This window comes from Furipterus horrens, unplaced genomic scaffold, assembly GCF_987537825.1.
Source record: "Furipterus horrens unplaced genomic scaffold, mFurHor1.1.pri manual_scaffold_12, whole genome shotgun sequence".
NCBI classification, from domain to species: domain Eukaryota; kingdom Metazoa; phylum Chordata; class Mammalia; order Chiroptera; family Furipteridae; genus Furipterus; species Furipterus horrens.
In genome coordinates, this window is record NW_028327182.1 from 10009104 (window position 1) to 10153282 (window position 144179).

A 144179-nucleotide genomic window follows, 5' to 3' on the forward strand; every position below is an offset into this window, starting at 1 on the left:
TGTATCTATGAGAAGAAAAGAGGACCATGAGGATGTACATAGTGCTCGGGTGCCAGACAAGTGCTTTTCATGGATATTAATTCATTCCTTTAATCTTTATAGCAACCCTGTAAAGTAGTTATTATTATCATTGACTTATAGATGAGGAAACACAGAGAGGTAAAGTGACCTGCGTAAGGCCCACAAAGCTGTTAGGTAATGGAGCCAGGAATCAAATCCAGGCATCAGAATCCAGAACTTACGCTGTTAACTACAGGTTCTCCTCGCCATGCCAGTGAACCTACTGAGTCACATGCAGTAACACTGAAGGCCATTTATTAACTTATCAGACTTTTTACTAGTAAATATATATTATTTTATCTAAAGAATTTTATTCTTCTAAAATCCTTTCTATGTTACTATAGACTAATAAGTCCCCAGATGTTTCTAAAACTTCCTTTTTTCTTACTGAGATCTCTTTTTTAATCCTCACCTGAGGATATATTTATTGATTCTAGAGAGAGGAAGGGAGAGGCAGAGGAAGAGGGAGAGAGAAAGAGAAAGAGAGGGAAATGAACATAGGCTGTCTCCCACACGTGCCCGAACTAGGGATGAGAATTGAACCAATAGCATTTTGGTGTACGGGCCCCCACTCTAACCAACTGAGTCACTCAGCCAGGGCTCAGGACATCTTTTTAACACATTTGATCAGCATGGAGTATTAGCATTAAAAAAATTCTTAGAGATGACCTTGTCCAGTTTATTCACTTAGAAGATCTAAAACAATTTGTCCTGTAAGGGTAAAATCACAAACACAATGGAGAATTACTGATGGCGCAGAAAAAACTAACCAAGAACAAATACTGATTGCAAACATATTACCTTTTTTAAGAACCTACTATGTTAGGCATAATAAGGATTATAGAAACATGTAAGCAAGCTCTCTTCTCAGTGTTTCTGCGATTTATTTTAACAGAACAATGAGGTGGGAAGTTGTATAAAGAAATGGAGTGGGGTCTAATGAGAAAATAAATATAGTTAGTCCATATAAAATGCCTGAAAATACAAAAATAAATATTGTGTTTCTACCTCTTATTTCTTACCACTACCACAGTGGACGGGCCAACAGTGGCTTGGAAGGGCTTCTTTTCCTATCAGCGTCTCTCTAAGCAGCGGTACTCAACCTGTGGGTCACGACCCCTTTGGGGGTCGAACAACCCTTTCACAGGGGTCACCTAAGACCACCAAAAAACACATATATAATTACATATTGTTTTTGTGATTAATCACTATGCTTTAATTATGTTCAATTTGTAACAATGAAAATACATCCTGCATATCAGATATTTATATTACAATTCATAACAGTAGCAAAATTACAGTTATGAAATAGCAACAAAAATAATTTTATGGTTGGGGGTCACCACAACACAAGGAACTGTATTTAAGGGTCACAGCATTAGGAAGGTTGAGAACCACTGCTCTAAAGCCACCCAAACAGACAGTATGTTCTGGCTATGCTGGGAAGCTTCAAGACAGGTTTCCTTCTTCCAGTCAGAATACAATACCAAAGCGCCCTTTCTATGAGCATTTGAGAACGACCTCCACACACCGTACTGTAACTCATCATTTGTTCAATTTACTTGTAAATAGTACAAATGAAGCTTGGAAGGGATTTCCATAATTTGATAGTAATGGTACCTCATTTTTCAAACATTGTTCAATAAACATTTATTGAATGCCTTTTATGTAATAGGTGCTGTGTTTTTGCTCTTGAAATATCAATACCCTTGCATAGGAAAAATTGCTAAATGGTCATTATTTAAAAGACACCTCAGTAATCTTCTAAATGCAATGCTTCTAAGTAAACGTTTACAGTGTGACAACTCAAGACCTTGTAAAGAGAAATAAAGAGCCACCAGTATGGTTTAGGTGATCTCATGTTGCCCTTAACCATGACTACTGCTTTAGGCTAAGACCGGCCACTGCTTAGATCACCCTCAGAAGTTAAGATGGGGTAACTTCTGTACCCAAACAACAACAATAGCTAATACTAAGTGGTTACTGGTATTATCTCATTTAACATTTCAACCACCCCATGAGATAGTTACCATTATACTACCAATGAGGAATCAGACTTACAGAGATTTAAAATAACTTTCCAAAAGCTGCAGATAGATAAATGAGGCTGAGCTGCCTCCAACGCCCCAGCTTGGTTGGAAACTCTCTGTCCAGCAGAGGTATCATGACCACGGCGGGACAGATTTACCCAGGACACTATTTTGTCTGGGGAGAATGGGCGGTGGCTGATCTCTCTAGTGGAGAAGAGCACAGAATTTCCATCTCCCATGTCTTTTATTGAGGAGGGGATTCGGGAGATACAAGGTCAAGACTTATGAATCATCAATAAGCTTTCAGACGCTTGGATTACAGCCGACAGTTACTGATTACAGACATCACTACAGAGAACCCAGTGACGAGTGTGTGTCAGGGTCTGCGAAACATCCTGATGCCATGCTGCCGTCAGGTGCAAGGCTTCATGTGTTTTTAGTTACAGTTATTTATCGTTAACTAAGAGATAAGAAAAGCAGAGCAAGCTCTAAAGCATAATATGCATTCTTTAAACCCAATTCTGATGGGAACCCTCTGAGTGGCCTTCGGTCCTGTCAGCTGCACAACCTTTCAGTTTTCCGCTGAGACTTAAAGGCCTCCCGGAGCCGGGGTGGGGGTGGGGGTGGGGGGCGGGCGGGCAGGGGGTCCGCGTTGGCTAACAGCTTGGGCTACAATTCCTGAAACCACAAGGAGTGGTCCCCCACAGACACATGCTCAATTTTTAGCCAGGTACGCCAATTTCCACACTCCTTTAGCCTCTGACAAACCAAACACTTGCTCTGTGGCCCCTGACTCAGACTATCTTATATAGTAGAAACCCTGGTCCTCAGTTCTATTCCTTGTGACCGTCCAGCTGCATCTCATCTTTATAGTGTCCCAGGGCTCAAACCCTGGCCCAGCAGCACTCCTTTAGCAGCTGGCCAAAGTACTACTTGCTCCTCCATCCTCCCCCAACTAATCATGAGAACTGATTTGTAAGGACTAAAATTCAATGTACTACCTCGATATCTTTGAGCTTCATGGGGGCCTAAAGGCCTACCTTTGGGTTCTGCTCTTGCAAGATACGCATACCCCCTGCCCCAACAGGAAAGGATCCCCTCCCTCACTAGCTTCCCAACCAGCCAGATTAGCTCCATCCCACCTTATTTCGTCCTAACCAATTTCCCCTCCCTACCAGCCTGTGAAGTTATCCAGCAGGTCAATTACATCCTTCCATGGGAACCTAGGGCCACCTAACCCTCTTGTCACTAGAAAGCCTGCCTTCCACAGCCCTTTCTGGCTCATTTTTCTCCCAAGTGCAGCCCTGATGTGGCTCTGCATGACATGGGGTTTCCTCCTCCTCTGGACTGTGAGCATATGTAACTAGTAAACTGCTGTGCATTTCATCTCTCCATTGTCATGTGTTTGGCCATCTCATATTAATTAGGGATGGGGAAGAGGGATGGTTCCTCCTTCATCAATGGGGTGAACAGGAAGTAGTTAGAACAAAAATAGACTCATAGACTCGATATAAGTGCTTCCACTTGATTATTTAAAAAAAAAAATCCTGACTTTTGCCTTGCTAGACTTTTTATCTCTCCCAAGTACAGGCTTTATCCCCCTCGCTGCCCTATTAAAGGGAGCTGAATTGAAGGTCAGCCTCAGCTGACCCTAGAAACAAATTTCTGCCACAAGTAAGCAGGAGGAAATTGAGGGATCTTCCTGGACATCTCCTCAGGTCAAGAGAATAACAGTTGAGAAAAGTCTGCCTGCAGGAGACAGCGCATAGAAAATAGAACATTCCATAAAATACTGAAAACCAGACATCAACTTGAAATTTTACATGGAAGTCAGTGGGAAACTGATCAGCAAACACATTTTTAAGCAAATGCTCTCTAATATATACATATGCTAATCTATATTTCCAATTTGAAATCCTTGTTTGCCAATCACCAGTATGTGTTCATGTGTTTGCCAGTGATTTAAAGTATATTTGATGCACTTAATGTCATCTCGTAGTAATTATGCTGTAAGGCAAAGACGATGGACCTATTTCACAAAATCAGTAGATAAATAAACTTTCTGAGGGGAAATTTCATACTGGATTTAATTCTATAGGTTTTATCTTTGCAATTTTCAATAAAGACATTTTACTTCTTTCAGAGAATCTACAGAAAAAAAAATTAGTTGCTTTCTAAATGAGAATGAAAGTATTAAAAAAGACCAAGAAAACTCAATGGGTTTGCGAAGCTAAATTTCTTGAAATAATGTCCTTCAAGTTCATATCTAAGAATGTGAAAATAATGTCCTCAAAGTTGTGATATACATTTCATGTGTAAATTACAGTACATTATAGTACAAATAAATACTGTACAAATTTCTCTCATTTTCAAATATAGAGTTTGCACTAACTAAGTCCAACTATTTTTGGTTCCCAAATGGAACAAAATTCACACCCAAAATTCAATTCCACCATTAATCATATTATAATTATATTTTAAGGAAATAAAATTGCATGAACAAATAAATTATCTGTATGCAATACATAACGTTCCTCCATAAACAATGTTTTTCAAAAATTAAAATAAATCTAAAAACATTTTTTATATCTGTGTATTGCTGATCATGTGAGAAGTAGGGAGCCACAGAAGTTTAACTACCAGACTATAAGCCTTGCGACTTCAAGTGAGCCTGTCATACCTTCCTCTACAGCAGTGACTACATATTGTGAAGTCCCCTAACTTTACTGAATGAATTTGGCCCCCATAAGTTTGATATCCTCATCTTTCTTGTATTATCTTTATCAGAACTACTTATTTTCAAGCAGTAGTCAATTTTGAACTTCAACTAAATCATTAGATTCCTAAATTACTTTTAGAATGAAAAATATCATTATTTGATGGAATACTATCAATAAACATCTTTAAAACCAGGTAATAACTATCCAATTAAAATTATGTACAAATCATTGCATCATTTAGTATCAGGTTGGCCAAGAAGTCTATTTGGTTTTTTTCCATAAGATGGCTCTATTAGCACTTAGTTGTCTTTAACTTCATTCAAAACACTTTTGTTAGACTGTATTGTGACGGCTGTCATATCAGCGTGCATTTTTTTAAAAAAATTTATCAACATTGGTGAGTTTTTGTGTAGCCATTTTAATATTGAAGATGGAAGCAAATAAGCAACATTTTTGGCATATTATGCTTCATTATTTCAACTGAAACAAAGAAAAAAAGATTTGTGCAGCGCAAGGAAAGGTACTGTGAAGGAACAGACTGACAGGGACCAGGGGGGAGTGGGGAGGGGGAGAAGGGCAGGTAAGAAGAGGAAGGGTCTAGTCAATAAACTAGTGTAAATGACCCATGGACACGGTCAATGGGTGGGGATTGATGGTGGGAGAGGGGGTGGATGGGGTAGAGGGGAGCAATGGGGGAAAAAGTGGGACAGCTGTAATAGAAAAACAAGAAAAGAATTTAAAATAAAATCTGAGTGATTAAAAATTTTATCAAATTGATAAAATTTTGTATAGCCATTTTAATATTGAAGATGGAAGAAAATAAGCAATATTTCTGGCATATTATGCTTAATGACAGCAAGATGTAAAAATGCAACCGAAACAAAGAAAAAGAAGATTTGTGCAGCGTGGGGAAAGGTGCTGTGACTGACCAAACGAACATGTCAAAGGCTGTTTGTGAAGTTTCATGCTGGAGATTTCTCACTGGATGATGCTCCACATTCAGGGGCACCTGTTGAAGTTGATAGAGATCAAATCAAGACATTAATTGAGAACAATCAACATTCTACCATGAGGAGACAGCTGACATACTCAGAATATCCAAATCAATAAAGTTATTGGTGAAAATGAAAAATGTATCTTTTACTTTACAGAAAAAAAAAACATACGGACTTTTTGGCCAACCCAATATTTGACTTTGGGTGAGTCTCTGATGTCTATTTCACTTCTTTTCATTTACTTTTCCATGATAAAATGTGAAGTGGATGTCTTAAAAGTTTAATGCGATTTCCAAATTATTAATCAGAGTTAAAGAATTATTTTCCGAGTTATTTTCCTGCAACTTCTGATATTACAATATCTTAAATATCAATATCTTCAGATTAGTTTTAATGCTACATAACAAGTACCCTCCAGAATAATTACTCATTATCTGTGTCATCTCGGGCAAGTTGTTAAAGCACTCTGACACTTTCCATATTGTGTACACTGAGGGAAAAGGATAACTATGTTATGTTATTGATAGGGTTAACTGAGACAATTATATAAACACTCAATAAATACGTTGTTATTCTTCTCCATTGGAAAACTACCCATCATCAGCTCCTGATTTGTTAGTTATATCCTAGATGTAATTAGGATAATAAATCTGCTACTCTGAACCAAACCACTATTTAAAACTAAAATCTTTTGCTCTCCCTATATTAGTAGTATGGTTTCTTCATATTAATTAGCATTTGTACAACTATCAACTAATATTTTTAGTCATGGAAAAAATAAGTATTACCTTAAGTCAATGTAGGGACAGGAGAGTTTAAGTTGCCCAAGGTCATGAGCTAAAATTCATTTTTAAAAGGAAAGAGTCACTCCTCTCTGAACATAATGAGCACTTAGAGCAAGAACTGCAGGCTAATTATCATCAGCTTTTTAAGATTCAAAGTGTAGACACTCTACTAATGATAAAGCCTTATAATTGATAATTATCTTTGATTAACGAGTAGGAAGTCTTCCAGAGGCTCTCACTGCTGTGCACCATTGTCATAATTGATCTTTAATTATTCCATCTAAAGATCCCTTTATCATATGTTCAGTCTTTGCTATTTATAAATAACGTCCATGTACAGCCTTATTAACTATCCTTAGATGTGATATTACTTTACAAATGTCTGCACTTTAATTAACATTCAGCCTAATTCTTCATATTTGCATATGAAAAGGGATAAGCAGTTCATGCTCTCAAGCAGAAAGTATGGGCTCTGACCACTTTTGAATTCTCTTCTTGATCCAGATTTTGTGAGTAGAGAGAACAATCCCCTCTCTGGATGTATCTGTGAAGATTTTACATAATTGGAAACTTTTTGCTCCTGAAGGAGAATTGTATTCTGGTGTTTCCTATTTGGGGGAAGGAAAAAAAAAATTAAAAAAAAAAAACAAAAAACAACTCCCATCTGACCTATTTCTATACATCATCTCAGTTTTCCTCACTCTTCCTTTTACTTCTACATTCGCAAAAGATGATACATCTGCTCTCCTCATGTTCATGAGTGACATTAGTCCAAAACCTAGTGGCCAATTTTTGCATATATTCACTGCACCTGAGTTTGCTAGGCACTTTCTTTTTAAAGTCTCTAGCCTCTCCAGCTTCCCTGACAGTGTGCTGTTCTCATTCTCCTAGCTCGCCAACATCTCTTTCTCTATTTTTTTTGTCAGCATTTCCCTTTCTCCTGCCTCCTAATGGTTAGTATTTTCCAAGGCTTACTACACCTTACGCCTTGCTCTTCTTTTTTCTACGTATTCCCAGGAGGATGTTCTGAACTAAATAGTGCACCACACTCCCCAACCCCTGCCAAAAAATGGCATATCCACTCAGAACCTAAGAATGTGGCTTTATTTGGAAATAGGGTCTTTGCAGATGTGTTTCATTAAGGATTTCCAGCAGAAATCATGCTGGGGAGCCCCCTATCCTATGACTGGTGTCCTTGAGAGAAAAGGAGAGGACACAGATGGTGGAAAGATGGAGGCAGAAACTGGAGGGATGCAGCTACAAGCCAAGGAATGCTGAGATTGCTGATAACCCCCTGAAGGGGAGGAGATGTGTGTGTGACTTCTCTCTCAGAGCCTCCAGTGAAAACCAAGGCTGCTGGCACAGGGATTTCAGACTTCCAACCCCTTCAACTGCTACAGAAGGGAAATTCTGTTGTCTCAAGCCACTGAGTTGCAGTGATTGGTTAAGGCAGTCCTAGGGCATGAACACCTACTGGTTCTCATTACTTTACTTCTGACATCTGTGCTAACTATCCACAGGCCTCTCCCTCTCCCTCTTCTGCTTTCTAATTTGGGTATCCTACCATTATCCCAAGCTCTATTTTCACCACAAAGGGACCTACCAGACCTACTGGATTCTCCACAGTTCATATCTCCCTCAATCATTGATGTCTTTATTAATTTAACAAACACAATATCCTGAGGTCTGTTCTTTTAATTATTAATAAAATCAACCTTGGTAACTCAGAATGTTTTGTATTCTCTCCTCTGATGTCTCCATGTAAAATAAATCACAGGATGTCAGTTTAACTGCCTAGCTCTCATACTCATCTTTTGCATTCCAACTGCCCTTGCCTTTCTCTTTAAATTGCCACCTGATGGTCAGTTCCCATAACCTTCCTGATCTAGATCATCCTCCATCTGGGCACACACAGGTTAGTCAGTTTATATCAGAACTATACTCTATTCAATATATGTTAATTACTTGCAAAGCAGACTTGAGCATCTTCCTCTGTGTTTCTCTTAGTTCAGGACATACCTGGTGTATGAGAATTCAGGTTCCTGGGCCTTGTCTAAAAATAGTCCCTTGGTTTGGGATTCTGAGTAATTCTTATAAAACTCTTATGCAAGCTCAGTAGTGAGACTTAGTGAAGACCTTTTAGTTTGCTCTAAACCCATTCCCCTTCTTACATGAACCCTGTTTTTTTTTCAGAGGGGAAGAAATCCATCATTTATCCCATATACCTTGTTCATTTCTATTCATAAGTATCAGGTAAACCTAGAATTACTGCCCTCTTCCTCTGTCTTTCTTTAAAACTTCAACTTAAGTTTCTAATTCATCAGGAAGACTTTTCTAGCCTCACAACTCGCATTATTCTTTTCTACTTCTGGATTCCTGTAGCATATTACTGTGTCAATTATTATTTGCTGATCAGTTATATATAATTATTTAAGCTACCATGTGGTTCTGCTTTGTTTCCCTAAGAAAATCTTAAGCTAGTCCTGATTCCTCACAGGATCTAGGAACTCAGTAAATCTGTGCTAAACCAATCTTGGAAAGAAAGACTAAGTGTAGCACCTTGAAAGATTAACCAATGATTACAGGAAAATTAGATATATACTGCCTCATTAGAAAGTAAACTAATATGAGTGAATGTTTATATTCCTCCATATTTCGCTCAAGTACAATTATGAAGGCTGAAAGATAATTTAATAATGATATTATGTCTGATATTTATTCTTCAGAAATTTGAGTGTAGATAGCTAGACCTAACCTACCAACTTTGTCCTATTGCCTACTGGTCTAATAGCCATTAAATTAGTCTTAACACAACAAAATTTGGCTAGTCATCTGGGAAAATAATTCTGTTTATAAAAGTATAATTTTAAAACTACACCAATATTCATTACTCATTTTCAAATATAAATCATTCCATTCACCCTGACAAATATCTACTGAGTGTAATATATACTATGAAAATCAAAATATCGATTGCTTGGTCCATGGCTTACTAACCGTGGAAACTAAATGTAAAATAATCACTATTGCTCTTTACGAAGAGGAAGACTCAAATATGCTGCAGAGAAATATCTGCAGTACAGATTCTATCAGCCCCACTTTATCATTTTTAATCCAGTTAAATGTAAATAATCACAAACTATATTTTTAGAAGCTTTCTCTACAATCATAAGATGACATGTGTTTTAAACTATGCTCTGGCTTTCCCTAATTAGCTTATGCCTCTCAGAAGAAAAAAACAAGATTGCATTGCCACGTTCAGAACTGAAAACACATTTCTGTGTTTTTTAATTTATTCTTCTCACTTCTCAGATGTTACATAGGAAACAAACTGGAGAAGCAATCATACTAGATCTCCAATGCCACCCCCTGTCCACACATTTAACACAGTGAACATTCTGTCAAAATCCAGAAAACACTACCTGAACCATCCATTCAGAACAAATCCCACTGACTTTTTTATCAATACTCAGTATGCCTTGAATTGTTTCAGTATCCCATTTAAACCCCAAAGCCTCTGTCTCCCAGGCTCTTTTGCAAGTACTAAACTAGAGGTGCAGAGCTGAATCCCATGCAGTCCCTACCATCAAACAATTTACAGTTCAGAAGGATTGACAAGCATGTAAACAAATAAAGACCAAAAAAGTCATGGGCATCCTGGTCAGAGTGAACGAAGAAAGGCTACAATGGCTTCACAGAGCACGAGGCTCAGAAAGAAAGTTGTTTTTCATGTATAATTGTTTAACACATGTCCTTCTGAATATTTCCAAATGCAATTTAATCAAACAGAAATTTTTAAATAAAGTACAAACATCTCCTTTATGATAACTCATTGCATTGTAGAGGGCATGTTATAAATCACAGGATTCCAAAACCAGACCCAGGCCTTCATTCTCATTCACTCCACCTATCACATCCTCAGCAGGATGGAATATAATGTAGTCAATGAAAGGCGCACTTGACCTTTCCAATAACTTGAGAATGTTGGATGGGCAAACAAAAATGTATATAATCGATGAGTGCACCTGTGGGATGATAAAAATATACTCACTTGCCCTGGTCAGTGTGGCTCAGCTGGTTGGAGAGTCCCGCCGTAGCCTGGGAGGCCAGCGTTTGGTTTCTGGTTGGGGCGCATAGGAGAGGCAGCCAATTGATGTTTCGTTCCCTCTTTCTTCCTTCCCTTCCCGCTCTCTAAGATCAATAAAAAGCATGTCCTTGGGTGAGGATAAAAATAAAATAAAATTACAAATACATATGCACGAATTGCTTATTTCTGGCTCGTTTCTTTCTTTTCCAGAGTTTCAAATAATTTCCAAATTTAGAATTGTTACCTGAAAATAAGCATTTTGTACAAATGAAATTCCACATTACCTTAAAAAATAAGAAGTCTATATTCCCCAACATCAGGGGGAAGAAAAGGAAATACACTGAAAGAATATGGAAAAAAGGAAGAGCGCTAAAAAGAAGGCTTGCACTTGCCTAGCATTCCTGTCACAAGAGAGTTTCAGATATGTAATGGGCGTTTATGACTGCTCATTTTGCAGCTCAGTAGATTTTTATGAAGTATGAATCTTTATATCCAAATACATTAATGGGCCTTAATGCGATTTTAGGAGCCTAAGTCAATGGGGCAGTAGTTAAATGGAAGCACACCAGTTCCTCCACGTTATTAAAAATGTACCAAACTCCACTCTCTGCCCTGCTCCTCTGGGGTTTCCACTGTGCCCCACGGCCCTTGCTTCTGTCCTAGGGCCTCAGCACTCCGCTTCCCTCCAATAAGTTGTCTGATTGGGAGTCAGCCAGGTGGCAGAGAAGAGGCAAAACCAAGTCATTCTGAACAGTCATTGGTGGGAATATAACCATAAACAGTAACTCTCCACAATACAACAAGGGCCAAAGTATTACTGACATTTTTGAGCTTTGAATGCTAATCTGGATAATGTTACAAATAAAATGTTGTTCCTGTTAATTTATTATTACTTAACCAGAGAATCTTTATAAGTTTCTTTGCAGTATTTCCTGTATTAAGTTTCTTAGGAAGAAAATTACTTTTAATCACATTACTTTTAAAAAAAGCAAGATGCTGAGAGAGAATCATCAGCCCCTGGATCTGATCAAAATTTCTCTTCATTTTTAATATTCTGTTACCCTGAACCTATCTATCATCAGGCCTCTCAGAGCTTGTAGTTTCTCTTGGGGGGCTAAGCTAAAGAGTCTGCTACCTCTTATCTAGCTCTAAAATTCTATACTTTTTTAATGTTGGGTTTAAACAAGGGCTCTTGAAAAACAACTTAAAAAAGATTAGACTTCCTCAAATGAATTAAAATACTTATTTTCATCACTTAGGTAGATTTGAAAATTTTACACATAATTAATTTTTTAGTTTCCATATTCTACAAATACATAAAGACAGCACTAAAAATATAAATAAAAACAAAACAGACAATCTTAGTAAAAACAGAAAATAAATCTAGCTCTGCAATAGCATTGCAGTGTGTGATGTTGCCTCATTATTTGGCTAATTCAGAGATTGAAATGATTTCACATGATGCAAAAGTCAAGGCTATCTTATTATTATAGTTGTTAGCATTACTAATATTAGCAACAGCTTTTTTATTTTTTTAAGAGAGAGGGGAAGGGAGAGAGAAAGAGATGGAAATACCAATGTGAGAGAGAATCGATTGGACTGGGGACCAAACCTGAAACCCAGACATGTGCTCTGGCTAGAATTGAACCAGCGACCCTTCAATTTATGGGACAACACCCAACCAACTGAGTCACACCAGCCTGGACAGCGGCAGCAATATTATATACATATATATATATATATATATATATATATATATATATATATATTTTTTTTTTTTTTTTTTTTTTTTACCACTTACCGTATGCCAGGGTCTGTGGTGTTTAACTCTCATTATTTTTACTTAATCCACATTATAGACTGTAGGTACAATTAGAATCCCTGTTACTAAGATGAAAGAAATAAAGCCTCAGAGAAGTTAGGTTAATTTTTACTAAAGCAGGAAGAATAGAGAAAGTAAGTCAACCTGAACCATCAAACTCTAGGGCTTCCTTTGTTTTACATTTCTGACTTTCATAATTATTGATACCTTGGATAAATATTATATCTAATAATTTTTAATTTCATAAAAATAATTTAATATTCTTACCCTTACTTTTCTGTTTAATCTGTAAGACTTGAAATAAAAACTGTAGCAGTGTCTGCACAGTAAAACTTATACATTTACAATTAAAGTTAAAACTTGTTTTTACCATGAGATTTTAATTAGAAGCAGAAAACATGGATCGAATAAACTTTGAAGGTACTTATAGAACTTGTCTGCCCTCTCAGGCTATGGAGTTCTGTTGTAGGGAGCTCCCTAGCAACTATTTATGGCTCATAACAGAATGTTTGCCATCAAACACTGCCTTGGCTTTGTTTTCTGCTTACAATGTATCTGTTCGTCCTTAATTGTCTGCTTCACTTCCTTAGAAACCTCTTCAAGACCTGAATCCATCAGCCTTCTTCTCTCCAAATAATAATACTCTCATCATCAAGAAAATGAAAACCATCTCGTCCAAGTGCCTCAGTTTCACCATCTTTCATCACAGTATTTCAAGCCGAGTCAATAGCGTCTTATTGTATTCAGTCACTGATAGTTCTTTCTCTCTTAGCGTCCACATGTAGGCAATCATTATATCATCAATTCTCCATTCAAACATGGTCTGAGATTTGCTCTTTGTCATTCTTACTACCTTCAGCCTAATTCAAGTTTCAACTTCCTCATAGTCCATCCATTCTCCAGAGACCTCTGTGAGCTATAGTTTGAAAGTCAGTCCCTTCAAAAAACATGGTAGTTAAATACAAAAGAGATCCAAATATATAATAAAGAAATAAAGTTAGTTAAAAGACCTCAGGTGCCTATATATTGTAGGCACAGAATAAATACTTGTGGAATGTAGAGATATAATCTATTCATAAACATTATAAGAGATGGAGAATTAAAACATAAATATGGCATATTCTTACTGTACAATTACATATTAAGTTATTTTCATCATGTCCTTCATAATATGTTTCTAGCTCCTGACTTATTTCAAATTTTACTGTCCAGAAATAGATCTAACAGCTGTAGGCACAGGTGGTAAATGCTTATTATTTGAAAATCCAATATACTAATCATTACACAAATATTTGTCTAGTAGTAGTTGCTTTTTGAATTATTTCCAACTTACTGTTTTTTTGTTTCCTTTTTCTCCCTAAATCATTATTCCTGGATTAGACTATAGCACACAATACAGATGACTTATTTTTCCAGATGTTGCACATTGAGGTAAAAACCTCAATTTACAATAAAGGAAATAATAAACATTCTTGACTAGCTTGGAAATCATGTTGAATTTCTATGCATTTAAGTAGAAAGTCAGATTTCTTCACCAAGAACAAAGTTACTGTTCTCACACTTTTTAAATGCCTCATTTTCTCTAAGTAATCCTGATATATCAACTATTCAGTATTTAATTCAAAACCCTACTTTCCAAAATGCAGTCTAGAGCATTTTGCCGGGTCTGTGGTGTTTAACACTCATTATTTTTGTTTAATCCACAGAATCCCTGTTACTAAGATGAAAGAAATCAAAGCTCAGAGAAGGTAACTAACTTGACAAGGTCGCAGAACCAGACCTGGAACACACGTCTGTCTGATCTGCCTGTGCTTCCATGCACCTCAGCTTTACTCTCTTCTAATATATCAAGGGACCAGTGACTCTAGAGGTACAAAAGTCCTTCCTCACCACTTTCCTTGTGAAATACTCACAAGGTCCTGTCTATACTCAGAGGAAGGCCGACCTAGACTTTATTTTATTGTTATAAGTGTAAACAAGAGGCATCTTTCAGTGAAATCCCTCACTCTACAATAAAGAATAAATAAAAGTTGTGTATCAAGTTACTTTATTTTGTAAAATATCATAGAATCAGTGAGAGAGGACACTGGTACCTTTCACAAAATCTAAACGATGGATTAAAACATACGCAAGTTGATGTTGATTGTGTATTAGATACCTAGGACTAACATATCTTGTTTAATCTTCACAGCAACTCACAAGCTAGGTAGTTTTACTTTCTGTAATTTTAAGACATCAGCTGAAGCACGGGGAATATATAGTTGGTCCCAGATCACATGACAAATTAGCGGTGAAGCCAGAACTCCAGCTCAGCTAGTTTGAGTGGAGAGGCCACGCTCTCTACAATCTGGGTGTAAACAGCATCCAGTAAAGGGCGGCGCAACTACTGAGTCTGAGCAGACTTGGGAAGTGCCAAATAAGAGAACGTCAGGAGCTAAATTCGGAAACTGGGGACGGGGAGAGTGAGAAATGGAAATCCAGCATGGGGGAAGTTTTACTCTCTTCTAATATATCAAGGGACCAGTGACTCTAGAGATACAAAAGTCCTTTAGTAATGAAAAGCTCTAGAAATGCCAATAACATTCATGAAGATGCTGCTAAGTAAGCCACATATTTCATTGCTGGCTCATCAAAATTGTGAGCCAAGTCTGCTGGATAATTTCCGGTATGAAAAGAGTTCCAACCTTAGGCTCAAAATGAGTGAGAAAATAAGACTTCCTTTACAAAATTAATTTCCATCCAATATTCATAGATCGCATCTAATCTCGAGAGAAGGGCTGCCCTTCGTTACCTTAGACCTGAGCTCACCAATTACAGTCGCCGCTAGCCGTGTGCAGCTATTGAGCGCTAAAATTGAGATAAGTTGTAAGTATAAAATACACATTGGGTGCTGAGAGAGAAAAAAGCACGTAAAGTAGCTCTTTAGGAATTTTTATATTAGTTACCTATTAAATGATAATGTGTTATGTACATTGGATTAAATATATTATTAGTTTCACCCACTTCTTTTTATTCTTTTTTATAATGTAGCTACTGGAAAATTTTAAATTACATATTTGGCTTATATTATATTTTTAGTGGGATATATATATTTTTTAACCTTTAAGTGCACTTACTGTATGCACTAATATGTATTTACACTATATTCATGTTACTATCAAGACTTTTCTTCTACATTCATATCAGATATAACTTGTAGTTTCTGATTAAATGCACCATATTACTCAAATGTATTTGTTTTCAAATTCTGCTTCCACAGTTTAAACAGGTCTCTGATGTGGCCGCCACACTGCCAGGACAGTTGCAAAGCACTGGGGCCACCAGCTGTTCAAAAGTGGCAATGCTTCGCCCGTTTGCTCCTTCACAGAACAAGAAACACACCTCCGTGAGAAAAACAATTCTGTGAAGGAAAAAAACGTTGAAAATAATATAGAGACCATATGTATGATTCCTGTTTGTCCAACCAGGAAAAATATATGGACTCACATTTCAGTAAATTTTATTTGGAGAGCAGATGGAAACATTTCATGAAAAAAGGATATTGAAAAATATATAGAAAACTGTATACAAACTAAAATATTTTAAATTAGTATTTATGAGTCATATATAACTATGCTGTTTAAAAATTTTAATTGGAAAAAATCAGAAAGTAAATATTTTATGGAACATAAAATAGAGGTTATGCATATTTTTTAAAATAAATGTTTGTAAGTTTGAGAAGTTTTACATGAGTTAAAAAAAAAAGTATCAAGTCTTGGCCAAGTAGCTCAGTTGGTCAGAGTTTGTCCCGATATGCTAAGGTTGTGGGTTCAATCCCTGGTCAGGACACATATAAGAATCAACCAATAAATGCATAAGTAAGTAGAACAATTAAATTGATGTCTCTCTCTCTCTCTCTCAAAATCAGTTTAAAAATGTATCAATAACTATGAGATATGGCTCTGTGGGGTCCTTTTTCATGTTGTACTATTGTTAATGACAAGCGATTCTCAATTTCCCAAGTGCTGATGGATGTTTCCTTCAGGACCAAGTGGCTTCCCTTAGATGACATCCCTGGCCTGATGGACCCTCCCACCAGAAACCCACAGTCTCCTGGATAATTTAGTGAAAACATTTTAGGCTTGATTGGCCTGATGATTAAGGAGGTCCAAGTCTTATACCTTGGACTAGATCATAAAGGCAAAACAACCAACTTAGCAAACTTCAACTTTTAAATGCCCTGCCTTAGGCATACATCCAGCCCAAGAATTCAGTCCCTCAAGGTGCCTTTCTTAGGTGTTTGACAAGCCTTCTACAGTGAAGGGCAGGCTGGGGCTCCATCTGTGATGGTCATGGTTAAAGAAAACCCTGAAACTCCCCAGTGTCCTTCACCTATGAACTACTGAAAAATACTCATCTTATTTTTTGCTAACAAAATGAACCTTTGAGACCTGGTTACATCGGTAAGAAATGCCCCAGCTGCTGTGCTTAGAGAATATCAGAACGAAACGTGGCCTGTCTGTCCAGGTGACAGCACTGCAGGTGGCTCGTGAGGAGACAGAGCCTGGCTTCACGAGCCATTTGTGTTTTCACATCTTTATTTTGAGACATATTCATCTTTACGCAAACTGAGTAATTTTAAGGCTTAAAGAGATTTTCTGCAATTTAAAGGATTTTAAGAATACTGTACAATCTTCTGTTTTCCCCTGCGGACTCAATCAACTTCCTTAGAAATTTAGCATTGTAGGTTTTCTAATTCTGGCCTGAATTTTATGAGTAATAAATCTTCCCTCAGAAAACTTCCTAGAACCATCACTTTGTTGTTAAAGGTTTATAATGAAATGTACGTAATATGTTCAAAGCTTGATGCTATCTCAGTTTTATTCTGATTTATCATCTTTTAAGTGTGTCTATTTGAAACTGTCTCATTTTAAAATGTTTTGTTTGTGGTGTAATTTCACATTAAGAATTATTCCTATAAAAATACCTTTAGATGTTTATGTGTAATACTGTAAAAATTTTATAAACTATAACATATACTATCAATACAACTTCAAATGGGAAAACAGTCAAATATAAAAGTACATGTTACAGGCAGAAGAGAGAACCGAGCTGTTTAGTGTTACACAGAAGAAACGGAGGGAGACCTAATTTCTACCCTGATGGAAACTATAGACTAGTCGTGGAAGCAAGAAGGACACAACGGCCGGGGAAGGGAAAACACACAATAAGCCTGGGTTAAACTTTGTCATGCACACCAGGGGCTCAAGGGAGTCTTGATGCGGCCGGGACGGCTGCACGAAGAGAAGAGCCCCCTGAGAGCTCTGCAGAACAAAGATAACTTGGACAAATAGAAGGGAAAGAAAGAGTTTCAGAAAATGGGAACAAAATGAAGGAAGATTAAAAAAATAAAAAAAACAGCTATTTGATTTGCCTCTGGGATAATGAGAACATGGGTTTGACTAGATTGGAATGGGATGTTGAGAAATAGCAATAATAATAATAATAACAACAACAACCACTGGACAGCCTTAAATGGAGTCAGGATCTGACCTCAAGCCTGTGCGCCTTCCACCACATTAAAGTAACGAATAGCTTGAACTAATCTAAATAGAAAATCAGTCCCCCAAAGAAGAAGAGGCAGCAAAAGTGTTCATCTTTTTTGCCAAGACAAAAAACAAGCATGACTTACTCATTAATTCGTACACCAAGTATTCTTGAATGGCTACCATATACCAGGTTCTGTGCTAGATGCCAGAAAATTACAAGTGAAGAAAATATGCCTTTTGCCCTCAAGGAATTCATAGCCCAGTTGGGGAGACTGAAAATAGAAAAGTAGGCACTGTTTCATTTTCTGAAAAGAGGAAGACTACCACTTCCTTAAAAGACAAAGTTCTTTTTCCTTTCTCTCCTCCTCTCCCCTTCTCCCCCTCTCCCCTCTCCCCCTTTCTCCTTTTCCCCCTCTTCCCCCTCTACCCCCCCTCCTGCCTTCCTTCCTCCTTCCTCCCCCCCCCCCCCCCCCCCCCCGCTTTCTCCCCTGCTTCCTCCCTCCCTCCTTCCTGTCTTCCCTCCCCTCCTCTCTCCTCAGCACTTGTCTCAACTCTTGTCTTATTTCAGGGAAGACACTGTATCAACATGTTTAATACCAATACAAAAGCAAATTTTCAATGAGCTGGTCCTTATAATGACCTGGTGTAAACTTTAGAACATGACACTTAAGCCAAAATTAAAGAAAGCAATTCTGAAGAGATGTTATGATTGATATTAGAAGGATAAACATAACCCTCAGAAGCTTGCTAATTGTCATTATTTATCATCAAATCCTTTGTAAATGCTGATGCTGCTAGGAGAATACCAGCCTTCTAAAAATATCATGCTTTAGTAACTTATAAGTAACAGGAATTACACTACCATAATCATTAAGAAGGAATTAAAGATATCATTCGGGAGTCAATCTCCCAGACATTTACTACTGTAGGTGAAACTGTTGGTTAAACACCAATGCATGATTCAGAACCAAAGATCATATTCAACAATAATATTCTCTCTGGAACTTTGACAGTTCTCTTTCTTTAAACATAACTCATTTGTTTCTGATCACAAGATACAGGGGAGGTGCCACGGCAATGATGCCCGGGGCTCCCTGGCTGCCCACCCCCGTCCTTGTTACTGTAAATACTCCCGTGCAACGCCAGCCTCATCCCGCCCCCGAGTGTTCTCTCACACCCTAACAGCTGCGGAGTAGCTGATCATGGGGAAGTTGAAACTTTGTATTTGGAAGTTTGACAATTTAACATAAGCTAAGTAAAGTGAGCAACTATTCCAAAATGATAGAGTACGTTTGTCATTTTTGTATCTCAAACAAATTGAACATCCTTTTATATTTACATGAATATAAAATATTCCTGCTGATAGAGGCTATTAGAAAAAAATATCACATTCTCTTTCAAAGTAGCTGATTTAAAATTATTGTCAAATTTTGGCCATCTGTTAGATTAAATGTTTGGTACAATGCTTAGTTCAATTCAGTCAAATCACTTTGTGTGTATGTACATCATAATCAAAATAAATTCTAATAACTATATTTATTTGAATAAATTAAAGTTTAGTGCCAGTTACTGTTTTTTACTTTAAACTTACAAAAGGATGATGAAACAATTAAATGTCAGTGCAGGCAGTCCCTCATATTTTTGTTCATGGTGTTCATATCAATATCACCAAAAATGAATTGCCACCCGACTGGTGTGCCTCAATTGGCTGGGCATCATAATGCAAAGCAAAAGGTCACCAGTTCAGTTCCCAGACAGGGCACATGTCTGGGTTGAAGACCAGTCGCCGGTCGGGTGCATATGAAAGATAACAATCAGTATTTTCCTTTCACATCAATGTTTCTCTCCCTCTCTTTCTACCTCTCATCTCCTCTCTCTAAAAATGAATAAATAAAATATTTTAAAAAAAGAATTACCAATTCGGTATCAGCATTGCCAAACTTTGCCAAAGAAAATTCCAATTGGAAGAAACATCCTACTTCAAGCACAGATGATCACCTATGTAGTTGGAACGGATCTGGTTTTGTGGGTGAGGGAAGAAAGAAGTCCCAAATGTCCCTGGGACATGGGATCACAGCTTTCTACATTGGTATGTTTGCTTTAGTTGACAACTAAAATGAGGCTTTGAATTGCTACCTCTCAAGAGGTTGGTTCTGTTATAACAACAAATATAATATATATAGCTAACTTTCTAAACCACAAGTCTTTGTGTACTTAAATGACTTTTGCAGAGGTGTTTTCTCTCTCTCTCCCCTTCATTGTCAAAAAAAAAAAAAAAAGGTAGAAAGAAAACAAGTGGCCACCCCGTTTAGTAATCCCAACAGAAAGACACAGCTCTTCCCCTGTAGTTATCAAAGGACGCTCCAGTGGACTCTCGGGTCAAATGCTGATCCTGCTACCCATCATTCTCACTGAGACGGGTCAGGTGGCCACTTTCATGACTAGAGACAGGTGGAATGATCTCCATTTAACTCACTGCCCACAAGGAAGTGAAATTCTCTTACCAGTAATAGGGTATAAAAAACGGAGATCTATCCATTGCCTATCTAGGAAAAATGCACTCTTTATGTCATAGCTGTAACGTGGGACTGGTGAGTAAGCATAACACGAGAATTGGGACCACAGTGACAATTAAGTCATGTCTCTTACCTTGGCTTCAAAATTGATTCCATTCAGGTAATCTTCCCTCCCCTTGAAAGAATATTTGGACACGCCCATGATTTTTTGTGGTCACTCATTTGCAGAAAATAAAAGTTCTTCAGGTACTATTAGTGGTAAACACAGTTTCAATTTAAACATTAGGTATATAGTACAAAATAGTAAGCAAACTGTTAAACTTGATTTAGCATCAAATATTCTTTCATCTTAAGCTTGGACCTATTCTCTCTAGAGCCATGCCATGGGAAAGGAGAGTTGGGAGGTGGCATGGGGACAAGGTGTGTGTCCTGTTCTCACCTTCCACCTATTCTCCCTTCACTGATTTCTTAACACACTCTCTCTCTCCCGCAGTGCCCTTGACCAAATAAGGCAGTTACTCTTTCTTCCAGGTGGTCGTCTACCATTTTTTCCACACCTGAGGTCTATATGTGTTCACGTTAATTTTTTTCCCCCCGCAAAGGTTTTCTATCTATTAGAGGACAAGATCCATGACACTGTATACATGTGCCACCTCTGACTTACCTCTGCAGGTTTGTTATCATAACCTAGCCCAGGCTCTCCTGACCAATACACATGTCAACAACATTTTCCAATAAAATATTTTAACTAAACTCTTGTTAAGCACAGACTCATTTGTATGTTCCTGAAGGAACAGGCTTTAAAGCTGGTTCCTTCCTAATTCTCCATATGTAAGCTTCACGTGGGCAGAAAATTGTAACTGCATTGTCCACTGCCCTGTCCCCAGCTCCTAGAATAACAAGTGACACATAATTGGCATTTCATGTTGAATAAATCAATATGAAGTTAGAATCGGTCATTTAAGTAATCTGATATGGTCACTGGTGCCTCTGTCACAATAGACACAGAAGAGGTTCAGTTATAACATCATTTCAGACAGGCAGAAACTATCCCCACATTTCCTCTGCCTGAGGTAGTAAATACAGTCATCCCACTCACAACTGAAAACGCACCTCCCCTTTCCCAGAGGCAGAGAACACAACATCAAATCCAGCTACTACGTAAAACGGCATGCCCAAAATCTCTTAATAAGCATACATTTCTTAGTCTGATCTGATTTGTCATATACGGCAACATTTGCCTAAATTATAAGTTTAATCATCTGATGTTCGGGTTATCTCTTATTGAGTCACAAACCAGTCCAACACCTAATGGATTTAAACAGTGACATTTGTTGTGTTCATGAGTCTGCAATTTGGGAAAGACTTGGTGGGCACGTTACCCCTGCTCCTCATGGAATGAGTGGAAAGGATTGGAAGGCTGATGGCAGGCATCGTCTGAAGGCTGAGTTACTCACGCTTAGGTGATGCTGACTCTCAGCCCAGATGGTGGCTGAGATACCAGTACATGGATTTTGTGCATGGGTACTGAGCTTCCTCAAGGCATGGTGGTTAGTGGGGGTTCTAAAGCTCCGAGAAAACAAAACTAGGAGCATTATTCATCACAGTACTTTCAGGATCCAGACTTCTCTTGAATTACCTGAAATCTGAGTCGTTGGCCAATTACTTTTCTGTTAGTTCTACCAGTTAGAGAGCTGGTCCATGGCCTGCTTGCCTTCAGATGCACTCATTATCCTTCTGCTCTTCTCACACTCTAAGGGCCATTTCTCATGCTCCGATCTGATCCACCTTTTGTTAGAAGGAAGGAACCAGATGATTTCTCCTTCTACCTTCAGGGATCTCTGCCCACATTTCCTTCACAATCGCATCCCTTGGGATAGGAACACTTCATCATCCCTTTGTGCTTCTGGTCTAGGGAGGTGGTACCCCCTGCTTATGCTTATGTCTGGGTTGAACCATTCAAATTCTCTCAACTGTTCCATTATCAAACTAATTCCACTATTAAACATCCTTTGTTTCAAATACTGAAAAGTATTTAGTATTATTTAACTGACTATTATCGGACTGTTTCAGTTATAGCAGCTGTGTCCACAAATTTTTACAAATTGAATTAAGTCTACGGAGTCTGCTCTGTCCAACCAAACTGTTACTTCTTCTATTAAAAGTTTATTAAAATAAGCTAATTGATTAAATTAGGTTGTTTTCTTCAGAGAAGGAAAGTATTTATTTAATATTTATTATAGGCTATATATTTGATAAATCATTCAACTCTCACAAATCAATAAAATTGGAGGATCACCCTGCTTTTATAGTAAAAAAAAGAGAGACTCAAATAAGTAGTTTATCCAGTGTCTAATTTTTTTTTTTTAGTGCATCATTGCATATTTTATTTTCTATCATTGGTCTTTATCCTAATTAGAAATTAGCCATTTGATATTTAGCAATAAATTTCAGTATTAGTAAGCACCTCCTAATCAGGCTTATTCATGTTCTTTATAAGTACCTTTTCACCTGTACTTTCAAAAATCAAAACTTTTGGCTTAAAATTAGTTACTATAAGAATACAATTAATTTTAAAAAAGGAATCTATATTCCATATCAATTGTTTTTAGCACAATAAAAACACCTCAACCTTAATGTTTCCAGTGGAAGAATTCTACTATGAAATAATGAATGATTTAATGTTAAAAAAAATGTATGTTTATAAATAGTATGAAAAAATGAAAATGTTTTAATGCTAAAGGAACTCTGACTGCATAAATATATACATGATTAAAACTGTTTAAAATAAATCTAAAAATGTACCTATATATTAAAAAATCCTTAGAAGAAAAGAACCCAATTAATAATCAGACCCAGAGGGGAGACAGGCATTTCAGGGTAGGTGGACACAACTAAGTCACCAAGAATTATCTTAATTGTTCACTATTGCATACTAATCTCACAGAGTTCAAAGAATACAGTTAACTTGTAGGAAGAACATAATGAAATCGAATTTATATTGCAATAAACCTGTTACTTGTTTCCACAGTAGGCCTGTCATTAGTTGGAAAGAACCCCAATTGAATTAATACAATCTCCCCATTATTATAACCATATTGTCAGCTACTGCAGTGTCACCAAAGTGCTGCAACATAAAGTGATGGCCTAGTTGAAACTGCATTTGCAGGAAGAAGGATGGCTAGCATTCTAAGCTTATTTGATGTCACCTTGAAACATGTTTGTAAGCTCAGGAATACACATCCTTCATGTATATTTTATTACATGTAGTCTAATTTTACAACAATTTGATTTTTTCTGAGTTCTTTTTGGGAAAAAACGTAAGAAAAAAAAGAAAGGGAAAAAAAAGGTTTGGGTATGAAGTAAAAAAATAAAGTCTGTAAAGCTGAAAGTGAAAGTGATGGAAGTCTGTATGGTAGGAGGATTTTAAGAGGCCCCCCAGTATTCCCTGTCCCAGGTGTACCCACCCTGCATACTCCCCAGGACTGTTTTGTTACTGCTATGATTAGGTGATATTATATGCCACCATTAACTGAAGACGGGGAAGTCACCTTGGAGGGCCTGGCCCAATCATACAAACTGCCCGCCTTTGAAACCAGGGGATTTTCTCTGGCTGTTCACAGAAGAGGAAGTTGAAGCGATTCGTAGGACAAGTCTCCATTGCTGAGATAGGGAGGACCTCACAGGAAGCAACTGGGAACAGCTTTTAGTTCAGAGCTATTTCCGACTGACACCCAGCAAGGAAACAAGGGTGTTGGTCCCCGTGACAGCAAAGACATGCATTCTTCTGATAACAAGAATGAACGAGGAGAAGGACGTGAAATGCACACGGGAAGGTGAATGGCTGACACCCTGATGTCAGCCTGAGCTCAGCCCAGCCATGCCGTACTTGGACTTCTGACCTCCACAACTCTGAGTTAATAAGTGAATGTTGTTCCAAACTGCTTCATCTGTGGGAATCTGTTACACAGCAACAGAAAATGAATACATCTCCAAAGGTGGCCTCAGCAGATCCCGTTTAGCACTCTGGGAAAGCATGGGGTTGATGGAGCATCGAGGGACTTTTGTGCACAGACTTGCTCTCACAGTCATGCTTGGACTCTCCACGGCACTCTAAACAACTGGAGATGGTTCATGGAGTATTGAGGTTTCATTCCTCAGCTTTGGTCTGTGAAAAGCATGCATATTGTCCCAGCTCACCAAGCACATTTGATCTGGGCAAAACTCCAAGAATTAAATGGGGTTGAAGCTGGACTCCATCCAGCATTTTGGTTCATAACCACATTTGTAAGCAGATAGTAATCCAAGACGTTGGATGATAGAAGAATTCTATCATAAATGCTTTGTCTCCAAAACCAAAACTACTGCCCTTCAGAAAGATGTGTCCTAGTCAACAAAATAAGTGCCTTATAGAATGATCTAGCTTTCTTGTTGTATTATCTAAAAAACATAATTTGAACTATTGAGAGTTCTTGCTTAGAAACTGATTTATAGATATGCATAAACATAAAAATCTAAAATATTGTTTAATGTCAGGATGACAACTATTTTCTTACCTCAAAAATAATTGTAAAGTATACTATTCAATAGTTTTGGGCAAAGGAAACATTCCTGAAAAGTTGAACATAAAAGTTTTTTTAATAACATAATTGCTACTGAACATATTTAATGTTAAAGATACAATTCATTGGCAGCCTCTGCCATTTGCCTTTCCCTCTGTAACTATGGTAAATGTGAAGTTGGAGTATGTAGTTATTTAGATAGTGATATTAACCTTATGAAAACCAGGAAATTGTTCTAAGTCACACTTCTGTCTAAAATGTGCTCTAGGGTTTACTGTTTTGCTGAAAAACTTTAATATCTTAAGTTAATGGAAGACACATACTTATTATTACCACTAATCCTGGCTGATAGGGCATGAACACACGTTTGACATAATGAGATGTTTAAGTATAGCAGATTTTTATATTTTAGTTATGCCCTGATTACTAGAAGAATTTCATATACTGAAATGCTATATCAATCATTAACCAAAGTGTGCTATGCAGACCGTGTGATATGACTTTAGCACAGCAAAGAACAGTTTTTACTTAAGTAGATAGTTAAAAATATTATGTGTTGAGTACATTTATGGTATGTAAAACCATAATGTTGGTTTTAAAATATTAAAATATTAAAGTAAAAGTGGAATGAAACTATATTTTCAAAGGCATCAATTTATCGTCAGCAATTAAATACATTTACTTTAGAAATTGAAAGCATTTATTTTTAATCACTTGAATATTTTTACTAAATGAGTCACAGACAACTTTCTTCTATATAAAGGGTTAATATCCAAACTTCTCTGAGTCTTGTGATATGGTCAAAATCCACTCAGAACAAACTGTTTGTGAAGTAAATTATGAATTTATTTATGTGTGTATGTATGAAACTTTGCTTCATATTAGTTTGTGTTGAAATAAGTATATTTGAATTTAATCAATAGGAGTTGGCCATCATCAATCATTTTTACAATGATTGCTTTTGTGTGTATATTTTAAAGATTTTATGTATATATATGTTTAATCAGATTTTAGTGTATTTATATATTGAAGAATTTTCATATATGTATATATACAATTAGTTGTTATAGATTACACAATAACTAAAACCAATATCTATACTTTGGCTAGTATTTGTGATTTGATAATAAAAAATACTGATATTATTGTTAATCATGACATAATGTTCAGCATAAAACAGAATTAAGCCAGTGCTTTTGAAGATGAACAGAAATACTATTTCACTATGAAATACTCTGCAGACCTAAAAAATAAATAGAATTCTCCTATCCCACCCTTAGATCCTCCATATTATCTGGATCCTCCTCAGAGCATCAGCGATGAAAAAGGATAATGTTTTATATTGTGGTCTGCCTCATTCAGTGTTTGTTACGACAGCTATTGCCTCTGTCTCTTCCTTACTGTGTGACTGGCACCAAAATCCATCTTAAGTTAGAGAAACAGATACTTCTTATTTAGGCACACCCTGGAATCCATTATAATTATATACTCAAGGGTACTTATGCTGAGCACAACTTTACATTTACGTTATGGGCTCTGCCTGCAGGCAGTGACAGGAAAGAGTAATGGGATGAGGTCAAAGTTTTCTGAAAACTCTTCTCTGCAAAATATGGAAGGGGTAGATTCAAGGGGAAAAATGCTGTAAAAATTCCATGATAGAAGGAAAATAATATATTTAATGTGAAAGGAATAGGAGAAAGAAAACTGCATTAATTAGGGAGCAAGCTAAGCTGTTGAAACAAAGAGACCAAGCATAAACTAGCTCACAAAGGCAAAGAATTTCATTTTTCTCCCACATCAGTCCAGAAGTAAGCAGGCAACCGAAGGTAGGCAGGAGAGACTCTGCTTAACAAGAACATTCAGACAGAAACCCAGCTTTTCTATGTGGGGCTTTCAGAAGCCCTTGACTACATATTCAAAACCGGCTCTACTGTCTTTATTCAAGACTAAGCAACAGAGAGACAAAGAGCAGACACCCAATTAGGCTAAGAGCAACTGGGATGTTACATATACCCAGCTTCATATATCTGCAAAAGAGATGGGAAAAGTATAGTCTCCAGCTGGACAAGCACTTGCCCAAAACTCAAGTTTTATGATTGAAAGGAAAACGGGGAAAGAACATTGAGAAATGGAAGTCTCTGCCTTTGAGACCCGTGCCGCTGCTGCGGAAGGCAGTATGGAGTTACCTATAAAAATTAAAAATGAGACTGCCTTATGACCCAGGGATTCCATTTCTGGGAATTTATCCGAAGAAACTGAAACGCTAATTAGAAAGAATATATGCACCCCTATGTTCATTGCAGAGTTCAGCTGTAAAAAAAGAAGGAACTCCTACTTTTTGTGCCAGCATGGATGGACCTGGAGAACATTATGCCGAGTGAAATAGGCCAGGCAGAGAAAGGCAAATACCGTATGACCTCGCTTATATGTAGAACCTAATGACCAAAATAAACGAACAAACAAAGTAGAAAGAGACTCATAGATGCAGAGAGCAGAGTGGCAGCTGTCAGAGGAGAGGGGCAGTGGGGCTGGGTGAGAAGGGTGAAGGGACTAAGGGAAAAAAAACTCACAGACAAGAGCATGATGACGACCAGAGGGAAACGGGGCTGGGGGAAGTGGGAGAGGGTAAAGGAGGGATGAATGATGATGGAGGACATGACGCGGGTGGTGCACACAAACAATATGCAGATGACGTGTTAGAGAACGGTAACCCTTCAACCTATATAATTGTATTGACCAATGTAACCCCAATAAATTCAATTTTAAAAATTAAAAAAAAAGAAGTCTCTGCCTTTGGCTTCTAGCTCCCAAATAACTACATGCACCAGTCTTCCTATACAGAAGACAGGCCCTTCCCAAGGATGGAAACTTAAAGTTTGTCCATTATTGTTCCCAATTCAAAAATATAGGATATCTGAGTAATGTTTCTTTCTTTCTGTGTGATCTGGAGGTGGCTCTTCAAGGACTAGCAATTTCTTATCTAACAGACAAGTTACTTGTACTCCCGTACTTCTCAACACAAAACGGTAAAGTAGGATTAAGAGGTGCAATAAAAACTACCATTTTCAAAATAAAGAATGAGAAACAGCAATCTTTATATCCTATTTGGCAGGAATTGAGACAATGTACCTCCCAGACAATAAAGTAAATTCCTTGGTTAGGTTCTGGTTCTGATCTCTGGAAGGAGCTCGTTTGTCCATCGCTCCCCACTGCCACTGGTCTTACCTTCTGGGAGATCCATTCTTCCCCATCATCTCTCTTGTGGTGTCATCTTATATTAGTCTAGGGCCAAACAGGACAGGGAAGCCATATAGTAATTTGAACAAGGAAAGTTTAATATAAAGAGTCACTAACTAAACAGGGATTTGGAAGAACAAGGACTTAGCTACAAGAAGTAAAGGGAACAGTAAATAATACAGGACTAGCAGATTTAAGGAGCAGTCAGTACTACCCCTTGGACTGAAACAGAGGCCCAAGGAAGAAGTCCCCGCAAGAACTGAGGTCCAGATCTTGTCGGAGGTTAGCATTGCTGACTGAATAGCAAAGAAGTCACTGTGGGGCAGAGCCGGAATGAGCTGCTGTCACAAGGGTGTGACTTATTCCAGCAAACCTCTCACAACATGTGCCTGCTGAGATTGGGACCAGTCCTTCAAGCAACTCTGTGATGGACTGGGATCAATGCAGGACACAAGCAGCCCTGAGTGGGACAAAAGGCGTGCTGCCGGACACCTTTCGTGCACCATTTAAAATCTTCTTGATCACACCTCTTAGCCCAGGCACTTCTGAGGCAAGCAGATCTATGCAGACTAGCTTGACGGGTCACGCAGACAAATGTCTCACCTCACGCCTGTGCAGTATCTGCATTTCTGCCCAAGGGAGTCCAGGAGAGGAGTAGATACCTGCTCTTCATGAGTGGGGTGATTAACACCCAGAGACACACACACATTTTAGTCAATAGGTGATGAGACCCAATGGGAAAAATCATTCTCTAGGCAGTTTCAGAACGGATTTCATAAGGTTCCTCAAAAGATTTCATGGGACAGAATATCAGGTGATTTTAGTAGTGGCCAATTTGATAACTTCTTTTCTGTTTCACTTCCATCTCCCTCATTCCTGCTTTTGGGATCAATTCTGAAATAAACTCCCTCAGCGTAGGCCGTCGTCTGAGACGTCTCTGTCAGAGCAATCACAGTTAAAGCATAAGCGTCTGCTCCAAATGGTCACCAAAAGGCCGTGTGGAGATCCAGATTCCTTTCACCCTGTTGCTCTCAGCCCCTGGGGTTCCACTCTGCACCTCTGCAGAGTCAAAACGGATGCAGCCCCGTTCCGTGTTTCATCAGAAAGGATGGGGAAAAGAGAAAGAGGAAGGTAAGTACTGTACATTGTTTTCAAGGAAGCAATGTGGAAGTTGCACATATCACTTATGTTTATTCTTAATAGCGAGAATTTAATCATACAGCTACTTCTACTGCAAAGGAGCCAGCTGTCCCTCGATGGGGGATGGGAAAAACAGAAATTGGGGTGAAATAAGCAGTATCTGCCACTAAAAAACAAATAGAACATGTAGTAATGGATAGTAAGAATATTCTAAAACTGTTTTTTTTGACCACCTGGTAAAAACCCATGGGTACTGGGTCTTATACATAAGCCCCAATACTGCATATATGCCTGGCACCAATTCTGCCTTTCCTCTCAACCAGCACACACTATAGTTACGTCTTCTTTTTCATTTTTCTTGAATTATCAACACCTATATTTTACCTGTTCATTTCTTAGAGAACTTTGTAACTTTTTATTATAATTGCTTTTTTTTTATCCTCACCTGAGAACTTTTTTTTTTTTTTTTTTTTTTTTTATTGCTTTTAGAGAAAGGGAGGGACCACGATTGAACCTGCAACCTAGGCTTGTGAGCTGACCAAGAATTGAACCTGCAACCCTTTGGTTATCAGACAATGCTCCATCCAGGGAGCACACCGGCCAGGGCTGATTATGATTACTTTTTATGGTAAGAATAGTAATTCTATTTCCTACTTTCATTTCAAACATTTTCCTTAGTGTAGTACTTATATTTTAATTTTGGTTCTGACATTTTCTTTATTATATATTTTGGGGTTCTAATATACAACAATGCCTGTTGCAGACCTATTTGTTTTGTTCCATTGGTTTGTCTCGATTATTGCCAGCATCTCCTTTTATTAGTGCTAGCTTCATAAAACAGTTAGTACTTTGTATATTTCCCATGTTGTTCAGCTTTTTGTCATCTCACCAGTTTGTTCTTCCAGATGGATACTAAATTATTTAATTATAAGTGTGGACAGTAGCAAAAGGTATTCCCTTGCTGTGGGGGTCCAGGTTCCAAAGAATAAGGAGGCAGCTGGTTTTCAGCAGCATCTTTATTTATGCCATCAGTGGAGGTCAGTCATGGGCTCCTCTTACTTCACTGCAGGCTCAGAAGTTAGCGCTCGTCAGCCACAGACTCTTTCTGAGTCAATCCCATCTCATTCTGTCTGTAATGACCACCTCCTCTTTTCTAAACCACTTGCTATACACTCAACGATTCTAGACCAAACTCTTTCCATGATGCTTTCTTAATATTCTGTCTCCAATACCTGGCACAAATGTCAGCCACAAATTCTGGGTGGGGAGCAGCTTTTTCCACACTGGTCTCTGTATATCAAGCCATGGCCACCATGGTTGGGTTGTTCTTGTTCGTGACAGAAGGCCCTTTCAACCATGACTTTCAGGCATACAGGGACCCTTCTGACACTGCATTCCTCCTTAAGTACACACAAACCATTCTACCGGTCTTCTGTGCCACAGTGAGTGGTGAGAAATCTGGTGAGTCTTTCTCAGGCCCGTCACCTAAGTGAGGTGATATGGCTGGCCTCGAATTCCCAACATAACCGTGATTTTTAGTACAGTATTCCCTCACTTATCATGGGTATTACATTCTAGACCCTCCCATGATAGGTGAAAATCCATGAAGTAGGAACTTTATATTTATTTTAGTATTTATATATATTTTAAGGCTTTATAAACCCTTCCCACACACTTATAAGCCATTCCCAGTCCCTTATTAACCTTTCCCACTCCCTTATTAACCTTTTCCACACTTTTATAAACACTACTTATGTTCTTAAACATATTCTACACTCTTAAACCTACGTAACTTTAACAACATACGTATACAGTACCGCAAAATCCCACGATACAGTGAAAAATCCATGATAATTAAATATAATATTTTTTAAAATCCCACAATACAGTGAGGCTGCGATAAGTGAACCACGATATAGCGAGGGATTACTGTACCTTCTGTGCCCAACCCCCACATAGGACGGGAAAGAGCTATGATGTTTCTGTACTCTGCTCTCCTCCAAGCCTAGTTGTCTATATTCCAGGAAATATTTCCTGGCCTTGAAAGACAAGCAGTTTTCTAGACATCATTATGCAATCTTTTAAACTCACTGTTCATTTGGGCATGGGTTCATGAGATTTAGAAAATCTTTGGAAGATGTTTATTTAACTCTCAAAGATGGCATCAAGACAGATTAGACACCATGCAAATCCCAGGCATTTTGAAATTGAGATCACTAGGAAACATGAAATATTGTTATGATTAGGGTCCAAGAAATAGGCAGTTAATTCATGTGGTGCTAAGTTAATAAATTCAGTAGAAAATAATTTTGGTATTGACCATGTTTCAAAATATGAGGTCTGCCTGGGAAAAGCCCAGCCATTGTTAATGCAACAAGAACTATTTGTGCAACATCCATGTAACTTGACAGCCAAGGAGTGGACTGGAACGTGCATGCATGAACAATGATGACTTCACAGTACTAGTCAGTGGGGGCGGTAGATGCCATTGTGAGCATGTGTACCCTGTGGCCATCACATTCAAATGACTGAGCGAGTAGAGCAACAAATCTGCAACACATTTTGTGTTAGGCTTGAATATTCCTCCACAGAAGGTGTTTGGTTGATTCAGAGGCCGCAGCTCTGGGCGACTGGTGATGGCAGTTTCATCACAACAAAGCGCCCACTCATGCTTCACGTCTCACGCAGTTCTTTTGCAAAACATCAGGTCGTCCAGGTGACTCAGCCGCCTACAGCCCAGATTTGGTGCCCTGCGACTTCTGGCTTTTCCCCAAACTAAAATCACCTCTGAAAGGGAAGAGATTTCAGACCATCAATGAGATTCAGAAAAACACACAGGGAAGCTGATAGCAATTGGGAGAACTGTGTGAAGTCCCAAGGTGTCTTCTTTGAAGAGAACAGAGGTGTCATTGTCCTAGGTACAATGTTTTGTGTACCTTGAATCTTCTTCAATGTCTCTATTTTTCATATTAGGTGGCTGGATACGTTCCAGACAGACCTTGTACTATTATTTTAAATAATACTTTTGCCTCTGAGTTTTCCGTATGAATGTAAAACATCCAATTAAAACCAAAAATATATTCCAGTCACCTTGATAGGTCCACAAATACTTAAAATATATATATATATATATATATATATATATATATATATATATATATATATAATATGGTTAATATTTACCAGCTAATACCCTTAAAATCATATATATATTAACCATATATCCTTAATCATTGTCCACCATTGATGAATGATAAATAATGAACAGATAAATAGAAGAAGGGAAGAAGGATAAAAAGGAAAGTAGAGAAGGAAAAGAGGGGAGAGGGAAAAAAGGGGGGGAAAAAGGAGGAAGAAAAAAAGGAAGGAGGGAGGGAAGAGAAGGGAAGGGAGAGGAAGGGAAAGAAAGCAGAACTCCAACTCTAACAATTCCTGGAACAAGGAAAACCTCCTAAAAATGTAGAAAGGGTAAAAGTCTGCTGTCATTAAGTAAATTTTCTAAAAATCAGTTGATTCATTTTATCCTGTATGGTCATCTCAGCGATCAAATTTGCCAGGGAATTGCTTAACTCCACTTCAGTTTACCTTTGCAAACAAAGTCTTTGGGTCAACATAAAAAACTCCAACAGTTTCAAAAGTGAAATATTTTGAAAGCGTTTTGTTTGCTAATACAAATATGCTTTATGGTTAACTATTCAGTAAAGATTGATTTCCTCAAACTTGACCCAATTATTTGATGAGTTTAAGACAAAACAGCGTGAGGAGCACTTAGACGGTTAAAACATGGTTAAAGTGTAAAAATCAACCATTAATCTCAAAATTTTCTTCAGCATCTTAGTAGCATGTTCTCTATTTGCTAGTATCATAGTAAAAAGTGGGCAAAGGTCATGATTCATTCTGTTATTTAAAATAACGGCATTATATAACATACTTATTTAATTCTGCACTGTAACCTCACTGAATTATTCAACTACTTTAATGTTTTCCTTATTCTAGATCCTATGGTCTTCCAGAACTGGGTATGTGTAAGAAACCTGTAGTTTAAAATTGAAATATGTGACTGTATAAATGCCCCTTTATGGTTTTTAAAAAATAAATGAATGCAAAGTAATAACCCTATACAAAAAAAAGTGAAAATTATTTTTGGATGGCATCTTTTTGGAGACAGACCTCTTATAATTAAAATACTACAACAAGCTTTAAACAGCGGGGTTAAATAAGTCTTTAAAATGAATAGACAGTGTGTTTGGGGTCTCAGATATTTTAATATTCCATCACCATTTTAAGAAAGCAAAACATTTCTATAGCAATGAAATGTCTCAAACTCTATAAAGCAAGAAAGGCAGGAATTTATTTTCTGACAGTAATATCAACTATGGCTAAATTGTTTCACTTGGGAGTATTGCACATTCCATTTTTAGCTTGAAAAATTTGTAAAATATTAGACTCCTCATATTAAGGATCAACAACATACCATGGCCAAATCAGTAAAAAAAAAGCTTGATTATTGCATTTATGTATGCTAAATTAATTAAAACCTGCTTTTCTAATTTCCTGTGTTTTATGCATGCCAAATGTGCATGCTGCATTCAATATTTCCCCTCTGAACTCGAGTCACTTAACTTTCTGAGCTTTCCATTTAGTGTTAGTTACTTCATTTTACTAATTCCAATTTACTCGTGTGAGACATCTCAAAATCACCTGTGACGTCCTTGAGGCCATACAGCCTTTAGCATAGGGTGATGCCTATATGTTCTCAAATATTCTGTCAGTTTATTAATCATCCTCCTTTTCAATGATTACAGTGACCTCGTGGGAGAACACTGGCCCAAAAGTAAAAAAGAAAAGGTAGGGGCTTCAAGGTCATGGACCCACTTCCCAAGTTAACAGAGCAGCAAAACTGGTTACTTCTGCCTGATTACCTGTTCGGAACTCTTATCACTGTATGGCCCACTAGTAAAGCTCCCAGAACCCACCAGATCACTATCCCACTCCATGCAGCCATCAGTTGACTGATATAGTTCTACAAGGTTTTTTTCCCATTCCAGAAAAGGTTTTACTCAGACAAGGATGACAAGTGCTTATTGTATTTATGAGTAATTATTCTTAGAACTTCTATAAACTGGCAAGCAAGTAATGCAGGGGAAAACCCAAGATAACCTGAGTTTGTCCTATTTTTTCTCCCTGGATTGTTAAAGTATCTTTCTTAATTTTACTTAAACTCTGTATGAATAAAATCCCTTAGTAGTAATGCAGATGTGGGACATAATGTCCCAAAGCAACATTAATTCCAGAAGAGGTGTGGCAGGCAGAATGACCTCCCCCCGCCAAAATCTTTTCTCTTATTTCTGCAAATATAATAGTTTATATGGCCAAGGGGAGTTAAGGTACCAGAAACAATGAAGGCTGCTTAATCTACTGACCTTAAAATAAGATTACTCTGGGATATCTGGGTGGACTCAAATCCCAAATCCCAAACCCTTACAAGTGGAAGAGAGAAGTGGGCCAGAGGAAGATGGGCTGGCAGTTCAGAGCACTGTGGCGCGCAGACTAGACCCACTGTCGCTGTACCTGAGACGGAGAAAGGGGCCATGGGTCAAGGAATGTGGAATCTCTCGAAACTGGAAAAGGCAATGGATCCTCCTGAAACAGTTCTGCGGGCAACTTAATTTTAACCCAGTGTCACCTGTCAAGACTCCTAACGTACAGAAAGTAAGAAAACGTGTACTGTGCTCCAGATGAAACAAAGGGCAGAAATGGAGACTGGAATAGGGTAGCCAGAGGCCTCTTTAAGGAAGTGACCTTTAAGCTGAACCCTAGAAACCGCTAAATCCAGGCCAGGTGCGGGTGCAGAGCATCACAAGCCTGCTAAAACTCTCCCTTCCCCTCCTACCCTTTTCCTCTTCTGAAATGAGGCTGTTCAGGGCCAGTCCAGCCAGATGTACACCCCAACCCTAGTATTCTCCTCTTTTATGTAGCTTTCCTTTATCCACTCCACCGCCTGGGTATCCTCTGCGCTCCGGGAAGAAAAGCTGACTTTGTCACTGTTCCTGGTCAAACTCGGTGCACACGGATCAGGCCTGAAAATGACCTTGTCCCTCAGGCTAGTTCAAAAGGGTGTGAGACCGAAACTAGTCCAAGAGTGAAGCTGGCACTTGGAAGGCAGAGAATTGTTTCTTGCTGGGCACGGAACTGGGGTTGCTGACAGGTTATCTTGCTAAAATAGGAAAACCGAAGACAAGGAACGATACTTATGCTTGAAACCAGCAAGTTTCCCTCAGCCTTCGATATCTTAGGCTTTGTGGGAGGAACCAGTCTACTATCCATCTTTCCTGTGCCTTTGTAGGTATTAAAACGCATTATGCATAAGAATCCTTTAGATATGTTCTCATTGTTTTTTAAAAATTTTATCTACCAAGAATAGAATCGCCAAGTCTTCCAGTGCTTCGGCCAAACCTCAGATGCGAGGCCTTCTGGCCAAGCGCCTGCGAGTTCATGTTGTTGGAGCCAGAGCCGTCCTTGTGTCCCTGGGGGTTGCAACTGCCTATGGAGTATGTATGTGCCACTTTTACTTCGTGCTTATGGTCCCAAACTTCTCTATAAACCTAATTAGTTCTTCAAAAATTTCAACCAATTGGACAAGTACCTTGTGGTAACTCAGCAGTCTTGAAGTTGGAGTTTACATATTCCTGGGCCCATAAACTAGATGAACTTCACAAAGGCTATGTAATTTAGACTGTCAGTTGCTGTTGCAATTTCTGTTTTTTAATTTTGACACTGTCAGTTGTTGTTGCAATTTCTCGGTTTTTTCCTCAAATTAATCGGAAGGTACCTGGTTACTATAACCTTTCTCTTACCAATATTCCTCAAGCATCCTGGTTTTCCTGGTCTCTGTCCCAGGGCACCGAAGACACAACGCAAAATTTATTCAAGGCGCTGTATAATCAATATGGAATTTCTTAAGTTTTACCGCCAGATAGCATTCTGGTCAGCGCTGTGATACTTCAAGAATGCCAAGTTGTTGTTTGATAATCAAAAACTGGGGATTCGAGACAATGGAGAAAACAGAAGTTAGGAGACAGGTTTACTTCACCCAGGCTACAAACTATATCCTTGCCACTAAGTCCAACCTCTTGCTTACCTTCCTCCTGCCATTTAGCAAGTTCACCCTGGTGATCTGAATGTCAGTTGACCATTGACATCTGGAGTTGAATTCAACAATTACTTCCAACATACCACTACAGTGGTTTTATATTTTCTTGACCCCCACATGTACTTACGAACTGTCAGGTATTTGATCACATACTTTATTTACAATGATGCTGAGGCCTGAAGTCCCAACGGAGCAGACCAATGGCTTCCCTTTTTTCCTGTTACCTGCCACTAAGGCTGCCTCATTCTTGTAATCATTCACCACAGCAGTTCCACTCGTTTATACAGGTGTTCCAAACACCTCTCAGGTACCAGGTTTTAGTTGAATAGGCGTAAATGAACCAACCCCCTTCAAATCACTACCTTCCTAGAGGGGAAGGCCCACAGATCCTGCATTTCTAACACGGTGTCAGCTGCTTCTACTAGACAAAAATCCCGCAGAGGACCAGTATGGTGGGGACAATGGAAGAACTCGTGCAACACTTCAACGGTCATTGTATCAAGAGGACTAAGGGCTCAGCAAGAATGTCACTTTAAAAGCAGTCTTATGTTGTTACCAACAGCACAATCCAGGGCAGAATCAGATAAGTGTTTAGAACATTGCAGAAACTATCATTTCTATTTAACCTTAAGAATTTTTGGTATCAGTGTAATAAAATGTGAAAGTGTACCAGTCTCATAGTTCTTTTGAGGCAGAGGGCTGGAATTATCACTTGTCCAGAAGGACCCTATAGACCTGTGACAAGAGCAAGTCCATAAAGAAACCCATGCCCAGCAGACACTTGCACACCCAGTGTATTAGGTGTTATCAATTCTATCATTGGAGAAGAGGAGCCACTATTGCCGTAAGCTGGGAGTGAAGAAAACTGTGTATTCTGCAGCAAAGACGGGCTCCAGCTGACATGTATCATGGGAAAGCCAGCCCCCTGTACAACTAAGACAAGCTTATGGAATGGAATGTCTGCTCCCCAGTCCTCCCCCGGCAGTCACTTACCTCCACACAAAGCCCAACTGCACTGTCATTTCTGCTTTCCTATTGCTTATCATTTTGGACAATTTACAGCAGCAGTTATATTCTTAAATACAAATGTCTCAAAATGCTTGTCTCTAGCATCCAGCCCTACTCAGGCCCCAATGGTTCTAATGCACGTGGGTTCAAGTTCCAGGACTTATGCTTTGAAAAATATTCTTGGGTAATTTTAACACCTAAGTTAATTACCTTATCTTGTAAATGTACAAGCATTCTAGAATCCCATCAGGAGTCTTCACTGGATCTTGACCTCTGCATCCTTAACTTTGTACTGAGGGGTAATACTTGACTTGATGTACCAACTGCGTAAGGCTACTTAGTAGCTCAAAGGACATGCTTACTTGCCTTAAATGTAGACAACTGCCATCTGCTCTTGCTAAGTCCCCCCACCCCTGCCCCCAGTGGTTTTCCCAGGTGATTAAAGTATTCCCTCACTTATCGAGGGTATTAGTTCTAGACCCGTCCCGCCCCCGCGATAGGTGAAAATCTGCGAAGTAGGAATCTTACTTATTTTATTATTTATATATATTTTAAGGCTTTATAAACCCTTCCCACACTTTTATAAACACTACTTATGTTCTTAAACATATTCTACACTCTTAAACCTATGTAACATACGTATATAGTACTGCAAAATCCCACAATATAGCAAAAAACCCGCAATAAATAATTATGTTTTTAAAAATCCCGTGATACAGTGAGGCCATAAGTGAACCGCAATAGAGAGAGGGACTACTGTACATCTCAACTAAATACAGAAATGATTCCTTTTAAAGTTACCAGTGGAATTCAAAAAACCTTTCAAAAGCTTTTAAGCTCACGTAAGACTTAAGTTGAAGTCAAGTTGTTTTACCTATTAACAACTTCACAGTACAGATTACTAATTTTATAACATGTAAACAATAGGTACATACTCATTTTCTCTTGTTTAGTGTACTTACTCCTAAATTCAGGCTTGATATAATCATGCGGTTAAGAATGGAGACATTGCACTGAACATTTAGTACTACCTTGATACAAACATCAGGTTTCTATTCACCTCTCTGCCATGTTAAACAATTGTTGCATTGGCGACCAAACCTGCATTTATGCTGTCCTTCCCTTTAGTACTCAAAACTGCACGGGACTGGAACTGATAGTTGCTTTATTTTCCATAAGTACATCTTATTTTTTTAAATATTTACTATGAATTTTTCAAATACTCATATATCACTGAACTGAGAGTTGTTCAGGATACATTCAATTTATTTTAAACACAGTACAGCTCCATTAAGACACATTCAATCCTAATAATAAAAAAACTGAGTATGTACTAGAAGTCAAGTGTTGTTATAGTTCTTACACTTTTGTTTCCTCTTAGCTTAAACTTCAGTGTATCAATAGAACACACACACACACACACACACAAAACCCCAACTTGATTAAAACGTGTACAGTATTCCAGTACCAAAAAGGAGATTCATCAGACTAACTACCTTAGTATGATCTCGAGTGGCTGGATTTTAAGCGCCCATGATCTATAATATAAGTAAATTACTAAACAGTATGTACTTGGAACTCTTGTTATTGGCTTTTAAGTTAACATACTAGGAACCCAAATCAATCTCCAAATTAAGTAAATTCTGGTGTAATTTAAGTGTGTCAGATTAGAAGTTAACCTTTAAACAAACGAATTGACATAAATTTGAATCCAGAGTCCATTTACCAATTTTTTATTCTTCTTGTAAAAGAAATTTTGCTTATCTCAGGTCATCATCTGTGAAATTAGGGTACAAACACAGATGCAACAGATACAGAATTGGGATAACACGAGGGAATCACTTTGGTATTTATTTGTCCCACCTCCCCAGTTACCTCAGTGAAGATGCCAGGCACATTTACTTCAACAACAACAAAAAGAAACATGAAAACTGTGACAACTAAAAATAACCTTAAAATTTTTTATTTCAATATGCGCATTCTGGACAATTTCTTAACAAGCGGTTTTAAAACACACCATTTTGTTTACATTAAAGGCACTAAAACAACTCAAAGAGCGTGACTAAATCACAAACAAACGTATTAAGTAGGCATCTCAATGCTGTGTCTTGGTTCAACTATTGGGAAAACTTAAGTTTTTTAAAATAAATTTTCTATGGTCCTAAAATTGATGAAATACATCCATCTTAGTCATCCTTTCAAACTCACTAATATTACATTTTATCAATATCATCACTAACAACAATACAAAGGATATTTACTTATAAAACAGGAAAGTACATTCCGACTTTAAAAGCCAAGTCTCAAGGAGGCGTATTTCCAGTCACACACCCAAAACTTGCCTCACACTGAGCTCCCCTTACCTTTACTGCTCAGCCCAGAGGCACCTAACTCTTCCTTAAGCTAGACAAGCCACACCAGGGCTGTCAGTTACCGACAGGTTATTTCATCAGCACCTATGAACTTGAACAGAGCAGTGCACCTTCTCCAGGCAGCTGCAGGTCGCATTGGTGGGCATCACCCCGCAGGACTCTTCCGGCTACAGGAGAGACCCAAGTCTGGCTTGCTTGTTCTGCTTAGACAAATTTGCCTGTAAAATGAAAAGCTCAAAAGTTTTTAGTAAAATCATTACACTTCCCAAAAGATAATGTGTAAAACTTTAAGTGCTTTCCGTTTAGATACAGGCTAGAGGTTTGTACGTGCATGCACAACATGCAAAGAATAGGAAGAGGTCTTTTTCCTGAAAGCTTTACAGATCTCAAACCCGACATGATGTTCAGTATCTTCTTAAGCAAGTTCAAGGTTAAACACTAAAAGGCCACAACTCTTTCCCCCCAGGTGAATCTGTATCTCAAAACAGCTAAATTAATGCGAATCTTTGTCTGCATAACTTATGGTTAGTGCCTAAGAAAGTCTTACAAGACTACCAAATCTGTCACATATTTTAAAGCCAGAAACAAATCAAATTCAATTCCTATGAAATCCTATATAACCTCAGCCCCCCTGAAAATCCCACAAGAAATTATACACCTTATTAAGTTGTTTACTAGATATTAAGTCTCAGTTAAAGTCTGATTACATTCTGAACACAAGTACTAGAGGTTCAGCATCTAGGGAGAAAGAGTTACCCATGTTAAGATTCTGTTATTAAAAATTTGAGTTACATTTTAGCACGTTAAAGGAGTCATCTGGCAGCCTTCTTACCGCCGGTTCCACTTTTAAAAACCATCATGCTAGAGGTATTTCCTCAAAAGGTATCAATATAAGTTTACTGCGTAGTAGGTGTAAACATCACTTTTCTCACTTGAAACCACAGCACATTACTTTGCAGTCTATGATACGTCATGTTAACATTATGTTACCTTTAAAAACACTTAAGAAATGTTTGTCAGAAAATAAAACCAAAGAGCAATTTTTAGGTTTTCTTCAACTCAAAAGGATTAAGAGCACTCAAGGAGAATTAGATCTGTTTTATAAATCACTGCACAATTCTTGGTCTTTTCTCATTCTGAAATTTTACCTTTTAATCATCTACATACAGAACTGTGAAACTCTTACCTTTCTATTCAGAGATCCATAATTAAACTCTTTAAATTTCAAGAGGCTTAAATGTTGTTAGACTTCACATAGTATATATTTTAAATGTTTTGCAAACTTATCAGGTGGTTTAATAAAAAAGGTTATGAAATTTCACATTACCAAAATTCAGGCTGGGTCCAATTTTAACAATTGATCCTCTTAAATCTGATGATTCTTAAGTAACCCATTTTTCTACTAATGAAATGTAGGCTAGAGATGAAATACATGAATACAAGGGGCAGAAATATTGCATAAAATACTGTAGGTGCTACTTGTTAGGGTCCATTCCAATTACATATACACCTAGAACTGTCTGGTTTATGAAGGGAGCAGAGAACAGATAAAAACATTTCAGATTCCCACTGACTTCAATACTCTTGGCATTAGCGACATGTATGTACACATACACAACATACTTGTGACTCCATTCAGCATCAGCATGTCTGGTTTTCTTATTTGTAAGTTCCAGAAAGCCAAGAGTCTAAGGATCACTAACAGTTGATATATTGTTAACAATTACAAGAAAACTAGCACATTATTAGTTCAAAGTTATACAAAATGAACACCACTACTGATAAAATAGTATTTGTTTACTAGGAAAAAAAGCCTGTCCCAAGTCCAGATTTCATGCTTAAACAACTTTCTTTACATACTGATTTAAAACAGAATGGCATTTCATCAGATTTAAACACTTGAATAATTCACAAAGCAGCATAGTTTAAGTTTTTCATAAAGCATCCAGAGAAAGCAGAAAAGTATATCCTAAACTTTACAGATTATCATCATGCATTTATTCAAGCAAATTTCCTTTACAGACATAATGGAATGCTTGATAACCAAGTAATTAATTTGACAAAGAAAACAAAACAAAAAAAACCAGCAAAAACTTAGTCATTATGACACACAACCTCAGAAGTGAAATGTTTCTGTAAAAGATACAAAGTTTGATCCAAGAAACAAAGTCACATTGATTAAATAATTTACAGCACAAAGATTTTAAAATAACTTTTATCTCTGGAACATTTAAAAGTGGAAGTCGAATCTTCAGTAATATTTAATTTTCAAAATCTTCTGGTCACAATCCCCACCAAACTCAACAGGCCGGGACAAGTGCAATACCACACAGAGACACAGCATTGCAACCGATCCCAACCTGTGTAGAAAGGGGTTTGATTTTACCTTCCTTTTCTACAGACTTGTCACCACCACAGTCAGTTTTGCATGGATTTGCACAGCAGAACATCACACAGCTGGATGCAAACCTGCAAAACTAACCATAGAACAGTGTTCGGTAACTGGGCAGCTGGACTGGGCGGCAGGCCGAGGCTGGAGCTCTACAGCCAGCAGTACTTTAAGTGCTCATAATGCAGTAGATACCTGCACACTACCTGCACTATAAGCACTTTAGTGCTACGGAAGCTGTCCCATCAGACACCAGGCGGGCTCTACATCGACACAATAAAAGTACACAGAATTAGTAAAAAGCACTTGAAGGAAATAGCAGGCCACCATCAGTTTTGCATAGATTTGCACAACTACATTCTTCTTGTAGTGCAACTATGCAAAACTAACAGAGGACTGCACACAAGAGCATTAAGACACCTACACGCTTGCTCGGCTTGCATTACTGGATGAGAACATAACTTCTTATGCCAGAAGGAGCACTTAGGGCAGTAGATGCTAGTCTACTTCACTATCTGCACTAGATGCACCTTAGAACAAAAAGCACGCGACACCAGCAGGCCCTGCGCTCCGCAGCCCCCTTGGCTTCCCGAGGCAGCTGTCACCATAATGCTACAAGTGCCTTCACTGCAGTAGATGCACATATCACTACCTGCACTGTAAGCACTTTGACATTACTCTGACTGGTCACAGGCTTCCGTTTTACAAGGTGATGTCCTTTTTAGTCCTGCTAAATTTTAAATAAACAATTAGAGTTAACACCCCAAACCCTTACAGGCTATAAAATACACACAGTTCAGCATGATCTCAAATGGGGAAGAGAAAACGAGTTTAATGACCTCAAACCTTCAAGTTCCATTCAGAAGCACATTCAGACTTTTAAATTAGAAGAAAGTATTTTTTTTACAAGACAATCATAACTAACCACTGTTCTCATACTGTAAAAAGGTCGTGGGTGGCTCCTTACTGGGCCACTTCCAACAGCACACTTAAAAAAACCAAAATCAGACTGCATGTGAACAAGAACTAATGTAATTTGACTCATGTACCTTTTAGAGGAAATCTTCACATCCACGTGGGAAAACATGTTTCTTTTCTTCTGGCTTCCAATTAGCAAGTATTTGGCAAACTAATTATAATTAATAAAATTACCGTTCAGACTGTATTTCAAGTGTAACTGGTTCATCTCATACATCCCACTTAAACATTTTTAAACCTTTAAAACTTGTTGCAGAGTAGATCTATTTTATCATCCAACTTAAAACAGCTCTAAAATCACATTTTCTCCACTGTGCACCAGTTTTCAAAGATTTATAACGACATTTGCATTGCAGTTTTCACTAAAGTAAAACTTAGCTTACCCACACTGAGTTAATTTCATAGAAAAGGTAAATAGACAAAGTACTCATTTCACTCGTTAAAAACCCAATCCCATCTTAATTATTCAAATCAAAAGTTAAATTCAAGAGAAATTTGTTTTTAAAGAAAGTTTAAGAGAATTAATTAGAATACTTACCCACTCAGGAAAACTTCTTTCTCAGCAACTATCCTTAGAAAAGCTTTTGGTGCAGATAGGTCCACGTGTATGACTGAGATGGGGGGGGGGGTGGATAGGAAAAAAAAAAAAGCACAAGTTTACCACCACTGTCCAAACCCGTATTTAATTTGTTCTCTTCCAACCCTTTACAGCAATCAACCACATCCACTGCTAAATCGAAGAGAGCCAAGATATTGTTTCTTGCTTGATTTAAGAGACGAACGTCCCGGTGAAAATTTGTAAGATAATAAAGTTGAAAAACCCACAGGTATTAGATTCGTATCTTATTTTAAAAGGCCCTGAAAGGCTCGCGTGCGATCGACGGCCCTGGGAAACTCTGCTGTGAGCTCCGGCGAGAGGGAAAGGCAGCCGCAAAGGCACTATTCTTCCCCACCCCTCCCCCATTCTAGACCTCGTGGCTGCGAGCCGGGATAAAGAGTTGTTTCCCCAACTGATGCGGCCGGGCGGGCACGTCGCTAATTTTTCCTTTCGGCGAACACGGCTGAAACGAGCCTGCCCTCCGCAGCTCCCTCTGCTCTGCTCCCGTTCAGGAACAGAAAAGGCGGCACCAAACACCCCGGACTGCAAAGTGCCCGCCACGCTCATGGAGCCCGGGCCGGCAGCACATGTCGCACAAGGGGGCTCGCGGCCCTGCGGCTTCGCGCGCGGCCGCCAGGGGGCGGTGGGTCAGTCAAGTCCCGCCGGACGCGGCAAACCGCCCCCCCCCCCGCCCCCCAAACCGTTTCCCGGCGGCACCGCGCGGCGACCGGCGGCGCCGAGGCCCGAGCGTAGCGAGGACGCGGGCGCGCCGCCCCTCCTTTGTGTCCCCCAGCCCCCCCGAGCTCGGCCCAGAGGGGCGGGGGCTCCGCGACTGCGGTGCCCGTCGCACGCGGCCCGAGGCCTAAGCCGGGAACAATCGGCGGCGGCGCGCAGTCGCCGCCATGTCCCCCGCCCTCACCCCCGCGCAGCCCGCCCCGCAGGAACATGGCGGCGCGGCCCCAGCTCCCGCCGAGCCGGGCCAGCCCTCCTGCGCCGCGGCTCCCGATCCAGCGCGCGGGTGAAGGCGGCTTCACGCCTAAGCGAGGCCGGCCCGGGCCTGCTCCGCGGGCCACGGCCCGGGAAGTTGCGAGCCCCGCCCGAAGACTGCCCACGCGGGTTAACAAAGCCCACGCGCGGTGGGGGTGGCGCCCAGGCCGCGCCGCCCGGACCTCCCGCGCCCTCCGCCCTCTCGCGCACAAAGTTTGGGGGGCCCGCGCTCTCCCGCCCGCGTCGCGCCGTCCCCCGGCGCGCAGGTACCTCGTGGGCGCGCCCCCTCCCGGCCCGCGGCCTGCCCCATGTGCCGCTGCCGCCGCCGCTTTGTTCTGGAGGCGCTTTAACTCTCGCCCCCGAGAGAAACTTTCCTTACGCGGCCGCCCCGCGCCCCGCGCGCACCCCGAGCCCCGGAGGGGGCACGAGGCCGACGCCTCCCTCCCCCGAGGGGCCATTGTGTCCGGCGCGCGACCACCCGCCCGCCCGGGCGGCCCAGGGAGGGTCCCCGCGGGTCCCGGGCGCGGCCGCCGCGCGCACGCCGCCACCTCCCGCCCCCCTCTGCCCGGCCCTGCCCCGCCGCCGGCGCGCGTGCAAGCCCGGGGGCAGCGGGTCGCGCCTGCCACACGCCGGGGCGGCCGACGGCCCGAGACCCGCCCCGGCCACGCCGCCGCCACGCTGCCCCGGGCTCGGCCGCCCCGCCCGGCCGCCCTGCACGCCCGGGCTGCACACAACAGGTTTCACTCGCTCGGCGGAGGGACAGGCAGACTCACCCGCAGAAGTGGCCGCCACCATCTTCGCCTCGCCTCGCCTCGCCCGCCGGGGACCAGCGCTCCCGCCTCCCCACCCGCCTCCGCTTTACTACGACCGAAGGCCCCGGCCCGGGGCTCAGGCCGGCTGGCCGGCCCACCCTCCAGAGGGGGCTCGGCGAGGGTTGCGAGCCTCGGAGGCGCGGCGGGGGTCGTCCCCACCCCCTCGGCCTCGCCCGAGGGCGCGAAGTGGCGCGAAGGCGCAGGTCGGGCGGCGGCGCCCGCACCTCGAAGGACCATGTGGGTGAATGAAGGGCGGCGGCTCCCGCCTCAACGTAAATACGGACAAGCCCCACTCCCTCATTAGCATAAAAAACAAAGTACTTCCGACCTCCCCGCCCGCCCGCCAATCACCGCAGGCCCCGCCCACGGCGGCTCGGGCTAGGCGGTCGGGAGAGCGGGAGCCGGGAGCGGCTCGCGGCGTCGCCCAGTCTTTCCCTGGCAGCGCTTCCCCCGCCGCCCGCCCACCGCCGTCCGCCTCTCGCCGAGCGCCTCGCCGGGACTCCTCGCGCCACGCCTCCGGCACGCCCTCCGTTAACTAGCGCGGAGCGCAGGCAGAGCCCCGCGCCCCTGAGCGCGCCTTGCACCCTCCTGGAAGCGCACGCTTCTTGCGGCTTCCCGAGAGCCCTGCTCTGCCCGGGGCTCGACGTATACGCGGTGCGATGGCTATTGATTACTTTCCTCGCTCTTGATGGGTCTTGGTGGTCATTAGGGGCCTGCTTCGTGCCATCCTGAGCCAAAGATTACTCTCACACCGAAACGGGATTACTCAGTGTAAAGATCGTTTGAGACAGAGGTAAACGCATTACAGCCGAGAGTGATGAATGCCCAGAGCGTTGAAATGTGTTTCCTTGCCCCGGCAGTGTGTAAACCGAAACGCATGCCCGAGCAGCGGTTTCACAGCTGCAGTACCTGATCCTCCCCTGCTAGCCCGCCGCATTTACTGAGAACTGTTGGCTCTCCTGTAGCAAAAGCAGAGCTCGAAAGAACCTCATCAAACAACCGCGAAACTGAGAAGAGGAGCCCACTCCTGGGCACCTCCTTCTCCACACTGTGGTTTAGGAAATTCCAAAATTCTCAGAGACGAAATTGTTAAAAGAAGTGAGCATTCATAACAGTACAAATGCAGTAATTTTAAGTTGGTTTTAAATAATTCAGTAAACACACTGGAAAGCACATACCACTATTTCGTGATTTCACAAATCAGTTGTTAAAAAAAGCATTACCAGAAGATGCCTATAATGTCCACATGTTAGTTTTTGACATTCAAATATTACTATTATATTTACTCTCTTTCTGACTCTTTTTATCATGCTTTGCTTATTTTCAATTTTCAAAATAGTGATATAAAAAGTAATAGATTAACTTCTGTTTTTGCTGTTCTATCATTTTAAGGATCTATTTTTTGCTATTTCTGCTTTACAAATTAAAATAGATGGCCAAATCTGAAAGTTTACAATATTTACTCCTTTTTACATTAGTCATTCATTAGTCTTTTAAAGAGGAAAACTGATTTCTAATTATATTAAAAATCTAATTTACATTACTTTTGGTCAGCATTGACCGATACTGTTCATTTATTTTTCTTTAAAAGTTTATCTTCTGCTTTAAATAATAATGTGGGGGGGGTGCTGGAAGTGTTCATCACACTCTCTGAATCATGGGAAATCCCACCTATGTTCAGGTTTCTTAGCAGGAGAGTTACCTCATAGTTTCTTTCCCATTAAGGTCAACACTGCAATGCTCCTAGTTTTAAAAAGCTGTTTTTAGACACCTAACAACATTTCCGTACGTATCTAACACACCATCAACTATTTTTTGTGACTACTACATGAGAAATTTAATTCTTAACGTACACATTTTTTACGGTAATCAGGATTTTGGAAGATGTAAATTAATTTAAAAACCTGCTTACTTGGAAATCCCAGAAAGTTTCACAATTAGTAGACTGCATTTTATTTTTAAAAGATTCACTCATACTTCCTTTCAAAATTAAAGAGTTATTGTAAGTAAGATTAGAATAATTGAAAACTTTCCAATACCAATGAATTTGAAGCTTAGCGAATTTTTTTTTTTTAAGCCCCTCCTAACTAACTAGAAACTCATACTCCTCAGTTTCAGGCATTTTATAACTAAGGTAAAGATTTTGTGGTTATGATTTTAAGGATCAGAAGAATATCAGAACAGCTAACAATGCTTTCTGCAACCAAGGAATGTAAAAATAAAACTATCAAAGTGCCAAAGTAGACACACAGCCTTCTCAAATTAACTAAAACACAAGGTATTATTTTACACAATCCAGAACATTTTAGATGAAATGAAAGGCTCAGTTTAACATCAGAATGTTTCCACATAACTGACTGTTTACATCATATATAACAAGTAGTAGATAAATATCTGTATATTTCACTTTTCTCTCAGATGCTTCAGAGCTGTGTAGACATAGATGTTTTGAATTGAGAACTTCTAAAAAGTTCTTGACTCTATTAATAACATTCAGAATTTTTCTCCCTACCTTTTGCTGTTTGACTATGTCATGATTAACTGACTTAATTGTATTGAATGTTTGAAAGATAAATTGGGTTAAAATAGTCTTGTTTTGTAGTATAATTGTAAGACTAAGAAACCAATGAAGCAATAATTATATTTACATTATAGATGTGAAAATTTAAGAAGATGCAGGAATCTAAGACAAATATGACTACCAATGTTGGGTTAAACCTGTGTTACATATAATTTAAATAATAATTCAGAGATAGCTTACAATTTTGCTATTGTAATTAAGAATATTTCATATTTTGGCAATTTGGCATTTTTAACATAGATCTCTATAGTTATTATTTTCTCACAGCATTTTTTTTATTAGAAAGGGAAATACATTTCAACACCATTTTGACTTTGGAAAATTAGCTCATTATAAATAAAGAATATTTTGAACACTTTAATAACACGATCGACACAAACTTAATGATGACATGCTGGCTTTTTAAATAATGTATATTTGAAATGTCTGAAAATTCAGTCTATTCTAACCATATTAATTATGTTTTATATTTAGGATTTAGAAGTGTTCAATCCAAATTAACAGTCATCTATTAAGTGCCTGCTCTTTTTCTGGCACTCGTTGAAGTAATAACAAGGAATAGGTCAGAGCCTTGATAATGAAGAGTTCAAGAACTACCAATATTACTGATTACCATGGATCTTTCACAAATAAGCCAAAAGATTCTGGGTTCAGACTTTTATTTTATTCATTCCAATGCCTAATAAAATCATTCCACTGATGTTGGTAATTTTCCTTCCTTAGTTAACAATTCAGAACATCAGCATTTTGTGTATGTTATTTGATAATCAGGCATACCATGAATATATAGATTATTTGCTACAAATGGCATTCCAAGGTGCTATTAAAGACAATAAATTTATAGTGAACAAGAAGACTACAATCATTGGACCTCATAGTCCCATCTACGATTTTGTAATTAAGAAATAATAAATTATAGACAGAAGGATGAATAAATGTGTGGTTATGAATAAAGAAGTTGAAGAAAGTGTTTCTTTTGTTGTTTGTAGTTTTCAATTTGTCACCGTCATACTCTGTAGAGCCAGATGTAAGAAACTAAGGGTTATTTAAGCAAGAAAACTAAGCAGACTAAATACTATTTGTCATAATAAAGAGAGCCTCTACCCTTAAAGAAATACGGTATGCAATGATGTTTCTTAATATTTTTTAAATTGTATGGCTTTTAGAAAACAAATTTAATACACTTCTAATTACACATGTAAAGGTGATGTATCATTAAGCTACATTATAGTAAAGCAGTCCACTCGCTTCCACCCGATTTTACTAGAAGGATGCAACACCAAAATTAGAAGTAGCTTATTTTTAATTCTTGTTCTTAATTTAATTCAGGGTTTCTCAAGATGGCTGTTTTTTACAATTGCCCAAGGAGCCTTTAAAACACGCAAATATCTGACCCTTACTTGCAGATATTCTAATTTACTTGGTCAGCAGTAGGACCCGAACATCGTTTTTAAGAAAACTTCCCAGGTCATGCTTATGTTAAATCAGGACTGACAAGTTCTTGTACTTAAGTTGTTGCATTAGATCAACGTTTTTCATCTCATAGCACACAGAAACTATCAAAATTCCGCAGCACACCAAAAATATACATTTCTTACTGACTGACAAAAAGTTAGATGTAATTTTGATTTACAGGAAATAAAAAATAAATAATAGTAATTACATACCCCTTTTGCTTCAAAGTGACTTTTTAAAAAATTAGGTGCCTGTACTTGTATATAAAAATTTATGGTAGCAAGAATTAACTAATTAGATGCAACAATAACATGCAACTCTGTTATACGACCTATATATTTATGGTTCAAGACAGGGCATTATCACTGATAGCTATTGTTGTGTTGACTGTTGAAATTTTTTTTATTTGACAGTCTAAAGCAGCGATTTTCAATCAGTGTGTTACAAGAATTTTTAAAACATACGATACTGATTATTTAATCAGGGACACTGACCAATTTTGTCTTAGATTGTCAGATTAAAAAAAAAATGACAATAGCCAACACAATAGTTGTGTAGTGTGAATGAATAAAAATTATACCTATCTTTTTTGTCAGACTGGCAAAAATATATTTTTTAGTATGTCACAGAATTTTAGTAATTAGTTTATGTGTGTCACGAGATGAAAAGATTGAAACTACTGATCAAAGGGAAAAGAGGTCACTGCCCCTGACTCAATAGTCAGGTATTGCATATTTTAAAAATTCTTGTGGCACATCAGTTGAATATCATTGTATTACGTCAGTGTTTGACCAATCAGTACCTTTGAATAGTTCATCTTAATGGGGGCTTTGTATCAGGATCTATTCACTTTGCATAGGCGCATTATTAATACACACAGAGAAACCATGAGAAACTGACCTGGGATAGTCCAAATCCTTTGCCAAAAAGTTATGGGCATAAAGACTTTTCTTAAAAAGACATCTTCAAAAATAATTTTGAAAAAATTACGTATGCTAACTCTACCTGTTGTGGTTTATAGGCACATTGGAAACTTTAGAATAGCATTATTGATATTTTTGCTACCTGGACTTGAAGTTTAACTTAATGAAGAAATCTACTTAACAATGGAAAAGCATTCCAAATGTGGATTGTTGTATTTGAAAAAAAAATTCTGTACCAGACATATTTAGACATAAATTAATATTTTTCTCAATCACTTAGCAGAAAGAAAAGGTATACAGAGATCATCTGGGTCTTCTATAAATTTACAAAAATAATAATAGACAACAGGAAGAGGGTCCCAGGAGGAAAAAAGACCAAATACTGTAATTTTTAACCAATTTTATTTAATTTTCTAAAAGCTTCTTAAGATTGTATATTCTTGCTTTCAAATATAGGGTTTAATGTCAGTTTTTATCAGAGGAAACAAGTTAATCTAGCCTATCATCTAGTTCTATTTAGCTAGCTCATAGTTCTAGAAACAACTTAAGATATTGATTATATGAGGTCTGTCCAGAAGGTATTCAACCACGTAATATGAAAAATAGAGGGGATGATCCACCACACCAGAAACATTGTACATAGGATAAAAAGACACCTCAGTCCCCTTCAAAGTAGGCACCTTGGGACCTCACACAGTTCTCCCAATCACCATCAGCTGCCCTGTAGTATCTTCCTGCATCTCATCAATGGTCTGAAATCTCTTCCCTTTCAAAGGTGATTTTAGTTTTGGGAAAAGCCAGAAGTTGCAGGGCACCAAATCTGAGCTGTAGCGGGGCTGACTTACCTGGGTAATTGATGTTTTGCCAAAGAACTCTGCAAGAGACATGATGTATGAGCAGGTGTGCTGTCGTGATGAAGCTGCCAAGCACCAGCTGCCCATAGCTGTGGATTTCCAAATCATCTGAATAGTTTCTGCGGAGGAATGCTCAAGAATGCAAAATCTGATGCGGATTCGTTGCTCTACTCACTCAGTCATTTTGAACGCCACAGCCACACAGTACACATGCTCACACAACAGCATCTACCAACCCCACTGACTTGTACAGTGAGGTTGTCATTGTTCACTCACGCTCATTCCAGTCCACTCTCCTTGGCTGCCAGGTTACATCGATGTCACGCAAACTGTTATTGCTATATTAACAATGGCTGAGTTTTTCTGGACTGACCTCATATAGTTACCTCTTTAAGATTTGTTAAAATAATATAGAGTTCACAATTGTCCTACTATTTAAAAAAAAAACAAAAAACTATGCTTGAACCTATATTTACCTTAACACTTAGGTTCAGTGCTTTCTATATATAAAAGTGATAAAATTATTTTTATCACTTTAATTGGTTATGTGAATTATAACTGTAAATAAATAATTTGCTTTTCTAACATCACTTAAAAGGTTGGAGGACAATGCGTTCAGACTGAACACTTGTGAGAGTACAACTGCTATATTTCTACGAGTGCTTAATGAAGATCAACTAATACAAAAACACAGAAGTATTATTTACATGAGACTTACAATAAAGAGGATATATTTTTGAAAAGTCCTGCAAAGCAGTGCACCCTTGCTCCCCTAAATTCCAGTTAACTAAGCCTTTTCCATATGCAGGCAGTAAATTTTAATATTTACACTACCATATTTTTCACATACCAACATTCAAAACTAAATTGGAGCAGAAGATGACATTTCTATATCTGAAATGATAAACGTGTAAGAGCCTATTAAAGACATTATAGAGAGTGAGGGGCACCCTGCACTATAATTGTCCAAAGAGAAATCAGTACGCACCTGAGCCTCAGAAATCATCCTTGAGAACGTGAATGATTTCCTTTGTTCTGAGAATATGTGCATGATGGTATTGTAGCAGTAGCAAGACAAGTTCTGTCTGACACATTGGTTTACAGAAATTTCTCAAATAAGAATAAGTATTCAAATAAGAATACTAGTAATATCTACTTTATCAGTTTGTTTTTAAGAATTAAATGAGATAATATATGTAAATGGTTTAAGGTCATGAATAGTACACAAGAACTCAGTAAGTATTAGCTATTATTGTTAGCAGTAATATAAGCTAAAATATACGATGTGATTATTTACCAATATCTAAGTTATTTTCATGTTGAAAATATATTAAATTATATTGTTATACATGTTGAGCCAGGTTCTCAAAAGCTCCTAATTTGTAAAAATAAATTATAATTGAAATTGCAGTAATTTTTACACCATAAAAGGGTCCATTTCACTATAAAAGTACCTCAAAAATCTCTCTACATAAACTCTTGTATATACCCCTACACATGTATTCATACATGCAGGGCATACAATACTGGAAAGATTGTGCGTTCATGAAGTAAGAGGAATAATGGATTTTAACCTAGTCATTCAGTCAATACAAAGGCAAGGAGAACCTTATTTTCTTCCATAGTCTTTTCTCTCTGGTTGAAGATTTATGGGAATAAAACATAACTTTTAAATGGTCTCTAAATTGATACATTTGCTTTAAATTGAACTTGACCATTGCCTCCTTTGGAGCATGATAGAACAAGTCAGTGTTCAACAATGAATAAGTGAATGAGTTAATTCATTTATTCAGTCAACAAGTAATCCTTCATTCAGTATGACACCGAAATGTATAACACTAAGAGCTTGTTTTCAAGGAGAACTATCCATAGAATGGGCATGTGTGTAAGTATTGTGTGGGAAAAAACAGACAGCACAATGCCTGGCAGTGAGAAGATGTGGAGACACAGGGTTTCTTTTTATGTGTCTGTATGTATTTAAAATAACTACATAAAAAGTGGATCTTCACGGATGTGCCTGTACCATTTCAATATTGTTTGTACACAGCACTGAGGTTAAGACAGCTGCCAGCATTTGCTGGATGAAGGGAAAGCAGGAGGAGGGCAAGGAATGCTCCTGATTTATTTAAGAGCAAGGGCTCGTCCAAAATTTCTTAAGGCGTTTTTGCCAGGACCTGTCTCTTAACTCCCTGGCCCCTACCTCAAGAATTGCAGTCCAGTGTTGTTTTCCCTTCTTCTTTGCTGAATGCATTTGAAACTGCCAGTCTCCCCAGTTTTGCCTTGCTCTACTTTTTAAAACACCTATCTATCATCTTAAAGCATTCAATTCAATTTACTTTCTTATGTCGATTGTTTACTTTCCGCCTCTTCCTGCTCACATAGAAGGTTTGTAAGGGCAACCATCTTTTTTCTTATTTTTTCAGTTCTTCACAACCTGAGTATTCTGGTTCTTTCATTTATATTTTTCTTAACTCCAATTTTGTGTTACTCGGTTATTTCCACTCCAGTCGCCTCAACGCCCTTCACGCCAGCCCTTACCTCTGCCAAAATGGAGACAGATAAAGGCACGCACGAGAAAAACACCAACAGAGAATAAAAATTCTAAATGTTAAGTTAAATGTCTTTCAATTTAATTCATTTTAAGTGTGTGCACGAAAGAGGAAGACTCCACTATTTCTAAGACTCTGGCCTCATTCTGAGAGACGTTAATTCATTATTACCCATAGTAGGTATGGAAAATGGCAACACCTCAGTTAATTGGAAGAATTTCATACCATGTTGTGCCATTCAGTGTGAGTCTCTGATTTTCCAAAGATTAATCTATTTATGCAATGAAACAATCAGAGAGAGGCTAGTCCTCACAAGATGCAGGAATCTAGATCAATGGAACTTTTTAACTTGCCTCTTTGTGTTGTTAGACCCTCTAATTAAGTATTTTTGGAAATACTTTATAACACTTTTACCAACCAAAAGTCTTTAAATAGTCTTGTAAAATGAACCATGTTTATAATCAGCTATCTTGGCCAATCTTGCTTATAAACCATTAGTGATGCAGACCACCAACCACAGTGTCAATATATTTTGAAAGAGGCTTTAGAAAAATGTCAATTTTGTAATTCCTTTTAGTGGCTTACACTGAAGGAAACATATAATCTTTCTCTAAGACTTCAAAACTGTATAAACTAAGACAGTTCAGAAGTATACTTTGGTAGGCACCTAATCATTACAGCTGACTCCGAAGTCCTTTCATGGAAGACAAACCACAAAACCATCTCACCAAAGAAGCAGAGCAAATTCAGGAATTACATTTAAAACTAGAAAGAAAAAAAAAACTTTATTTTATTTTGATACAGAAAGCTGACATCTACATACATATGTTTGTATATGTATGCATATACATGTTAAATTATAACTTTCTGATGGATAAGGATAAATGACAAATGTAAAAATGAACCATGTTTGATAATATAAGAAGTATAATAAACTACTTAAAAATTGAACAATTAATAAAAGCTTTAAAAAATAATTCCACTTTAAAGAGGTAATGAGAAACTTGAAAATGTGATGTCTCAGTTAGAACTTGTGGAATTATTCTCTTTCTTAGAATAAAAGTACAGCTTATAATCTGAAAGCCAAAGGAAGAAAACAGAAAGCTTCAGAAACACTTGAGAATCATTGAATAAATAGGGTGAGATATGTATTGATGTTCATTAGCCTAGATTTTAGCTCCAAAATAACAAATATTTAACTTTACTTGCTATAAACTGGCATTATCTGAAACTGCAGGTTTCCTACCCCTGACTTACGGAGTCTGGGGAAAAGGTAATGGGGGAAGGCAGAGTTTCAGCCAAACTGTGTAGGAGTGGAGAGCTTTGCCTTTGGAGGTTTTGCTTGCTTCAGGTTACGCCTCTAACTTTTGAGTAAAACATGGTGCCAACGGCTTGTGGGTTAAAGTCACCGAGGTGCCTTTTAATAAGCGTGTGACTGAAGCTTTTTTGTTAAGGATAACCTCTTTGGCTGAACCTAAAATGAGATCAGTACACCTATAGAATTTATATATAGCATGCTCCTTTTCCTCTGGAAACACACTTTAACAAGTATACCAAAAATTCTCTCTCTCTCTCACACACACACACACACACAGACTGACTTTCTGGATCAAAATAAAACAAAGATGTTTTTGAGTTTTACGTGCAGCTTCTGACTTCTCCCTGCTTCTTCCGCAGAACTAGTTTATACATATTTTTAGTGCAAGCAATTAAGAGTCAGCCCTAAAAATTCGATAGTATTAAGTTTTAAAGAAGGCTAAAAAAAAAAAAAAAAAAAAGTGCAGTCACTGAAAATTATCTCCCAATTCCTAAGTCTTCCATAGCACCTATTAAAATCCCTACCATTAATCACAACTTTTTGGGTGAGAATATCTCCATAATAGTCCTATCAGGACTCTTATCTTAATAGGATAGTACACTAACTCATGAGCATATGGTAGGTATTCCTATTATTAACCACATTAAATGCATGTTGCTATACTTAACTATTAACTTATTAAACTAGCAAAATAGAACCTGAAGGACTGAAACAGGAAAAATCTAAACTTTGGTGTGGGAAGACTTTGAGAAGGAAAATTTTGAATATCAATAGCTAAGGGTGCACGACTAGCTAGGAAACCTCAAAATACAGGGTGAGGCACCAGGTTTACTGCTGAGCGTATGCAAAACAGAACTTATTCTTGCGTTATTTTTTATTAATTATTGTATTATTTTCCATATGGACACATGTAAAACTCCTTTTGCCCCACCCTGTACTTACTATGAGAAGGGCAATAAAAATTAGTTTTTGAGAAATATGGAGGGCAAAACAGATGAAATGAAGTTTGCCTGTCAACTTGAAATTTTGAGTAGGGAACAGGTAGATCTAATATTACTGCCTGAGACCTACAGTCTGTCTTTTTGTTAAGCCAAGTTATTTCAGATATAATTTTGTTTTAATTTTTTCATTTGTAAAGAATATAATTATTATAACTTTCTCTGTGTCATTTGATGATGTGGCAATGCTAAAATGTTAGTATTCTATTCATGATTAGCTTTTCTAGTAGCTAATGAAAATAAATGAGAAAAAAGTTAACGCAAACATATGTTTTCTTATATTCAATGCATTAATCAAAGCTCTCTCTTTCCTCGGCAAGACATACTGACCCAAGGCCACATAGAATATTTACTAGAGCTAATAAGCTTCTTTCCAGTAAGTTCTATATTTCTACTCCCGCCAGTCAGAGTTGGGAACTTGCCAAAAATCAGTTTGTGTTTGTTTTGATGTATGCTAGTTGTTATTGTAATTATATAATTTCATTAAATGCTACATAAACTAATGAAATAAGTGTTGGAAGAGAAAACTTGTTTCTAGGAAACTAAGTTGAATGCTTTAGAAAGAGTCCCTACAGACAATAAGATTTTTTTTTTAGGGAGTTTTTTGTTTTTTTTTTTTTTTTTTTAGGGGAAGTGCTGTTGCCCTGGCTGGTGTGTGTGGCTCAGTGGATTGAGGCCAGCCTTTGAACTGAAAAGTTGTAGGTTCAATTCCCTGTCAGGGGACACACCTGGGTTGCAGGCCAGGTCCCCAGTTGGGGGCATGCGAGAGGCAACCGATGGATGGATCTCACACATCCACATTCCTCTCCCATTCTTTCTCCCTTCCTTCCTCTCTCTAAAAATGAATAAATAAAAATCTTTAAGAAAAGTGCTGTTAACTTAGATGTGTGTGAAAAACTGTAAAAGATTATGACAAAAAACAGCCAAAAATCTATAAAGATTCAGATTATTTGGCTAATATTTTACTTTTTATGCAGAAAATGCATTGGAATATAGTTAAATGTGAAAGATAGGATTGAATAAAAAAAATTCTAATCAGTGAAACTATACTTAAGAAAAGTCTTTGCCCTTACATCAAGGAGATTTCAGAATAAAATGAACACTTATGTGTTTTATGCTAATGTTACCGCAATTAGAATGCAAGTTAACCATTTTGCACTTGTTTGTATATTATTGCTTACAGCAGGGTGGGCAAAAGTAGGTTTATAGTTGTTGGTATGGAAAACAATGCAATAATTAATAAATAATAGTACAAGAACAAACTGCATTGCACAGACTCATAGTTGTAAACCTCCTTTTGCCCACCCCTGTTTTTGTATCAAATTGCTAATTTACATGTCAATTTTTTCAAATCTAATTTTTATTGTATTTTTCTATTGCCATTTAGCCCCCTTATGCCCCAGTTCCCTCTGCAATCACCACACTACCGTCCATGTCCATGAGTCCTTTTACCTTTTTGCTTGATCCCTCTACCCCCTAAATTCCCCTCAACCCTCCAGAGCTGTCATCCTGCCCTCTATGAGTCTGTCTCTAATGTGCTTGCTAGTTCAGTTTGTTCATTAGATGCCACATATAAGTAAAATCATGTGGTATTTTTTTCCTATTACTGGCATATTTCACTTAGCGTAATGCTCTCCGGGTCCATCCATGCTGTTGCAAAGCATAAAATTTTTCTATTTTTTAATGGCTGAGTAGTATTCCATTGTGTAAATGTCCCATGGTTGTTTTATCCACTCATCTACTGATGGACACTTGGGCTTCCAAATCTTGGTGATTGTAAATAACACTTCAAAGAACATAGGGGTGCTTGTGTTCTTTTGAATCAATGTTTTGGGTTTCTTAAGATGTACTCCCAGAAGTGGGATTGCTGGGTCAAAAGGCAGATCCACTTTTAATCTTTTGAGGTCCTCCATACTGCTTTCCAGAGTAGCTGCACCAATCAGCATTCCCACCAACAATGCAAAAGGGTTCTCCTTTCTCCACATCTTCCTCAGTACTTGTTTGTTGACTTATTGATGATAGCCATTCTGACAGGTGTGAGGTGAGGTGTCATTGTGGTTTTACTTTGCATTTCTCTAGTGATTAGTGACATTGAGCATCTTTTCATGTGTCTATTGGCCATCTGTATGTCCTCTTTGGAGAAGTGCCCACTCAAGTCCTTTGTCCATATTTTAATTAGATTGTTTGGGTATTTTAGGTGTTGATTTTTGTAAGTTCTTTATAAATTTTGGATATTAATCCCTTATCAGAAGTATTAGCAAATACGTTCTCCTGTCCTGTGGGTTGTCTTTTCATTTTGTTGATAGTTTCCTTTGCTGTGCAGCACTTTCTAGTTTGATGTAGTCCCACTTGTCAATTTTTTCTCACTTCCTTTGCCTTAGGAGATATATCAGTAAAAATATTGTTACAAGCAATGTCTGAGATTTTTCTGCCTATGTTTTCTTTTAGGATTTTTATGGTTTCAGGTCTAATATTTAAGTGTTTGATCCATTTTGAATTTATTTTTGTGTGTGGTGTAGGAAAGTGGTCTAGTTTCATTTTTTCTGCATGGATCTGTCCAATTTTCCCAACACCATTTATTGAATAAACTATCTTTAGCCCATTGTATCTGCTAGATTCCTCTGTTGAATATTAATTAACTATAAAAGTGTGGATTGACTTCTGGGCTCTCTATTCTGCTCCATTGATCCATTATGTGTCTATTTCTTATGCCAATACCATGCTGATTTGATTACTATGACTTTATAATATAGTTTGATATTAGGTTGAGTGATTCCTCCAACTTTGTTCTTTCTCAAGATCACTACTGGTATGCAGGGCCTTTTGTGGTTTCATAAAATTTTTTAAAATATTTTTTCTAGCTCTGTGAAATACATCATTGGCATCTTGACAGGAATTGCATTGAATCTATAGATTGCTTTGGGTAGCATGGACATTTCAGTGATGTTAATTCTTCCTATCCATGAACATGATGTGTGCTTTCATCTATTTGTATCTTCAATTCTTTTCAGTGTCTTATAGTTTTCCAAGTACAGGTCTTTTACATCCTTGGTTAGATTTATTCCTGGGTATTTTATTCTTTTTGAAGCAATTGTGAATGTGATTGTTTTCTTAATTTCCCTTTGTGTTAGATCATTATTGGCATATAAAATATGCCAACTTCTATGAAGCCCAATTCTAAACATGCCATGTAAAACACTGATTACTCCAGCATTGAACAAGCTTGTTTATAATACTTAATGTTTTAAAAAGAACTAGATTGACTTGGATTTATAAAACAGTAAAGATTAATCCTTTATACCATTTCCTAATATCTAGTTCAGTTGGAAGACCTGGTGTAGTTGGGGTTGGAGGGATGAAAATGCAGTGCTCAGTAGGCATGGACTATATGTGCTTAAACTATTGTTATGCCCCCTCAAAATGTGTCTGTTAAATCCTAACCCCACAATGTGGGCTTTGGGGAGGGAATGAGGTCATGAGGGTGGAACCCTAGTAAACAGGATTAGTGGCCTTATAAGATAGACCGCAGAGAAGTCTCTAGCCCCGCCCACTAAGTGAGGACACAGCAAGAAGATCTCTATTAACCAGGAAGTGGGCCTTCACCAGATATCAAATTTGCTCCCCTCTTGATTTTGGACTTCCCAGCCTCCAGAACTGTGAGAAACTAATGCTTGTTGTTTAAGCCACCCAGTCTATGCTATTTCTGTTAGCGTAGCCCCACACTGAGACAAGTGCATTACAGATGACATGATCTACAACGGTCTCTTCCACTCTCAGCTCTCAACAGAGGATGCAAGGTTCACTAACCTATGATAAAAAGAGTAAAATAAGGACAATGTAGTTATTTAAAAAATCTTAAATGCATTCCATGTTAAGGAGTGTTACTCTCAAACATGCCAGTTTAATTGTTTTGTGTTAAACTTGCCCTTTTGGGTAATTAAGATAATAGAATATTTTGTAAGTGTCTTTAAGGGGTGAAATAAATTTTTGGACACTCTGGATACCACATGTTAGAGTTTTCCCATTTCTTGGAGGGGAGTACTTAGTGTTGGAGAGATGGGTGGAAGGAGCTATAAGGTTGCTTGGAACTGCACATAACCCATTTTATCTATTTTATTTATATTGAATTTTATTAAAAATATATATATGAACCAATAGAGATTATGCAAGCAGCTGGACCCTTTCCTGTGTGTCTTGCCAAAGCTTGATTAACTATTGCTATATAGCCTACACAAATAAAAATGTAAAGGAGGTTTTTGAACAGTTTTAGATGCTCTTGGAGGAAGGCAAATGATCAGACTTAAGGATGGATGTAGTAACCCTGAATAGATCTATGTTAATTCATTCTAAACTCTGTTGGCCTAGGTATATGTAAGGAGGAGGGAGAGAATCGCATTGTAATTTTATACTCAGTGTGTGCCTCAATAAGCTTTTTAGGTGAAGAGGCATCTTTAGGTACCTACACACCTCCTCAGTTGGTTGTGTTCACTATTAATCGAGATTACGCACAGCATTCATATGTAAAATAACTATACTTGAACAGAAGATTTACCAATGATTTCCATCCTGAGATAGAAATCTTATTAGAAATAAATGAAAAACAAGACTGAATGGAGGCTAGATTAATAATTGATTGAAGCTTTCTCCTGGTTTAATTAGTATTTAAAATTGTTTACAGTTCTCTTGGGAATAAAAGAGAACCAACCCAATCGCTAATACTAAAACAACAAAACAAAACAAAAATAATCCTGGCAATTTGGTAAAGAACGCTTAAGCATTTCATTCACTCTATCATTAATTTAAGAATTACTATCAAATATTCACATGTTGTTTACATTTTTATAGGCGCTTTACAAATATTAACTCAATTCTTATTAAAATTCTGAGGTAGTTCCTAGTATTGTTATGGTCTCGTTTTGTATATGAGGGAACTGAAGCACAGAGAGGTTCCCTAACTTCTTTGAGGTAACACAGTTCGTAAGTGGTGGAGCCTAGATTCACACTCAGGTAGTCTGGCTATCAAGTTGGTGCTCCAAGCCTCTACATGTCTTTGCCTGCCTAGTACAGGACGCCACTGTGGCCATTGTTGGGACCCACATCTTGCTGCCATCTCCATCCTGGCTCCATTAAGACCACAGAGAGTCCTAATAGTGCTTAGTAAACAGTATTCTCTCTGTCAGGCGTGAAAGCTGGTCTTGACCTTTCTTTAAGTGATCTCTTCAAAACAGATAGATCAGGGGAAACCAGAAGAAACGAAAGAGAAATATAATGATCTGTGGATCTCTGCATTTGGCCACACCCTCTGGGATGGTTACTCGGGTGTAAAAGGAACAACCATCAGCCCCCTTTCCTTCTTCTTCCCACTAAAACATAATTGGAAGTCAGGAGCTCTTGTTGCTTATTCAGCTCACTGTTTAAAGTCTGTGGCCCCACATATTTGCCTGCATAGCTGACAGTCCCTCTTCATCTGGCCTGTAATTGTCCACGGTCTCATGCCAAAGAAGAACATGAAACTCAATTCTTGCAAGAAGACTGGGATAAGAAAGCTCGTTTTGTAAGGCTGGTGTATACTTCCAATCCAGATACATGATCACATCATCTGCAGGAAATGAGTATATTATTTCACTCTTCCTAATGTTTATACTTGAGAGCTCATTTTCACATCTAATTCATAAATATGTATATGAATTATACTTATTTCTATGTATAGAAATTTTTGCAAATATGTTCACATCATGTCAAACTACCTTTGTTTGGTTGATCCAGTATATTCCTCCCCTGCACTTTTAAAAGTGTTGAATGGCTTGTATTTCTGTTTTCATTTGAACTACATTTCAAAATAAATAAAACCAGACCCTCTGACTCTATTATGAGGGATTAATTTTAATAAATCAGTTCATGAAATCAACATGCACAAAGAAATCTCAGTAAGAATCATGTAAATTGACAACCTATCGGTAGGTCAGTATATAGATAGATCTCTAGTCAGCTTTCTCCTTGCACACACAAACTGCTGATGAAATGTCCCAGAGGCAAGTCCTTTATCTTTCAAAGTCCCAGGGACATTCTGCCTTCCTGTTCACTTTTCTGTATCTCAACTCAGAAATCGCCATTAGGGAGAGTGGTGCCGTTAAGAGCGCCCTGCTAACGATTTCCCAGAAGTATGTTTTCCTCTTAATCGTGCATCTTCTGTAAAGCAGACTGCAGACTAGACACTGAAGATGACCTCGTCAAGCTTGTTTCCTCTTCAGGATTAGCATATGTGCCTATATCTTGGAAAAAGGAAAAAAGAGCTTTTCCTTAGTGAGGCTTAGTGGGCGGAAGGGAGCAGTGATGTAAGTAAGCATTCCAGAGCTTCTTGGTTTACCTCTTTAACAGTGAAAGCAGTTTAGGACAATGTAGCTCATGAATACTGGCCATCATATTGGTGCCATTCCATGCCAAAATTTACACTGAGAAGGACAAAAATTAGAGAAATAAGCATAACATCAAGAAGGTGGGTTTTGTTGTTGTTGTTTTTGGTAAGGTTAAAAAAATGTTATTTTTATTTCTGTGGGATTTAAGTGCGTTTGTTTTAAAGATCATATTGATGGTGTTTCGGGAGCGGTGTTTATTTTTCTTAAGCAAATAAAATTAAAATACAAATTAAAAACATAAATATATAGAGCTGTGAAATCCTAATGCCTAGGATTGTGCATACCAGTGACCCCAAAGCACTTTTTTCCTCCAAATTTTGATTTTACCTCAACACAGGTATGTCTCTAGTTATTCCACTGACTGCTATGAAATTCTTAAATCAAAATTATTTTGAAATGTATTTTAAATGAAACAGAACTCTATGCCATTCAACACTCTTAAAAGTTCAGGGGAGGAAATCCCAGGATCAAACAAAGGCAATCTGTTGGACACATCTGATGGTGGCGGCGTTTTGAAGAAGTTTCCGTTTTATTTTAGTTTTTTGTCTTTCAAATTTTTAAAAATTATTTTATTGATTATGCTAATACAGTTGTCCCAATTTTCCCCCTTTACCCTCTCCACTCAGTACACCCCATTTGCTCCAGCAATCCCTCCCCTTAGTTCATGTCCATGGGTCATGTATACACGTTCTTCAGCTACTCCAGTTCCTATACTGTTCTTAACATCCCCTGTGTCTATTCTGTACCTACCAATGCAACTTCTTAATCTCTGCCCCTCTATCCCCATTCTCCCTCTTCATCCTCCCAAATCATAATCCTCAAATGATCTCTATATCTATGATTCTGTTTCTGTTCCACTTGTTTGCTTAGTTTGTTTTTTAGATTCAATTGTTGATAGTTGTGAATTTATTATCATTTTAATGTTCATAGTTTTGATTTTTTTTTTCTTAACCAAGTCCCTTTAATATTTCATATAATAATGATTTGGTGATGATGAACTCCTTTAGCTTTACCATGTCTGGGAAACACTTTATCTGCCTTTCAATTCTAAATGATAACTTTCCTGGATAGAATAATCTTGGTTGTAGGTCCTTGTTTTCCATCACTCTGAATACTTCTTGCCAGTCCCTTCTTGCCTGCAAAGATTCTTTTGAGATATCAGCAGACAGTCTTATGAAAGAAAACTCCTTTGTAGGTAACTGCTTTTCTTTTGCTGCTTTTAAGATTCTCTCTTTATCTTTAACTTTTGGCATTTTAATTATGATGTGTCTTGGTGTGGTCCTCTTTGTGTCCATCTTATTGGGACTCTCTGTGCTTCCTGGACTTGTGTGTCTATTTCCTTTATCAAATTAGGGAAGTTTTCTTTCATTATTTTTCAAATAAATTTTCCATTTCTTGCTCTTCTCCTCCTGCACCCCTATGATTCACATCTTTATACATCTGAAGTTGTTCCAGAGGCTCCTTAGCCTGTCCTTAAAAAAAAAAAATTATTATTCTTGCTGTCTTGATTGAATATTTTTTTCTCCCTTATGTATCAAATCATTGATTTGATCCTCAGCTTCATCCCCTCCACTGTTGGTGCCCTGTAAATTTTTCTTTATTTCACTTAGTGCAAACTTAACTTCTGCCTGGGTCTTTTTATGCTGTTGAAGTATTCAACGAGTTTCTTGAGTATCCTAATAACCAGTGTTTTGAACTCTGCATCTGATAGATTGCTTATTGCCATTTTTGTTTAGTTCTTTTTCTGAAGCTTTGTTCTGTTCTTTCATTTGGGCCATATTTCTTTGCTTATTTTGGCAGCCTCCCTGTGTTTGTTTCTGTGTATTAGGTAGAGCAGCTTTGACTCCCTGTCTTAGTGGTGTGGCCTATGGTAGAAAAGTGCACTGGTAGTTTGGATGGGGTGGAATTTTAGGTAATCACTGAGAGTGAGCAACCCCTGTGAACCAGGTTGATGGAATCTCTGACATGGTGTTGCACTCTATGGCTCTGTGTGTGGGAGGGCTCAGAAAGAGGACAATGGCTGCTGCCTGGCCTCTGGAGTTTTGTCCGGAAGGAAGCTGTCCCCTGGCACTCACCCATTTTCACCCTCTCTGCCACTGGTGCCCTTCCAGCTGCTGCCCCAGTGCTGGAGCCCAGAAGGAGTGTGTCTGTGTAAGTCCTAAGTCAGTTGCAGGCCCTTTAAGGGGAGATGCCTGAGAATCCTGCAGCTTCTTCTGCCACCCTAACTCCCACTGGTTTTTATGGACAGAAGCTATGGGGACTTATATTACTGGCACTGGAACCCTGGTCTAAATGGTGTAGGACTAGGATCCCTTGCTCCCAAGCGGCCCTCCAGATTTTTATCTATTGCATGTGGGTGTGGAACCACCCTTTCCACGTCTCTGCATCTCTACCCCTCCTACCCATCTGGATGATTATTACTTCTTTAATTTGTTGTTGTTGGACTTCCATACACCTCAATTTTCTGACAATTCTAGGTTGTGTGAGGAGGTAAGCCATGTTTATTTATGCCTCCATTTTGATAAGTCAGAGTATCCATTTTAAATTGCAGTTCAACTGGCCAGGGGCAGCCTGCTCCCAGCTATCTGAAGGAGGCAACATAAACTCCAGGTCCTGCTGAACATGGGCCTAGGGGTGAATTCACACTGACTGTATATATAGCATTCCTACCCTTGTATCAGTCGTACATACCATTGCATTGCAGTCTCCCGGGGCGGGGCGAACAGGTGACCTTTGAAAACAGTTCCATGAACATCCTCAGAGAATAGTCTCCGTGGCAAGTTGTGTGAATGCATGCTTGTGTGCACACGAGGTGGGTGGGGAAGGACGTGATGGGGAGGCATAGTGAAAGGAAGCAGCAGGCTTTTAGAAAAGCAATCTCGGGTCAAGTGCTTCAGGAGCAATTGGAAGAATACTCATATTTCAACAACCCAGCGCAGGTCAATGAGAAAAAGGTTCAGAAGGGAGAAAGAGGTGGATGAAGATGGATCTCATAAACCATCTGGTCCAAACCTTGAGCTGGAAAGCTGGGTGGCTTGAGTGTGATGTGTGTCTAGCTCAGCATGCTTCTGTGACAAACCTGGGGTCCTTCTGATTTCAGTCCCAAGAACTTGTAGGCTGGAGAATCATGAGAATTCAAGGTCTCAGATGCGGGGGAATGTCACTTAGAATGAAGTGATGAATGTCGAGGCAGGCACAGTACCTCAATTCTTCAGCCTGTGTTGATCCAGCGCCCATGGTGATTGGACCCCAGAGGGGCTTGGCCTCATGCTTTCAAACCTTGTCATTTAGACCTAATTCTGACCATCTATGTAGGTGATGAGGCAGGGGTAAGAGGGGTTGGGGCTGGGTGGAGGAAGGGCATGTACCAGGCTTCTTTTTTTTTTTTTTCCCATATGCATTTATTTTTTAAATTTATTACAATGTATTTTGTTTTCCGCATTTTTATATTTTCATTCTTTAATTGGTTTCAAAGTGACTTCTTTCCAGACACAACACAGTGCAAGTGGGCGCAGGTGCATTGTCTGCAGCTCTGGCTCACAGCTTGACTGAGAGGCTCCTGTCCCTGGCTCATCCCGTTAATAGGAAAGGGCATTTGTCTGTAAACTGGGGACCCCAGTGCCATTCCCTTTGTACTTCCTCTAGGTCATTTGGGCCCCTTTTTCCTGTGTCTCACCTGGTTAGTGCCCCTGGGAGCAACCCTTGGTGTCAAGTCTGCACCTTTGTTTAGGGGTCCACATACCTGAAAAAAAAAAAAAAAAAAAAAAACATCAGGATTGCAAACTCTGCAGGAGTATTGAGAAACCCAGAGCTTAGACAGCTTTGGGCTATTGTCTCATGTTTCAGAGAGTAGTCCAGTACCGTGCTCAGCCTTTCATACGGTGATACTGATAGGTTTCTGACATTAATTTTCTTTAAGTAGCTAATCAAAGCCACCATTCTGATTTGGGTGCTTATTACAAGTGTTGCCATTATTCTTGTTACTTTTAATCAGCGTTTTCTGTATTGGTTTTCTTTCTTTCTTTCTTTCTTTTTTTTTTTTTTCTTTTTTTGGTTTGTTTGTTTTTTAAACACAGTAAGTGGCAGCTAGCAGTAGGATAGGAATGTCCTGGGGATTCTGTACCTGTTAAACTGATTCACATAGTAAAAACCACTGGATTTTAGGGCAAAATTTAAGTCCTCCAAACTGCATATCGATTTGATCTTCGAGGTTAAAATCTTCCACAAAGAAGCCCTCTTTCCATGGTATTTTTCTGGATGTGCATTTCCTGGCTCCCAACCCCCTGTGATTAATGTCTACCTAATACTATATGTTGCATTAACTAGATTCTCTGAACCGATGCTGTGTTTAAAATAGAGTTTCTTCATTTGTTTTGTTGAATAGTATGCTGACTGATGCCAAAGTCACTGAATGTTTAAGACTAGTTGGTTCCTTTCTGGTACGTAAGTTGCCTCATCTTTGCTTCCAGCAACTGAGTTGTGTGCGTATCAACAAATCTGAGAGTTTAAACCCCAAACCATGTCAGTTTCCAAACCTGTTATGTCAGGTGCAGTCATTATTTTAAGAAGATGGTTTACTTAAAATTATGTAGCTGCAAGATCAGTTTGAAAAGCAAAGAAAATAGTTGTTTCTGGGGACTCTAAATTGAATGTTTACATTGATCCCTGAAAGGCAAGTGGTAAGAATACTGTTAACTTGGTTGCGAGAGAATGAGGCTGGGAGGGAAAAAAATAACAGGACCCCCAAAATGACAGAACCCCAAAATGTCTCTCTGCTAAAGTGTGTTTAATAAAAACTTTTAGCCTGTCTTACATTCTTGTTCCACTAGAAAGAAACTGAACCTGGAAATTGTACACGATGCATTATGTGACTAGCTTAGGCAGGAAAGATGATGTAATATTCGAATCAATGGCTCATACTTAAAGAGACTACACAGTAGAGTAGTCCCTCTCTATATCGTGGTTCACTCATTGCAGCCTCACTGTATCGTGGGATTTTTTAAAATATTATATTTAATTATTTATGGCGGAGTTTTTGCTGTATTGCAGGATTTTGCGGTACTGTACAGTAAATACTAAAAAAAAAAGTAAGGTTCTTATTTCGTGGATTTTCACCTATCGTGGGGGGTCTAGAAATTAATACCCGCAATAAGTGAGGAATTGCTGTATATAAAAAAACTGGTGAATGAAATGTGGGCATCTCTGTGTATGGTATAAACCTTAACTATTTTAATTTAAAACAGATAAATGTGTTTTTCCATGAACAGACTAAACAATGGTGTTAATCTCATCAGAGAAGTGGCTTCTACTTTATTCACCTGCTTTTGAATTTTTTAAATTTTGGCTTTTTGTTTGTTTTGTTTACTGCCTCTTTTAGAAAGTTGGTGCCTGGTATATTGTAAGTGCTCAATAAAACATTGCACAAGGTGTGAATGAATGTGATGATTGAGCTCTTCAGTCTGACAAAAAAAAAAATGTTAATGGGTAGATATTTAAAGTTGTTCTCCAGATCATTTCTGGGGTGAGAGTGGGGGACTGCTGGAGGTCAAGCACAGGAAGAGAATCATGCTCCTACAGAGCATACCACAGCGGGGGGACAGCTTTTTCAAACCCTCCCTACTACTCTCACACTTATCCTCAAGGAGCCTGCCTTCCTTGTCTGGCCAGAGAGCCACTGTCATTCTGTTGAGAATTACTGCCCTTAACACTTATTTGTATTGTAATGTAGTTCATATACACTTAGATGTAGCTCCGTGCAAATCAGGAGTCATGCCTCTCTTGGTTTACTCTGCACTTCAGCACACACATGTTTTTGCATGTTTGCTTGTTTATTGACTGGGGAGAAGACAGTCAATAACTACTTCAAAACCAACCAGAAAGGTACTAGTAATTTGCTTGCCAAGTTCTATGCTTAAAGTCAATTTCTTTACCTTTATTTTCCTTGCTTCTTTGTGAAATACAGTACACACATAAATGTCAAAAACAGAGTGCTGTTAAGAAAAACAAAACATCACCACCATCAAAAAACAAAAACAAACAAACAAAAAAAACCCACAAGAAACTTAGCACTGATGTACCCGCCCACCAGCCAGCCTGAGAAACAAATGTGACAGGAAACTTTGAAGTCACCTGAGTGCACAGTCTCTCACCTTCATCCTTTCCCCTCATTCTTAAATACAGTCTCTACCCCGAGTTTGGTGCTGATCATTACCTTGCTTTTCTTCATAACTTTATTATACTTGGATGTATTCCTAAACAATGTGGGTTTAGTTTGCCTGTTTTTGAAACTGATACCAATATGTTCATATTATATTCCTCTGTTGCTTAATTTTTTACTTAACATTCAAAGAAAATGTGTCTCATAAATGCCCATAAAATTAGTTCATTGATTTTTTTCATCTTATAAAATGTTCCAGTGTATAAGTATGCCACAATTTATTTATCTTATCCACTGTCATAGTTTTGATCATTTACAATTTTATTTTTGCTCTTATGAACAATATAACTATGCACTTGACTGTGATTCTCAGTGTACAGGAGTAGCAATTTCTCCATAGTATTATACACAGAAAAGGTTATATAGTAGGCACATATTCAACTTTACCAAGTAACATATAATTATTTTTCAATGTTGGTTTTAGCACTTCACACTCCCACCAGCTTTGTATGGATGTTTAAGTTTAACTTTTCAAAACAAGACAGTCATGTGTAGATTTATCTATCTCCCGAGTTGCCGGGGGAATAGCTGCATTTTGGAAGAAAGAAGATGCTTGGTGTTAATCTCCTTTAATTCTTACATTTTCTGTGGGAAGAGGAGAGCCAGGGAATACACATGATTCTGTCTATGCTAGTGTAAAATATGCTTGTTAACTGAGGAAAAAATAAGTATTAATAGTAGACCTGAAAAAGAAAGAACATTTTCCTGTTCCTCTTATCTAGATCTTTGAACTTTATTGCTTAGTGTGCAGGTACAGCATACTATATGTAGGATAACACACCCCAAAGTCATTTTCTTCTTAGTTTGTAAGCACTGTAATAGTACAAAAGTGCAAGCTGATTAGAGATGTTGGGGGAAATATTTTTGTTAATTCTATTATAATTTTTCTCTGATGGTATAAGATTGGCAAAATTTTTCTAATTTACAAGTTTCTTGAAACAACATGCTTTGTATTCTATGAATTGCTTTCAATGCTTTTTTGTTTTACAAAATGAAAATATATTCAAGTTTTATATTTTTAAACACTACATAACTTTTATTTCCTCACTATTCTTAATAATGTTAATGAAATATTATTTAAAGGGCTTGAGACAAATTGATTTACTTGCCAAATGTGAAAAAAATACTTTATTCAAAAGAGTCTGAATTTAATTGTCAAATCAAATGTTTCTGATTTCTTCTGATTTCAAGTTTTGAATATATTTAAGTATATAACATTTTGGTCTTAATTTCCAAACTAGCAAAAATAGATAATTCTAAGAAATATAGAACTTAGAAGAAAATGATGAAGAAAATATTTCCTGTGGCCAGGTTGAAATCAACAAAATGTATTCTGTTATAAACATATAATGATTGTTCATTTCTGACATACATAATTAAATGATGCTATTTCTACAATAATAATATTGTAAAAATTTTACAATTTTACAAAAAGTTAGTGAATAATATGTAACTGGAAAATAATTATAAATTATTAGCTAAGCAAGGGGTATTTAACCAATTCAACCTACTTCTCCCACATATTTCAAATGTGTATATAATTGTAAAATTCAACATGAATTTATTATTTTGCTGTAGAATTTTACAAAGAATAACTTTAACAATGAAGGAGAAATTAAGCTACTGTACTTTGATATTTATTAATTTATACATAATCAACCATTAAATGTTATCATAATGATTGTTTTGTTCTTTACTAATATTTTTAATGGTATAAAGAAAACACATTGTGTTTGACAAGTACTTGTGAATCTACAGTTTCTTAGTGGTACCCTGGTTCACATTAAAACAATGAATCAAGAGATAAGATCCCACTTAGCAATGGTCCTTCAAAAGGGAAACAATGTACATTAACCTAGTTTTCTTTCACTTGTGTGTTCTGTCCTTAGCTACAGCATGCACAGTTTGACTATTTTAAGTCATTGAACAGCTGCTAATTAGTGATTTTAATAGTCAAGAAAAGGGTGAAGCATATTGTGCATATAAACTGAATCTAAAAGTTTCCCCCCTGAATATGGCTGCATAAGAAAATGCCTTTAAAATTTGCACTTTTCTTCATGATTCCAAGTAACACAACTAGTAACATCTGAATCTCATGTGCTTCCTAATTCATCTTTCACAATGACCCACAATATACATTTTTTGAAATAATTATTTTAAATTTACAAACTTAAACTAATTAGTAGTAGGCACATACAAATGAAGGCGATAATTATTTTATCTACCAGGAGAGCATAATAACTTGGAAAAAATTCATTTCTCCCCTGTGTATGGGAATTATAATCCTTACAGTTTTTCATTTAAAATATTGCCAAAATTCTTCAAGTCATGTTAATGAAAACATGATAGTTGAAATGGTAATATTGAGGTTTACAGGAAAACAGAAAAAAAGCTAGGTAAAATCATACATATTTAGTTTATTTAGTATGAGAAAATATTTCATTAATGTTTCAACAAAATAAAAAGAGCAATGGAAAAATTCTGCAAAATTAAAAAATGGTAAACAAAAAAGGAGATATCATGCAACAACAACATATATGTTATCATGTTCTTTACCTGAAGGTCTATGTTGGTCTGCAGGTAGGAGGAGGTTGGGTTGAGAAGCACCTGCAAAAGACAGAGCAGAGGATGATTGGACAGCTCTCTTTTAAAAGATCCACCTATGTTCTGGGATTACTCGTGTGAAGTTTTCATTTTCAACTATCTTCTGGCTTTAGTGTGAACACATGGAGTTATTTTCTCCCACTCAGTGGCAATGACCTTTGTTCTATTAAATGTATGTTTTTTTTATATTTAGTATTCTGTGACAGGAGCCATCTTTGCTCCATCATTTATAACCTGTACCATTCATTCCTTACAACACGGTCTGGCTCTCCCTGTTGTCACAGACATTGCATTTGCAGCTTTACAGAGGACACCACAGGAAATTGTTCTCCCATCATTAAACCAGCATGATTTAAAAAAAAAGAACAAAATGCATATTTAAAAAAAATCCTGTCAAGAAAAGTTCATATTGAACACTTCTTGTATTTAGATTCCCAGACTTTTAAAAAGCTATTTTATTTTAAATAATTTTAAAAAACCAGTCTCATTAAAATTTGCTGTTATTGTAAATGTTCTTCAAGTATGAGATTTATGCAGATGTGAAAGAAGTTATACAGAAGGAAAGAAAGGGGGGCAACAGAAAAAATATGCTCTTTATTCCTTGTCCTTATTACCATAATTATGTCCACTCTTATAAAGGAAGGTTCTAAAGACAATCCATCTTGAAATTATTTCTGCTGTAGTTCACCAGAGAGTCAGTGACTCTAAATATAAATTAGTCAGTGGTTTCAACTTTTTTCTAAAATGTTTCATCTCAAGTAGTGATTTCTGGTTTCACGAACATGTCCTTAACTTGCCGAACCCTGTGGTAGTGGTATTTAATAATAATGCCTACGCAGGGAACCAAAGAGAGGCAAGGATCAGATGTCCATCACATCCCAACTGGACATGACAATTAATTAAAATGTAGTAAGGAAAGATTTTTTTAAAAAAGCAACAACCTCACAGTTGATGGTGATCGTTTGTTTAAAAAAAAATTTAAATTCACTTGAAAAGCAGAGGAAGTAATGTGTTATTCAAATAAAACAGAGTATCCCTTTCTATTATCTAGATATATTAGGCAGAGGCAGATTTTTTTTAATCTTAATTCTCACATGTTCAGCCCTCAGGCACCCTTGAAACACTTTGAGCAGGGTGTAGTCAGCAGAGCAGAGATCTAAGTAAGCTTGCAAGGCTATATGGATTGAGTCTGAGATTAATTACAAGACATTAACAATTATTTAAACAAGGAAAGAACTCATTCAGTCAGGGAAAACAACAGACATATTAATAACTAGCAAATCTAATTAACTTTTGTGAGTTGCTGAATTTTACCTTTGTGGGTTGTATTAATTCTTCCTAGGATGGATGCACAGTTAAACAATTATTTTTTAAACAGGTAAGAGTTACTTTTGTAAGGTTTAAAGATTTCACAGTGAGACCTTTGAAAGTTTCCAGTTTAGGCTCCATCTTTGTGCCTAGGTGGTTTGTGGTGTGTGTGTGTGTTTACTGATTCATGTGTTATTTGCCACATGTTTCTGAGTAATGGAACTCGGAGACAGCTTTACTCTAATGTCATTATCAAAGCCAGGTTAAGTACCACAGTGCCAGACATGCATTTCTAAGACCTTAAGATCAAATCCTCTGATATTTATTGGCTGGTAAGTCCATGCATGTATCTGAGCCACAGTGTTCTTCATTTATACATCAACAATAATAGTAACGACTCAACCAATCTCACAGGATGATTGTGAGGATCAAAATGAGATCATGTAGATAGCATTTTATAAAATTTTTAAAGAAGATTTTATTTATTTATTTTTAGAGAGAGGGAAAGGGAGGGAGAGAAAGACCAATCAATGTATGGGTGCCTCTTGTATAGTCCCAAGTGGGGACCTGGCCCACAACCCAGGCATTTGCCTTGACTAGAAATTGAACCAGTGACCCTTTGGTTTGCAGGCCGGCACTCAATTCACTGAGCCACACCACCCAGGGCATAAAATTCTCAAATATTATACAAATGAAGGGTGTTTTACCCCATCTACATAGAACCCTTATTTCCAGGCATAGTCTCTCCTTTTCATTCCCTTCCTCCTGCTACATCATACAGCTTTGTAATAACAGTGTTTTCCCTAGAATCTAACTCAGGGCTTACAATAACTTTCTTAGACCAAACACTTCAAGATATCGCTACCCGATTGCTGTGCAAATCATCACTGCGTTGGTTCTCCACTCCAAATTCACGCTTTCACTACCTGTTCTGAGAGTCCATACTGGATTCCTGAAGCATTTATTCTCTTCTGTGTGCATGATGTACACGTGGTAAGTCCAGGGAGCGGGAGAGACATTGCTGGAGGAAGGGTGCAACTTTCTCAGGTTCCTGAGTGTATAGTCTCCCCTGTCCTTGCTCCTGCTGCCTGGTTAGTCAGTGGTGCGGGTGTGTGTAGCTGTGCAGTGCAGCTCAGACCAGCCGTGCCCCAGAGCACACAGCTGTCTGGGACCCTTGTAACCTGGGCCTGGGCATGGGGACCACCTGTCCGCCGCCCTCCCCAAATTGGCGGCCACACTCCCGGCCTCTCTCCCACCACAGCGTCCCTACTCCTTCTGCACACTTCCCTCCCGCTGTTGTCCTCCTGTTCCAGGAAGGGTTACTTCTTGTTCTTCTATCAATAGCGACTGTGGACCACCTCTGGCCCAGCGCTGTGGGCAGCTTCTCTGCCTTCCAGGGGCTTCATCACACCTTTTCCAATTGGGTGTGACCCCTAGATCTAGAAGGGGGCTCTTTCTACAACTTTGTCCTTTCTTGAGGACTTTCACTCAACATTTTTTTTTACATTGCTATAGCTATTCTCCTAATTATTGATATTAAACATACCCTGTGTAAATTGCTGCATGGTTTTTGTCTCTTGAGTGAGCCCAGACTAATACGTTGGCTGATGAAGTATTACATAATCATAAAAAAATCTAAGACAATCACAACAGTACCCAAAGTTATAATTCCTATTTAAATTATATTCACTCTAACATATTCATAACTTAAATCAGTCATCTTTTTGTGTCTATTAGCATCAGAAAAAAATTAATATAATGGTAGCAAGCACCAGTGATGTAAAGAGTATTAGTACTATGGATGGTGCATTCGATATTATTCAAATTTCTACTTTGCTCTAATTTCCAAAAGACTGACATTTATTAAACAATCCATAAGTCCTACAAATCCTAAATGTAAATGCTACTATCTCAGCTCTTGAACTCTTAAAATATTGGGAAACTGATTAAATAATACAATCAAATGTTTTCTTGTATAGTGTTACATAAGTAGGAATTATTTTTCTTTATCCCCAATAGTTATAATTTATAATTTTTACTGTATCTGGCTGGAGGTAGCCCTGAATTCTATTGGACCAGTCAAACTTCTTTACTTTGACCAGGAAATAATGAATTCTTCATGGGCAAAGCATTTGATGGACCACTTTGCAGGTAACAGGAAAATACTGCATGTTTTCACATTTAAGGTGCTGAAATTAATTGTAAGACATTGTAAAATGTAAAAGACATGCTGATTCAGAGGTGTTAAAATGTGGGGGAAAAAATGCCCTTAGAATCAATGAGCTAAGGAGGAACTCTAGGTAATTCTAAGGAATGACTAGCCTTGGTATTACAGTCCTGACATAAATATCAATATTTCAGTTGAAAGAAGGGTTATTCTCTTTGTAGGATTATTATATTATACTTTAAAAATTACAAGGTATGTTAATTTAATAATCTATAGGGTTTAGACTGCTCAGACATCATCGGGCACAAGACATTTCAGCACCTTGCCTTTATTCATGACTTGGGCCTTGAAGAAACCCTGTGTGTGTTTGGCTTCTGTCCTCAGATTGGCCTGCCCCAAGTTCCAGTGAGTTCCCCGTAGCAATTTGGATGTTTATTATTCTCAGTCCTATCAAGCCCATTCTCTTCCCTCCCCTTCCTGCCACTCAGATGCTGATCCCACGGGCTGTAGGTCTTTATTGTTTGTCCCTGTGTGCTCACATTGTGAGGTTTGGGAAGTTTTGTCGGAGGTGTTAACCAAGGGTTTTGGGACTTGTTATTTTTGTTTGTCTGCCTGGTCTGTTCTTATGAATGAATCAAGGGAGATCTCAAAACTACATTGTTATAGCCATAACTTTATACAGATTCTTTTTTTTTTCAAACTGTCAGTTCCAGCCCATTAAATTAATTCCTGAACTTCTAGTGGGTGGAGATCTGAAATTTGAAAAGCAATAGCCTATGCAATCTGTGGCTGTGCATCATGGGATTTATGAAAAGACTACCTATATGGAAAATATTGCGCTCATGTGCATATTTCTGTTTTGGTATGTTCTATTGTTTCCTTCCCAGTTCTCACCAGTATGTGATTTCATATTTATATTAGAAAAACTGCTTTAAAATGCGCCCATAGTGTAGCCCTGACCAAGTGGCTTGACCGGTTGGATCGTTGTACCAGGTACCAAATATGGTGGGGTTGATTTCTGCTCAGGGCACATACCTACATTGTGGGCTTGATCCCCTTCAGGGTGCACAGGAGGCAACATATTGACGTTTTTCCCTCACGTCAATCTCTCTCTCTCTCCGTCTACCTCTCTCTCTGAAATTAATAAACATATCCTTGGGTGAGAATTAAAAATAAAATAAAATAAAATGTGTCCATAGTTTAAACAAGACCAACAGAAATACATACTTGGACTATATTGTTTTACGAACTCATTAATCTCCATAAAGTCTCTTTTACGAAGCACTTTTTGTTTTCATTGTATAATGACTGCTTTACATTGAGTGATATTAAAATAAATAGCTGCATTTATTATAAGAATGTTCTTAATGGCATGCTTTTAATATTATCATGTCTTCTTAACAAGCATCCATAGGAAAAATTTCTCTCATATCTCAGTATCAGGAATTGTCAGGTATCTTCATTATTATTTAAATAACATGGAAACAAGTAACTTATGAGTATTTTTAGGGTACAAATGATTAAAACACATGGCTGCTGATTACTCTTAAAATCTGATTAAAGAGAAAATTAATGTTGTGGTACTAACATGAATACCTCTTTAAACTGCCTGCTTAGTTAATACTATTCAGCAACATCTATCTTTGTTTATTCTTTTTTCTTGTCTACTTGTGAGACTGTTCTGCCCAGTGCTGATAATAAGAAGCTTAAAATGAAGTGCTAGAACATGGATATATAAGGTTCTAGTTTCTTGATTTGGTGAAATGTCTTTATGTTTTTAATCATGAAAAATCCTGGGTGCTTCACCATGTCAAAGAGTGGGACATACTTTTACTTTTATTTGTTGGATTATTTCCCAGAAATTGGAATGTTTCTTCTACTCCTCTTTAAAAAATTCTCACTGAAGGATATATTTATTGATTTGACAGAGAGAGAGAGAGAGAGAGAGAGAGAGAGAGAGAGAGAGAGAGAGAGAGAAGAGAAGAAGAGAAGAGAAGAGAAGAGAAGAGAAGAGAAGAGAAGAGAAGAGAAGAGAAGGGAAGAGAAGAGAAGAGAAGAGAAGAGAAGAGACGGGAAGAGAAGGGAAGAGGAGAGGAGAGAAAAACAATGATCTGAGAGAGAAACATTGATTAGTTGCTTCTCACCTGGGGATGGAACCCACAGCCTAGGTATGTGCCCTGACCCAGGATTGAACCCAAAATGTTTTGGTGTACGGGGTGATGCTTCAACCAACCGAGCCACCCATCCAGGGCAAGAATATTTCTTAAAAATAGTCCTTGAATACTTCTTAATATCCTTTATAGGACAATATTTTTATTTTACTGTCTTGAAGACAATGATATTGCAAAATGTTTGGGTCTATTCTATTTTGAATAGAAATCTTTTTCCATTGATTTTTAACTTGAGTTAGTGGAAGTTACAATTTTCTTTTCTGATTACATTCTTTGAAGAACAAATACTTTGACTTTAAAGAAAAAATATTTCTTTAGGGATCTGATAAAGTAAAAAAAAAAAAAGAGAGAGAGAGATGTTTTGATTTTACAAGGTACAATCCTTCAGTCAAATACAGTCATGGGCCGCTTAACCACGGGAATACATTCTGAGAAATGCGTTTGTTAGGCAGTTTCATTATGTGTGAACATCACAGTGTGTATTTACTTAAGCCTGGATGGTGCAATTTATTACACATTTAGGCTGCATGGTATAGCCTATTGCTCCCAGGCTACCAGCTTATATAGCTTATTACTGTACAAAATAACACAAGATTAAGTCAAGCATAAGAGGAAGTGATGCAGTCAAGAGACGCAGTGAACACATGATGTGTGAGGCTGCTACTGGCGTAACGCCGCAGACTGTTTTACAGCATTTTTTTTTTTAAATAAGTGAGAGTACAATCTAAAATAATAACAAAAAACTACAGTATAGTAAATACAAAAACTAGTATTATAGTAATTTATTATCACATTCAAATATCGTGTATAGTACATCATTTAACAACATGGATGGGTTCTTGGAAACTGCAACTTGAACAGAAAGGACATATAATAAAATCGATTTTCTCATAGACTAATTAACGTAAACAAGAGTTAAATTCCTACGGCATATTTCTGTCCACAAAACATCACCAAAATTCTAAATACAGACCAAAAATACTTAAAATCTTAAACACTGACATAAATGTGGGTTATCTATACCTTTAAGAAAGATTAATAAAAACAATAGAATTCTTTTCCAACTCACCTATTCCAGTTACGGGAGGTGGGTGGTTGGAGCCTATCCCAGCAGCTCTGGGGCAAGGTGGGCGCCCACCCTGGACAAGGACGCCCTTCCATCACGGTGCACCTACACACACACACACACACACACACACACACACACACACACACCGGTTCAGACTGGGACCATTTAGATACACCAGTACCCACACTGGCACACACTGGGGCTGGGGGAGGACACGGGAGTTGCTGGAGAAAACTCCCGTGGACGTGGGGAGAACGCGCAGACTGCGCACAGACAGTGGCCTGGGCTAGGAATGGATTTCTTTGGCCCATCGGCCTTATAATAAAGTGAGGTTTTCGAAGACCTGCGGTACTGTACGTGATTGTGTATGTACTGTACGTGATTGTGTATGTACTGTACGTGATTGTGTATGTACTGTAACTTTCTTTATGTGACTGGTGGCGCAGCAGAACTGTTGACGCCAGAATACCCAGAAAAACCTGAGTCCCTAGGAATGTGTCTGCGGAGGGGGTGCTTTCTGGCCCTTGGGTCACTGGCGTCTCTTGGACCTCCCCTGGGGGCAGCAGCTGACGGACAGGTGGAGGACAGAGGAGGAAGAAGAGGAGAAAAAGAAGCAGGACAAAGAGTTTGAAGAGGAAAGGACGGAAGGAGGGAAGGGTGGGGGAGGGGTGAGTCCCACATGAAAACCAGGTAGGATCCCCAGGCCACTTTGCAGACACCTTTCAGGGCAGGCGCTGTGATGTTGGGACGGCTACGACTTCGCTAGCTGATAGGAATTTGTCGGCTGCACTATAACCTCATGGGAACACCATCATGGCCCCGTCCATCATTGGCTGAACCGTCCTTACTGACGCCATTTCCAGAAAGCGAACGCTGGTGATGAGGCTAATTTTAGAAGTCCTGTAAACTGGTAACAATCATCAGAATCTTCCAGCTTTGTCTGCGTCCTCTAAATGCCTACCTCATTGTATTGCTATCCTGTTGTACCTGCAGTAATGACCCAGAAACTGGTTAAGAAGTTAAGCAAAGAGTTCATGATGCTGGGGGTAGAATTGGTGAAAACTTGGAAAGCTTCTGTTCTGTGGGGGACTGAGCGTCAGGCAGAATAAGAATACCAAGGCAGAGACAAAGGCAGGTGGTCTATCTGACTAGGGCACCAGACTAGGACCCATAATGATGAGTCTCAGAAAGTACGGTTGTCGTCAGATAAATACTCACTGTCATAGATAACTAATTATCCTCAGAACCTTGGGCAGGGGTGAAATCTAGAGGCAGACATTGTAAGAACCCAGTTACGGGACAAAAGATGAATAGGTTAGGAAACATGTGGAAGGGATGATTAGTCCAGTTGAAATAATGTGCCATCACAACAAGCCTGCAAAATGAATTGTTAACAGAGAAAAAAATGAGGTTATTATAGAAAGCACAGGTATCATTAAAATGATCGTGATCCAGGAGTTCAAGTAAGAGTGAGAGCTTTTTCTTTTCTTTCTTTCTTTTCTTTCTTCCTTTCAAAAACTTTTCTATTTCTCAGTTAAGTGGCCTCTGCTTCACTCCTTAACTTTGGCTCCAGGAGTCAGTCTAGTGACACGTTTTGTTTAGTTCCTGTGAGGAAAATAAAAGAGCCTTCTTCATGAAAATTTAAACCATCCAACTTCAGGAATATTCTCCCTGTGTGAGAGTCCAGGCTGTGCAATTTGTCTGATTTTTAAAGCACTGGAGCTCAAATAAATCTCATATCTGGGATTCAGCACAGTATAAAATTATTCACAAGAGTCAAGTGAACGTATTGTCAAACAGACTAATTGTGAGAGCAAATCTAAAATAATTTGGGGAAGCCTGATAAAAGAAAAAACATCAGCAGTTGCTGAATCTACAAAATCTCTCTTAGCAACACTCTGAAGGAGCAGAACAAGTTCTGTCCGACAGCAGCATTTTGCCTCTCTGAAGATAATACTTTATGACAGTTAAAATACACTTGCTGGTTACTGAAATTCACTTAAAAGAAAAGGTACATATTTGTATTCATGGAAATACAGTTAGGTTCGTCTGCTGTGTTGTCTCTGAGTATAAAAGGGGTATTCTAGGAAGCCAGGCGTTATAGGAAATAACAGGATTAGTGGGTTAATCCTCTTCCTTACAAAAGTTGATTAATAAGAATTTTCTCAAAAGTGATATTGCAGTTCTCCTGTAACACAAGGGAAACCATATAACATACAAAGTGTTTCCTTTCTCTCGGTAAGTGATAATGTAGAATTACACTGCTGAGGACCCGGAAATATATAATCACATACCTACCGCCTCCACTTTGCTGGCAGAGGAATTGCATGGCCATACTGCAGTCTTTCCTGTCCTGGTTCTGTTTTATATCAGAATCATGAGAAAAGTAACGACTGCTTTATTTTTCTTAATGCCCTTTTTAAAAAACTTAACATTAAATTCCAAATGTGTGTGTGTGCGCGCGCATGTGTGTGTGTGTGTGTATTGTCTTTATAATTGCATTGGAATATTAGTTTCCTGAGGACAGGAACATTGTCTGTTTGTTTGTTACTCTGTCCCCAGTGTCTGAAATAGTGCATGACACTGAGTAAGTATTGAATAAAGGAAACAATGGATAACTGAATGAATAAATATTCTAAGGAAGTACATTAGCTGTTTGTTCTGCAGTCCCATGAAGAAAAACATGATACAGCATGTCTCTAAGGGGGAAGAAGCTAAAGAAACTGGTAGTGTTTTTTTTTGTTTTTTCTCTCTCCACAGGTTCATGAAGTACAAATAACAAAGAGTATCCCAACTCTTTCATGCCTCTGCCTTCCATTTTGGGCTTACAATTCGTTTAAATTTTTTAACGTGGAAGGTTTGTTAGGGGATGATATTATAAAGGCAATGTTTTTCAATAGATGGTATATTAGTATAAAGAGTTCTAAACAGAGACATGCATTTTATTCAGTAGTTTGTAAGATGAACATTTTTCCTACTACTTACGAAATCACATAAAAAACCCTACTTACTTTCCCTGTGGGAAACTTCCATAAGCAGGGAATAGTGCATCATATAAGGCTCCAGGAAATTTTCTTTGATTATATCACTTCTTATTTTAGGCCTACGTTTTTTAATTAGTGAAATGGAGTTAATGAGGTAATAACTTTTCTCTATCTCTATGCATATATAACATACATACATGTACACATATTTTTCATATTGAAATACATATTAACTATGGATAATGGTGAAATTTGGCTAAGAGGACACATTAGAACAGTGAAACATTGACACCTGAGGCATTTTAAACACCGTTTAAGTCTTAACTATTATTATTTATTACTATTATTACTTGAAATTAAGTCTTAATTTCTTTACTTTCACTTCACTTAGCCTCAGTACCTTCCCCTATATCATGGGAATAATATCAACTTTTGTAGATCCTTATGAAAATATATTTTGAAAGATTTATTTAAGACTGTGTATATGTGTATACCATTGAGCACCTGGCAGGTGTTAAGAATCATCATCATCATCATCATCTTTGTCATCTGGTCTGTCCAACTACACTATGTATATGTTCTCTGTTTACATCTATTCTTTCTAAATTGTCAACTACTTTATTTTTTTTAATACTTCCAGTATCTCATCTTCTTGGCTTCTATCTTATCTAGTTTCTAAAGAGAAAGGAAAAAATAATTCCTCATTACTTCCTTAAAACAATATAGCTAACTATAAGAAACTTTTCCCATATAATGATTTGCAATTAACTTTTTGATAAATCCTATTCATTCATTTTAATTCTGCCACCTTGGCTCCTGATTCAATTCTCTCTTTAAGAAATAAGTGGAAATAGTAACATGCTACTCCAAACTAAAACTTCAGAGTCAATCTATATACAGTGTTGTCTAAAATCTAAGAAAGAGATATCTGTGATCTGAATTTGAAATAACATTTCTAGGAAGGCCATACCAATTCTACTAAGAAGGGCAAAAAATCTTTACAGTGGCAGAATATGTTATTATATAATAATTTTAAAACCCTATGCATTATTAAGTATGAGTTTTTAAAATTTAAATATCTTTTTTATCTACCTAATTTCAAGTTCTTATTTATATGCACATCCCCTTAGTGGTGGTGGGTTTGATTAAGTTAGTCTCACATGGATTCATTATGGTCTATTAAAATCAGCAGAAAGGCCACGAGAACAAGATTGAGTATTTCAGAAAACCAATAACTTCACAGTTAAAATGGTGGAAATCCATGAAGTAATAAATCACCAAGCTGAAGTAACTTCTCATTTGCCCTACGGAATTATCTTTAGGCTCTCCAACTTCACTCAAATTGCAAGGTAGTCTTTGCTTTTCACCTGAGACATGCACCTACACAGTGAAGATTCATAATAATGTTGTCTGCACATTCCATGTTAGAGCATGGTTCTTTCACCCTGTTAACAGATCTTTCTTTGAGCTCTGATGCATAATAGGCCCTGGCGACAGGATGGTCTCTGCTCCCAGGAGCCTCCACTCTAACAGGAAAGAGAGTCACCAGGCAAGAAGATATAAATGTAATGAGTATTACAGTGGGATAAGTCAGGAGAACCATATTCTCGTCTTGACAAAAATAGGGATCATAGAAGGTGCTCCCAAGAAAATGAAAACCTTGTAATCCAGCTTCACCGCTAAGTATCTCCGTTTAGAGGATGCAACAAGTTCTCGTATTTAGTTTCCACATTAATGAGATATATGAAAGTGAAATTCACATGGATATATGCAGATATGTAAATGTAGAGTCTCACTTTCTTTTTGAGGTGGGTTGAGCCCTTAGGGGAAATTGGGGCATGAAAATATAAAATAGTTTATTCCTATAAGAATTGTTAAGAGTTATAAGAATTTCCCATTCTGTCAAAAAATGAAATTTTCTTTTGGATTGATCTGAACCATGTAAAGAAATATCTTAAAATATCTAATGGTCTCTGTCTACCACTGAAAAGCACCATCATGGTGTAAGCTTAAATACCTCTTCACATTTTTTTCAGAAGGTCAGAAAATCTTCACAATATTTTTACTATCTGTGTGAAATTTCAATGTAGAATAAAATAGAACTAGGCATTTCCTATGCTTATAAGTCAGATCTCCTTTAGCCAAAGAGCTGTTTTAACTTGACATAACTTAACTGTTTTTTGACATTATTAAAAATACATTTGGAGACCACACCTATCCACCAGATATTGGCCTCTAGTACCATGCCACCCCATAAGAAACCATGGCTCCTTGGAGAAATGGCTGATTCTTAAACGGGACAAGGTAGATATAAGACGAGCCTGGAATAAAAACCTTGTTATGCCAAAAGATAAGGAAGTGCTAAAGGAAATAATAAGAAATGAAAAGAAATACAGTGGTACCTCCGTATTCGTTGTTAATTCATTCTGAAACTTGTGACAAGTGCTGAAACTGACGGGTACCGAAGGATGAAGCATTTTATCTTGCCTGGCGGTGTCCTGACTCACGCGAGTTCTAGCAAGTGCGAACAGTCCCGAGCAAGCACCAAGCCAAGTGTCATCAAAATGCAATGAGTAGAGGGTCTAACCGGTTCTGAAGCCAACGAGTACCGAGGTATGACTGTACATGTATTACAAGACACAGGATCCAGCTTAAAAGGGTTCCTCCTGACCACATAAGGTAAAAACTGAGCACCAAATTAATTAGGTCCAGTAATTATAATCTAGGGAAATGAATGAATGAATGAATGAATATGGGAGAAAGGAAGCTCTTACAGTTAAATGCTGAGGGTTAGCTTGTGAATGTGGAGGGAATACAATCACCATAGTAAAGATTTGATGAGGAAAGACTCATCAGTGGATTCTAAATGTAGAGGATCAGGATGTTAGCACGGTCGTAACGTAGTGATTACATAATGGAGGAATCAGAGGACACTTTATTAATGACCAAAATTAATATCACCAAGAATGGCAGATGGACACTCTATGTCACCCTGAAAGGACACAATGTCGCCAATGCAGTGGTCTAACTGGAAATGGATATCATGAGCCTAATCATGAGGAAATGTCAGACAATCTAAAATGAGAAATGTTCTATTGGGAAAAAGGCAAACATTGTTCCTGAAAAGTGTCAATGTCATAAGAGACAAAGCAAGGCTAAGGACATTTTCCATTCCTAGCCTCCCTAAAGAAGGCTAACGAGGCTTAACCAATAATTGCCATACCTGACTCTGGTCTGGATCCTCTAAAGGCGGACATACTATAAAAGACATGGACGGGTCAATTGTTAAATTAGAAGAATGATGGTTGACTAAATATAACTAATTTATTAATTTAAGTGCTGAATTTAGTAATTGTACTGTGGTTTAAGTAAGATAATACCCCTATTCAATGTAAGAAATATACACTGAAATATTTAGGGGAGAGGTTCATGAAGTAAATTATGCTCAAATGTTTCAGGAAAAACATACATACTCACACACATATATAATCCATTTATAAAGCAAATGGGATAGGATTTTAACAGTAAGTAAAAAGGTATATGGATTTTTTTACTCTTCTCACTTTTACAACTTTTTTTAACTTTGAAATTATCTCCAAAAGTTAAAAAAAACTCTATATTTTAAAACTACTTTTGAACTTAAACTCTGCTGAAATTATTTTAATGAAATAAAAGTTTAGACAAAAAAAATCTTACTATACTAAACAATTCAAAATGTAAAAAGAAACAGCATGCAATGTTCTGCCTATGAAGCATTATATTTTATTGCTTTTGAAATATTATTTTAGATGATTATGTGTCATTTATGCATTTATGTGTTGTCTAAAAACACTGATATAAAAGTAAAAATTTGTAAAACTATATTTATGTAATATTCTCTTGGAGAACTGTCATATTTTAAAGCTCTTTAAAAGAAATATCTATAAAAACTTTATTTTTCCACTGTATTTACTTGACTTGCAGTTTTTACTAGTTATTTCATGTTTTCAAATTACAACGGCTTTCGACGCATATAGATAATAATAGCTCTTATCTTAATCAAACAGAGGCTGATGGTTGCAAAGATTTTAAAACACAACCTTTTTATCCCATAGACACAAGATTCCCTTATCAGTTGTAACAAATACATCTACTGTTCATTGATATTTAGTTAACAAATGAACGTCTCTGTTCCATAATTCACATAGAAAGATTTCAGTTGACTCAGCTAAATGACCCACTGTGCTGACCCAAAGACAAGAGCCTTGATGTTATTCTTTGCATGGGGAATATGAAAAATGATGGGCAGTCCACAATATTTCCACTGCATTTTCAGTAAGGCATCGAAAGTATTATCAGCAGTGAGAGTTCTGAAACATACATCGACTGCAGACAAGCCCTTTGAATTCTAAGTTATCCCACATCCCTGACATTAATGTTTGAAGGGGCAGCCATCAGAGCGCACAATTGGTAAGGAAGTAATGGATTCATAGTTTTGCATTATTTATATACAATTGTCATCACTCTGAAGTCTGTTAATAAAAGCAAGCGACACACATTTGCAATAGCCAAAATCCTTTTTATTTATGAAGTTATATCACAAAAAGACTCTAACCTCGTGTGTACATATAGGAAGCTTTGTAAAAAACAAAAAGCTAATTAAACTCAGTTAGATTATTATACTAAAATTAGTCATAGTTGAAGTTATTTAATCACTATTTCCTTGAAAATATTTTGAAACCAAATCTGCCTCATATAGCTAAAATTTGAAGCGATTTCTATGTAAGTCAAACTATCAGATAAGTCAATAAATAACTCAAGTATATATAACTTATCTGTTTGCTTCTAAACAATTAGGTTCACTGTTTATATATAGCCAGATAATTGACAACCATTTTCAGTTTTATTCTGTACATTAGAGCGTCAGAGCTTACTCGCCTTATAATTAAAAGTTTGCACACTTTGATCAACATCCACTCATTTTCTCCTTCCTCCAGCCCCTGGCAACCAACATTCTACTGTATGTTTTTATGAGCTTGAATTTTTCTTTTTAGATTCCATATGTAAACTATCCCATTTGTCTTCCTTCATCTGGCTTATTTCACGTAGCCTAATGCTTTCCAGCTTTATCCATTTGTTGTCACAAATAGCAGGACTTTTTATTAATGAATAATATTTCATATATTTTAATATATCATATATCAATGTATCAATATTATTTATATGTAACATGTTTTTTATCCATTCATCTGTCAACAGACTGACATTGTTTTCATATCATGACTATTGCAAATAATGCTGCAATGAATATGGGAATGCAGATATCTTGTTGGGATATTGATTTCATTTCTTTTGGTTATAAACCGAGATGTGGGATTGCTGGATCATGTGGTACTTCTATTTTTAATTTTTTTGAGAAACTTTTACACTATTTTTTACAGTGATTGCACCAATTTACATTCCCAATAAAGGTGTACAAGTGTTCCTTTTCTCCATATTCTCACCAACATCTGTTTGCTTGACTTTATGATAATAGCTATCCTAACAGGTGTTAGGGGATGTCTATCTCATTTTGGCTTTGATTTGTATTTCCCTGATGATTAGTGATCTTGATCATCTTTTCAAGTAGCTCTTGACTATTTATGTATCTCCTTTGGAAAAATGTCTATTAAGTCTCTCTGCCCATTTTTAAATCTGATCATTGTTATTTTTTTGCTACTGAGTTGTATGGGTCCTTTATAAATTTTAGCTATTAACCCCAATCATATAGCTTATTTGCAAATATTTTCTCCTGTAGGTTGTTTTTTCATTTACTTGTTTTTTTCTTTCTGTGTACAAGCTTTTTAATTTGATGTAGTCCTAATGGTTCATTTTTCACTTTGTTGCTTGCCCTTTGGATGACATATTCAGAAAATCCTTGCAAGACCAATATCCAGGAGTTTTTCCTTAAGTTTTCTTCTGAGTTTAATGGTTTCAGGACTTACATGTAAATCTGAACCTATTTTGAGTTAATTTTTGTGAATGGGGTAGGATAGGGGTCCAGTTCTTTTTTTTTGCATGTGAATACCCAGATTTCCCAGCACCATTTGTTGAAAAGACTATCTTTTTCCCATTGTGTATTCTTAAACCTTTGTCAAAGATCACATAACAATATATGTGTGAGTTTATTTCTAGGCTCTCTATTCAGTTCCATTGGTCTATGTGTCGCTTTTAATGCCAGTATCATTATGTTTTGATTATCATAGTTTTATAGGCTAGTTTGAAATCGGGAAGTGTGATGCTTACAGTTTTGTTCTTTTTCAGGATTGCTTATGCTTTTTGGATCAACTTCCCCAGTGATCTTTTTCTGTATAGTTATTCTCCTGTATAGTTCTTTTTTTTTTCTTCTTCACTGTATTGCAGTAGGTCCTCAATTGGACCCTTAAGCCCTTTCAGGGTTATTTTTGTTTATGAATAACTCTTTAAGTTCTATTTTATGTGGAGGACAAAGCTAATATATTCTACTCTGCCATATTGCTGATGTCACTCCTGGGTAATGTTATAAAGATTTATATATGCTACAAGTTCCAAAGATAGATAAATACATGAATATTATTTATTACAGTATCTAGTTTATTATAATTATTATATATGTATTTATATACACATAACACATGTGTTATAAACATGTTATATATATTATTATTACAATATATTATATATGTTGTAGGTTTACACATTCTTTTAATGATTATTGATTCAATACTATGTGCCATCAAGAATTAAAAAGTAATTACTCAACTGTAAGAAAACTGGGAGGAAAAAGCCAATATCTAAATTATGGAGCACTTAAAGGAGTTTCTCTCTGAGACTTTCTAGAGGCCATGATTTCTAGAAACATTCTGTAAGTGACATTTGCGAGATAGATACTTGTCCCAAACAAGCTGAAAATGCCCTCTACTGGAAGGTGTAGTTTACGATGTTTGCACTAAGTCCAGTCTGTGTCTGTGGGGCACCTTTATGGTGTGAGGGTTGGCTGGGGGGGACAGTTTAGGGCTTGGGAGGTCAGGGTGCAGGTGAAGGAAGCAGCAACTTTCTTGAGGAACCATTCACATTATTTTCCCTTTGTAACTTTATCCCCAAACTGCACTTAATTTTGGAAATCTTTTTCAGTTCTAAGTACTTTGTTTTTGTTGTTAGGAGATGGAGAACCATGAGAAATTTTAAACCTGAAGGAGGAATGTGAACCTTTGACTTTTATTCCATAAACTTCTGTCAGTGCTTCGAGTTATGCATATTTCCACCTCAGCCACTTACAAACTATTTAGATATAGAGAGTATTACTTGAAGATTCACTGAAAACTTAGATTATTTTTCTTCCTCTCTCTTTTAGCCATTCATTTACCCGTTCATTCAACATTCAGAAAGCAAAAGAATTGCAATAAGCTCAGTTAATCAGTTTTCTTGTCCACCTATACTTTTTGAGGATAATCAGTTGGCACATTAAAAAAAAAACTTTTTTTCTTATTTTCAAAAAATATTTCATTTATTTATTTTCAGAAAGAGAGGGGAAGGGAGGGAGAAAAGAGAGGGAGAGAAACACCAAAGTGTGGTTGCCTCTTGCATGACCCCAGTGGGGGACCCAGCCCACAACCCAGGAATGTGCCCCGACTGGGAATTGAACCAATGACCCTCTGGTTCACAGACTGGTATTCAATCCATTGAGCCACATCAGCCAGGGCTCTTTTCTTATTTTTGACTTTGTTTTTGAAGTCTTTCTTGAGCACCTACTATGTGCTGCTTGGAGTAAATGACAGAAAGAGAAATAAGCTAAAGTCTTTGTATGTAAGAGCCCATTATTTATGAATACAGCATCCTGGCTCAATTTGTATGGTGTTATAAAAATGCTACACGGTTCTTATAAAATGAGCAATTTTAACTGCTTTTAATAATTTACAATGTTACTTAAGCAAAGCTATCATAGGTTAATGAAAATATACATTAACATATATTAGTAATAGGATAACTAGTGCTCAAACTTCAGAATCACATCGAGGGCTATTTACAACACAGATCGTGACCTTGATCCCAGAGTTTCTGATTTAGTACATCTCTGGTTGGATATAGAAGCTCCCAGATAGTACTGCTGATGGTACTGGAAGCACACTTTGGTTTCAATCAGGGCTTCACAAACTAAAGCCATTGGCTACATCTAGCCATCGCCTGTGGTTTTTTTGTAAATAAAGCTTTATTGGGGCACAAACCCTTATCTTTTCTATGGCTGCTCTTGTACTACTGTGAGAAAGTCACATAGTTGAGACAGGAGAGACCTGACCCAAAAGCTAAAATATTGACTATCTGGGTTTTTAAAAGGAAAAAAAAAATTAAAAAGCTGACCTCTAATTTAAATGGTTCTTGTGTTATTATCTGTGATTTTTAGTTGAACATTATCTTAATAACCACAAATCCAAAGCAATAGTTACTGGCTTACAGCTTTTGGGGGTACACACTATGCAATGTTAAGGATTTAACAAACTGCTTTCAGAAATTCCATTTCAGTCCTCCAGAGTGTGACTATGCCAGTAAGAAAAAGAAAATAATTTATGCAATGTAAAGGGTTAATTAATTTGAAACCAGATCTAATTGTTCATATCAGTTTAAAAATTCTAAATGTTTAATTTACTCTTAGCTGCTAACAGTTGGGAAGAAGATGGGGAGAATGACTATTTTCCCAACAATTTTTTTTTCCTGAAAAATACTATGAGAACGTTCACTTCTCTCAAAATAACAGTGTTTAGAACGTGCCAATTGAAATAGTATCAGAATTAAAATTCATTCTTTGTAATATAAGGAAAACTTTCAGAAATAACATAATCAGTGTCCATGTTACAAATTGTTCACTGAAAAGGCAGATTTATATTTTTAATTTTTTTTTTTTTTATGTCTTTCTCCAAATAAGCCTCTGTGGCAGATCCTTTGGTTTCTGCACTCTGGGGGGCTTTGATTTAGAACTGCGCCACTTGAGCAGACACTAGGAGCCTCCATTTTTGTTTGGTGCCAATTCTGGCAGAGACGGTGAAGTTCCTGTCTCTGCAGCCGGCTGCCCTTCCGAACTACGACAGAGGTAGAGGAGGGAGCAGCAGTTGTTCCTAGAAACTTAATCCAGAGTAGAGTTTTCTCAGTCTAGATACTATTCACTTTCTAAAAATCCTTAGAATAGAAACAACAGTTCCAGTGTTGTGACTTTTAACATATATATATCATCGGTGGCGGCAGCCGTCCGTCTCCAGAGACGATGGTGTAGCTTCTTAAGAGTCTATCTGCACCGCCGAGAATGGCTGTGCAGTCCGACTCGGGAGTGACACGGTATCTGTCTCCTCCCGTGTTGAATCGACATCTTGCGATGACGCTGGAGTGTCCTCTCCAGTGAAGCTGAAGCTACAGAGCCTGGGCAGGGTGATATGGAGGGTCTGCTGTTGCCCATGCAGCAGACCCCCCCTCTCTTCGCAGCTGAAGGGTCCAAGGGAAAGACGGAGTCAATACAGCTTGGCTTCAGGTGCGCCGCAGGAGTTGCCGGTGTTGACTACAACGTCAAACCGCCTTAGGGACTCCGGCTCCGGATTTTCTGTCGGGGTTTACTCCCCTAGCCTTTCCCCTGAAGAGGTATGCCGCAAGGCAGCGGAGGTTTTTTGGAGTCAGAGTTTTCCTTCTCTGCATATATATATATATATATATATATATATTTTGCTTATTTGTCAAAACAAAGATATTTTTCAATATATATTTGACTGAAACATTAGGAAACACAAATGCGAAACCAATGCAATTACAAAAAAGGAAAGGCATCAAACTTGAAATCAGCGGGGAGTGAAAGAGGCTGAACACGTACGTCTCTGGAGCTCTACAATGAACTTGATAGTAAGGAGCAACAGATGTATCCACAGGAAGAAACATCGGAACTGCAAATGAGCACAGTGTTTACATGCCTGTTTTAAGTGTACCTTTTATTACTTGAGCTACAAATAAGGCTGGCCCTCACTGTCCTGACACGGACTGAATGGGGCTCCCTCAAAATTCCTCTGCTGAAGCTCTAACCTCCAATGTAATTGCATTTGGAAAAGGGGCCTGTAAGGAGATAACTAAGGTTAAGTGAGGTCAGAAGGGTGGGCCCCTTAAACGCAGAGGAGAGGGTTTAAGAGGTTTATAAGAAGAAACACCAAAGATCTCTCTCTTTCATTGTGCTTGGGAGGGCGCAGACGGAAGACAGGCACTTGTAAGCCGGGAAGGTAAGTCTCACCAGAAACCAACCTTGCTGTACCTTGATCTTAGACTTCTGGCCTTCAGAATTGTGAGAAAATGAATGTGTTTCCTTACGGCAGCCTGAGCAGGCTAACGTGTGTCTGTTTTGTAAAAAGACCTTAGCAATAATCAAATGCAACCATTGTTTCTGCTAAGATGTTTGAAAACACATCATGAGTATTTTAAAGAAAAAGCATCAGAATTTTTACATAAAAATAGAAAAACTAAATAGATGCGAAGCCTTGGTTGGAGGAGTACAAATAGACAAACAAGAAAATAACAGCCTGAGAAAGACATCCTCCCTGCCCTAAGGGATGGGAATTTAATAGCGGAGACAGAGGTACAGAGAAATGATTGCAATACAGTAGGATAGGTGATTGGTTTTTTGTTGCTGCCAAAATAAATTACCACAAACTAACAGGCTTAAAACAAATTTTATCTAACAGTTTACTAGGTCAGAGGTCTAACTTGGAACTCACCTGGCTAAAATCAGGTGTTGGGAAGCTGCATTTCTTACTGGAGGCTCTGGGGAGGGATTTGCATTTAAGCTGATTCAGGTTTGGAGGAACACTCAGTTGTAAGTGACCAGAGGCTTGAGATCCTTTTTCCTTGCTGAATGGCAGTGGGGATCGTTCTCAGCTTCTAGAGACTGCCTGCATTCGCTGCCCCACGGCCTCCTTCATCAGTAAAGCCAGCGAAGAGCAGATCAAGTCCTTCCCACACTTCGAATCTCCATGTCTTCTATTTCATCTCTTTTGTCCGACTCTTACCTTTTTCTCTGGCTTCTAAGACCCCGTATGTTCCTGTTAGGCCCGCCCCATGTCAAGGTCAGCTGATTAGGAACTTAATTCCAACTGCGGAGTTTCTTCACTGCAGAACCCAGAGTAGTGTTTGCATCACCTGTTGATGGGAATCTTGCGGGATGTGTGTGCATCTTTTAGAATTCTGCCCACCCCAGAGAGTGTCTGTGGTCATGGTACATTCAGAACTCCGGGCCGGGCTGTCCAAGGGTGGCACTCGAGGCTACTAAAATTGTCACTGCAATGCCTGTCACTTACATCAATCTTTTTGCCATCCCCGTAGCGGCTATTTTCAGCATCGTAATTCCTATCACAGGAGGTTAGTTAGAGAAAGCCCATTTTAGATGTACTCTCCTTTTGCAACCTCCTTGTCCGAGGACTCAAGCAGCAGTCCTTGGGCATTTGGCCAGAGAGAGAGAGAGAGAGAGAGAGAGAGAGAGAGAGAGAGACAGCACTCGAATACAAAAATATTGTGCATAAGGTTTTCCCTTTATCCTTGAAGTGATCTTCCACGCAATTATGTTTTCTCCCCTGAGGATGCATTCTTCTTCAGAAGGCTCCGCGTGCTCATGTACATGAGCTCCTGCCATTCCTACCTCCCAGGTCATAGGGGTTTGCTCAGCTATGTCCAAGTCTTAGGAGAAACATAGATCCAGTGAATAGTGACGCCCTGGAGAGACTGTATTGCAAAGATGCGCACCAGTACCATTTGCCTCCGATTTGGCGTATAATTTGTTTGGACGCCCCGCTTCATGGTGCATGAGAATTCAAAGCCCTCCCCGTGACCGGCACGGTTTCCCTTCCAGCTCACTTCCTCATGGTCCTGTCTCTCCCTTCCCCTACCTGTGGGTATTTATCAGCTAGGACTTGCTGTTAGCAGCGTGTAACAGAAATGCAACAGCAATGGCTCAGTGACATGGGGCATAGTTTTTCTCAGTCTGGCTCCGTCATGTCCTCATTCCCTGAGGCTCTTTTCTTCTCTGTGCCTCTCCACCCCCAGTGTGTGGCTTTTATCCCTCTGGTTGCAAGATGGCTGCCTCCCCTCCCCTCTCCTGACTACACTTGCGGTAGGAAAAGGGAAACGGAGGCATCTTCCGGTGTGAGGCTGTTTCTCGAGTGTCTGGCTACCTCCCCTTGCTACTCTTTGTTACTGCTCATTGCACGGGAATCGGCCACCCTAGCTAATGCAGAAGTCCTACAATGAACCCCTGTGCCAGCCATTAATACAGCGATTCTTCACTTTGCTATATATGTGATGCTTTGATGTAAAAAAAAAAAAAAAAATAGATTTTTACAAAAAGGAAATAATCGCGCTCTACATTTACATTGTTAAAATAATATTGTCTCCCACATTCTCAGGATTGCAAGCGTCAGGAAGTCAATATCGCTGTCCAAATTGAGGGGAAAATAAGCTGTTTTCATGCTGTGCTTTAAAACTATTCTTCTGGGCTTCAATCGATTTCTAAAATGCAGTAGGGCTGTAGCAGCTTGATAGTACAGAGTCTAAAGCTGTTACATTAGAAGTTAGAAGATTCGGTCCTGTTTTGTTGCTATTGTAGCACTGAGAACGATCTTTAAGGTCCAAACAAGTTCTGAATTGAGAGAGTAAAGATAGGCTTGTTTTCAGGCATTGTTTTAACAGAAAAGGGAATATAAGAAAAAGAAGATGGGGATGGGAGGGCAGTGTGATGGAGGAGCAGAAAGTCAGGGAAGGGAGGAAAGAGAGAGTGAGGGGGAGGGGGAGACGGGTAACCTAATCAGGCAGACAGTTATAACCTAATAGTAGGTAAGACCAAAGGGACAATGGAACTACTTCGCACTCCTGCTTCGGATGTAGGTGAGCAGTTAGTTCGGCAGCAGCAGCAGGTCAGTCCCCTGGGAGACACAAACACTCACTTTCACCTCTGTGCCACATTACCTGGCGCTCCCTCGACTAGACGACACCAAGCCTTCCCCTCTCCATCACTCACAGCGCCTGGGTTGTCCCTGGCCACCCTTCCAAGCTTGGCGCAGGAAACACCAGCTCTGCAGGGGAGCTTTCAACCTGTTGCCCACCCGGTCCCTCACAAATTCATGTATGTCCTGAGTTACAGGCTTTTTCTATGTTCCCCTCTTCTTCCTCTGCTTTTTTTTTTTCTATCAGGTGTATCTTTATTTGCAGGTATAATTATTCCTTTTATAAGGTATTAGGTCAATAGTTTATTGGGTATATATTATGAAAGAAAGCACTGTGATAGAGAATAGGGTCAAAGATATGAGATAGTGTGGCTTTCAAGGACTGAATAGTCTCCCAGGAGAAATAAATTAAAGGAAAAAATAAATGTTATAAGATATGCACACAATTCTTTGGGAACAAAGAGGGGAGGTATCTAAAGGAGTCAGAGATGGCTTTCCAGAGAAGGCTCCTGAGTTTAGACCTGAAGAGTAAGAATTACGTAGCAAAAGAGAAAGTAGAAGCAGGCATGCCAAGCAGAAGGTACCACATAGGTGAAGGGAGAGTAGCCACATGGGCCAGGCTGGGCTGTGAGAAGTCAGTGTGGCTGCGGAGAGGGCTATCCTGGCTATGGTGGGCAAAGGATCTTTGTTCATGACAGCCACATGGACCAAGTTCAAGTTTCTCCTACAACCTATAGAAGCCACAGAGAGGTTTTAAGTAGGGGCTTAATAGGATCATTCACACAAGGAAGCCACAAAAATGCATTTGGTTTTCCTTTGAACTGAATTAAAATCATATATTTTCTTCTCTCTCTTGCCTATATTAGACCATGAATTGATTACAAGGTAGGGGCAATGTTTTATTTGTAGCTCTTCACTTAGCAAAGCTTTCACTCATAGGAGGTAGGCACAAATGTCTGTTGAACGAAGGAATAAATGAATGAAAAAACATGAATAGGGCAAGTCGGATGGAAAGAAAAGTGAGCTTGTTAAATATATCCAGGGATGCTGTAAAACTACAAACAGAATGGGAAGGGCTGGTACTTCACTCTAAAGCCTCTGAACCTTGCAGCTGCCACGGTTTGGGGTGTGGAGCTATTTTTCAATGTCTTAATTCTTGAATGTAAAAATACTTTTACAATATGATGAATAGAAATTGTTAACAAAATTTGGGAAGAAACAGACACGAATTGTTGAAAGATATTTTCTTCCTAATGCTAATGTAATATACAAATGCTAATATGTAACCAGAATTTATAATCAGTAAACTATAATATTAATAACATAATATTTCTCCTATTCAATTCTATTTCATTTTACCTCAGTCTGTTTTTTATTGACCTATAACTGACACACATTATTCTGTTAGTTTCAGGTGTACATCATAGTGATTCAATATTTATATACACTATGAAATGATATCCATGATGTCTATTCACCATCTGTCACCAAATTAGTGTTTGTTTTCTTCAAACAAATACTCAGAATTGACAGTACTGATTCATATTTTTATTTCTTTGAGAAATAACATGATTTTTAATAAGAAAAACATCATCCTTGGCTAGGTCAGGGACATTTTTTAAGGTAAATATTTATAGCTACATTTTATGTAACAGTTAGATTTCTAGATGTTAAACCAGATATATAGCCTACCCATCCTGTGCCACCTCTAGGATTGTGTCTCGGAGCAAGTAGTAACCAGCTTCCATATTTATAATTTTATTCACATTTCAGGAAGGGTATATGCATGCAAAAATAGTAAGCGGAAACTGCTATAACCTCTTTTAATTAATTATGTCAGTGAGAAGCCTAGTTATTCAAGCATGTGAATCCTAACTAAGATTGAACCATGTGCTTGGTGTTATAAAATCTTAAACTATAGGCCTAATTCTTAGGGAGTAAATGGTTTCAGGGTAGCTGGTTTTGCAAACTCACACTTATAAAATACAACAAATTTTATATACGGTTTTAATCTTTATTGCAAGGACCTTCAAATGCTTTATGGGTAGGTTAATCCTCATAACCTCTATTTTGGAAATGACAAGTATTGTCTCCATCTTATGGAATGAAAAATTGAGCCATCTAAAGGTCTTGGCTTGTCTCCAGTTAGCAAACTGAAACATGAAAGGGAAGAAAAACAGCCCCTTAAATCTGCTACCTCTTCAGTCATTGAAGTTTGGCGACCATCTAGATGGTAAACTATAAAATCGGTTCCCTCCTGAAATTTATTCTTGGAAAAGGTTTCTCTATTGGTGCAAAAATAATGTACAATTTTGAGGTCTACCTAAAAAATGAAAAAGCCCATGATTATGAAAATACTTATTCATTAACATAACCTCCTTAACTTTCTAGAACCTCATTCCATCTGTCAACTAGCTTATAAATGCCATGCTTGTAAAATTCTTTAGGTTTTGAGGCAAAATATAAATCCAACTCATTTTCAGCCCCTTCTCTTGATGCCAACCTAAGACCATCAAAATGGTTCTGTAGTTCCCAAAACAAATGATAATCAGAAGGAGCAAGGTCAGGAGAATATGGAGGATGAAGCAATATTTCCCAACCAAGCTCTTTCAAGAAAGTTTTGGTGAGTTGAACTGTGTGAGGTTGAGTGTTATCATGATGGAAGATGACACCATTTCTGTTGACTAAGGAGGGTCGCTTTTGGTTCAAAGCTGCTTTCAGATGACGAAGTTGTTTGCAGTAAAGATCAGCAGTAATTGTTTGCCATTTCTCTCTTTATTCAATTTAAATCTGCTATTGAGACCATCTAGTAAATTTTTATTTCAGACATTTTAATGTACTTTTTTTATGTTTTTATTTTTCCCATCAAAATATGAGCCCTTAAGAAGAAGAACATGGTCATATCATTGTTTTTATTCTCTAGCATTTGGTGTCTGGAACGTAGTGCGTGCTTTGTGAGTACATTAGAATTAGTATGTGAAATATATTAAATAAATGTGAAGAAGGTTCATACCCAAATACTGTGTACCATGCAAACACAGATAGACACAGTGGATTCTCTAGGAAATTCTTATATCACTTAAAGTCACTAATACTTTGTATTATGTGGAATTTGTTCTATAACAAACAAAATGATTATGGAGTTCTTAATTTAGTCTATAGTAAATCTTATCTTATAAAACAGCTTAGCATGGTGGTCAGAGTGGAAGCCTCTGAATGAGACAGGTCAAGTTCAGATATTTGCTCTGTCATTTACTAATTGCATAGCTTTGGGCAAGTGGCCATGTTTAAGCTTAAATTTTCTCTCCTGTAAAATAAGGAGGTTTGATATAAGCATGAAATAACATACAAAGAGGTGGAAAACAATTGGCATTATTCTAGGCACATGAGAAGGACTCAATAAATTACATAGTTAATAAACTGATTAGGATTCTAGTAACAGGAAAAGCATAGATCAACCTCATCAATGTATATAGGCATACATTTCTTAAATAAACTGCTGTTTCATATACTTTAATAGGTAAAAGTATTTCCATATGACCATATAAACTTTTTTTCAAGATTCAAGGATGTTTTAACTCTATGAGATTCTAATAATAGAACAAATTTCTTTGCTTCTGATTTTCTCTCTATATTTGGTATCATGTTAATAGCATTGCCAGATTACTTCTCCTAAAATATTGCACTCATTGCTTTATTAATCTGTAAGTTTTTTTTCCCCAGTGGATTTGCATTATATGTATAATCAAATGCTTAACTTAAATTCAAACCCCACATCTGTATTCTGGTTCTCAACATTTATTTTTTATTTTTCTTCAGATACCTCCCCATGCTAACTTTGGACCTGAAATAAAGTAGATCACCCTTCTTTTTCCAAATATCTTATGCTTTACTGCCTCTTTGCTTTTGCTCATGTTATACCACCCAGCCCCATATTCCTTTGGATCATTTCCCTAAATCTGTGTACAGTCATATAACAATTATATTTTTGATGAATTTTCCTGACTTTCATAGTTGATTGTCAATTTAATGCTATCACTCCCTAAAGGACCTTTCATATTTTCTTCCACCGGATCGCAACCTTCTACACGTGTAGGGTCTAATTATTTCTGTAGACTCTATGTGCAATGTTTATGGTTACTGAGGAAATATTTATTGATTTTAAAACCATCTTTATAAATCATGCCCTGTAAAAGCTCAGTCTTAGCTAGTATTTTCCAATTATTGAAAAACCACTTGTCACTTTTTAGGGAACTTAATGTGCTCTGATGAAAATGCATCTGCTTAAAGTTGTGTTCTAATACAAACCTAAAATTTTAAACTACATGTTTGTTTACAGGTGAGTTTATCAAGGAGCAGATGTGTCTGTTCCACTGAGAAATGGTTGCCATAGAAACAAGTAAACAGATCTAAGTTATTTATTTGATGATTTTAGGGTGGAGGAATGAAGAAGTTTAGAATGATATACTCTATGTAATATAAATATAGAACAGCAACAGTAGAAGAGAAAACTTAATTGAGGGGAGAAGAATTGGTGTAGAAAGTCTGGAGAGAGGGAGTAGCTGGTTTTGTTTGTATTACATAGGACTGAGAAAAAAACAAAATGAGGAAACATTGGCTATCTCTTTTTAGAAAAGATGAAACCAAATGCTTCTGTAGCTACTTTATGTTACCTGACAACAGAAAGAATAGAAAGAACTGTTTTGTTTTTAGCAAAGGATAGGACAAGAATTCAGTAAAGCAACAATAATAATTGAGAAAAAGTAAAATGGATGACTAGTGATCTCTTTAGTTTATTTTAAAATTTATTTCTTTAAAATACGCTTCGCTCAGTAATGGTTATTTCATTTTGACCCTCTCTCAGATACCTTATATTACAGAAATGTGGATATCAGATCACAGAGATTTTAGAAGCTACCTCTTATCCTGTGACAGTATATTTTAAACAAAGGCAAAGGAACTATAAAGAAATAAATAGCTTCTTGAATATTGAACTTGTGAATTTATATCTCTAATATTAAGTCATAATGTCAATATCGAGCAATCATGTCAAAAATTGATCTTATGTTTAATCAGAATTCTTATATTTCAACCTTCATTGCACAGTGTGTCAGTGAAGAATGCATCCTTTATCAGGATGGGTTTACTATGCATAGATCCCTTCCAAGATCCTGGGAGTGATCCTAGCATTGTGCTACATGGTCATGCAGTTATGTTGAATTTGTAAAAGGAAATTAGTGTAATTGCACTCAGTTAAACTGCTGTCATTTTGTATTCATGTGTACTCTCTGTCATGCTTGCCCTCGGTGGTGGGAGTAGAGTCACCGTGGGCATTTTGGGGACCCAGCTGAAGGGAAGCTGGGGTTGAATACATGTAGACTGTGTGTAGTGAAACACAGTCTCTACTATATGTAGTCACTTGTTGTTAGTTATCCCACAGAGGGAAACATCTCCAAAAACATACTGTCCACTGGTGACTTACCTGGCATCATGAAGTGAAGATTTAGGAACAGACATTTTAAAATGATATGCGTTAGCCCCATGGCACTTGCCATTGAACCTGTATGGAAAGTGGGAACACAAATGTATTTAAGTGTGTGGGGCCAGAAGCTCATCTGTGAGGAATTCTTCCATTTTTCATACATGTAAAGTATAAGCAAGGCGTTGGTTATTACCAACATATAGTCAAAATAGAAATTTTCCTCTATCAGAAATACTTAACAATACAGCATATGAAATTATTTATGCATCATGTATATTTTTTCTTTTCTCTGGGATCACTGGATGGAAAACATCCAAATATCTGTTTGTAAGGCGTAAGCCTGCAAGTACTATAAAAAGTGTATGTTTGTATGAAGTCACATGTTTTTGTGCACCCTCGCTTCAATATTAAAACACAAATTTTAACTGACCATGCTAGAAGAGAGACTGAATTGTTTCTCCATTCTCTCTCTAAAAAATGATATCAGACCATCGTCCTATGAAGTGGCAAAATGTTGGGAATATGGAAGCGGGTTAGAAAGTAAAAAAGAAATTCGATATTTTCTAATTTTAATGTTTGTGATATTTGTCAGTTTCTAAAAATTTGTAATTTGTTGTGATTTTTAGTCATTCTGTAAACATGTTCTCTTGGATGCCTAATTTTGTTCTTTTCTTTAAAAGTGCCCCCATGTATATAAGCTTAAGGGTTCACAAAGTCTAGTTTTGCCCCCATACTATACAATGACAGTTAAGACTTCCAAGTAATTTAGTTTAAAAATCAGATGAGTCACTCAAATATTTATCTTTCATTTAAATTAGTTTGTATTTACATCCACATTGCTACACATGGCTAGTAACTCCCATATTGGACAAGACAGTCTATACTCTTAATCGACTTCGAGATGAACTCCTATGTAGTCCTTAAATGTAGACTTTCACGTCTTTATTCAGTGAAGTCCTAACTCATGATTAACATTAATATGTTACACAGAAGGTTGTCTTTTATTTTTGAACATTTTTTTAAGTTAAATATCCTTATTGCTGATGATAGGCAGGTCCTGGTTTGTTATGTTTATTGTTGGCAGGTGTTGGAAAGCTTAACAAGATTTGTGGGAATTTCCTTTTCAAACATGGTCTCCAATATGATAAGACAATATACCATTGCTTTTCTTTGGGTGTAAAAGATGCATAGGATGCACTCAATGATGCATTCTGCTTGCCTTAAGTAAGTTGTGCTTAGTATAATGAGCTCAACAAAAGTTTGACCCATTCAACAAAACTTCTGCTATAGCAGAATTAATTGAACAGCAATAGCCAGATATTTCATATGCTCTACAAGTTTAGAGTGATACCTAAGGCAGATGCAGCCATGGCCTGTCCCCTTGAAGATGACTGTTTACACCCAAGAGCAATTCCTGGAATGTAACAGGAAGCCACACGTGACCACATAGCTGAGCTGGATATTTCTCCAGGCTTCCTGTTGAAGGAATAGCTGTTTCTCATTCCCCTCCAGCCACAGAAGAAAATCACTCTGAAAACCATGCAGAAGAAAATACTTTCTTAATACAATATGACTTCTTCATGTATATGACTTTCTATGGTATAATCTCCAGAAAACTATTACAACAGGAGTTGGAAACCTAAATCAAACTTCAGAAAAATCAAAAGTAGTCTAGATACTGAGTTTCAGTATACTGCAAAAGGACACAGAAATTCAATATTAGTATTAAAATGATTTTTCAATTTTTAGGCCCACAAAAATTTGTAGAAGCTGACAAATTCAATTCAACACATTTCATCATTGCTTCCTCTCTATTTTTATGACATCCTTAGGTTGTCGTCTATTGTTTCCAGGCAATGGTTTTTCTTAAATATAGTACTGTGAGCCGGCCCTGGCTGGTTTAGCTCAGTGGATTGAGCGTCGGCCTGCGAGCTAAGTGTCGCTGGTTCGATCTTCCAGTCAGGGTACATCAGAGAAGGAAAACTCTGACTCCAAAAAACCTCCGCTGCCTTGCGGCATACCTCTTCAGGGGAAAGGCTAAGGGAGTAAACCCCGACAGAAAATCCGGAGCCGGAGTCCCTAAGGCGGTTTGACGTTGTAGTCAACACCGGCAACTCCTGCGGCGCACCTGAACCCAAGCTGTATCGACTCCGTCTTTCCCTTGGACCCTTCAGCTGCGAAGAGAGGGGGGGTCTGCTGCATGGGCAACAGCAGACCCTCCATATTACCCTGCCCAGGCTCTGTAGCTTCAGCGTCATCGCATGATGTCGATTCAACACGGGAGGAGACAGATACCATGTCACTCCCGAGTCGGACTGCACAGCCATTCTTGGCGGTGCAGATAGACTCTTAAGAAGCTACACCATCGTCTCTCGAGACGGACGGCTGCCGACGACGACGACGAGTACTGTGAGTGTACATAATGATAGATATAGGGATAAAAATAAAATATTTGGGCCACTGTCAAGATATTCTCTACTTAGTTTATTGTGTCCTTAAGGCAAATAGTGGTATGATTTTTCATTTTTTAATTTTAGGATGAAATTTAGTGCTGGGTGCTCACAAATTTGTTGGACTTAAAAGCAGAGTCAAAAACACAAAGGAATAGAAGCTATTTTTGGAGGTCCAGTGTAATTTAATCTTATCTTTTGATTTTTAGGGTCTCAGAGTTTGAACATTTGCTAACTTTTAAGGCAGAATTAGGAGTTTACATGGAAATACAATTCCTTTCATCAAACTTGTGTATTCATATAAGAAAAAAATTCTGGGAACAACCCTAAAGTCCATCCATAGATGAATGTAGAAACATTTGTGATATTCACACAGAAATATTATTTACACTAAAGGAATGCATGCTATAACATGGATGAATCTCAAGATATTTGTGCTGAGTAAAGAAGCCAGAAAAGAAAACATGTACTATTTATGTAAATTTATGTTTTTATTTATAAATATAAATATATTTATAGCTTACACAGATTTCTAGAAATACATCCTACTCTATAGTAACAAAAAGCAGACTAGTTGTTGCCTGGGCCTGGGGTAGAACAGGACATGGGAAGGGGTGTATGAAGGAGGAAAGGCCAACAGAAAACCTGTGGTGGTCATGCCTGTGTTAATTATCTTGTGTGTGGTGATAGCTTCACAGCTCTATGTAATTTATCACATTGTACACTTCAAAGAAATCATTTTACTTTATGTCAATTTTCACTCAACAGAGCTGTTTAAAATATCTTAAAAATTAAAAAAATAGTGCTCTATAATTTTTGACTACTCAAAAATAAAGCTCTATGTCCAATACTGTTTGCAGTCTCAAAAAGGAGACTAGGTGAGGTCCTAGTAAATGCTGAATAAAATACCAGAGATACCTAAAAGAAGCCCACGATCAGTTTCCCAATGAGTGATAATGGAAAGAAGGGGGAAGAAACGACAGATGGCGTCACCTCCCTGTGTCTGTGAATGGCATTGATCTTCATTTGTTTGCTAAAGTAAAATATTTGGGCATCCTCCCGGACTTAGTCTCTCCCTTGCTCTTTTCTAACCTATACTAGACCTATTCTAAAGGCATCTTATTTTTGTCCTGTTTTCTCTGACTCATTATCTACTGCTTTGGTCAGACCCTCAGCGGTTCCTGTCTACAAGTACAGACATGTACAGCTTAACGACAGCCTCCTTAGGTGATGCTTTCCTGGGACCATAATAGCGCAGTTACACAAAGTTAGATGGTATAACCTGCCATTGTAACGCATGCGCTATACTTATACATGCCTGGCAGTGCAGTAGGTGAGTTTACACCCGCATTATCACACAAAATGTGAGTAAATGCAGGTGCTACTATAACTGGATCCCCAGGAAGGTGTCTGACTGTGTGGCGAGGGTGCCTGCTGGCCCTCGGGCCACTGGCTTCTCTGGGACTGCCCTTGGGAACATTGAAAGAGGAACAGGTGGAGGGACAGACAGGAGGAGGAGGAGGAGGAGGAGGAGGAGAAGGAGAGAGGTGGGAGGCAGGGAAGGAGGGAGGTAGGGGTAAGTTCCACTTGAAAGTCAGATAGGACAGGACAGGCTACCTCAAAGACACACTTCTAGCCAGACTTGTGATGTTAGGATGGCTGCCAGGTCACTAAGCAACAGGAATTTGTCAGCTCGATTATAACCTTGTGGAATCACTGTTGTGTATGCGATCCAGCATTGTGATCAGCCTTACGTGGTGCATGACTGTACTTTCTTTAAAAAAGAAATTATTGTATTTTTGTCCACGATCATTGATTCCACTTATACCCCCTTCCAACTCCACCTCCCCATTCTCCGCCACGCCGCCTCCGCCCCCCGCCCCCCCACCCCCGCCAGCAATCACCACACTGTTTTCCATATGACTGTATTTTCTAGTCTTGAAACCAAGGGTCTTGATGACTTTGATTAAATTTAGCTTTAAATCCTAGCTCTAGAAATCATATCTCTCTTTCTATCTACAGTGCTCAGAGACCCAGCCTTTCCCCAGGAAAATCAGCAACCCCTGAGGCAGCAGAAGATAGCATCATCAGGTCTGGACCTCTGGTACGCTAAAGATAACACCTTGACTTAAATTCCGTTCCAGCTCCTGAGCCCTAAGGTGGAAACCTCCCCCTTGACTTCTCCTCCAGGTATTTCCCCCTGCATCTCACAGAGGGACACTGGAACTCACCTCAGAGATGTCCTCAAGACCTGCCCTACTTCACCTCTCATCAATCAACTCCCAGCATGACCTCGAACCCCTAACCTAGAATGTCTTGTGATTTTGCCCTATATAATCTGTAACCTACATGCCAATGGGGAGTTCAGGCTTTTGAGCACTAGCTTCCCATTCTCCTGGATGGCGTATTCATAAATAAAATAACCAATATTTCTCCACTGCAATTCTCAGTGTTGAGCATTTGGCTCTGCAGGCACCGAGTAACCAAAACGCTTTCTGTTCTCTAAGTCTTCCTGTGGAGCAGTCTTCTCTCCTTCCAGTTGGTCCTCAATGCTCGAAGGGGTTCCCCGGGTAATTGGTGTATACCCCATTTCCATCTTATTCACGGATTTTAAAACCCAACTCTATGATAAGATGACTCTACTCTTAAGAATCAGAACGTAAATTAAAACACACGCTGGTTATAAAAGCCTGTCTGATTATAAACTCCTTGTTTTTAGCGTTATTGCATATCGCCTCACTAAATAAAAGATAAAAGCTGTCAACTTGTTTTTTTCTTTCTCCCGATGGAATTGGGAACTTAAGATTATTTTCCTTTTTCTCAGTTTACTGTTACTTAATATTTTGAGTGTCTGTGATTTGAAAGGCAATGGATATTTTCTATATCTTGCCATTATTTTTTATTAACATGTTTTTTTTATGAAAGGGTAATCTTTAAAGTAGTATTCATATTTTAGTGTGCAGAAAATGTCATATTTTCTATTCTATATAAAACATTTATTTCTATAACTTATAAAATAAATGTCAGAAAACGTATTAAATGTTTTCAAGACTAGTAGCAATTGTTTTCTCTTGCTGTTAGTATTCTTTGTCAAAACACTGTGCAGAAATATTTAGTGCTCATAATCTAACACCGTTGGAGATCCAGATGTATCGGTTTTTATTATAGATGTTACTTTTTTCAAAGATACTTAATTAATAATGTGTTCTAGTTTCAATAATCACATTTTTTCTCTTTAAGTCCATACACCTGCTTTAAAAAACTTCTTCTAATTTTAAGACACATTTATATATTACTTATTTAAAGTGTTATTTTCATATTAAATTGGAAGTGCATGTATTTTTCTTATTTGTATCTTTGAGGATGCCTCAAATGTACCTGCAAATAATAAACATTCAGTAAATGTCTGTTGAATGAACGAATGAGAATTTTTAATATGAGAGCTAAAAACTTTTATTCTGAATTTTCACTAATTTCATTTATAGCTGACCCAGAAAAAACTATAATGTTATATCGAGATGAGATAAGCTTCTAACATATGGAGTTATAATCATTATAACTTATAGCTTGAAATAAAAGGTATTTATTTTAAGCCAAAAAACAACAACAAAATAACCAATAACAGAAAACGCACACTGGGCTGAATCAGTAGCAGTAGGGTTGGTGTTTGGTGTGCATAATATTTTTAAAAAGTTTTTGAGGTACCATTCTAAAGTTATATTATTTGGCATGAAAATTGGGATTTCTGAGTTTTCTTAAAAAGTGAAGACAAGCCAATAGTGCCTCTATTCCTAAAGGCAACAGTAGTCTTGCAGCCTTTAGGTCTGGCCTTCGGTGCCAGAGTCTCAAGCTCTCATGCACTTTCTGCATATTCCCTTACAAGTGGCCCGATCCGTCATTTATACCAGTCAGCCACCCTGGGCCTGGGGATGAAGGAGCAGAGTTCACCCTGCATGGCTTTAAGGGAATCAGTTGTATATTCTCGAGTTCTGATATTCTTTCCTAAAATGAGTCTGCCTGAGAACCTGCTTGAGTTCACGATAACCCTTGTTCCGTTGTACAGAAGAAAGGCACGCCTGCTGCTACCCCAAATCTAACCGGGGAGCAGTGCTCTGTGGCATAAAATCCAGGGTGCTTGAAACAAAGTCCAGGCCTCCAGCAGTGATCAATCAAAGCACTGCAGCCCTCAGGAGCTGCCTCACCGTCCTGTCCTGCATATATCTGAGTTCCCAGCAAAGTCTGTCATTAGAAATCATGCCTGTTTGTGAAGCTTCAAATGCGAATACATTCTAGGATAGGGTGGTGAGAATAATGGCAATTTTTATTTCATTTACGTGTTAATTAATTATTTAAATTCATTGGACAAACATATGGCTCTTGATGGAAAGTCTCTTTGAGTCCACAACTAAGAAGTATTTCTAACCGAACTCTTTATTTTCTTAAAAGCTGTTTATTTATTTAGCTTTTTGAACATAAATATAAAGTTATTTTAGAAAATGTTGCAAATGTCAAGTTATTTTTAATCAATCTTAATTGTCATCTTACTTCATATTGCTACCTAGGTTTCATTTTTATCAATACGTACCTTTATTTTTGAAAATAAACAGAAAAACATATCATCACACAGTCCAACCAAATTAATGGTTTTAGTTCTGGTTTTGAGAGTTGATTCTTATTTTTAATTTTTCTCCAAAGATGAACACCAGAATTCAGTATACGCATACCCACATTTTAACCAATGTTATTATTTTAAAACTGCTCCTACGTGGATAATAGATAACAGGGTCATCACTGCTATAGTAAAAGAAAATCCCCATTTTCTCTAAGGGCAGACTTGGAATTTGAGTTGCTTTTATTCTTCATTCACTAATTTCTAGCCTAGTGATTATTTCTTTGAAGACATTATTTTCTTAAGTATCCAATGTTTCCCTCTCAAAAAATACATACGGTAACTTAGAATATTAAAATGCTTATAAGGACAACACCCTAAAAATTACAGAACTGAAAAGTTAAAAAATAACTAAAGTATAGAATTATTTTACAAATTGTTAATAACCAGTTAGTGTAAACTATTAGCAACAATGAAAAGATTCAGTTGTTTAATGTATTTTTTTTAAACTGTCTTTTTTGAACATAAACTGTATTCTCAAACTTGTTTGTCAGGTTAACATAACTTGATTTGAAGCTGTTTTTTCTTTAAAAAAAAATTTTTTTTTTGTCCTGAACATTGGTGTATCCAGAGGAAACAGGGGCTTGCATGTCAGAATATGAATAATGCAATAATCCAGAATTGCCTATGGTTTACTCTAAGAGGAGAACCATTGAATCAAAGTAGAATTCATGATTTTAAGTTCAGACTGTTTCAGAAATCTTTGCAAAAAGAACTTTTTTTTTTTTTTTTTTTTTTAGTGAGCCAAAAATTCTTATGAATTTCTATGGGGATAATAGGTAGGAAGCAATTCCTAACATTGATCATGAGTCATCTCATATTTATTTAACTTCATTGTCAACTACCATCTTTTTTTTTTTTTGAAAATTACTCTTAAATAAAAAAATAATCATCTGTCCTGCATCTCAATGAGTAACAACTCTTGGATGTGCGTTCTCACCTCAAGTTCATCATCTTTCTCTCGCTCTGGGCTTCCTTACTTCTCTCAAACAAACAAATTCTATTCTCTCAGTTACCTTGACTGGAACGTTTTCCTATATGACTTTTTCTCCATATTCTCCAAATCCAATAATAAGAGACTGACAATTATTTTTTCTTCTCATTGTTACCTCATTTTAATTCCCACTGTTATTATCTCAGTCCCTGAACTCATTACTTCACAGCAAGATTATTTTAATAATTTCTTAGCTGATCTTTCTTGATCTTGTTTTCAGCTTCTCCAATATTTTTTATTAACCACTGCTTTGTTTGCTCAGTTCATCTTTCCTACTCAAAACCCCTCAAGATTTATCCAAAAGCAACCACACAAACTTAAAATTTCCTAGTCGATCATTTAAGACCCTTCCCTTCTGACTCCGATATATTAACCTAACCCCATGGACTTACTCAACAGTTTTGAGAGTTGCTTTGTGCCAGGAACTATGCTGTTAGCTTAGCACATAAATAGGAGTGAGGTATGGTCCTCAGTCTAAGAGGGCATGCTCCAGTAATGCTTTCCATGATTCCGTCTACCATTCCAAGTGCTATTTTTTTTCATCCAATGACTAGTTTACTTTTCATTTCCTCCGTGAAATCTGTAACTGTATGAGTTCATTCTGGTTTCTTCCTCCTCTGAAATTCCATCTCATAGCGTTTGTTTATGATAATGTAGATGAATTGCTCTTTTTCCCCTTGCTTTATTGAGAGATAGTTATTATATAATATTATGTAAGTTTAAAGTGTACATACAATGTAATGATTTGATGCATGTTGTAAAATAATTCAATAAGGATGATAACAATAAGGTTAATTAAGACATTCCTCACCTCACATAATGACTTTTTTGTGTGTGTGTGTGTGGTTGTTGTTCTGTGAGTGTGGTGAAAATATTTAAGATCTACTCTCTTAGCAACTTTCAGGTAAATAATACATTATTCTTACCTATGTTAACATGCTGAATATTAGATCTTCAGAGTTTATTCATTTTTATTATTAGAAGTTTGTAGTCTTTGACATCTCTTCATTTCCCCTAGACCCTCAGGACTGGCAAGCCTTGTTCTATTCTCTGTTTCTATGAGTTTAGCTTTAAAAAATTTTTAAATTCTAAATGCAAGTGAGATCATATAAGTGGAGCCCCCCCCCCAAAAAAAAAACAGAATTGTCTCTAGAGGGTGGGTCCCTTGTAGTACAGGCTTCCCCTGCTATGTGAATGTTCTAGAAACCCATCTGCTTCAGTGGACCAGCTGGCATTGTTGTGAGAGGCTGCATCTGGCTTCAGTGAACTTTTTCTGAAGACTCTTTCAACACATTTTCCCATTTCATGGTGGGTGATTTACGAGCACACCTGCTCACACCGCTCTGAGTGTTCAGCAGTTTTTGATCAAAAATGGCATGACCCCTTGCCCCACTTTCCCTCTTCACCCAATCTTGCCCTGAGCAACTTTTGTTCCCCCAGATGAAAAAAGTGCCCAAAGGGAAACATTTTGCTGATGTGGAAGAAGTGAAGCAAAAAATGACAGAAACACTTTTTAAAAAAGGCATCAAAATTGATGAGTTCAAAAACTGTTCTGAGTAGTGGTAAAAATGTCTCAACAGGTGTCTTGCATCAAATGGTGAGAACTTTGAAGGGGGCTGAAGTTCAAACATGTAAGAATAAATACACTATTTTTTAATAAATAATTTCCTGGTGTTTTGGGCCCTCCTTAGTATAGTATCTGTTTTTCTTTGGCTTATTTCACTTAACACAATGTCATCAACTTTCATCCATATTGTCAAGAATGGCAGTATTTCACTTTTCTCATGGTTGAATATTCCATGTATATATTCTTTCCATTTATCCACTGAGGCACCGATAGACACTGAGTTCATTTTCATACTTCCATATCTTGGCTACTATGGACAGTGCTGCAATGAACAGAGGGATTCAGATATCTCTTTGAGATAGTCATTACATTTTCTTTAGATACATATCAAGATGACAGGTCATTGGTTTATCTTCTCTGGGAAGAAAAACTCTATTCAGTTCCTCTGTCCATATTTTAATAGAAATATTTGAAGTTGGGGTTGGTTGCTACTGAATTATGTGAATTTCTTATATATTTTGGATATTGACCTCTTATCTGAAATACGTCTTTCATTTTGTGGGTTGTCTTTTCATTCTCTTGATATTGTTATTGTTGCTGGGCAGAAGTGTTTTAGCTTGATGGAGACCCACCTGTTTATTTTTGCTTTTCTTGCCTATGCTTTTAAGCGTCATGTTCAGAAAGTGAAATATGACTTCACGCCACATTGTCTACGTCTGCAGACAAGATTGGAGTTTGCAGTTCTGACTCTGGAGGCATATATGCGACTGTTTTACCCCAAGTTCTTGGTAGATTGGACTGCTCTCTGAGTGTGGCTGGAGGGTCTAGAACTGCCTACAGGGCCCTTTTAAGGTTCCCTGAGGCACAGGTGTGTCTCCATCCTGGTCACTGTACCCTGCTCACAGGACTGCTCCCGGAGCAGCACTGGAAGGGGCTGGAGCCAAGTCCAGGGCCCTTTCAGGATCTCTGAGAATGCTGACAGATCCTTGGGCTGAGAGTCTGCTGTTGGACTGTGACTGTGATAGGATTGAATGGTCCTTTAGGCTCTCTGGGGGGTGCAGGATTTCTGTGCCAATAAGACTGTTTACACACTGTGGCTGTGATGGGAGGCCAGTTATGGGCTGCTTTCTGGATGGACAGCTTATCTCCAGGGAGTCCCAGACCACGGCAGGAAGGAGTTGGAGCTGGCTCATGAGTCCTCAGAAGTACAGAGCTATTTCCGGGTCTGTAGCCTTGACCAAGGAAAGAGTGTCTCCTAAAGGGTCCCTGTGCCGACAGGACTATTCACACCCCATGGCTAGCAAGAACTGGAAACCAGTTACCCAGTCCTTTTAATATCTCCAGTCTGCTCAAGTTTGATGGGCTTTCTTTGCAGACTGGCCAAGAGGGGTGGAACCCTTTCATGGGCCACTCACGATCCACAATTAGACTGAGGTCTGTATGTCTTTTACCTGACATAAGCATGGACTCAGCTCCTTCTGGGTCCCTTGGCCTGTGATGCTGATGACAGACCCAAAGCCAAATGGACTGTAGCTGAGTTCTCAGGAGTATAAAATTCTTCCATTTCTGTAGCCAACACTGTATTTGGTGAGTCAGCCAAATGGTTGTGAAATGATTCTCAGAATGTCTCTCCTCCATGTTGGATTGCATTGGGTTTCACAATCTCCTACCTGGATTCCAAAGCTTTCACAAAGACACTTTTGTCTGTGGAGGTATGCCAAATTATTTTTGATGCAGGGATACAAATTAGGATGTCTGAACTGACCATGTTGCTGATATCACTCCTCCATAACCTAGATGAGTTACTCTTAACCTGGGCAACTTGGCCCCCCAATGGGACATTGAGGAATGTATGGAGACATTTTTATTAGTCTGGCATCTAATAGGTAGAGCCAAGGATGCTAACCATCCTAAAATGCATTGGAAAGCCCCCATCACAAAGAATTATCTAGCCCCAAATATCAATATTGATGACTTGAGAAACCCTGATCTGGGTAATTGTTTATCTCTGCATATAAACCTTTTTTACAATGATGCTGTAAACCAATTAAGGTAAAAACCATTTATTCTTTCTGCCTTTTTAAAAAGGTGGTATAATGGGTTGAATAGTGGCCCCCCATGGGTATGTCAAATCACTGTGACATGTGAATGTTGCCTTGTTTGGAAAATGGGTCTTTGCAAATGTACTTGAAGTCTTAAGATGAAGGGTCATCCTGGGTTATTTAGATGAGCCCTAAATCCACCTACAAGTTTCTATAGTAGACCACTGAGGAGAAACAGAGGGCACACAGACGGAAGTGGAGGAGGAAATGTGAATGCAGAAGCAGATGTCAGAGGGATGAGGCCACACAGCCTACACACGGAGAAGGTAATGGAAAGACAAAGGCAAAAGTTGGAGTGATGTGGCCACAAGCCAAGGAATCCAAGAAATGCTGACAGCCAGAAGCTTAGAGGCAAGGAAGGAGTCTCTCCTAGAACAAGTAGGAGGGCCGCCTGCCAACACCTCAATTTCAGACTCCTGGCTTTCAGGACTGTGAGAGAATAAATTTCTGTTATTTTAAGCCATCGAGTGTGTGGGAGTTTGTTATGGCAGACTCAGGAAACAAATACATATAGTATGCAATACAATGCCTTACCCATAGTAGGTACTTAATAAATATTTCATATTTATGACAAAAACTATCTTGCTTCTTTGCAGAAATTTAATTATGCCTCTTTACAAAACCTAACCAAATGCATATTGTACCTCTCTACAACTTTCCTCAATATGCAATGTGTTGTTAAACTGCTAGACATACTGGTACATGTATGAATAAAATACTACCCACGGGAGCAGTCATGTTTATGATGATCAGATGTTAATATACTAGATTTAAGTTTGTGTATGTACTTATTAACTTATTTAAAATGTATTCCATATAGAAGTACCCAACTGAACTTATTAGCTATAAAATGTAATGCTTACATTTTACATAATTTAGAAGCTAGCTGTGGTATTAATGTAGTTTGTAGCAACATCAGCTTTAATCTCTAGATGGCACTATGTTATAAGGAATCAACCAGAGATCTGAAAGTGCAATTTTCATATAACTGTTTCTGGAAATCAAGGATATTATCCTGCTAAAATCTTCCAAGGAATTATCTGCAGTATGATAAAACTTCTATTTTGCTAAATACTGATAGCTTCTAATATTTATTTTACTGTGTGATAAGGGAAGATAACAGAGAAACTGAATTCCTAAAACATGCTAGCCAACAGTAAAAAGTATATCAGAAAACTATTCTCATTCAAGTGTTTAATTTTTCTGCATATATTTTGTTGGAAAATATATAAACAAAAAAATGAGATTGCTTAGGTTTTTCATATGAGAATATCCACATGTCCTGGGATTTTATCTTTGATCGTTATAGTTAAAGATTAATAACCTCTTCATTTCAGCTTAACATATAAACAAGATAACATATTTGTTATGCTCATTATTGAAATTCCGCCTTCAGTCTCAGGAGAGATGAGTCAAAGCTACTTGTATCATTTTTTCCTTTATTCTCTTTTTTACTTTCCAGACCTCTCTTTTGAAAAGTATTATTTGGTCTTGAGTACCAGTTACTTATAGGGATTTTAAAAATTCAATTTTTCTGAAGGTTTTATTAATCTGATTTTTCTCTACTTGCATATTGTGGTAAATTCATTTAGCCAGTCAAATACTTTCTCACCCTTGTCTTCATTTTCGAAGTATTCCGAACCACTCCTAAGGTATTTTTTCATTTACTGTTTTGTATTTTAATTTGCCTACAGATACTATTTTCAGGGAGGCATCCTGTCTTATTTACCTTTAAGCAACTGGTATGTGCTTAGTAATGATGTGATCCAACTCAAAGAAAAAAATACATCTGGAACCAATACAAAATAATACTGAAAGTTAAAAAAAAATGAGGCAGGTAAATGTGATAGAGCATGAGAGGTTCTTCCAGGAAGGTCCTTCTGAGGACATACAATGGAGGTGAAGGGGGGCGGTACCTGTGCTCCTGTGTGGTAGAATAATAGCCTTTGGAGGACCGTTCTTGCGCAGACCATGAAGCAGACGCTCGCGTAGCGTGTTCCAGGAATACGAACGAGGCTGGAGAGAGCGAACGGGAGGAAGAAAATGTGGTTGGCGATGTGGCTAGAGGGGAAAGCTGGTGTCAGATAATAAGGGACCTTGTCAAACCTGATAAGGACTTCGGATTTTCTTCAGCACGGGAAGTCTTGGACTGCGGTGGTGGTGGTGGTGGAGGTAGCAGGACGTGGTCAGATTTGGTTTCTATTCGAGTTAGAACCTTCAGAACTCACTAAGGAAATACAGAATGTGAGTGTCAGGGAGACAGTGAGGATGACTTCTGTTTTTTGTTTTTTTTTTTAAATCAGAGCGGCTGGAAACATGGAGCTGTCACTTATTGAAATAGATAAGAAGTGGACATGAAAAAGCAGACGTGGGAACACGGAGGCTTTTGATTTTCAGGTGGGAGGTAGAGCCTATGCTGATGGAATGATCCCCCGGTGTGGAAAAAATTACAGAGGGAGAAAAAAAGGTATAATTCTAAACGCGTTCCTTGATCCTGGGGGAAGGGTTGTGAGCCTATACAAGCAACACAGTTGTCTTAGGTAGTTCACCCCATAAGCACGGAGGCCGTGTAAGGGTAGAAAAGTGTAGATGCAAAATGGTTGGAAGGTTTGAAGCTTGGAGCACTTGGCAGCTCTCTTTGATCTGCTTTAAATTTTTCTGTGAAATGGGAAGCAAGGTTATTGGTGGAGAGAATGAGTGTTTGAGGTCAGAGCTGAGTGGTAAAGGTGTGGAGGGTAAGTTTTCAGTAAGAGATGAATAGTGTATGATATATGACATTATTACAGAAATCTAAACAAAAATTAATAGCAGTACTGTCATCATGATGTAGTTATATTTTCAAATGACCAGAATACAAAGAAAAAATTAATAGTTTACCAAGCAAGTTGTCAAGGCTCGTGATATTTGACTTCAGTTGAAACAGTGTGACTTGACTATAATATAAAATACTTGATAAACTGTCAGAAGCTACAAATAAATGGAACAGCATTGTGATGTGGGAGCTTGAGGTTAATTTTGGTTTTAGTCCTTCTACCTGTGCTCTGTTGAGTGAGTTGCTTTTTTTTTACCTAGCTGTAAAATGGGTTATAATATGTGCTCTACCACTTTCCTGGACTTTTGTAAGGAATAATATAAGTTAAAATATTTTGTAAGTATTAAAATGAAATATCGGTCTAAGCATTTGTTACTTTATTGTTCTTTGTTCTGAGAAAATATTGTCTGAGTCCAAATATATTGTATGTAATTGTGTTAAAAACAAATTGCTAAAGATCTACATTTATGTGAGAATATAAGTTGCGATGATACTTATAAGTATCCCACTCAGCTTTCCAGGAATGATACCTTAAGGACTTCAGGTTTAATTAATAATTTAAGTCTGTGTGTCATCTGCTTTACCTTAGCATGGCACCACTGCCTCCATCTTAGTTGGTGCCATTTCCTGTCTGCTTTTGTCCTCTTTTGACTGTCCTTGAGACCTACCTGTATAGCTTCTGATGATAACTAAGTGTCCCAGCCTTTGTTTCTAAGTAGAAGTGAGCCGCCTCCCAGATGTGTAGGTATGGTGAGTTGTATATGTTAAAAGTAGGAACCTTTACTCCCAGGGACAATATTCTATTTAAATGATATCACTCTGGAACATCATATACAGCAATATCTTGAGGATTCTATCTTTTCAAGACCTTTGGGCCACAGTGAGTTTTTCACTTCCTTCACTTTATGATGGAAAACTGAAGCCAGAGAGATACACTTCCTTACTCAATGTCAGAGCAAGTGGGGGTGGGGCTGGGGTGGGCAAAGCGAGGCCTAGAATAAGATTTCCTGATTTAGTTCAGTGCTTCTTCCATTACCTTTTTCATACTTCTCGCAATGGCTTTAGAACTCTTCACCTTTATTTCTAACCTTAGCTTGCCACCTGTATTCTCTTCACTCCTCATCATAAATCATCCACTTCAGACAGACCCATTTCCAAACTGTCCTGTGAATGTAGGACTCACTGATTCCACCTTCTGAAGGCCAGGTCTTTCCTTCTCTGCCTTTCGTGATTATGGTGTTTGTCCTTCCAGCTCACTCGACTGCACTCAGGTTCCTCCTTTCTCTGAACTCTGCCAGCAGCAACTGTTCGTATCACTCATTCAAACACAACTTTTACACACCATCTTATTTGGCGGTAAATGTTTCATGGGTGACTGTCTTAACTTTCCAGGATTATATGTTTCTAGAAGATAGCTATGGTTTCTCTTTCATTTATAGCCAGCTTTATGGTTTCCACAGTATAAGTAAATAATATATTGAATTAAATTAGTGTTAGTGTTCGTCTGCACTGTTTACATCTCAAATCAACTAACACTTGTTGAAGGCTCATTAGATTTTGGGCTGGGCAGTAAAAGACAAGGTAGGCTAAATCTCTGTCTTCAAAATGAGCTTACATTCTAATGGGGAATTGGGGCACATGACTTGTTCTCAAGTAATATAATTAATACATTGTGCAGCAAATTTTGTAGTTATACTACTTCTACTATCAATCCATGGTTGGCTTTGATTTTGGCATGGTTTTTGTCAGATGAGGCTGTTAGTTCATATGGGGATTTTGTCATGATACATGTTATGTTAGCTTCATGCTTTAGCAATTGAACACACTCAGATAACTAAAGAACACTGCAGCAAAGCTGCATTTTAAAGGAGTTCACTATAGCATAGATTCAATTATTCTGGGTAAATAACCTATCTGATTAGATGTGTATTGTATTTTCATTTGATCTGGAGCCAGGTAATTAAAAACCCATTTTCAACCTGCTTTTTAAAAATTTCAGACAAATATGCTCTTTCCTTATTGTGAATAAGTTAGAGTTTAGACTCTTGATTCATCAGAAGCATGCTGTAACCTAATTACTAAATTCTGTTGCTTTGACAATAGCTACAAGTAAAAATAGATATTTTCCACATAATACTTCCTAAAAAGGCAAAAATGAGGAAGACTGAAAAGTCCAATTGACAAAATGTAATGGGTCTGCACTAGGGCACTTGAGTACATCATTCAGTATCACTGAAATGTAAAGGAGCTTTGTTAGAATCTAAAAATCGAGGACTTGGATTCCTACCCAATTGCAATAACACAGGGTAGCATTGTTAGTTCTGAATCAAGTGCAACTGATCAAAAGGTTATTGAATATTCGTTGTCTTTCTGCCAACCCTGAATGTCTTCTCCCTGACTAGAATATTTGGATCCTGCTGCTGTTCATTAATGCTTATCTTACATTCCACTCACTATCATTATCTACCTTTCCCAGTAATTAGCTAATTATTTTCAAGATAATTAGTATAATGAAGGTGTGGGAAGTATGCAATAAGAGTTTCAGTGATATTGTCATTACCTCTACATGAAGATTAAGTGAAAAATAAGAAACATACACACACACAAAATAGAAAGCAAGAGACACTTACAATATTATGTATTTATTGAAATACCTCAAATAATCACTGTCTCTTTTTGGGTTCCACTGCTCCTTGGAAGGACATAATGGTGTGTTGGGTAGGCGAGATATGAAATAATTCTTTTAAGCCATAGGGGCAGCTTTTTGGCCCCATAGACATAATGCTTATTGCTGCTTATCCTGTTCATGGGCTTCTCAAATATATAAAAGTAAATATGGAATAATTTAGGAAAAGAAAGTATAAAAACATTAGTGAAATAAAATCACTTTATTAATAGAGGAAAGAGAGCCATATTTGTAGTATTTATTCATTTTAAGAAAAAAGCAATTAAGCTGAACCTAGAGCTAAATGCTTATACATTATCTAGTGATTTATTTTTATTTGTCTACTTATTTATAGCAAAGTATGTCTGGATATATGCATGTGTATCTTTATTGGTTTATTAGCACTTTTTAAGCACTATGAAAAAAATATATATTGGAGAGCTTTCTATCCTTAAAAATGTTACCGTCTCCTTAATGGCTGCCATGAGAATAGGCCTCTCGGTCCTCCAGCTACAGGGAATGTGGCTGACCAAGGACCTCTGTTGCTGGGCTAGGCAGTCCATTGCTGCCATGTTTGCACTGAGTTCATACTTCCTAGCGGTTACTTCGAGCCAATGGCTGGCCCGGCTGAGACCCGAAGATGGGCTTATTCCTGGGAGACTTGGGACTCTTATGCTGGCTGCCTTTGACCCGAGGACTAGTCCTGAGTATGCCTGGCCCTTCCTTTGACAACGTGGCAATCTAGAATGCTCCTATCTGACCTTCCTTCGGGATCATACTTGCTTTGCATATTCCCCCAGGTGCAATAAATCCCATTATTTTATTTTTTATTATATATTATTGTTTATGCCATTACAGCTGTCTCCAATTTTTCCCCCTTTTTGGATGGTTTTCCCAGCTATCTCCAGCATGCTCCCTCTTTTTTTTTTCCACAGGCATTTTCCCCAATAAAGATCTTTGCATGTTTAATCTTGCCTTGATATATTATTCTTGGAGAACCCAGACTAACACATTGATGATGAAATCCAGTATACTCAGGGAAAATTAAAAACAACAATACAGTTGAAAAGGCCACAAAAAATGATAAAGTACTTGGTTCAGATACTAAAGGAAGGTTGATACAGAAATTAGGGTGCATAATATGTATAGTTACAGTAAGTGTTCTCATTGAGTGGAGTACAGAAGAATTAAAGACAGGGTTGAAAGTTTTACTGAAAACGGGTTATAGAAGATTTGAACATAATACTGTAAATTTTAGCCTGTTTCTTTCCTCTACATTTTTTTCTCCTGCAAATGAGACAGCAGAGGGGCTTCAAACATTTGAGAATACTGGGCACTATCTGGTGATTTCTCTTTCAGGCTCTTAGTATAGAGGCATGTCTAATAATATGTGGTGAACTTCAGCAGTCCAAGCCCAAACAAGAGGAAAGCTATGAAGACTGGGGTCTGGGATTCTAACACCTTGATAGTTTCCTGGTGAGCTAAAATATCCCACATATATGTGCAACAAATACTGCTTTTGAGACTTGAATCTTAGTTCTATTCTAAGAACAGGCTAATTGGCTTTTTTTCTCTTCATCCTTCTAGAAACTGGGTTACAATTATCAGTGGATGGGCCAAAGTTGAAAGGTTTTGTTTGGCAACCCAAAGCAGGTTTTGTTTGACAAAGACAGTGCTTAAGAGAAACCAGAAATTTAACATCCAACTCTCAATTTATGACTGTTTTTGAATAATCAGCCTATTTGGCTATATTTTCATTCTTGTATGACTATAAAACTGGAGTTGAGCAGCAACTGCTCCATTTAGGTAGGGCAAGGGTTCTTCAGTAGGCCGCAATTCCTATCTGTCCTATAGTCTAACATCTGGTCCATGATTCTCATTTACAGCCTTGCCTATTGTTTCTAACATTTTTAGTTTGAGAGGAAGAGCAGGAAATTGAAAACTTATTTTAAAAAATTAATGAAAGAAAAATTTTGTAATTTGGTGAAGGAAATAGATATGCAAGTTCAGAAAGCACAGAGAGTTCCAAAGAAGAAAGATGCAAAGAGGCCCACTCCAAGACACATCATAATTAAAATGTCAATGTTTAAAGATAAAGAGAAAATCTTAAAAGCAGCAAGAGAAAATAATTTAGTTATCTTCAGGGGAGTTTTTATAAAACAAATTGAGTGTTGATTTCTCAAAAGAAACTTTGCAGGCTAGAAGGGATTGGCAAGAAATATTCAAAGTCATGAAAAACAAGGACCTGCAGCCAAGATTGCTCTACCCAGCAAAGCTATTGCTTAGAATTGGAGAGCAGATAAAGAGCTTCCCAGACAAGAAAAAACTAAAAGAGTTTATAACCAACAAACCATTATTATATGAAATGCTAAAGGGACTTATTTAAGGAAAAGAAGACGAAAACTATGAACAGTAAAATGGCAAAATACATATCTGGCAACTATTGAATCTAAAAAACAAGCTAAGAAAACAAGAAGAACAGAGACAGAATCATGGATACAGAGAACATTTTGATGGTTGCCAGATGGAAGGGAAGTGTGGGGGAATGGGTGAAGAGGTGAGGGGGTTAAGAAGTTGGGGGGCTGGGTGGAGTGGTGCAAAGGAGAAAAAATCAGGCCATGCCCTCAGTTGTTGCTTTGGGGAGAATCCTTTCCCTCTTATCAGGATCTTGCACTATTATGTTTTTTCTACTGTGTACCTGATGCTTCTCTCTTCTTACTGGCTCTCTCTCACTCATAGTTCTTGCTAGGTTGAATTTCTTTTAGTGCCTGGAATCCATCAACTCTAAGTCTCTCTCTGTCTCTCTTGCTCTTGCTTTCTCATTTTTTCTCCCTCCTTGGAAATTTTCAGCATATTCTTCCCACTTTTCTTTGTTCCCACTCTTACCATATTATCTGTGTTATTTGTGTTCCTTTCAAATTTCAGTTTGGATGTCATTTCTTCTAAGTGACCTTTTCTTTCTGTGCACTATATTAGGGCCCCCATCATTGCTTCCTCCATATTCTGACCTTCCTTCTCCCTTATACCAACATAGTTATAATTATTTGTTTAATATCTGTCTTCCTTGATCCATTGAAAGCTCCATGTAGGGAAGTGGCCACAGGTGTCTCATGAACTACCCTATACTTGTACCTAACACAGTGCCGGGACAGCATAAGTAATCACTGGTATTCAGCCATTTTTTTGCATGAATAAATGAATGAATGAATAGAAGGAGGAGGAGGAAGAAGGGGAAAAGAAGAAAGAAAGACGACGAAGGAAGAAGGGCATCCCAAAGAAGAGCACACCCTAAATCCTAGAGCTGCTTTGGCTAAGGTATACATTTCATACCTCCTTTTGCTAGGGTTGTCCCACAGCTCCCAAGAGATGGGAGGCTCCTTTCCATTTGGAAGGTGCTCCACACTCACTCACTGCATTATTTATATGGGCAATAAGCACTCTGATGAGGCCCATCAAAGATAATGTGGCTCCATGTTGCCTCCAAACTATGGATCTTCTCCAGTCTCACGTGTCTCAGCCTCCATTGCTTAGTGTTGTTGCCTACTGAGTCTGATGCTGACCCGGGCTTCCTCCATGTGGTTTGGGATGGGGTAGGGGGAACGTTGTGCTCTTCCTAGTGCTTATAATACACCCTTTATGATAAAGTTTAAGGTAGACATTGGCTGGGATTGGAAAGATCAGAGTTTGAAGGTTGTAGTCTGGGATAACAGTTAAGAAGGCACTGAAATGAAGGCACAGTGATAAGGATCTAAATTAGAGAGGTAAGAACGCTGACTTTTATTGTTAGATAATGTGTATGTTATTGAATATTAAGCTACAGCTTAGAAATAACTAAAGAGAGAGAATTAATTCAAATAGGTATGTACTTATGTGTTTCCACAGACTGATAGCTGAAAATTAGTAAAATTTAAAGAAAGCTAATCTGTGCATATCAAATTGTGTTAGTGGATAACAAGAACGGTGGTTTTAGGAAAAGTGAGCACATTAAAAATATTAGTTTACTATTTAAATTAGTAACTAGAGTTAAAAGAATTTAAAAAATTAAGTCCCTTAGTAAGAATTCAATTACAGAAACATTTTAGATAAACACTATGTGAATTTGACTTTCCTTTTATAATCCTTACTGTATCACATAAAGAGTAACAGATGACAAAAACAGATGGACTTGTGTTATCTGTCCTAGCTTAAAACCTTCTTTAGCATTTTTTGCCCATGTTCAGAAACATGGGATATGGTTGAGCTAACTTACATCTGTTTTAAAAAAAGCTTTGTAATTTCTGTTAAAATTTATTTTCATAAGTTATAATATGGCAAAGCTTTGTATTATGGACACTATGCGATGCACTTTAGAAATAAGGTCTGAGGTATATTTCAAACTGTTAGGTACCTTAAGTTTGAAAAATTAAACGTGCCTTTACTAGAGTTTACACATTGGTAAGCATTTCGGAGAATATTATTGTAGATGATAGTACCAATTCATGGTGGAAATGGGAGAAAGACATGGAAAGAATCTTGCTTTCATTAATGATTTCTGTAGTTTTTTACAATTTCAAAGCATTTTAGGACTCTCATTTTCATTCTTTACCTGTGCTTTGCTATTTTGATAAATAGCATAGCCTTCAATTGAACAAAAAACAATCTACACTGTCTCCATTAACTTTATTAACTCTGAGAGAAGAATGTAACCATATCTACTCTTTACTTGGTAAGAGTTTGCCTGACTTTAATTCCAGTAACCACAAGGAAACATCCTAACTATTGTGCCCACACTTATAAATTGACAGATATCACTCAGGGTCTCAAGGAATTCTTAACTAATTGACCTTAATTAAAAGAATAGGCTAATATTTATATGTTGATTATTTAGGTTATTAAAGAAAATATCAAAATCTAATAAAATTCACATCTAGCCCAGTTAATGTTTACAGAAAATTATTTATCATCATGAGGCATTTAATAAATGTATTTAGTTTATAACTAAACAGCAGGAAGAAATATTCTTTCTGAAATAATAGTCATAACTTTCAGTTCTGATTACCTGCTGGCCATGCTATTACTTCAAAATAAATGTGATGACTTTTCTATTTTAAAAAGCTAAATTAAAAACCTAGACACTGTAAGTCTCAAAAATGCTGCAGGTGGAATAGTTGCATACAGATAAACATTAGTGAAGTATACACTCATTTTCAGGCAAGTGTATGTGAAGGCTATCTTTTCAGTAGGAATCACTGAGTAAGGACAGTGCCTTGAGTTATCACTATTCCCTAAGGTTATTGGGCTAGCTCACTGATTCCAGAACTCCGTTAAGTCTGAGGTTCCAGAGAAAAGATAGGTTGAGACATGAAAAGTGATGTTTTCATGTATATTAAATGTTTTCAGTTTCTAGTAGCTCAGGGTAGAAAAATGTCTGAAATACTCATGGGTATAACTCCTTATATTCCACACCAATGTGTTTACTTCCAGCTCTTAATGATGGGACTGGAGTCCTAGAATTTCACAGTACCATTAGATTAACAAAGTCACCCCGGGAATACATTAATGTCAACCTCTATTTCTCTGCTGAGAGACCTCCTCATTCTGAATTCCTGCAAAGCGCCTTCCCTCTTTGCAGGGTGCATGGTTCTGAAATATTCAGTTTACAGTGGAAAAAGATAAAAAACTTGGACACCATCCATTTTTTCAGGCCAAAGAGAAATAAACCTTAATGTCTCTCAAGCTTGTGATAGGCGACCTTCGTTGTCTGACAGGAAAATGAAAAACCACCCCATTTTAATATTTGGCTTTAATAAAGGTATGTGAGGTAGCAATGCTCAACAGCCCAAACTGATTGGTGACTTTTTCTTTCTAGATGACCCATTAAAAGTGGCTGAAGATAATGAATTCATCCATCACTTATGACTAAGTGTACTGTCCCCTGCATGCACTGAGGATAATAGTGTTTTAGAATGAAGGATATTCAAATCATCAGATAAATCTAATGTTACTGAGGAAAGTCATTTCACAATGACCACACAGAGGTCAACATTATGCGCATTCATGCCAGTTTGCAACTGGCTGAGGCCTAAAATTGGAGAAGAAGATGGCAGGACAAGAAGCAATTTCATTCAAGCGACATCAGTATTTTTCAGCTGGTAGGTTTCGCAGCCATTTTCAGGGAGAAACAAAAAGGGAGGAAAAACACAAGAAAAAAAGAAAAGGGAGGGATAGTGATTGTATTGTTTCTCAGTTTCAGTTTTGTAGACATTTTTTCTGCTTTTCACAAAATTGAATCTTTAATTAGATTAATATTAAGCCACATGAAGGAATGATCTTTACACAGAATAAGACTGAAATGTGATAAAGAGCAGAAGGGTTTACACAGTTTCAGAAAAAGCTGTCTGGTGTTCAGAGTGTGGATTTCCTCAGCCTCATTCTGGCCTCTACCATTTACTGCCTGGATAAAGAATTTAAGCATTCTGTGTGTTGGTTTTCTCAACTATAAATGGGGATAATATTAAGTACCTGGGGAGTTGAGGTGAAAATTAAATGTATTTATTAATATATACATAAAATATTTCTCATAGTGCCTAGCACATAGTAAGCCCTTAACAAAGGTTATTTGTGGTATTATTATTATATTTTCTGTTCTTACTAGGATTCTGGGAAAGAAGGTACTGAGTGAGTGTATTTTGTGTGATGATTTTTCTTGATTTTCTTTCCTTTTTAATTAATTGCTGTAGAATATTCTCTAAGCCAGCTGGCCTTTGTCTCTATCAGGGTTTATATTCCTCTTAATCAGAAACTATCCTTGTTTAACCCAACTGACATATGTATTTAGGAAACTTGGGTTTCTCAGAGTCTGATATTAGACTTAGCTTATGGTAGGGCTGGAGAAAGAGCAATGAATTGGAAGTGGTCAGAAACCTCTGGAATATGAATGCCCTTGTTTGTGCTCCTTCCATGATGGGAGATCATAAAAAGACAGGATCCAGAGTGTCACTCAGCTGAAACCTTCTGTCTACTGTTTATTATAGGTGACTGAAGTTATGGTAAAGGAACATGATGGAACAGAATGGATTTTGGAAAAGATATTACAACCAGTTTACCTATGAAACAGAAAGTTTCTCTCTGTGGAGTAGATTTTGGGTAGGATACCTGCTTGCAGTTATGGTTAAAAAATACACAGGGGAACAATTTTTAACATAATTTCTATTGAGTTTCATTTTTCAGCTGTTTTAGACTTAAACAGTCATACTGATGCCAAAACTGCAGTTAGTTTTCTTCTATCACATCAAGATTTTTTCTCTACAGCTTATCTTAATATGACCCCTCTAGGCTGTATGGATCCTGGATCGAAGGAAACACTAGTGTTCTCCTATTGGTTGAGAGCAAACCTCCCCCAAGTGGAGAGAGGTGGGGGACAACCTTGGAGACCAGTAACAGGTTCATACTTGTCTAGGCTATTCAGTTACACATGAGACGGTGTGGTGAGAGGTTGTGTGCCACTCTATATAGTGAATTGTATTCCGAAGTATAGTCCGAGTTCTTGTCTGTACACAAGGAGTTAGCAGAACTTATTTTTTTATTCACATACGTACTTATTTCCTTTCCTTCAGATCATGTCTGCCTCTGCTATTTCTCATCGTAAGTGCCTAAACAACCCTGATTTGTTTTATTCTATCTGTGGCAGTTTCACCATTCCCAGTCACAGGAAAAACATCAGCGCATTTGTCAGGCAAGCCTATTTTGCATATTTTAAAGTAAAACTTGGTGATCAAGGTAAGTCTTGGGCCCCTCACAAGGTGTGCAAGCAGTGTGCCAAGAGTTTACAGATGTGGACAAAGGGAACACATGATAAATTGCCATTTGGTATACCTATGGTTTGGCGAGAGCCCAGAGATCATTCAAGTGACTGTTACTTTTGTATAGTGAAAATGTCAGGATATAACAAGAAAAATAAATGTAAAATAGAGTATCCTAGTCTACCATCAGCTATATGCCCAGTGCCTCATTCAGCTAAAATCCCAGTGCCAGTTTTCACTGAACTACCCTCTTTCAGAAAACAGGAGTATGGTGAAGAACTAAGTGACAGCAACAATGAAGATTTTGAAATTGAAGATGACTCAGTTTGTAAGGGATTTGATCAGCATGAGTTGAATGATTTGGTACGAGATTTGGGACTATCCAAAAAGGCTTCAGAACTACTAGCATCAAGACTGCATGAGAAAAACATGCTTGAAAAAGGAGCAAAGGTATCCTACTTTCGATCAAGAAAAAGTGCATTTCTGCAGTACTTTCAAAGTGACAATGGCTTTGTGTATTGCCATAACATACATGGTTTAATGGAGGAATTGGGAATTCCAATCTGTAACGCAACTGAATGGCGACTGTTCATCAGTAGCTCAAAGCGGAGCTTGAAGTGTGTCCCCTCCACAATGGCATTTTATTTGGTGCAGTCCCAATTGGCCATTCAGTTTGTTTTTGTGAAGAATATGAAGACATAATGAGTCATTGATCTGTTGCAATATCACAAGCACAATTGGATCATCTGTGTTGACCTTAAAATGGTCTGCTTCCTTCTTGGTCAGCAATGTGGATACATCAAGTATCCCTGTTTTCTGTGTATGTGGGACAGCAGAGCTCATGAGAAGCATTGGGTGGGGTCGAACTGGCCTCCAAAATCTGACCTCAAACCTGGTGATCCAAACATTCTTCATGAGCCACTTGTTGATTGAAAGACCATTATATTCCCACCTCTGCACTTAAAACTGGATCTCATGAAGCAATTTGTTAAAGCTTTGCCAACTGAAGGAGACTGTTTCAAGTATCTCATTTTGGCATTTCCTAGCCTGTTATTTGAAGAGATAAAATACCTTAATATGTATGTTTGGTAGCAGAACTGTACTACTTATACACAATTTGACTTACAGTAACAATACATAGCCTTTCTATGAATAAAATAACTCTAAATAAACAGTATATTCAAGTAATTTTTTCTTTCTTTTTTTTTTCCTTTGTACATTTTGTATGATTTGGGGGACAAAGGGAACATATCCTGAACCTCAAAAAGTTGTTGTGATAGAGAAAAACTGGAGTCATTTTTGGATTCAGATGTCAAAAGTTAGTAAAAAAACAAGTGTCAGATCTAACGCAATGAAAATTGTGTTCCCCAGTGATATCAGACATACTGGCTCTTACTGACCTTGAGGAACCATCACTAAGTCTATACAAAATGCTAAATTCCCCTAATCTTTCTTCTTTTTACCCTAAGATCCCCTTTTAGGGTCCCTTTTTTTCCTGAAATTTCTGTAGGGAATATACTCATTTTTTTTATTATTGGCTTTACAGACCATAACTAATAACTGCGTACATTGAATATTTGCTGACTAAAAGTGTTGCTTATGTGTAGCCCATCTTCATTAAGAAACATTTATTTAATATGAACTGACTGGGTAAGACATACTCCTTGCTCTCAGGAATCTCATAGTCTAATGGGGAAGGAAGACCCTATGATATCATGACTCTAGGTGGTCATTTAAGCATAAAAATTGCTTTAGAAACTGAGCATGAGGAAGCTAGTGGACCAAATAATGAGATTTGTGGCCCACGTTTTATAGCCTCAGTTTAAATTCATTCATTTAAACAAAGACTATTCAAAGAGGCAGATGGTATTAAAACCCAAAATATCCCTAGATGATTTCTGTGATTTAACATATCTTGTTGAAACTGAATAAAAATGATACTTCTTTAGGATTCAATTTTTGTTTATATTGTAGTACTGAAGGAGGTGATCTTAATTCAGCAAGGACTCCTTACTTCTAGCCGTTCTTGGTCTCCATATTTCAATTTTTGTTCTATTAATATTTATAGGACAACCTCTGAGTTCTCAGTACAGTCACCAGTTATATAATTTTGTTGAATTTCACTCTTAAAAAGCAGCATTGGACCATCCAACAGGGATAAATATTTATTGATGAAACTATATATATCAGAAGAAATCATTTAAATTTATTATTCACCATGCCCCTATTGTATAAACACAACTAAGAATAAACCCTCAATACCATAACATGGATATAGGCCTGAAGATAATTAATGCACTTACCTAAATTTTATATATTTACAAAGAAAATCATTGTTCCTTCCCATAGCAAATTGAAATGTAAGGGATATGAAAAATGTGTTGTTAAGTTTCATGACCTGACAGCTAATTTAATTATATGAATGAAAGTTTTGTGGCTCATTTCTACTAAATTATATACATTTAAATATTTTAAAAATAGTGGAATTTTGGAATTAGGTCTATACTGTGATGCAGCTAGAGAAGTTATTTGTGAAAAGAAAATTTCTGAGGACTGAAGTCAGATTCACTAGCCAGAATTGCTGATGGAAATATAAATCTTGTCAATATGCTCTGGGAAATCAAAAAAGTGAATCTGAAGTTTGATGACTGGTTTTGCTTAAAAATGTGAAGTTTTGGTGGGCTAATTAAGTGATTTTCTCTTTTAGCTCAGTTGATTGGATAATATAAATTGATAGTTAATTATTTCTTAACCACAGAGTTGATACACCAATTTTATTTTATTTTTTAGCAACTAAGCAAGACTATCTGCTCATTCCCAGATGAGTAACTAGACACAGTTCTCATAATTAGAACCAAGAAAAAAGCAGTATAGCAAACTGTGTTATAGTTTTGAAATTAAGAAAGGTGGAGATAAGGTGCCCCATGATCATAAAAGAGGCAAAGCTCTGGCAGAGCAAATTGATTTTGGAAACAATGCTGAATGCCAGTGGTGAGTACTGAGGTACTGGGTCTGGGTCAGGATGATTAAAAATGTCATTCAGGATCTTAAAGGGGAATTTAGAGCCAGAGAAAAGACTTTCTTGGTGCATAATAAGGAGAGTAACATAAAACTAAAACCCATGATCTGTACAATCTAGACAGCTTTAAAGTGTGTTGTTGCCCTGGCTGATGTGGCTCAGTGGAGTGAGTGCTGGCCTGTGAACCAAAAGGCCTTTGGTTCAATTCCCAGTCAGGGCACACTCCTGGGCTGTGGGCCAGGTCCCCAGTTGGGAGCGCATGAGAGGCAATGACACACTGACATGTGATGTTTTTCCCCTCCTCTTTCCTCCTCCCTTCCCCTCTCTCTAAAAATAAATAAACAAAATCTTTTTTAAAAAGAGTATCTTGTCAAGCTCGTGCTAAAAGGAAACTGGTAGATGGCTAAATCATAGAACTGGAGGTGGTATGTCTTCTGCAATCAGTGGGTCTGTGGAATTGCTGGGAAGGACAGAGGGAAAAGGAAGGAGACAGGGAACAAGTGTCTTCTTGGAGTTTAATGTCTATGAGAATGGTACACACTTAAGAAGCTGAGCTAGTGGAAAATGGGAGACAGTGCTCCATGGACCCAGAAAGATTGCCTAAGGGGAAATCAAAATAGTGCCATTGGCATACTTAATTTGACTTTATAATTGTTTTCCTAGAGCTTCCAACATGTTTAATTAGGCTATCCATTTCTATATACAAAAAACAGATGCTTATTGTTATTCTTATTATCATTACATAAGCATGTGTGATGTCATGCTAAAACATATTTTAAAAGCAGAAATAAATGAAACACTCATTTTATTACTTTATTGAGTTGAAAGTCACGTAAATTAATTTAATTTCTGTGTAACTTTGAAGAATAAATTTAGATGACTTCCTTTAGTAGTAATGTAGTACTTTTAGTATTTTCTATAAAAAGATGAGAGAAAAGATCATTTGGGAAGGATGAGGTTGAGTAAATACACAGTTTTATTTCTAAAGTCTACAATATACATTCACAGTATCAAAATGCAAGGTCTGTCCAGGAAAAAGCCCAACCATTGTTAATATAATGAGAAGGGTTTGGGTGACATCAATGTAACCTGACAGCCAAAGACAGTAGACTGAAATGCGCATACATGAACAATGGCAACTTCGCTGTACTAGTCAGTGGGGTCAGTAGATGCCACTGAGTGAGCATGTGTACTGTGTGGCCATTGCATTCAAAATGACTGAACTAGTGGAGCAACAAATCTGCATCAAATTGTGTGTTAAGCTTGAATGTTCCTCTGCAGAAACTATTTGGATGATTCAGAAGGTTGCAGCTATGGGCAACAGGTGATTGGCAGCTTCATCATGATACTGTGCCCACTTATGCATCATGTCTCATGCAGAAGTTTTTGGCAAAACATCAAATCACCCAGGTGACTCAGCCCCCCTACAGCCCAGATTTGGTGCCCTGTGACTTCTGGCTTTTCCCAAAACTAAAATCACCTTTGAAAAGGGAGAGATTTCAGACCATTGATGAGATTCAGGAAAACACAATGGGGCAGCTGATGGCTACGGGGAGAACTGTGTGTGGTCCCAAGGTGCCTACCTTGAAGGGGACTGAGGTGTCATTGTCCTATGTAGAATATTTCTTGTATCTTGTATCTTCTTCAATAACTCTCTTTTTCATAGCACATGGCTGGATAGTTAATGGACAGACCTCATAAAAATGAGTATAAAACATAGTTGCAATTTCTGGTTTTTCACATTTAACCAATTTGGGGTAGGGATAGGAAGCTAAAATGTGGGTAGCATTCACAGTGGTGTTTATCAACTCAAATCTTCAATTTTACAACTATACTTATTTTGGATTGAATGCTTTATTTCTTATCCCTCTTATTTTGGAGGTAGAAAGGAAAACAGATTATTTAGGAAAGTGTCACAAATACTGAAACAAACTCAAACTGAGAGTCGTTTAGAGAACAGCAGGGATCAGGAATTCTGTTTCAGAGTGAGGGGTTAAATGGATCTTGGTTCTGTTTCACTTCCATTTCTCCATGATTCATATCTTATATGTACTTTGTACGTTCGACAATGATACATCCCAAATACAATATGATGTTCACCACAGGAGGTACGTTCCTTTAAATTTTCAAATAAAATGACTCTCAGCCATTGCAAGAATGACTTCCTACCATTCCTTGGATTTCTTCTATCATAGTAATGCTAAGATGCAAAGATACTTATTCAGCAAAAAGAGTTCTCATTACTGCTACAAATGAGCAGGAATAAATAATAGAAAAACTTGGCTCAGTAATCCAGGATCAGGGCTAAGTAATTATTTTTTCTAATTTAGATATAACTGCCATATTTGATAAACGTTCTTACCATGCCACTTACATGGCTGTGCAGTGGAAGCAGCGTGGGCGTCTGGAGCAGGCAGGGCAAGCACCACAAGGAGGCAGAATTGCTGGTGCAAGTTGGGAGAGTGAGGTTACAGGTCTCCCTGCATAGCTGCACCTCTTAACGTTAGCAAAGGCCCACAGATTTGACATGGAGCTTTCTCTCCTTGGTTTTGAACATTGTTTTCTCTTAAAAGCCATATCATATCGTATCATATCATATCCATAACATAACATACCTTCAGGGTAATACTTAGTGTGAGAAAATGAAGTAACAATCTCAAGGCTGCCATGGCCACTGAAGTGGCAATAGGGGAATTATTCCCACAGCAGGGGAAACATTTTTGTCTCCTGCTCTCATATTGCCTTATTTGCTGGGGTTAACTTACTTGTATTCCTTAAGTGATTATTAGCTAAAATCTTAGTAAAGATCATTAGGAGAAGGGATGTGATCATTAAAGGGGGAAGAGGAGAGTTTCAACATAAACTCGGTCTACTTCTCAGTTTTGTCCAAGACTGGAACAGATCTCAGGACTGGAGGCTGCCTCGGTTCCTTCCCACCTCCAGGTCTCCATTATTCACATCTTATGCACACTCTGTGTGTCCGACAAGGATACACCTCAGATACAACGCTGTATTTCCCAAGCCTTCTGTAGAGCCTGTTTTTATCATGCTATGAATCTTTGGCTTTCTTCGAAAGTAGTTCTTTTAATTAGAACCTTGAATATTCTTTTTTTTTTTTTCTAAATTCTTGCTCTGAAATGAAGAACTGCTTTGAGCACTATGCAAAATGAAAATCTACAGAGAAAACAGGACTGGGAGATAAACAGTAACCATCTGTTGGCTTGGCTATCCTCATGCAAATTGGAAAAGCTTCCTTTTTTCTTTCCTTTTTAAAAAAGATTTAATTTTGAAATTATATAAATGTATAAAGTAGTAAAAAAGTTCAATGCTAAACTACCAATTTCTATCCCAAAGTTTATGAAGTATGTCTCTAAAGTTATGTGATTGACTTGACTCATCTTCTAGCATATAAAAATCCAAATATTATCAAAATCAGGATACATGGTATATAACAAGCTTTATTCTTACTTAAATGATAGTATCATTTTCTAAAACTTTTTAGATATATATTTTTGCAATTGGCTTCAGACTGAATAAAACTGGACCGAAAGTTACTTTAACTATATAACCATATATTCTTGCTTTTTTTTTTTTTTTTTCCAACATTTTCTCAGAGTTGGATCAATGTACTTCCAGGCTGTTTTTAAAATTCAAATTTGTTATCCATACAATTTGTCACTTCTGCATTTTTCAAGTTATTTTCTTTTCATTTCCAAAACAATTCATGATCTTAGGTCCTAGTGGCCGCAATGGAAAAATATCTAAAGCCTCTCCTGGAAACAAGTATTATAAAACGACAGCGCTTATTTGGGTTCATGACATGTGGCAGGTTTGTGTTAAAAAAGTCACTTTACTTAATGTCACACCCCATCTATCTATCTGTTTTCAAAACCAGTGTGATTGATGGGGATTAACTTTGGATGACGTCAGAGATCCCTGTCTAAGATCATTTGTTTTCTTGTTTATTGTTGGGAGATTGTTTATCACATGCACTGGACGATCTCCATCTTCTCCTGTAAAGGCGCCAATGCCAGAAGCTCGGCAGAAAAGCAGTCGTCAGGTGTGGAGAGATTCTGTACTGAAAGAAAAAGACCCAGTTCCACCTTTAACATCAATACGGTTATTTTGAAAATAAATTTTTATTGAACTTATTGGGTGACATTGGTTAATAAAATCATATAGGCTTTAGGTTAACCCTGGCTGGTTTGGCTCAGTGGATTGAGCGTCGGCCTGCGAGCTAAGTGTCGCTGGTTCGATCTTCCAGTCAGGGCACATCAGAGAAGGAAAACTCTGACTCCAAAAAACCTCCGCTGCCTTGCGGCATACCTCTTCAGGGGAAAGGCTAAGGGAGTCAACCCCGACAGAAAATCCGGAGCCGGAGTCCCTAAGGCGGTTTGACGTTGTAGTCAACACCGGCAACTCCTGCGGCGCACCTGAAGCCAAGCTGTATTGACTCCGTCTTTCCCTTGGACCCTTCAGCTGCGAAGAGAGGGGGGGTCTGCTGCATGGGCAACAGCAGACCCTCCATATCACCCTGCCCAGGCTCTGTAGCTTCAGCTTCACTGGAGAGGACACTCCAGCGTCATCGCAAGATGTCGATTCAACACGGGAGGAGACAGATACCGTGTCACTCCCGAGTTGGACTGCACAGCCATTCTCGGCGGTGCAGATAGACTCTTAAGAAGCTACACCATCGTCTCTCGAGATGGACGGCTGCCGACAACGATAGGCTTTAGGTGTACAATTCTGTGACACATCATCTGTACATTGTACTGTGTGTTCACCACCACAAGTCGTCTCCTTCCATCACCTTTTATCCCCCTTTCAGCCTTTTACACCCCTACCCCCAATTCCCTCTGGTAATCACCACACTGTTGTCTGTGTCTATAAGATTTTTTTTTTTTTTTTTTTTGCTTAAAGCCTTCACCTTTTTCACCCAGTCCCCAAATCCCACTCCTCCCTGACAGCTGTCCATCTGTCCTCTGTATTTATGAGTCTGTTTCTATTTTGTTTGTTGGTTTATTTTGTCTTAGCATCTCCATATAAATGACATCATATGGTACTTGTCTTTCTCTGACTGGCTTACATCACTGGAAATGAATTTCTAGGTTATTTTTGTAAACAGATGATACACAACTCTCAAAATCACAGCAGTTGGAGATTTGGAATCTATATTAAGATGCTCTCAAAAATTTGGAAATAAAACCAGAAGCAGGCCCCTTAGTAAAATCAATACTAATATTTAATGTATAATGAAAGGTAGCCAACTGCAGAAAGAACACACTAAAATAGAAAGAATTTGATTAAATGAACACACTTAAGCCCTGGCTGCTGTGGCTCAGTGGATTGAGCATCGGCCTGCGAGCCAAGTGTCGCTGGTTCGATTCCCAGTCAGGGCACATTACTAGGTTGCACGTCAGGTCCCCAGTTGGGGCATGAGTAAGAGGCAACCATACAGTAAAAAAAAAAAAATTAACACACTTTAGGAAGGCATTTGTAAATGGTTTAAAAATAAAGTTTTGCTGCTGCTGTTGTTGTTTTAATATTTAAATCCTATCAAGATGATAACAGTGGGAATGCAGTGGGTCCAAATGCCAGTTAATAGAAAAGCCACATCAGAATGACCTAGGGAGCTTTAAAATTATTATAATTAAATTTTTTTGATATAGTTCTTAGGGCTTTCATTTACAACTATTGAATCAAAATTTGGAAGACTACACTATCTTTAAATTTAAACAATATTCCAGGTGATTTTAATGCAGTTTGGCTATGGAGTGAATTTGAGACTGGCTGGTGCCAAGAGAGTGTCCTTAGCAATTGTCTCAAAGAAACTACAAAGTGGAATAGATTTTAGAGACGAGCAACATACAAACCCTGCTTTGCGGAGCTCTGCGCTAGGGCACAATGGTTCAGGCTGGAAGTTACCAAGAGCGTAAACACAGAAGAGACGAATACGTGAACAATTCTGGAGAATCCAGAATGGACTTTCACAAGCGATGCTTGAACTGAGCGTTCCGGGGTATTGGATTAGGCGTGTGAATGGGAGACACAGGAGAGTGCGCACTGTAGGTCAGTGAAAGAGCATGTGCTCACGGAACTGCAAGGGCTTCAGAGGATGGGAGGGACGAGGGAGAGCTGAGTGAGAGTGTGGAGGAGTCGGGGCCACATTTGAAGAGCATCTTACATCATACCAAGGAGTTTTTATTTTATCCTGCATGAAGTAGATGCCATTGAATGCTTTCACACAGAGAAGTGACAAGATCGGTTTAGTGGTTTGCACATGGTATTCTGAGGGCAGTGGGGGTGGGGGTGGGGTTGAAGCTGAGGCCAAAGCCTGAGCTGGTAACGGGCTATTGCAATAAGCTCCGGTGAGAAAGAGACTCTGGCAGCATGAAAAGAGAGGAGGGAACATCTTGGTCAAGTCATGAGCAATCCTTAAGGATTAAGAATTACTGTTAATAATTCTAAAATATTTCCACTGAAGCACCCCATGAACACAGGGAAGTAAGTGTGTAACCTTTAGGGTTGTAGCAACTGAGCCCTAAGCATCCCACAAGAAGCTCCACATTTCTCTGAAATGTCACACCCCATCTATAAAATAATGCTTGGTTTGCATTCTGCATAATATGTGTGTTTATTTTTATAAAATTTGATATGTTGAATTACTTATTATGATGAAGATGACAGGGAAGGAGGGTCTTCCAAGAAGATTCATTATGTTTATTCTGTGCCTTTATATATTTCTTAGTATGATGTCTATGGACGTTCTCATATTACACTTTCAAAAGCAAGAACTAGTAAAGCGTTAAAGAGGCAGAATTAGAAAATGTGTGTATGGCAACTGGGGGGTGGGGAACATGAAGAGTTCAGGATATTTCCCACCTGGTTGGATGGCGATGTCATGGATACTGGCATGAGTAAAGGGGTTTTTAGAGTTCTCTTTCTTTAGGAGAAAAAGAGGACAAGGAGCAACAGTGTTTCTGGGGAGGTGAGAGAATGATGGACTGTATTTTGGCATGTTGACTTTGAGTTGCTTGCAGGGCACCCAAATGGGGGTATAGATAGGCAGGTAAATCCTCTGGAGAGAAACCTCATCCAGAGATAGACAGACCTTCGTTGAAAGCATACTAATGCTTTGAAATCATCTCTACCGAACCTAGGGGTGGATTTAGTATTTGCTTGCTGAATAATTCTAGTCTATTAACCTCTGTAGTTTTCCAGCATGGTACTTGAAAAAAGAAGCAGGCCTACTCTGAGACAGTAGGGGGTCAGTGGATGTGACCACTGAGCTAATTAGAAGGGAAAAGGTCTAGTCTCCTTGGTCGAGTCACCAACAATCCTTAAGGACACAAGCCTCTGCTTTGTGCTTGTCATAGTCAGTAAAAGGGAGGATATGAAAAACACAGCAAATGGTGATGGGAAACTGAAGGACAAGAAAACAGACAAGAGGGAAGGAAAGAAAACAGAGAACAAAAGTAGTAAGAGAAATAGGTAAAGTAAGCAACTGAAGAGAAAGTCCATGTGAAATAAACAAAAATATAATTTAAAAAAGTTCCTTAAATTGCTCAATAATGTAAAAGATAAATTAAAACAGACTGAACTAATGCAATCAATGTATTTTAATTAGAAAATTTTATTGTGACTTTCTCATTCTAAAAAAATTGCATTTTCAAAGAAAACAATTAAAAAACAGAGATAAGCAAAATGAAAATAACTCATTCATAATTTAATTTTCCAGGGAATAACACTGCTAACATTGTGGTAAATATTCTCTGAGGTTTTTTCTGTTGTTGTTCCTGTACATATGCAACCCACATGTTTTATTGGGCATATACCACAGATGTCTGTAGTATATGTGCACATTCAGAATAACTATATATTATAAAATATATATATGAAAAAGAATATAAATTACAAATATTCTTGTACACATGTTGAATATAAACTTTTAAATTCTAGCAGAGTAGAGAATAAAACTAAAGTAATCAAAATAACATGAAATAACTAAAATAAATTTAGGCTCTGCAGCTAACACCTTCAGAGTTGTTAGGGCTTTTGGAGTTAGGATCCCTCAATTATTCTATGGACCTCCCTCCTTAGAGTTATATTTCCCTGCAGGGGATTTTTAGCAGATGTTCTTTGAGCTGAGAGCAGAAGGGCAAAGGGCATGCCCTTTGCCCTCTCTCTGGGCCCCTGTGTTCTCCTACGCAGCTGTTGGAGATGCTTATCAGCCTTCAAAGGCTGCCTGCAGGGAATCCCTGCTGGGTGCCCACTGGCACGTAGAAGTCCCCTTTGTTTGGGGAGTGTCTCTTCCATCAGAAGCCAATCTAACAAACACGTGTTTAGCCTAGGACAATGTATAAAACCCTTTTATATGCACCATCTCCTCTGATCTAATACCCTGTGAGGCAGGTATTATTTCTTGACCTTTTTTTTTGTTTTTGTTTTTTAGGAGATTAAGTCACTTGCTTAGAACTCAAACCTGTATCTTTGACTCCAAATTCTGTGATCTTTGCTCTGCATTGACAGAGCCCCCCCACCCCCGCCCCTGAGTAAATGGATAAAATGGAGATTCTGGGTTTCTAAGGCTGATAACTATAACTGCAACAGTTATGCCTCTCCCCTGGGATCTTGAGTCTCTTTGGAATGTCCTTTAAAAGTCCCATATGAATGACAGTAAAAGCCCATCAATATTTGTTGGAAAATAAACAGACATATTTTATGCTTTGCGAGTCTTTACAAAATTTATCGGAGTCAATTTTCCTTGGAAGTTTGATTCAGATGCATTTTTTCCTCTTCTGAATATCAAAATCACATTCCTATGTCTTTAATTAATAAGACAATACATTTAAAATAAGTCTTTACCAATGCAAATAGCAACTTACTAACTTCAATAGAAAAAAGTAAGCTATTCGGATAAGGGTACAAACGGAGACACAAAAAGAGCAAACACAAGAACTCGGCATCGGAAGACCTGTGAGTAGGAGGGGAATATGCTTTTGAAGGTGAGAATGAGGAATTTCTTTTATAACCATGCCTGGTGTTTCCCCAGCTGACACCTGTTATTTTTTTCACTTTCTTTATGAATGACTTGGAGCTATTTAGCATATTACAGATTGATCAGATTCTTTCGCTTAGGCTCTTGCCCTTTATTGCTGACCCGTAAACCAGTTTTCCCCAGTATATCAATGAGTTTCAATGTACAGATCCAGTTCTCTAGGACAGTGGTTTTAAAACCTGTAAGGCAGCTGAACCAATTCTATAAACAAGCACTTCCACTGGGGCCCAGTAAATAAGGCAGAAGCAGAGCTGGTGTCTTGGAAGCTGGAAGACTGGAGAGCAAATCACCGTCTCCCTGGGCCTTCTCATCTTTCAGGACAATCTGTAGACCTCTGTTGAAGGCTCCAACTCCCAGCATTGACGAGGAGCAAATCCTCCAGTTTTATTCTCTATAATACGATAGAATAACAAGACATAGAATACACTCTATGCGTGTCACCTGGTTCACCAAGGAGCAGAGCCTGCGGTGGTAAGGAATCTGGGTGGCACATAAATCAGTGCCATAAAACGGATGGGAAGTGGGGAAATCAACCTGTGTCTAAACATTTCTCTATTTTTCTTTGAAAATTTTTATTGTGAATGTAATTTCATGAAAGAATAAATGTTCTGTCATTTTCAGAATTTAAAGAATGGGGTGGATATGTTTCAAAAAATACTGTAAATTACATTATATCTTTTTGATTTGTGACTTAGCTCTATCATTCGTCATCATGTTTGGGGACAGAAAGAGGCTCTTGATTATCAATCTCCTCCTGCTCATGTCAGTGTGTGTGTCCTGAGAGAAACACAATCTGTTTCTATTATTTATTTTTCTGAAAAGGTTTGAATAAATATAAATATCAAAGCTTTTATTTTATGCATATATTTTTAAGAATTGAATGACTTTGGAATTTCTTATGGCCAACAAGAAATAGAAACAATTTTATATATACATATACAATAACCTTTAGGTCTGGTTGCTTTCTACTGAACTAGAGAATGTTAGATACTTTTGTACTTTTATGAATCACATGATAAGATTATTGATGAAGCTTTGTGAAAACTATATAATTTCAAAGTGTTCTTTCTCTAAGAATTACAGATTTTTTTCATTGAGTAATGTTTCATACTCAGCATTCTTTTGCTTATGTGTAATATTTAGAAATCGTGAAAGGTGTTTTAATTAAACTTGAAACTGGCATTGTTTTCTATTTCTCATTTATAGATAATTTTAAATTTTATACTCATATGGCATACAGTTTCTTTCTAGATTCAATCACATTCTTTATTTGCCTTATGGCAGTACCCCAATCTGGACCTTTCAGACATCTAACTTTTCCAGAATTTGACTCCAATTAAACATCTCTTAAAATATTCATAAGCATACACCAAATATCTGTGCATCCTAGAGAATCTTAGGAAGTGCTTAGCTTATTTTATCTCCATAATTACCTCTTTAGAAAGCAGAAGTACTCTAAAGTTATTTTCATTCCATATGGTGTGGACATACATAATTAAATGTCTAGCTTTTGAGTTTTTAAAAAGTATCAATAGAATAACTTGTTTAGAGAGCATGAATTTTTATTCTCCAACATATTCTTTTGGTATTAGATGGCCTGTGTGAACTTGTCACTAACCCCATCCTTTTTTTTTCGGGTCCTTACAATGGAGATGGTAATTTCTAAGATGGCTACGTTAAGGGTGTGTTTTTAAAGTAAATTTTAAAATGAAATTTTAAAATGGATGTGTAGCCCATGCTGGTGTGGCTCAGTGGACTGAGCACCAGCCTGCAAACCAAAGGATCGCTGGTTTGATTCCCAGTCAGGGCACAGGCCTGGGTTGAGAGCCAGGTCCCCAGTTGGGGACGCACGAGAGGCAGCCACACATTGATGTTTCTCTCTCTTTCTCTCTTCCTTCCCCTCTCTCTAAAAATAAATAAATAAAATCTTAAAATAAAATAAAATGGATGTGAAAGTAAAAAAGAAGAAAAAAGAACATAGATTGCGAGTTTATTCCATGAGACTGAATCAAAAAAGGTTGCTTTTTCTTTCCAAGTGCAGATGAATGTTATATCAGCAGGCACATTCTGAAATGCTTGGACAACCTGAAATTCCTTTTGAACCTTTCAAAGTTCTGGCTTCTCAGAATGAGATTAAAGGGAGGAATTGACTCAACATCATTGAAAAACATTAATAGATTCTAACTTGAACTTAAAAGTTCAGTGGGGGATATCTTATTGCTAAAGCACAGTTCTCTTTGCAAGCTGGACACACTGAACTAGCCCACTTTTTTTGTAACCTCTTCTTAAAGCAGAATGTGTGTAGATAGTCACATATGACCCTTTGTAATGCTTCTGTTTTGCATGTAGTCACATGGTTACGGGTTTTTGTACAAGAGTTTCCGTTTGAGGCAGATCTTTATTACTGGTGTCACATCTAGTTCCTTTAAAGATATTTATTGCAATTACTTGTGATTCCTTAACGTGAGGTTTTGTAGAACAGTAACTGCCATTTCTTGCTCTGTTACTTTCTCAGCTTCCAACTATACTTTTGAACAGGCTTCATTTTTACAGAAGTTTCAGGTTCATAACAGAAGTGAATTGTTAAGTACAGAGAGTTCCCATGTACCCTGGCTCCCATACAGGTACAGTCTCCCCCACTATCAGCACCCAAAACCAGCGTGGTATATTTGTTACAGCCGATAAACTTATACTGACACATCCTTATCACCCTAAATCCATCATCTATGTTAGGATTCACACTTGATGCTGTACATTCTATGGGTTTTGACAAATGTATAATGACATGAATTAACCATTGAAGATGTTCAGTACTGCCCTAAAAATCCTGTGTTCTGCCTGTTCATCCTTCCCTTTCCCAAGCCCTTGACAACCATTGATCTTTTTACGATTTCGATAGTTTTGGTTTTTTAAAATGTCATGTATTCAGGATCATACAATATGAAGCCTTTTCAGAACAACTATACTTTAAAAAAAAAAAAGACATTATTGATTTGAAAACCATGGGATTCATTTCTAGACTGATGGCAATTTTTAAGACTAAAAAATTAGTAACTACTGTAAAAAACTATACATGTTTTGTTAAGAGTTATGATGATTTTGTTGTTGCTGGGTGGTTGTAACCAATTTCAGGGCTCATTTTCAGATGCTGATAGAAGCAATTTATTGTCTGTCTTCACTCTTTGCATAGGTCGTTCCTCTGCTTCCTGTTTCTGTGTTCTTGGATGAGAAAAGAGACAAGTAAAGCTAAAACAGTTGAAATACCTTAAGATTTACTTTTCTATTCTTATCTACTTTTCTATCAAAAAAGGGTATCCTAAAATCTACCAGTGGTATAACTCTTTAACATATTTCTGCCTTATTGAAATTTAGAAGAGGTGAAAATTTTAAAATGGGTTGCTTCGGGCTGAATTTTTAATGACTTATTTAGATGAGCCTCACTGTTCTAAAGAAAACTTTAAACGGTTTGTGAATGATTACTGTGGCTGCTGGGAAATAAGGTGGTAAGGAGGTCTTGTTTTTTTGTCAGAAGTAACTATTACCAATATTAGCTTGCGGTCATTTTTCCTCAGCTACATGGACGATGTTCAAGTCTCAGAATGTGAAGTCTTAAAATCACATAAGAAATTTATTTTCCTTTGAGAAGCCAACTAACTTTCCCTATCACAGTTTGTAGACATCATTCAAGTGAAGACTGCTTAAGAGAAGTCCTAGAAAACTGTGGAAAGAAACAACTGCACTTAGGAGTTATGCTAGCTGTTCATTCTCTAGTGTTAAATGTGTGGAAGCCTAAGACTGATAACATTTAAAGAGAGGCGAGGTACTGAAAAGACAGGTGCATTACTTTTAATACCATCATTCAGAGCCAAATTCAATTCCACCATAATAAAAGAAGTGACTTAAGCTTTGTTCCAAGTAGCTATAATGGTAATACTTTTAAATTTTGATTCAAACTTTGTTGTTTGCTCTTCATTTTTATCACTGGAATGTCATTTGCTTTTGAGAATAATTTTAAGTGCTGTGTGAAATGAGGAAGTCACAAAACCAAGGGACATTATTACCTGAAGAGGAAGTGGTATAGGAAACTTGTCAATCACAGTCATGACTAAGGAGCCACTTGGGTCACCACTTCCGATGCTTACTAGCCGTTATCTGGAGATGGGCAGATGGTGGCACCCAAGCTAGATATGACACTGATGAAAACTGCTCAGGGTTGCAGATGAGGGAGATGGATCAAAGATACAGGGTGTTTAAGTTTTAAAACATCAACTTTAAGAAGTACTTGTAAAACATAGTAATCAGTCAGCCATAAAATGCAGATGTTCTTCAATGGAGAAAAGATACTTCATAAAGCTCACATAAAAAATAAATAATGTTAATCTATGTAAAAAAGAAAATAGATTTCTAATCTAAAAGCAGTCACCTGGAGTTATATGATGGATAGGTAGTGATACATTGATGGATGATACTTATAGAAGGAAAGGATTAAAAGACTGGACACAAAAAGATATGTCTAGACAAATAAAAAAGTTTTAGAATATTGTCAAAAGGTGAAATATATGAAGGTGTGGTCAAACATAGCCCACCTTTAAATTAATTTTTAAAGGGTCGTTGGAAATTTGAGCATTCCCTCAAATCTCCAAGTGTAAGTTATCTTTACAAAGACCATTACTGACTACAGATCCTGACACCGGTCCTGTTCTTTCTTTGAAATACAACAGGGTGAAAATTTGTTTTCTCAGCAGCTGGCACTAAAATTTCTTTCAGGGAAGTACTGTTTTTGTTCATGCAACATTCAGTGGGGCAGGTGAGATCTGAAGACATGACTGTTCGCAGGAGGAAAGAAGGAATTGTTGGGGGTCTGTGATCCAGGTGAGAAGAGAGGGGCAGGGAGGGGGTGGTGGTGGTGAAGCAGGGAATCAGAGAAGCTAGAGAGGTTAGTGGCTGGGTGCTGCATGGAACACATCTGCTGGAGTAGATCTTACAATGTTCCATTACAGCAAACATCATAACTATGTGTGGTGATGGATGTTGACTAGAATTTCTGTGGTGATCATTTTGAAACCAAGCATCTTTCTGATTTGGATTAAATTTAGTTTTAAATCCTCGCTCTAGAAATTATTTCTTCCTCTCAATCTCTCTCTCTGTTCAAAATTAGGGTCATATTTATTTCAATTATCTCATTTTCTCTAAGCATACTAGATTCCAAACTTTTTTTTTTAATATAAAATAATTTCTATGAGACAGGAAAAAGATTTCAAGCTGTAAGTTTACAGATGTCCACATCAACCACTCATGGGCAAGAATACCTGCCCGTCAGTATTTTCACTCACTGCACTAGTTTTCAGCTCTTTTATGTTTCTAACTCCTGGGTATTTCCCTTTCTTGGACTTTTAACTATGACATTAGGGGAATTTTATTCAGTATTTCTAAGTGTTTGCATCTAGATAATTTTTAATCTAGCATATTCCACCATCTTGTCATGATAACATCATATAGTTACTAATGACTGTGCCCTTAAATGCTCAAAAAACAATGAAGCTTTAAAATTACCCCTTCTTAGTCAGAATGCCATTTTCTTCCTTGGCGTCCATCTGGAAGTGAGTATAATTGTAGCAATAATTCATTGAATTCTTAGTATATATTCAGTGCTTCAATTACATTACTTTATGGAAACCTCACAAAAAAACCTGAAAGGTTGAGTTTGTATGCATTTTGCAGTTGAGAATGTTGAGACTCAAAGAGGCTAAGTTCCTTAAGGTTACACAGCAGGCCAACTGCATAGAAGTATGTCAGTGAAGGCCTAGTTGATGCAAGAGTCCTTGCTCTTAAACACTTATCAATATGGCCCACTGAAATAACCACTTCCAAAAGACACTACTTGATATGTGTCATCTGGTATGCTTATTTAAAAAAAATTATGGTCATTAACATTTCACTTTAGAATATGCTATCTATGTATACACATGCATGTATGTTTGTTTATTTAAATGATATCTTCCCATTACTATTTGGCTTTAGAATGCACTTCATGATTTAATATATGTTCCCCCTTAAAATGTTTCCTAGGCAGTTTTTAAAATCAACCAATGCATACTTTTTATTAAGTACATTGTAAACATGTTCTTTCATTTACTCATAAGACAAGGCAATGCTAGCCATGATTTCATGACTCACAATTGTCTACAGGCCAATGCCCATGATTTTCAGTCTGTCACTCAAAATCTTCACGAACTAGTCTCGCTCACTTACTGCTCTCCTTCCCAAACATCATGCTATACTTTTGGAATGAAAGGAGAGGCAGGGCAGACCCTCTAAGCATGCCCCTGCCCCCGATTTATATTCAGTAATTGAATGGGTTAGGGCCAGTTGCTGAGACAGGGAATGCAGGTGAGGACCAAGGCTGAGGGAAGACAGAGTAAACCAATTTAGCACTGCACCTAATAAGTGTTCATTATAGGAAGTGGAGCCGTCTAGGAGGTACTTTGCTTCTAGAGGAAAGGAGAGAGAGCCCAAATCACAATGAAGCACTCGGGCACTCACTTTATGTTCTATAGCATCCTCATTTAGTGCCTTGCTCACTTAGGTGCTCTCTGCCTAGCATTAGAATCCTTGGAGTTATTTACACTTTACTTCCATGTATTTCCAGAACGCTCTATTTACCCATGCCCTGCATCGTATTGTATACCTTTGCTTGTTTGTATTAAAATCTCCTACTTAATTTTCTGCTTTCCCTCCTGGCCTGTAAGATTCTGGAGGGCAGGGACAGCTGTCCTGTTTATTATTATAAATGACACCTGGTGTTAAATACATACTTGTGGAATAGATTAGTAACTACTTCCTAATTATATTTCTAATTCAATATGTGATTACAAAAACACACCAGGTAAGGAAGGAAGCCAGACAAGTGAAATGAAACAATGAATAGAGAAAAATAAAGACATTCTCTATTGACTGGGAGGAAAGAGCCGTGAAGGTGGAAAAGCCCTCAGGAAATGTACTTGCTCGGCATGATCTTTCACGACGGTAGCCTCACTTATTTCTGCTCTTATTACACTTTAGTGCTCTACACAGTCTAGTTTCTCATTCATTTCTCACAAGGTTAAAAGGGTGATTTGGAATAGTACAGAATGTTCCACCATTGCTATGAAGGCAATGCATGTTGGTGACTCCCATTAGCATTTATCAAAGTTTACAGGTACCTAGCTCAACGTAAACAAAATGCTTTAAGGTC